Source organism: Furipterus horrens, unplaced genomic scaffold (genome assembly GCF_987537825.1).
Source record: "Furipterus horrens unplaced genomic scaffold, mFurHor1.1.pri manual_scaffold_1, whole genome shotgun sequence".
Lineage (NCBI taxonomy): Eukaryota > Metazoa > Chordata > Mammalia > Chiroptera > Furipteridae > Furipterus > Furipterus horrens.
In genome coordinates this window covers 112,199,640-112,343,818 of record NW_028327171.1, presented here as the reverse complement: position 1 = coordinate 112,343,818, position 144,179 = coordinate 112,199,640, and the positions used below count along the sequence as shown (strand labels likewise).

Here is a 144,179-nt window from a genome sequence, read left to right as displayed (position 1 = left end):
TTTCATCTTTGAGTTGCATTTCTTTAACAACTATATACTTTCAGCCTCTAAATTCTCTCCATCCATCCTCCTAAATTTCTATTTCATCCTTTCTCTCTTTCCCCAGTTATAATACCTTAGCTCAGGCCTCCACCTAATTTGTCATGAGTAGGTTCAAGTGTCACTAAGCTCATACCATACGTCACAACCTGGGACAAATGGAAGTTGCATTTGGACCTGGGTCTTGAATTAAAGGAAATTTCTCTGTTGAGACAATGATTCTGAAATTTACTAAGATTCCTTTGTTGTTTCTAATTAATTCCCTTAGATTTCCTTACTTCCAGGCTTACATATTTGACCAGATCTCATAAATCCATAATTTATTAACAAATGTTTACTGAGCAATTCCTAAGAATGAGGCATTTTGATAGGTTCCAGGAAGATTTGTCATACAAGATAAAATCCTTGCCCTTATGGAATTTGCTATTTTAGGTATTTTCCCCTCTGAATAGCTGCTTTGGTCACCTGCCTTCAGTCTCTCACCTGGAACAGTGGCCTTTACAGCAGAAGCTGGACATGGCCATTAACCAGGCAAAATGTAGGAACTCTGCATCCTGTCATGAAGGATCCAGAGCAACTCTACTCTGCCCATCCAGGGGCTGCAAGTGGTTTTTATCTCCCCATTCCCAAGCTACCTCCAATCAAGAGAAGGACAAAGTTTAGGGACCCTCAGAATCTCAAGTGCTCAGTTCAGCCATGCAGCTACCACTCTGGATACTTTGAGACCACAAAAGGACTCTTGTCTTTAGGGCAAAAAGTCTATTGACCTGAGGTGGGCCAGGAATGCCTTTATCTTTAGTGTCATGAACTCTCAAGTCAACATCACTTATGTACATTTTGCCTTCAATGATTAAATGTTTGCTTTCCTGGTACATTCTATGTCTTTGAACTGAGCCACTTTAACATAGTTAAAATAACAAAAATTTAGGAAAACAGACTTTTAAAAGAAAAATATGTGAAAAAAAGATTTGGCTTATCAAATCTGTTTTAAATAGGGAAATTTTAATCATAAATAGAAGGCCTGTGATTTTATTGTAATGGCCAAGGAGGGGCTCATCTGAAGAAAGACTCTTGGGTCTAAGGAGGTTTCTAGCTCACAACCCTAAGGGACGAGCACACATTTGCCTTTATTTCTCTCTCTCTCTCCAGTTGGCCTGAGATTATCTTCCTGTTGTTATAGTAGCTATTCCAGGTTGAGAATTTCACTTCCTAGAGAACCCAATGGATGCCCTAAAGATTAGGCATAAAGCTAACATACTCCTTGCCCATTTTCTTCCACTACCCAGGGACCAGGGTTGTGGAATTTTCCAGAGGTCGGTGCTCCCATTTCAGGGGAAGTCACTAGATTTCCCAGGATCCTCTCACTTCAAGAAGGTCATTTGAAAAGATGTCCATGGCCTGCTTGGGGAATAATAACAAGTTCTATTGTGGCAAGATACTTGGGCAGGGCTGACTTCAACTGAGGCCCTGAGGGACTGGGGTTATGGTACAAAGGAAGCGCTGTCCCTGTGAGCAGATGAGCGATGGGGTCAGCACAGCCCAGGTCACTGTACCAGGCCTCCCACGGCATCCGCACTGGGTTGGGAGCAAGCATGTCTCTGGTCCAAGGACAGCACGGGCTGAGGAAATAGTCTGGGGGATAAGCGGCTACATTAAGTCATCCTGCGGAGCAGAGGAGTACCCACAGGACTTTACACTTGAAAACTGGATAAATGGAGGGTACTTTCCAATTCTACTATATGAGTTTCACAATATAGACTGCCAAATAGATTAATTCAAGTGGCATAGTGACATTTTGGCTTGAGATACAGAGTTAATCTGCTATCTATTCAGATTAACTAACTAGATAACTGCCAAATCTTCAGGCCTCACCGGATCCGTGGACACAGGTGGACACAGGAGTGGGCTTAAATACCAGGAGGTGCCTTCAGACCTGTAGCTGCTTCTAACATATGTGATCCTAGATGCACCCAGACAGTTGGTTATTCTGTATGCCTTCTTTTTTCTTTACATATTTTATTTATTTCTTGGAGAGAGGGTGAGGGAGAGAGAAAGAGAGGGAGAGAAACATCGATGGGTTGCCTCTCACACACTCCCAGCTGGGAATCTGGCCCACAACCCAGGCACGTGCCCTGACAGGGAATCAAACTGGTGACCTGTTGGTTCATAGGCTGGTGCTCAATCCACTGAGCCACACCAGCTGGGGCTACTCTGTATGCTTTTTAAGGCTCCTTCCTTTCCTGACCGTCTATGATTTTACAGAGACCAGGAACTAAACAGTGTTAGAAATGAATCATGCTGTGAATGGTTGCTGGGTAGACAGCTAAAGGAAGGAAGAATTCATGTGTCTGAACATGTCCACTGTGTTTTTAGACCCAACCCAGATCTCTTCTCAATGACGTTATAGCCAACTAAAGCTTATCCTGTTTTGACTTATTTTAAATTTGGTAACTTGACAGGCTGTTACTACTTACACCTGGGGATTGAATCTGTCAAGATCTCTATAACATCTCAGTTAAAGAATCTTCTTCACATCTGGACTTCTAGAAAAACACAGGTCTGTGAATAAAGATAGGAGGGTTCTAGGCCCAGTTTTTTCATTAACTTGCAGCTGAAAGTAGCAAGGCACTTCCTTTTCCCAAAGATTCACCCTCTTTATTACCACTTTAAAATTCCATGACTGTGGTTTGGTACCTCATATGGAAAGAAGACAGGAACCCAAGCAGGTCAGGGGAAGTTAAAGGAGGATCATATTAGCTTAAGAAACATTAAAACCCTTGAATTTTTACATAACTCTGTACACATCTTTACTTGTTTTACTTTTTTTTAAATTGTATTTTATTGATTATGCTATTACAGTTGTCCTGATTTTTCCCTCTTTGCCCCCCCTCCACCCAGGACCCCCCACTCCCTCAAGCAATCCCCCCACCTTGTTCACGTCCATGGGTCATGCATATAAGTTCTTTGGCTACTTCATTTCCTATACTGTACTTTACATTTCCATGGCTATTCTGTAACTGCCTATTTGTACTTTTTAATCCCCTCACTTCTTCACCCATTCCCCGACACACTCCTCCCATCAGACAACCATCAAAATGCTCTCTGTATCCATGATTCTGTCTCTGTCCTTCTTGTTTGCTTAGTTTGATTTTTAGATGCAATTATTGATATGTATTTTTGCCATTTTATTATTCACAATTTTGATCTTTTTTTCTTAAATATGTCCCTTTAATATTTCATATAATAATGGTTTGGTGATGATGAACTCCTTTCGTTTTTTCTTGTCTGAGAAGCTCTTTATCTGCCCTAGATTCTAAATGATAACTTTGCTGGGTAGAGCAATCTTGGCTGTAGGTCACTGCTTTTCATGACTTCGGGTATTTCTTGCCTGTCCCTTCTAGCCTGCAAAATTTCTTTTGAGAAATCAGGTGACGGCCTTATGGGAACTTCCCTGTAGGTAACTAACTGATTTTCTCTTGCTTTTTTAAAGATTCTCTCTTTATCTTTAACCTTCAGCATTTTAATTATGTGTCTTGGAGTAGGCCTCTTTGCACCCATCTTCTTTGGGACTCTCTCTGCTTCCTACACTTGCATGTCTATTTCCTTTACCAAATCAGGGAAGTTTTCTTTAACTATTTTTTAAAAATAGATTTCCAATTTCTTGCTCTTCCTCTTCTCATTATGACACCCCTATCATGCCAATGTTGGACCTCTTGAACTTGTCCCAGACTCTGCTTATACTATCCTCATTTAGGGGGATTATTTTTCTTCTTGTTCTTATCAGTTGTTTTTCGGTTCCTTATGTTCCAAATCATTGATCTGATTCTCAGCTTCATCCACTTTACTGTTGTTTCTCTGTAAAACATTCTTTATTTGAATTAGTGTATCCTTTGTTTCTGACTGGATCTTATTTATGCTGCTGAGGTCCTCACTAAGTTCCTTGAGCATCCTTATAGCCAGTGTTTTGAACTTTGAATCTGATAGTTGCTTATCTCCATTTTGTTTAGTACTTTTTCTGGAGTTTTATCTGTTCTTTCATTTGGGCCATATTTCTTTGTCTCCTCATTTAGGCTGCCTCCCTGTGTTCATTTCTATATATTAGGTAGAGCTGCTTTGATGCTCTGTCTTGATACTGTGGCCTAATGTAGTTGGTGTCTTGTAGTGTCCAGTGGTACAGCCTTCCTTATCGCCCAAGCTGGATACTAGAGATGTGGTTTTTGTGTAGACTGAGTACAACCTCCTCTTATAGTTGAGAGTTGGTTGGTGTTGGCAGGTGAATGGGAGGGAATGACCCAGGCCAGTCAGCTGCAAGGACTGGCCATGACCACTGACCACCAACCTCCGCCCTCCATGGAGGATCAGCAATGAAGGGTCAGGGTGGTGGGGCTCCAGTGTGGTCTGTAGCTGCACACTGGGTGCACTGGCCCTGGGGTTTCCCAGGTGGTGCTGGTCAAGGTCAGCCTCCCTGCCTGAGCTATAAAGCAATCTGAGATGCCTCCTACTTGTGTGGGCTTGGAGATTCCCAGGTGAAGCCAAGCTTTGAATCTAGGCTGGCTGCTCTAGTGTTGGGCCTGGGGATCACTGAGGCCAGCTGTTGCTTGTTTGAGAGGATTTAGGAAGCTGCGAAGTAGAAGCCAAGACCAGATATTCATATGGAAAAACACCTTGGGTGGGCCTGTAAGTTGGGTGAGGCAGTCTCTGGGGATCTCCAAGGCAGGTCAAACAGTGTTAGCCAGGTTGATGGAGTCTCAGATATGACACCAGCTTGCTGACTGTGTGGCTCTGTCAGGAGAAGGGTTAGAAAAGGGACAATGGCCTCTGCTCGCCTTGTTGCCAGACACTTCAGTTTCTCCCTGTGTGCCGCTGGTGCCGTTGAAGTTGCTACCCTTGTGCTGGAGCTCAGAGGGAATTTGAGTAGGTGAGCCTGTGTGTGGGTTCTTTAAGAGGAGCTGCTTGGGGCTCCACCAGTTTCTTCCACCAATTCAGTCCCTGCTGGTTTTTGCATCCAGAAGTTGTGGCAACTTATCTTCCTGGAACTGGAACTCTGGGCCGGGAGGCCTGGCATGGGGCTGGGACTCCTCACTCCTGAGATATCCCTCCCTAATTTTTATCCACCACATGTGGGTATGAGACTAGCCTGTTCTGTGTCTGTACTCCTCCTACCCATCTACATGGATGTGGTTTCTTTAATTCCGTAGTTGTCAGACTTCCATTCAACCTGATTTCTGATGGTTCTGAGTGATGGTTGTTCTATATTTTAGCTGTAATTTTGATGTGGTTGCGTAAAGAGGTGAGCTATGTCTGCCCATGTTGCCATCTTGACCAGAAGTCCCTGTACATATCTTTAAATGAAGTCCGTTGGGTGCATTCTACCTCCCAAATCATCAGCTCTCACCAGGGGCTTCATGCCTCCACAGAAGCACTAAGATTCACTGAGTCCCCTCTGTTTTTTCTATGTGTGTGCTTGCTGTGGTTGAGGAGAGCCAGAGAGACAGTGACGGGTGAGGAATGAAGGCGTGTTGAGAGTGGGCTTGGGGAAGATGGTTCTGTTTTGAAACTGTTTGCTGTAGGCCCTCCAGCCTGGGCACCAGAGAGGGATATAGTCATGGGTAAATAGCGTCTGCTATTCCCTTCAAGTGAAATTGTATATCTGAAACAGGGAATGCAAACACAGCTTCTATTTTTCTGCACTATTTTACTCTGATGGAAATAATAAGAGTGATGCAATTCAGAGGGTGATTAATAAACCTATCTTATGTTCGCAAAGGGGCTATAAGGAAGCCAAGAAGTGCAGGCTCCCTAGGGCAGGATTTGGAGATTTTGCAAATTTCAAACTATTTTCCTTATAAACTGTAGTAACCCACCACAAGACAGAAGAGATAGAGTGAAACTCCAAGTGCATCTTGTCCTCATAGAGTTTGTTTTGACAGCAGAAGAATTTCACCTCTGATGAGCTTGTTCAGCACTCAGTGCAGCAGACGTTGGGTGAATATAAAGATCTGTCTCTCCAGCACAAAACAACTGGCTGAGAAGGGGGGCATTCCGTGAATCCATGGGTTAGTTTATTTTCAGGACCCAAATGGTCTGGGTGGTTCTTCCACCAAATGGCAGAACTGATTATTGAGGGGGAGAATTTATCATCCATATATGATTAAGTGTTGTGGCTGAGAGATCAGGACCTTGGACTCCAGGAGAAAGACAGACATTTTATGATAAACCTTAAGAGTTGGGATCAGAACCAGTCGTGGGATATTAGTGATAGAGCCCTGACCCAACCTGGAGAAGGTAGAAAGAAATACCTGGTTGATTTTGGACAGGGGTTTTTTGGGGAGTGGTGAGGATAGAAGGTCATGCTCTCATCTAGTACAAATGAAACCTGGAACTCAAATACATGCAGCATTCCCATAATTCTCCCCTTACAAGAGGGCTGTTATTTTTCCTTCCACATGCTCTCAGGCAACGAGGGTCCCTTCCCTGACTCTCCCTCTGTCTCCATCCTTTACACCCCTTCCCAAACTGCCCTTGATGCTCATTTCACCCATTTTTGCCTGGATACAAATCAAGGAAGAAGCAGTGAGCTTATCTCCATGCCAACCCTTCATCTATTAAGGGGGCCCTGGGTCTTCTTTGGCTGAACTGCTGATCTTGGTGATAAAAAATTCTTATTTTTAATAAGGCTTGTTGGCTCATTTCTATCAAGTTTAGGGCAGGAGGAGGCAGTGCTCTTGGTAGCCCCCAGGATGTGTCTCTTGCTTCAACAATGTTTGGGCAGGACGGACCCAGGGACAACCCTTCTTCCAAGCTCCAACCACCCTCCAACCTCTTTTACAGTCACCACCTTCAAAACCATCTTAGCTATCTTCTGCCTCTGAGTCCAGCTAGCACTGTTTTTTTGAGCTTAATTTCTTATTGCTGAGCAATCATGAGCTCCAAAATTCATTAGAATTATTCCACCAAGGTAGAAGCTACTATCAACTGCCTGGTTAACCTGCAACAGTGGGCACCAAAACACCTATCTATTTTGATAACAATGATGTGGCTCTGGACGGCATGGCCCACTCTTTCTGGGTATTGACCCAGGAGAAGCCAAATGTCTCTTGTAGATGCAAAACCAGTGCAGAAGCCTTCCCAAGATGAGTGGGGTAAAACTCAGGATGCCAAGGAAGCCGTCCTGGTCACGGAGAAGAACCTGAGCAAGGCCCTTTTGGAACTGCATGCCTTGGGTTCTGCTTGCACAGACACTCACCTCTGTGACTTCCTGGAGAACCACTTCATGGGTGAGGGAGTGAAAATCATCAAGAAGATGGGCAACCACCTAATTCATCTCCACAGACTGGTCAGACCCCAGGCTGGGCAGGGCAAGTATCTCTTCGAGAGACTTACCCTCAAGCAAGAGTAGGAATCTTTGGAGCCCAGAGGCCTTTGAGGGGCCCCTCTGCATACCCCTGGTATCTAGCTTCTGCCTGAGCCTCTTCCTGAAACCACTAGGCATCCTCTTAACCACCCCGGAGCCCTCTCCCATGCTGCTGACCAAATGGAAACAATAAAGCTTTTAGCAGGGGAAAAAAAAATTAGGTCAGGAGGAAACTTATGAAATAAAATTTAACTCTCCAAAGTCTAGAACAATCTTAACCTTCCATATTTAATTTACTGAGGCCACCTTAGTATTTTGTTTAGGAAGGTTTGGGTAAAGAAACTTTGATCCTTTTTATTGCCAGTAGATTTTATCCAACCATGAAAACACAGATGAATTATTTTTCAAAATTTATTTATTTTTAGGAAAGGGAGGGAGAAAGAGAGGGAAAGAAACATCAATGTGAGAAACATTGATCAGTAGCCTCTCACACACACCCCAATTGGGGACTGAACCTGCAGCCTAGGCATGTGCCCTGACCAGGAATCAAACCCAAGACCCTTTGCTTTGTGAGATAACACCCAACCAAATGGGCCACACAAGTCAGGGCCAAAGATGAATTATAAACCATGGTCTTCAGATATGTCCTGGTTTTAATTTAAAGCTGAATATTTAGTTCAGTTTTAATCTTATGTTATACTGCCTATTAGATCTATGACATGGTGGCAACTGCATTTTTCATGTTCACAGACACTATTTCTTTTTCTTTTTTTTTTAAGTGAATCCAAGTTTTAATGTTTTTTAAAAAAAATATGTTTTATTGATTATACTATTATGTTTGTCCCAATTTCTTTTCCCTCTGCTCCCCTCCACCCAGTGACCCTCCTCCATTCAATTGTCCCCTGCTTTTAGTCCATGTCCATTGGTTGTGCATATAGTTCTTCTCAGCCTCTTCCTGTCTACTCCATTCCCTCCTACTATGCTTCTTAATTCCTGTACCATCTCTCGCCCTTCCCCCCTTTCCCCTCCCTGCTGACCTCCCCCCAATATGTTCCCCATACCTATAATTCTTTTCCCACTCTCATTGCCTACTTAGTTTGCCTTTGTTTCGATTCCCTAGTTTTTGTTGTTGGTTGTTGTGATACAGTTTTCATTTTAATGTTCATAGTTTTGATCCTCCTTCTTCTAAACCAGTCCCTTTAACATCTCATATAATAGTGGTTTGGATCTGATGAACGCCTTCAGTTATACTTTGTCCTGGAAGCACTTTCTCTGCCCTTCTATTCTGAATGATAGTTTTGCTGGATAGAGTATTTGTGGCTGTAGGTTTTTGATTTTCATTACTTTGAATATTTCTTGCCAGTCCCTTCTTGCCTGCAGGGTCTCCTTTGAGAAATCAGCTGATAGTCTAATTGGGACCCCTTTGTACATAATTCTTTTCTTCTCTCTTGCTGCTTTTAAGATTCTCTCTTTATCTTTAATTTTTGACAATTTGATTATAATGTGTCTTGGAGTGGTTCTCCCTGGGTCGAATTTTTCTGGAACTCTCTGTGCTTCCTGGACCTGTAAGTCTATTTCCTTCCCCAAGTTCAGGAAGTTCTACTTCATTATTTTTTCACATAATTTTTCAATTTCTAGTTCTTCTTCTTTGCCCTCTGGCAATCCTATAATTCAGATGTTCATTTGCTTATAGCTGTCCCAGAGATTTCTGAGCCTCTCCTCATGTTCCTTGCTTTTTGTTTCCTCTTTCTGCACTGGTTGACTGTTTGTTCCTTCCCTATGTTCCAATTTGTTGATTTGATCTCTGGTTTTCATTTCCTCACCACTTGTCTCGTGTGTGTTTTCATTCGTTTCAGTGTGACTAGCTTTCATTCCTTCCCCGTCTTGTTCCAAATCTTTTGTTAATTCTGTAAGCCACCTTATGAATATAGCTCAGAAAGATTTCTTATTTGCTCATCGGTTAGGTCCCTCATCTGCTGCCTGGTGAGCTGTGTCACAGGGATTTCAATCATGGCCTGTTTCATCCTGACAGTTTTCTGTTTACCTTTGTTTCCTGGGTGGGCTGTAGGGGGCAGAGCCCCGTGCACTGGTCACTACCCGGTGACTGGCAACCTTTTCCACCGCTCTGTGGCGCTTTGTTTGGGGGCGGGGGTCCAAGATGGATTCCTGCCATTGCTCTCTGCTGAGAGACTGGGAGGCTCCTTCCCCATGGCCTCACCATCCAAGGCAGTGGGGGGGGTCTGCCTTCCCCAGCGTTGGAATTGCCAGCTGCCAGGTCTCGACTGCAGCCAGGATTGCTCCCCTGGCATTTCTAGAAGTCCCGCAGCTATTCCCGCTGCTACCGCAGACAGCACAGACTGATCTTTCTGTCCCGATTCTGATTTCGCCCCTCCTACCCATCAAGATGAGCACTGCTGGTTTATAACTTCATACATTGGGCTTCCATGTAGTTTTATTTTCTGGAATTTCTGGTTATCTTTGGTTTTTAGGTAGTTGTATTCCTACTTAGTTGTGGAGGGAGACAGAGCATATGAGTCTAAGCCTCCATCTTGGCAGGAAGTCCCAGACACTATTTCTCAACATCTTTCCTTTAACCTTCAGCCATGCAATTCTGCAGATATCATACATAATAAATGAAAAGTTATCTCCTTTTGTTTTATTTTATTTATTGTACTTTTGTAGACAAATAAAGTTTATGGTCTTTCAGTTAGTATAAGATGTAAAGGTCAAAGAAAGTCTAATTCAAGTTAAAAACCAACAGTCTGGCAGTTGATAAACTTCCCCAGGGTTCCATGTCTGAAAGAGATAGTACTGGAGCTATATTGTTGATCTGCCCCAGGTATCTCACTTAACCAATGATATTATAAATTAGTATTAGCAATTATACTTTAAGTGGCTCACGCTGAGGTATTTGATACTGCTGGCAATATTTACTTTAAACACATACAAACAATAGCTTTCTTTTTCATTGCTCCAGCCACCCTCAATACAATACATAAAAGCACTTTTGTAACTGTTTTGTGTATGGGATGATAGAGGTAATTCATGTTCAATTTTTTTAAAATGTGGAAAACACAGGAAAGCACAAACAAGAAAAGCACATAGGAGCCAGTAATCCACCAATCAGTGAGAACCACGGTTGACATTTGTTGTTTCCGACATAGAGAGGTAAGAGTTGCAGAGGCAGAGAGGCATACACCTTTGAAAACAAAAACGAGATCTGGTGGAGAGCTAGGGAGACAAAAAGCTGACAGAGATGCTACAGTTGCATCAGTTCATGCAAGACCTGACAGAGAAGTGGAAAATCTGAGGTAGCTAAACCTTGAGCCCTTCCAGGATGAAGTTCTAGAAGTCTGACCTAAACTATTTCAGGGTGCAGCCTGGTTGTGCTTCAGTAGTTCTGGGGCTGGGGTATTTGTGGCCTACTCAGATTTTACAGCAGGTCAGTTTCCTCTAGGAGCTCAACTGCTCTGTGGCTCCCCACATGGACCTTGAGGAAGGTTGTGAATAAAATGTTTCTCATTTTTCCTCTTTCCTTTCCCCCTTAGCCAGGATTCTTGGCTCTCAGTAGCCAAGCTTCCCTATAATTGGCTTTTTATGTATATTTGCTCCACTGTCACTACAATAGTTTTTTTATTTTGTTCCCCTGAGATACATTGTGAGAGAAGGAAATATGGTTTTTCCTTTGTTACATTTTGTACCCTTTTATGCCAAATGTATAAAACAGTTCCTCGTTTCTCTGAGATCTCCTCTTTCTGAAGTGGATCAGTGATGAAAATAGCCAAAACTGAGCATCAGAAGACCTTTTAATCTACGTGATGCATGATGTTTATACTTCTGAGAAGCAAAAGTATTGAGTAATTTAAAACAGTAAGTACGTGTGTGTGTGTGTGTGTGTGTGTGTGTGTGTGCGTGTGTGTGCGTTTGTAAAGGTGACAATGGATAACTGAGGACTTGCTGATGGATGAATGAGATTCGGGGGGTGGTGAAAAAATTGCTCCTCATGCATTTCTCACACCTTGTACCAAGGAAAAATTTTCATGTGGTTGTGTTTTCTAATTACTCCACAGGGTTTCCTTTGATATGGGGTCAGATCTATATAATATTTATTCCACAAATTAAAAAAACAATTTTAATCCTCACCCAAGGATATGTTTTTATTAATTTTAGAGAGAGAGGAAAAGGAGAGAGAGGAAAAGGAGAGAGAGAGAGAAACATCCATGTGAGAGGGAAACAGTGATCAGCTGCCTCCTGTATGCAGTGACTGGGATTGAACCTGCAACACAGGCATGCACCCTGACTGAGAATCAAACCCCCAACCTTTTTTTTTTTTTTTTTTAGCGTAGGGTATGATGTTTCAACCAACTGAGCCACCTGGCCAGGGCTCCACAAAATTTTATTAAGCACCTACATGGGCCAGCACCATTCTAGGTTTTTGGGATGCAGTAATAAATGAATCGCAGAAAATGTCCATCCCTCATGGAGCTCTCATCCTAGTTAGACCAGATGGACAAATGCCTGTTGTTTTCATGCCACTTCATTCGTTCATTCATCTGTTTAATAAATAGTGATTGCCTACTATAATGACTTTGTAAGGTGTCAACTTGGCTAGGCTGAACCACATTGGCCAGAATTTCCTTTCCTACACATTTTTGGTTAGGGCGGGCCACAAGAGAGGTTCTCATGTGAGATTTGGAGGGTGGAAGGAGGCAGCAACCATTCTGTAGCTCACACACATTGTCTCCAGGTTCTGAAGCAGTGACCAGGTTCACAGCTGCCCCACCTTTCCTGGATCCTTTCTCAACTTCTCTTACTCCTGGGCCAGCTGTGGGCATTCGCCTCCATGAGGACAGGCACTTTCATTTGACTTCTCAGCTTTGTTAACTTCTTTGCACTCTGTTCTATTCTCCAAAAACCCAATTCTGACATATCTGGTGTTGTTTACCATCCACTCTTGCTGTGCATTTCACTTTTAATTGGTCAAGGAAACCACATTATGTCACTTATTATAAACATTTTACTTTATTCATTCGACAAATATTTTAATGAGATTCTCCTATATGGAGATGCTCTGCTTGGTGCTGGGGATACAGTGGGGAGAAGAACAGACATGGTCTCTGCCCTCATAAGAGGGTATAGTCCAAACGAGAGGACAGAACAAAAAATTAATTGAATAAATAAAATTGGATTAAAAATGAGTGGGGCTCAACATGGATGGACCTGGAGATTATTATGCTAAGTGGAATCTAATGAACAAAATAAAATGATGAATAAAATAGAAACAGAGGCATGGATACATGGAACAGTCTGATAGCTGTCAGAGGGGAGGAGGGTTGGAGGACTGGATGAAAGAAGGTGAAAGGATTAACAAAATTATACACACACACATACACACACACACAGACAACAGTGTGGTGACAGCCAGAGGAAAACGGGGGTGGGAGTAGGTGAAGGTGAGCAAAAAGGAGGAAAATGGGACTTGGGGCAATGGGTGCACAATGCAGTGTGCTGATGATGTTTGGTTGAGTTGTACACTTAAAACCAGTGGGGTTTTGTGAACCAATGTCAACCCAATAAATTCAATTTAAAAAAATGAGTGGGTCTTTGTGAATAGAGAAAAATGGGCCAGAGTAAACAGGAGGTAGTCCTAAGATAGATAGGAAAGCCTTTGTATCCAAATGCATTTTTAAATATAAGAAAGTCAGAAGGATATAGACCCACTGAAAAAGAAGTTTTTGTTAGAAGTGTTCATCCATTTGAAAACTACTCCATAGAGGCTAAATTTCTTGAGAAGAATTGAGAAGAAAAGCTAGCAATTTGAGAGACCCATACAGGAGGAAAGAGATAATCATACAAGATTTCTTGGGAAAAGAGGAGATATTGAGTCTTATACTTTTCTTTCCTTTTGTTCTGATGTTGAAATAGTGCATACATGGAAAACACATCTTTTGTTCTAACAGAGCTCATTTATTCAGAATTATTTATTGAAAGTGATGCCAAGCTGTGCCATCAAAAATCTCTCAATGAAGCGATGGGTTACAGGGAAAACCCTGAGAGAACATGTTTGAAACAAACGACTGGGGTGTGTGTGTGTGTGTGTGTGTGTGTGTGCGTGCGCGCGCACGTGCCCATGCCCACACTCTTTTTCCTACACAGAAAACCTGCTAGACTATACTATTCTGAGGAAATGAGCAAGGTGACAGCTCTGCATTTCCTCTGATGCTACCCGGGAACCAAGGATTAATCCACTCAAACTAACTGAGCACCAGGTTTTACCTGAGTTGGAGATGTTCCCCAGTTAATGTGAGGTCCCTGGTGAGGGACTCCTGGTGATGCTGGAATAATTCACGTCTGCACCAGAGTGTAAGGACCATGAATTTATCCCTTTTGTGTCTCCCCATAGTACCAAGCAAAGTGCTGTGCACCCAATAGGAGAATCAAAAGTTTTTAAAGCTTTTAGAAATTGGGGTCTGAAGTGTGGACTCAGGACACAGAGACCCCAGCAGGGGACTAGCAGGTCTTCTATGTTTCTCATGATGGTTCTGGGTCTAGTTCCTGGCTTTGGATCCAGAGGAACTATGCTTCTCATGTTAGGAATTCTACAGATTAGAGGAAGAACTCAAACTAAAATGTGGGAGACAAGCCAATGTGATGAGGAACCTCTAGAATAAAGCCCCGTTCTTCTCAAGCTAGGACATGGCTTTCAAAATAAGGATGAATACTGTTCTTTTCGAAATTTGATCTCAGGACAATGTCAGTATCCCATTGTCATTCATTGGTTTCTCCAAGGTTTATATTAAGCTCCTTTAGCTAGGTGATGGAATGCTGCTAGGTTATAAGGGAAAGATGGGAAGCTCTGACTCATGTGACTCAGTTGGTTGAAGCATTGCCCTGTAACTAAAAGTTCACCAATTCGATTTCAGTCAGGGCACATGCCTAGGTTCTCAGTTGGATCCCCAATAAAGGTACATGTGGAACCAATCCATGTTTCTCTCTCACATCCATGTTTCTCTCTCTATCTTCCTTCCCCTCTCTTGAATGAGAATGAAATAAATGCTTAAAAAATAAAGAAAACACAGGAAGAGAAGGCAGGTCAAATTTTTTTATTTGAAAGTTAGCTACTTACCCTAGAACCTGACATGCTCTTCAGATGTCAGAATGTCCAGAGTTTTTGAGATTCATCTACCCTCTGGGAGACTAAGCATTAAACATTTCACAGATTTCTGTTACAAAGATTTTTATAAACATGGATCCCTGGAAAAGGCCCGGTCATCACCTTTAAAAACAGTGGTATTCCTCAGCCTTACAGTCTGGTCCTATTAACAAAGACATAAAATATCATGGCTTCTAGTGAGAGCTGTCACAGTTTACTCACTTTGGCTATTAATGGTCTTTACCTGTGATGGATCAGCTGAGAAAAAAATCATTTAAATTCAAGCAAAAGGAAAAAAAATGTATGCATATGTAAAGGTTTAACCCAACATCACCCAGTCTAAAGCTCTCAGCCAGAAAATGTCACAATCTATCCTCCCATGAGGCATGTGGGTAAAAAATACATTAAGCAGCATCAATAGAATCTGCTGAAGTGTAGCCTTTCCACAGTCCCAACAGAGAAATGGCAGCCTGAGACCATATCTCCAACACTAGGATGTATGTGGGACATGGCTTCCATCTTGAATTCAGAGGCCAAACCCAGGAACAGCCTTGATTTACCATCCTGCACTGTAGCAATTGCTCAAGATGGTTAGCTCAAAACTCGACATTTATTGCATGAGGCACTTTAAAAATCCTTTGTTACCAAAAGCCTTTGCCTAGAGTCTTGGAGATGATTACAAGGAATCCTCTTTTTGCTTTCCTTCTTCAGTTTATTTCTTAGGAAATTACCTCCAGACCTGCCAAAGTCACAAAGAGCTAAAGGATTTCATTGGTACTTTCATACATGGAACACTTAGACACCCCTCGTGATTTTTTCCCCACTCATTTCCTGAGGAGGAAAAAGAAGATCTGGGAAACAAGAATTGCCTGCCTCTGGTCTCTTGGTTGCCCTGATTAAAAGACTCCAAGTATTAAATGGTGATAGAAGGAGACTTGACTTTGGGTGCACATGATGCAATAAACAGATGATGTAATAAATAAGAATTGTGCACCTGAAACCTATATAATTTTATTTATTTTTAATATTTATTGTATTTTTTCTATTACTATTTAGTCTCCTTATACACCCCACCCCCTAGCAATCACCACACTGTTGTCCATGTCCATGAGCCCTTTATTCCTTTTTGCTCAATTCCTCCTTCCCCTCACCTCCCCCACCAGCTGTCATCCTGCTATTCATCTATGAGTCTGTCCCCATTTTCCTTGTTAGTTTAGTTTGTTCATTATATTTCACATATAAGTGACATTATATGGTATTTGTCCTTCTCTGACTGGCTTATTTCACTTAGCATAATGTTCTCCAGGTCTATCCATGCTGTCGCAAAGGGTAAACTTTTCTTCTTGTTTATGGCTGAGTAGTATTCCATTATGTAAATGATCCATAGTTGTTTTATCCACTCATCTACTGAACACTTGGGTTGTTTCCATATCTTGGTGAGTGTAAATAATGCTGTAATGAACACAGGGGTGCTTATGTTCTTTCAAACTAGTGTTTTGGGTTCCTTTGGATATATTCCCACAAGTGGAATCACTGGGTCAAGAGGCAGATCCATTTTTAATTTTTTGAGGTATCTCCACACTGCTTTCCATAGTGACTGCACCAATCTGCATTCCCACCAACAGTGCAGAAGGGTTCCCTTTTCTCCACCTCCTCTCCAGCACTTGTTTGTTTATTTATTGATGATAGCCATTCTAACAGGTGTGAGATAATATCTCATTGTAGTTTCAATTTGCATTTCTCTGATGATTAGTGATGTTGAGCACCTTTTCATATATCTATTAGCCATCTGTATGTCCTCTTTGGAGAAATGTTTATTCAGGTCCTTTGCCCATTTTAAATTGAATTATCTATCTTCCTGGTGTTAAGTCATGTAAGTTCTTCATATATTTTGGAGATCAAACCTGTCTCAGGTATCATTGGCAAATATGTTTTCACATATGGTTGGTTCCCTTTTGATCTTGTTGATGTTTTCTTTTGCTGAACAGAAAGTTTTTAGTTTGATGTAGTCCCATTTGTTTATTCTTTCTTTTATTTCCCTTGCCTTAGTAGATGTATCAGTGAAAATATTGCTACATGGGATATCTGAAATTTTCCTGCCTATGTTTTCCTCTAGGACTTTTATGCTGTCATGTCTTACATTTAAGTCTTTTATCCATCTTGAGCTTATTCTGATGTATGGTGTAAGTTGGTGGTCTAGTTTCATTTTTTTTTTTTTGCATGTTTCTGTCCAGTTTTCCCAACACCATTTGTTGAAGAAGCTATTTTCAGTCCATTTTATGCTCCTTCCCCCTTTGTCAAATATTAATTGACCATGGAGAACTGGGTTTATTTCTGGGCTCTCTATTCTGTTCCAATGATCTGTTTCTATGTTCTTATGCCAGTACCAGACTGTTTTGATTACAGTGGAATTGTAATATAGTTTGATATCAGGTATTGTGACCCCTCCTACTTTGTTCTTCTTTTTCAAGATTACTGAGGCTATTCAGGGTCATTTGTGGTTCCATATACATTTTTGAAGTATTTCTTCTAGCTCTGTGAAATATGTCATTGGTATTTTAATAGAAATTGCATTGAACCTGTAAAAATCTGTAGTATGGTTATTTTAATAATGTTAATTCTTCCAGTGCATTAACATGCATATGCTTCAATTTATTTGTATCTTCCTTTATTTCTTTCTTCAGTGTTCTTTAGTTTTCCAAGTACAGGTCTTTTATCTCCTTGGTTAAGTTTATTCTTAAGTACTTTATTGTTCTTGTTGCTATAGTAAACGGGATTTTTTTCTAGTTTCTAACTCTGATATTTAATTGTTGATGTACAAAAATGATTTCAATAACCGAATATTGACCTTATTTCCCACTATTTTGCCAAATTCACTTATTAGGTCGAGTTGTTTTCTGGTGGAGCCTATAGGGTTTTCTATGGACACTATCATGTCATCTGCAAGTAATGACAGTTTTATTTTCTCCTTTCCAAATGGATGCCTTTTATTTCTTTTTCTTGTCTGATTGCTGTGGCTAGGACGTCCAATACTATGATTAATAGAAGTGGACATCCTTGTCTCATTCCTGATTGTAGGAGGATATATTTCAGTTTTTGCCCACTGATATGATGTTGGCTATATGTTTCTTGTATATGATCTTTATTATATGAAGTATGCTCCCTCTATTCACATTTTGCTGACCATTTTTGTCATAAATGGGTCATGTACTTTATCAAATGCTTTTTCAGCATCTATTGATATGATCATGTGATTTTTGTCTTTCATTTTGTTTGTGTGATGTATTATGTTTATTGATTTGTGAATATTATACCATCCTTGCATCTCTGGGATGAATCTCACTTGATTGTGGTGTAAGATCTTTTTAATGTGCTGTTGGATCCAGTTTGCCAATATATTGTTGAGGATTTTAGCATATGTTCATCAGTGATATTGGCCTGTAGTTTTCTTTGTTGTGTCTTGACTTGGTTTTGGAATTAAAATAATACTGGCCTCATAGAAAGCCTTTGGGAGTCTTACCTCTTCTTGGATTTTTTTGGAGTAGTTTGAGAAGGAGAGGAGTTCATTCTTCCCTAAATGTTTGAAAAAATTTGCCTTTGAAGCTATCTGGTCTGGGACTTTTGTGTGCTGGGAGTTTTTTTTTTTTTTATTACTGCTTCAATTTCACTATTTGTTATCAGTTTATTCAGGTTTTCTTCTTCTTCTTGATTCAGCTTTAGAAGATTAGTTGTTTCCAGAACTTGTCTACTTCACTCGGGTTGTCAAATTTCTTGTCACATAGTTGTTCATATTAATTTCTTACAATCTTTTGTATTTTTGTGGTATAAGTTGTGATTTCTCCACTTTCATTTCTAATTTTATTTATTTGGGTCCTCTCTCTTTTTTCTTGATGAGCATGGTTAAAGTCTTGTCTATTTTGTTTATCTTTCCAAAGAACCAGCTCCTGGACTTATTGATCATTTGAATTTTTCTTTTAGTTTTTATGTTATTTAATTCTGAGCTGATCTTGATTATTTCCTTCCTTCTATTCACTCTGGGATTTTTTTTGTTGTTGTTCCTCTAGTTCCTGTAGATGTAGGGTTAGATTGTGTATTTGAAATTCTTCTATCCTTTTTAGGTAGGCATGTATTGCTATGAACTTCACTTTCAGACTGCCTTTGCTGTGTCCCATAGGTTTTGGGCTATTGTGTATTTATTTTCATTTGTTTCTAGAAACATTTTGATTTCTTCCTTGATGTTATTAACTCACTCATTGTTTAATAGCATGTTATTCAGTCTCCATCAATTTGAATGATTTTGGGTTTTTCCTTGAGGTTGGTTTCTAGTTTCAAGCTGTTGTGATCTGAGAAGATGCTTGCTATAATTTCAATTTTCTTGAATTTGTCGAGGCTTGTTTTGTGTCCTACCATGTGGTCTATCTTTCAAAATGTTCCATGTGCACTTGAAAAGAATGTACATTTTGCTTCTTTGGGGTGAAATGTTCTGTATATATCAATTAAATCTATTTGATCTAGAATGTTGTTCAATGCCACTATTTCCTTGATGTTTCTTTGCTTGGAAGATCTGTCCATTGTTGACAATGGGGTGTTAAAATCCCCTACTATGAGTGTGTTGCTGTTTATATCTTTCTTGAAGTCCTCCAAGATTTTCCTTATATATTTGGGTGCTCCTATGTTGGGTGCATATATGTTTAAAAGGGTTTTATCTTTTTGATAAATTGTTCCCTTAAGTATGATTAAATGCCCTTCCTTGTCTCTTTTTATGGCCTTTTTTGCAAAATCTATTTTGTCTGATATAAATGTTGCTACCCCAGCATTTTTATTTTCATGTCCATTTGCTTGAAATACTTTTTTTCCATCCCTTCACTTTCAGTCTGCATAGATCTTTTGTTCTGAGGTGGATCTCTTGTAGACAGCATATATGTGGGTAATGTTTTCTTATCCATTCAGCTACCCTATGTCTTTTGCTTGGTGCATTTAATCCATTTACATTTAAGGTTATTATTGATAGGTACTTATTCATTGTGTGATTTTCCCCCTTTGTACCTGTGTTCCTCTTTGTCTCTGTTTCTTCATCTTCTTAAAACAGTCTCGTTAGCATCTCTTACAATGCTAGGTTGGTGGAGATGTATTCTTTTAGCCTTCTTTTGTCTGGGAAACTCCTTATTTCACCTTCCATTTTGAATGAGAGCCTTGCTGGGTAGAGTATTCTTGGTTGTAGGCCTTTGTTTTTCATTTCTTGGAATATTTTTTGCCATTCCTTTCTGGCTTGTTGTGTTTCTGTTGAGAAATACGATGATAGTCTTATTGGAACTCCCTTGTATGGTATTAGCTGTTTCTTGCTTACTGCTTTTAGCATTCTCTCTTTGTCTTTGAATTTTGCCATTTTAATTATGATGTCTCTTGGAGTGGGACTCTTTGGGTTCATCTTCATTGGGACCTTCTGTACTTCCTGGACTTGCATGACTTTTTCTCTCATCAAGTTCAGGAAGCTTTCTGTCATTACTTTTTCAAACAGGTTTTCTATCCCTGCTCCTCTTCTTCATCTGGTATCTCTATAATACAGATATTATTATGTTTTATGTTGTCCTGCAGCTCTCTAAAACATCTTCATTCTTTTTCAGTCTTTTTTCATTTTGGTGCGCTGTCTGGGAATTTTTTTTCTACCGTATCCTCCTGCTCACTGACCCAATCCTCTGCTTCATCTAGCCTGCTTTTGATTCCTTCTACTGAGTTATTCAATTCAGAAATTGTATTCTTCATTTCCTCCTGGCTCTTATTGATAGTTTCTATGTCCTTTTTAATGCTGGTGTAGTTTGAAATAAGTTCCTTTTAGCTTCCCTGGAGTTCTTCATAGTTCTCCTGGAGTTCTCTGTAGTTTTCTTTGAGCTCGGTGAGCTCATTGAGCTTCGTTATAATCATTATTTTGATAGTTTGCTTGCCTCTATTTCATTTAGCACTCTTTCTGGGGATTCCTCCTTTCCTTTCAATGCAGGATTATTTCTTATTCTCCCCTTTTTAGATGACTCTTCTTGTTTGTTTCTGCTTCTTAGACTGATATGCTTTGACTTCCTGTCTTTGTGCTATGACCTTCTGTGGCAGGAGACCTGTGGGATACAGTGGTTCAGTTTCCTTGATCTTCTGAACTTGATGCTCTTTGGATGCCCTTTATGCCCTTTATTTGGGCTGTGTGGTTGTGCTTGGGATTTGATTGTTGTGTTGCTCTTTGGTGCATCCTTCCCTCTGGATAGCTGAAAGTCACTTCTCCCACCATGTCTTGTATACTGTTGTAGCTGTGCACTTTTTTATTTCCTGGATCTTCCCCTGGTGACGTCAGATCATGTCCCAGTCTGGCCTAGACAGCCCGTTAGAGGCTTCCAGAGATCCACTGTCTTTGTCTGTCTTCTTCAGTTGTTAATCTATTCCATCTGTCATCAGCAGTCAGGCTTAAGCACCATAAGGCAGGGAAGATTAATTCCTGTGGGGTGGGTGGTGGGTATTGCTTCCCCTCAGGCTGATGCCACTTGGAGGGCAATGGTCTGCCTCTAGTATGGTGGATGAGCCAGCCCTGGGACCCCATCAACTGCTCCCTCCGTTATCTCCTCAAGGCCACTGCCCCCAAACTCTCCTTGTCTCTAGTCCATTCTGCTCTTCCTCTGCTGGAGCCCAGGATCAGTGGGTGCCTATGTATTTTTGTGAATGGTCCCTTTAAGAACTCTCTGTGTTTCTAGCCATCTCTCTCAGGCTGGCAAAAACCCCGCAGCTTTTCACTTTTCGCAGCTGGATGCTATTTTACTTTCTGCTCTGTTGCTGTAAGTTGGGAAGCCCAGCTGAGAGTTTAGACCCCACCCTTCTCAGGGGGATCCCCCCAGCTGCTGAGATGTCTGTCCCTTCAGCTGCCACCCGTGGGAGCCCAGCCAGCCCACTTGTGTCTCTGCACTTACTACCAGTCACATTGTGATGAAGCAGCCTCTCCTGTCCATCCATGATTATAAGGCTTCTCTCAAGCTCATGTTCAGTTGGTTATTCTGGATGATTTCTCCACAATTAAGGTGTAATTCCAGATTGGTCCTGGGAGGAGGTTAATGTAGCTTCCACTTACTTCTCCACCAATTTGGATCTCCAAAGGCTTATTTATTTGAAGTATTCCATGTATTACATACATTTTGCCATTTTATTGTTAGATTATTTTCCTCTGTTTTCTTTCTTTATTTTTTTCTTCTTCTTTTTCTTAAAGCAAGCCTATTAGCATTTGTTGCAGTACTGGTTTGGTGATAACAAATTCCTTTAGCTTTTCCTTGTCTGGAAAACTCCTTATTTTTTTCTTAGATTTTAAATTACAGCCTTGCGGGGTTAAGTAGCCTTAGTTGCAGGTCCTTCCTTTTCATCACCTTGAATACTTCACACCACTCCCTTCTGGCCTGCATATTTTTGTTGAGAACTCAGATGACATTCTAACTGGTGCTCCATTGTAGGTAACTACCTGCTTTTCTTTTGTGGCTTTTAGAATTCTCTCCTTGTCTTTAAGCCTTGTCATTTTAATTATGATGTGTCTTGGTGTAGGCCTCTTTGAGTCTAACTTGTTTAGGACTGCTGAGCTTCCAGGACTTGTGTGTCTTTTCCTTCACCAGATTAGGGAAGTTTTTGGTCATTATTTCTTCGAATAGGTTCTCGACTCCTCACTCACTCTCTTCTCCTTCTGGTATTCCCATGATGCAGATATTGTTATGCTTCATGTTGTCCAAAATGTTTAAGCTCTCCTCATTTTTTAAAATTCCTTTTTGTTTTCATTGCTCTCTTGGGTTTTTTTCCTACCTTGTCTTCCAAATCACTGATTCAATCCTCTGCTTCATCTAACCTACTGTTTATTCCTTCCAGTGTATTATTTATCTCAGATATTGCATTCTTTATTTCTGACTGGTCCTTTTTATGGTTCCTATGTCTTTTTTCATGCTGTTGAGTATCCTTATAATCATTACTCTAAACTATCTGATAAAATGCTTGTCTCCATTTCATCTAGTTCTTCTTCTGGAGAATTCTCTTGTTCTTTCAGTTGGGGTCTGTTTCTTTGTCTTCCCATTTTGGTTGCTTTATGTTTTCCACCTTAGTTGTTAAACTGATCAGTGATATAGCCTCAAGCTGTAGTCAGCAGTCAGGCTTAAGAACTATGGGGTGGGGCAGAGTAATTCCTATTGCTTCCCCTCAGGCTGATGCCACTTGGAGAGGAGTGCTCTTTCTGAGAAACATGGCTTCTGCAATGTAGGGAATGACTCAGCACAGGGATCCTGGTGGCTGTTCCTTCAGTACTCTCTTCAGAGCCACTAAGCCCAGACTCTCCTCAAGCATTTCTAGTCCACTCTGCCCTCTTTCTGCCAGAGCCTAGGGTAAGTGGTTACAAATGGAATTTTGTGCATTGGCCCTTTAAGAGGCTCTCTGCATCTCCAGCTGTCTGCCTCTGGCAGACAGAAACCCTGCTGCTTTTCACAGCTGGGAGTTATCTGGGTTTCTTTCTGGCTCTGGTGCTGTAGGCAAAGCAACCCAGCCTAAGGTTTAGACCCCACACTTTTCAGCAGGAACCTCCTGCCACTGAAATATCCCTTTGGAACTTCAGCTGCCGCCTGTGGGAGCCCAGCCAACCCTCTCATGCCTCCTCTGCATTCCCTATCAATGTCATTTTGCTGAAGTTGTTACAGAACCCTTGGGCTGCTCCAGTTGAAAACAAACCCACGGGCTCTTTGATTAGGGGCCCGACTGCCCGCCGCCAAAATTATAACTCTCAATACCAGAGTTTAGTGAAAAGAAAAAGAATTGTTTATTTAACAGTTCTATAGATTTAGTTATTTGCAGATTTCTGTTGTTAAGTCTTATATTCTTTAAAACACCCATAAACACATATCCTTGCTTCCCCCTACCAAACCAGGCTAGTTTTAGAAAAGTCAGAGAAACCCTTTCCCTACTTTCCAAACACAGTTCAGCTTTACCAGCAGCTGCCAATCACTCTTCTGATTGGGGAGGTCCTTTCTGTGCTGTGGTGCCCTCCAGCTCTCAATGCAGAACCGCCTGGATTCCCAGCCTCCTTGCAAACTGCCTTCTTCCTACAAACCGCATGGATCTCCTCTCCTCAAAACCGCGTGGTGAGAGCCTCTTAAAGCAGACTGGAGACCCCTTCTCCAAGCCACATGGAGAACTTAGCTTCTTTATTCCACATGGAGAAGGCCCCTTTACCAAGCCGCATGGAGGGGGTGAGAGAGCGAGGGGGCGAGAGAGCGAGAGCAAGAGAGCGAGCTAAAATGTCTGCAGCTGCTTATATATCCCTGACTGCGTCCTCTGATGCAGTGGGTGCGGTAACCAGTTCTGACCATTCACAGAAACTCATGCAGGCTCTGTGTGCTTTCTCCATACCATCCCCTGGTCCAAGACCCCTCCCATCTACCTGAGGCTTTGGATGCATTAAAGCCATTTTGCATAAAAAAGACACTAGCCATCAGCCTCAGGCATGTGGAGGCATTCTAAAAGCTGCTTCCTTCACCCCACCCCCCAGCCGCAAACTCTGGGGATTTTTGGACTCTCCTGTTTCTGTAACAAAGTGGTTTATTCTGTCTATCCGTGGTTATGAGGCTTCTCTCCAGCTATTGTTCAGTTAGTTATTCAGGATGATATCTCTACAATTTATTTGTCATTCCAGATTTTCCTGGGAGGAGGAGGTTAGTGTAGTTTCCACTTACTCCCTTGCCACTTAAATCTCTGAAATCTATATAAATTTATTAAGCACTATAAACCCAATAAAATACATTTTAAAAAAAGAAAGACTCCAAGTGGCAGTTTCAGAAACAATTTTTAGCAGATATATAATTTATTGCTTACACCTTTGTACTTCACAGTGAGTGGTTCCACTGCCAGGTGAAGGCTGTACTCCTTCTGTCCAGGTGTTTTGCCTTCACCCTTGTTTTATTACCACATTTTCCTTTCTTTTCTGCCTTCCTTCCATCTGTGCATCAATAAACCCATTTGCTAGCCATATAACCATTCATCCACTCATACATGCATCCATTCATCCATCCATCATCCAGCCATCCAGCCATCCTTCTACCCATTCCTCCAAAACTGATGTCTTACTATGTGCCAATCTCTGCTCTAGAAACCAACTCTAAAGATAAATTAGAACAGTCCCTGCCCACAGTCCAGTGTGGGAAACAGACATATGTGTAAATAACTATAATATGTGCAGAGACTGAGGTGTGCATAAGACCAAAGGACTGATAGTGTTCAGAGGAGAAGCATCACCTCCAGCTGTCATCTCCTTCGGTGGACTTTCTCTTAATGTGGCCTCTATGATCCCAACTTCTGATGTTCATGTCCTTGTGCGATCCCCTCCTGTTGAGTGAGTGGGACATGTGACTTGCTTCTAATCAATAGAATATGGCAAAGTTGACAAGGTATGGGTAATTATGTGCATGTGAATACATTATTATATTACATAAAGTTCTAGTGACCATCTTGCTGGAGTCTCTGTCTTCCTTTCTGGCAGTGGCCGTGTTGGGAGACCTCACATGGCAAGGAACTGCAGGTGGGTTTTAGGAACTGAGGGCAGTCTCTAGCCACCAGCTAGGAAGAAACTGAAGCATCACATAGCTACAGGAACTGAACTCTGCCAACAATGTGAGGGGCTTGGAAGTGGCCCTTTCTCCAGTAGAGCCTTAGCTGAGACCCAGCCCCAGATGACACGATGTAAGACCCCACAGAGGACCTACTAAGCTCTTCCCAGATTCCTTACCCACAGAAACTCTCAGATAATACATGTGTGTTCTTTTTAAACTCTTACGTTTGTGGTAATTTGTTATGCAACACTGAAAAACTATTACACCTCCTGAGGAGCAGCTCCTCATTCTGTTCACCTGACAAAATGCCTTTCCTCCCCATTCACCTCAACAGTCACCTCACCTTGAAGCCTTCCCTGCAGAATGCCAGCCCCTCCTCCATGCACACTCTGGGTTTGCTTATGATTTTATTGTGAGCTTTCCACTTTCCACACATGTTACAGCTGGTTGCCTTTGCCTCTTGAAAAGATTGTGGGCTCAATGAGTGCAAGGATCTTCACTTGTTACTGCTGAATTTCTAGACTCTGGCATATTAGAGGTGGTACTTGTTGAAAAAAAAATTAGTTGAATGTCAGTCTTCTGTGGTTTTTTCTCTTTCTCTCTCTCTTTCCATCTTCCCTTGCCATGACTCCCTTACTATCTGTCTTTCTCTGAATATCTCTTTCTGCCTCTTTAAGTGTCTTCTTCTCTTTCTTAGTCTTTCTTTCTTTGTCATACACATGTAGACTCATGCACATGGACACTCACACATCTTGAGGACAGGTGTGAAGAAAACGAGGGTGGGATAGGGTAGTACTGGGGTAGATGAGAAGCCTTTACTGCAAGAAAAAAAACAAAACATACAGCTGACTCCTCTTAAATATTAGATTAAAATAACCACATTATTACCCCCACACCCACCTGTGGAGGAAACTCATTACTCCTATCTTTATGTTCTTAGTGGAGCCATTGATATTTTGGATCAGATAATTCTATTGTGTGGACGATGCCCTGTGTTTTGTAGGATGTTTAGTAGCATATCTGGCCTCTAACTGCCAGTAGCAGCCACCAATCATGACAATCAAAAACATCGCTAAACCCTGGCTGGTGTGGCTCAGTGGATTGAGCGTCGGCCTGCAGACCAAGTATTGCTGGTTCAATTCCCAGTCACGGCACATGCCTAGGTTGCACGTCAGGTCCCCAGTTGGGGGCGTGAGTGAGAGGCAACCACAGAGTGATGTTTCCCTCTCTTTCTCCTTTCCCCTCTCTCTAAAAATAAACAAACAAATAAAGTATTTTAAAAAATCTCTAGACAATGTCAACTGTCTCTTAGGGCAAAATCCCCTTCCCTCCATTGAGAACCACTAATGCAAACTTTACCTCTGAAGCATTTATCTACAATTTTCCAGGCAGTGTCCTAGGCACATAATTTCTATAGGATACAACAGAAAACAGAGTGCCTGCGTTCAGGACAGAACAGCAACCTCAGCCTGTTCTCAGCCTTCCCTAAGACCTGAATCTGGCCCTTTTAGCTCCAACACTAACCTTGTGGAGCCTCTGGTAACATAGGGCACATTTCTGTCGTGCCTTTTGGGAAGTTTTATCTCTAAGTCAGGATACAGAGCTTGGATTTTAGTCCCTTTCACCAGCTCTACTGGGCCTTTATGTACAGCCTACAAACTGCACAAATGTATACTTTGACCCTGGATACAACCTTCCCTTCTGCTACTAAACAGTGGGGTGGCTACCAGGGATGTTTTCTTCTAGAATCATGATAGTCCTGTTCTTTTCTAACATAACCACAGCTGAGGTGGTGTGCATCAGTAGGGGTGAGGTATAGAGAGGCACATTCCCCCCCACCCCACTTTTTAAAGCATCAGACTGTCTTTTCCAAATGCAGTAGTAAAATTTGGCCACCTGTGCAGAAGATCGGCCTACACTAGAAGGAGCAAGAGACTACATTGTTGTGAAAATCTAGGTAGAACTTAGAAAACATTCAGGATGGAAGTGTACCTGACAGAGGAGTAATTAATGACCCATACTTACAAACCAGTTTCTGGGACTTTGTGTGACAAAAGTCCCAGGAACTGGGGAAGGGAAATTTGACTACACATCTGACCTTAGAAGATGTACCTCAGGAGGATTTATGCAGCTTGATACTGACCTTAGCTGTGCAGCATTGGTGTAGCTACTGGCATTTTAGCATGCTGCCTAAAATGTTTAGAAATGTGAAAGTACTTAGAGGAAGTTTATGTCATTTTTTATTTGGTTTGTTACTGAGAGAGTATTTGGACAGAGTGTTATTTGTTTTCCAAATTCTACTTTTAAACCAACTTCTTCCATGGGCCAACTTTCCTCACAGAATTGCATACACATTCAAGACACAGCCTTGGACTCTCAAACAGGTCGTTTAGGAAGCCACATATGTCTTTCCCAGAGAGGTAAAAGAATAATGACCTTTAAATATCAGTAGCAAACACCTTGAAAAAGAAATGGTTTCTCTTTTTGAGTACAAATATGGTGATTAAAAAGTCTCTCTATTTAACTACTGATTGCAATTACAAATAAAACAAATACTATTGTAGCAAAAGTATTGCTGATGGAAGCTTCAGTCTGAAATTCAGGTTCTGCATGTCCATAATCCCACTCACCATGCAAGCTAATGACTGGATGAAAGAATTTGTTTGCCTCTGATTACATCAGCTTGCCATCAGTGATGACAAGAAACAAGGCAAAAAGACCAAATGATACTTGTGGGAAGCTCTAAAAAGGGCCTGGGAAACATTTTCAATTGAGGACACACAAGAAAAAAAGTCAACTGAGAGTCATATAGATCAAAGGCAAACTGACTTAAATCAGTCATCAGAGCAGTACAAGTTAAAATAATGAAGGGACATCACTTTATACCTATTAGGGGCAGATGTTGGAAAGCAGAATAATGCCTCATGTTATGGGTTGTGGGTTATAGGAAACCTCTTGAATGCATGTTTGAAGGGGGCACTGGTACAGTTTCTCTAGAGAGAATCAAGATTTAGTCAAATCATATATCATATATATTCTATGACCCAGCAATTTCTCCCTTGGTCTGTCTCAAAGAAAATCTCATACAGGTCCATAAGGGGTCATGCAAGAGAATATTTACTGCAGGATTATAGAAACAAAAGATTAGTTGTATGCATAATAACATGGATGGATCTTAAAAATGCAGTGCTATGTTTAAAAAGCACGAAACAAAACATTATATAACCACACTACAATTTTTATAATTTAAAACATACATGTATGAAAAATAAAATACATTTTGTAAGAACACAAAAAATCCACATTAAACACATTAGGGTATTTACATATATAGAGGACAGAGAGAGAAATGAGAGTTAGAATTGGGATAAAAAGGAATATATAAATTAAGTAAAATGGAAACTTGCATGCATCTGTGAAGACAATATTTATGAATTGGAATAGGCAGGGAGCAGTGTCTCTCCTGGAACAGCCAGAAAGGAAAGCAGCCCTGCTGACATTGACTTGAGCCCTTTAAGACCTATGGCAGAGTACTGCCCTCTGGAACTGTAAGATAATAAATTTGTGTTGTTTTAAGCCATTAATTTTGTGGTAATTTGTTGCAAAGGTAATAGGAAAGTCAGACAATAACCATAATTAATATATTAAAAAGAACTAGTGGAAAAGTTAGGCAATAAACATAAACAAGTAGGGGATTTCAGCAATGAGATGGAAGCTATTAAAACTAGTCAAATGTAAATGTTAGATGAAAAACACAATATCAGAAATAATTACTTTTGCATTCTTATTGGCAGAATGGACACAAAAGAAGAAACAATCAGTGAACTTAGAGAGAAATTACACAAACTGAAATAAAAAGAAAAAAAGGGTAAAAATGCAAAACACACATCCAAGATCTCTGGGACAATATCAAATGGTCTAACATACATTGTTACTAGATTCACCAAAAGAAGACAAAAGAGAGGATTTGGGGCAGAAGTAATATTTGAAGAGAGTAGCTGAGAACTTCCCAAAGTTAATGAAAGAAAAAAAAAGGAAAACAAAAGGCCAACCACAGAGTCAAGTTGACAGCTGAGAAAACTCAAAGAAAGATTAACACGAAGAAAAACACACTTACTAGGCACATGACAGTCAACTTGCTGAAAATTAAAGATATAAAGAAAATCTTAAAGGAAACCAGAGAAAAAGAAAAACAGACACAATAAATAAAGAGGAGCAAAGATATAAGTGACAATACACTTCACCAGGAAGTATGCAAGCTAGAAACAAGGAAGTGGTGTCTTTTAAGTATTATAATAAACAATATCTGTCAATCAAATATTATCGACCTCATGATCATACTGATATTTTTAAATCTAGATTTAAATGAACCAACTTACTATTTATTTCCATCTTACCTCATCTGTTCTTTGTTGTTTTTTCCTCCTCCTGTTTTCTTTTAGATTGTCTAAATCTACCAACTTACTATTTGTTTTCATCTTTTACCATCTGTTCTTTGTTATTTCTCTCCTTTTCCTGTTTTCTTTTAGATTGAGTGCTTTTTAAAATTCCATTTTATTGGCTTATTATGTTGAAAATTATATTAAATGTAAATAGTTTAAACATGCCAATTAAAATGCAAAGACTGTAAGACTTTATTTAAAAAATAAGACCTATTTGCTATGTATATTTAAAAAACAAAAATCCAGCTTCAAATATAAATATATAGATGGGTTAAAACTAAAAGGGTAGGAAAATATATATTACACTAACAATATTCAGAAGACTCAGCAGCATTTAGATGTCATTTCTCTCCAAATTACTCTATATGTTCAACATAATCTCAGTAAAAACTCCAACAGATTAAGCTGTTTTTGTTGTTTAACTTGGTAAGCTAACTAAAAAAATTATATAGGATTGCAAAGAACTGAGAATAAAACAATTTTGAAAAGGGAGAACAAAGTTGGAGAACTTACACTATCTGACTTCAAGATTTACTATAACACTGCTGTAATCAAGACAGTGTTGTAGTCTTCTGGGTATATATATTAAAAAAAAAAAAAACCAAAATACTATTTTGAAAAAATATATACACCCCTGTGTTCATTGCAGCATTATTTGCAATAGCCAAGATATGGAAGCAAACCAAATGTCCTTCAATAGATGAGTGGATTAAAAAGTTGTGGTACATATATGCAATGGAATATTACTTGGCCATAAAAGATGAAATCTTACCATTTGAAACAACATAAATGGACCTAGAGGGTATTATGCTAAGTGAAATAAGCCAGAGAGAGAAAGACAAATTCCATATATCCTTATATATAGAATCTAAAGGGCAAAATAAACACTATGAAAACAGACTTATAGATACAGGCTGACAGAGGCCAGAGGGGAGGGGTCTTGGAAGGTAGGGTGAAAGAAGATGATGGGATTAAAAAAGTACTAATTGGTAGTTACAAAATAGGCATGGGGATGTAAGATAAAGCATAGGGAATATAGTTAACAACACTGTAATAACTGTATATGGTGCCAGGCAAGCACTTGGATTATCAGAAGGAACACTTTATAACCTATTTGAAAGTCTACCAGCTGTGCTACACACCTGAAACTAATACAAAACAGAGTTGATGCAAAGTGTAATAAGAAAAAGAAATAAAATACCATAAACATCCATAAAAAAAGAAGACAATGTGGTAGTAGTATAAAGAACAGACATATAGATCAGATCAAAGGAATAGTCCATGCATCTATGGCTGATTGATTTTTGACTAAGATACTAAGGTCATTCAATAGGGGAAAAGAATAGTCTTTTTAACAAATAGTGTTAACATCAGGATATTCATTTTTAAAAAGATATAATTCTGCCCATACTTTACATAACATATAAAAATTAAGTTGAAATGAGACAGACCTAAACACAGGACCTAAAACTAAAAGTTCTGGGAGAAAACCTAGACCAAGATCTTTGCGAAACTGGATTCAGCAAAATTTTCTTGGGACACAAAAAGGATGAACCCAAAAAGAGAAATTATCAATTGGATTTCTTCAAGTTTAGAAATATTTGCTCTTCAATAGACATTTTTAAGAAAATGAAAAGACAAGACACAGGCTGGGAGAAAAATATTTACAAATCTATCTGATGAAATATTATATTCTAAATACATACAGGAATCTTAGAATTTAGTAATAAGACAAACAACTCAATTAAAGAAATGAGCAAAAGATTTGAACAGACACTCCATCAATGATATATGAATAGCTAATAAGCACATAAAAAATGCTCAATATCAATAGTCATCATTAAAACCACAATGAAATATCACTTCACACCCACTTGGAATGGTTAAAATGAAAAAGACTGAGCCATACCAAGTGTTAGTAAGAATGTGGAACAACAGGATTTCTCAGGCATTGCTGGTGGGAATATAAACCAGTGCAGACTTTAGAAAGCAGTTTGACAATTTCTTATGAAGTTAAACACACACACATACCATATGACCCAGCAATTCCACTCCTAGGTATTTACTCAAGAGAAATAAAAACATATGTCCAAATCAAGGTTCTCAATTCCTGTATACTTTACCATTTCTCAACTAAACATGTAACCATTATAAATATAAGATATCTATTAAAAATACTCTGCTTAAAATTGGTGACAATGTATATATTTTATGTCATTCATATTAAAAGAAAAAATTACAAAGTAATAGGCGATTGTCAGAACATGGTGGCAGCTGGCATGCCCACTCGGACTTTTGACATATGCAAATGACCAATATGCAAATTAACCTGGTCCTAGCCCTTCCCATAGGAAATAAAAATGGACTTTGCTTGTTCCCAGAAGAAATGTTGATGTACCTAGAGTGATATATCGACTGGCCTGGCAGGGGGAAAACAAGCAGATGTAAATAACTTGCTGAGTGTGTTGATGGGTAATCTCACCCTAATGGCAATGTGAGTTTGGCAAAGTGTGGAGATGGCAGCTACAGACTCACAGGCAGGCGATTCCTGCAGACCTGCGTGGATGACCGGGAGTCTCCACTCCCCCTTTATTCCCCATTCCCCATTCCCTATTCCCTCTTCCCCCATACCCCATTCCCCATTCTCTCTTACCCATTTCCTTATTCCCCTTTTCCCTTATTCCTACAGGTCCTTGAGTTGGTCTAGGAACTTCCTCTTCCCTTCCCCCTTTTCCCTCAATAAACACGTTATTTAATCCTAGAGTGGTCTTCCCCGTGATTTCTCAGAGCAAGGCTACTTGACAGTGACAAATTTAAATTAGGATTTCTCCTCCCCAAAACTTATAAAGTCTGGGTAATCCAAGTCCTGATTTAAAGGTATACTAAGTGTCTATATGTGAAAATTATATTTTTATTTTAACACATTAAATAAAATAAATTTTAAAAACACATGTCTACATGAAGACCTGCTACACAAATATTGATAGCAGCTTTATTCACATTGACCGAAACTGGAAACAACCTTAACATCCATCAACTGGTGAATAGATGAATATCTATGTTCTTTGACTAGCCCCTTCCTATTCTTTTCCCCCTTCTCCCCCTTCCCACTTCCCTCTGGTCCCTGTCAGTCTGTTCCTTGTTTCCATGCCTCTGGTTCTATTTTGCTCATAGGTTTGTTTTGTTCATTAACTTCCTCTTATAGGTGAGATCATATGGTATTTGTCTTTCGCTGCCTGGCTTAGTTCACTTAGCATAATGTTCTCCAGTTCCATCCATGCTGTCATGAAGGGTAGAGTTCCTTCTTTCTTCTTTCTTTCTGCTGCAGAGTATTTCATTGTGTAAATGTACCAGTTTTTTGATCCACTCATCTGCTGATGGGCACTTAGGCTGTTTCCAACACCTGCCTATTGTAAATAATGCTGCTATTAACATAGGGGTACACGGGTTGTTTTGATTGGATTGCTTTTCTTGTCTGGGGCACACTGCTTTTTATAAAAGCAGATTAAGTTTCATTTAAAGCTCTATCCCTGCCTTTGTTGACAAAGGGCATTTCACATTGTAAAATCTATTAGTATATAAAAAGTTCTGATTAAAATAATTACCTGACAACCAGCCCTTCTGCTTTGACAATCTAATATGATGTCACATTTGTTTCAGTCTTTTAGAGTCACATTTGATTTAGACATTACAGCTACAATTGAAGCCCCTTAGACACTACTTTCACACTTGCCCACCCCTTCTTCCTGGAGAAACCATTATCATGAACTTGGCGTTTATCTTTCTCATGCATGTTAATATACAGTTAATTGTATAAATCAGAAAATAATAGATCATATCGTTTTGCATGTTTTAAACGTCACATAAATTGTGACACATGACTTCCAGCCAAGATGGAGGCCTAAACAGATACGCTGCATCTTCCTCCAAAACTAAGAAGGAATACAACTATCTCAAAACTAGAGACAACCAGAAGTTCCAGAAAATTGAGCTGCATGGAAGTCCAACAAACAAAGATATAAAGAAGAAATACTCATCCAGACAGGAAGGAAGGGCGGAGCTGAGGCGGAGAGGACACAGTGTGGCGGAGGCAACAGCAGTGTCAGCAGCAGGCTGGTGAAAAGCGCAGTCACACATTTTAAAAAGTAGGGAGGGACAGTTGGGGAGCCCTCCCAGCACCAGACCAGATTGCATAGCTCATGGTTCCAGTGCCAGGTAAAATGAAGCCTCATTGCTTCTGACTGTGCAAACCAGTGGGGATTGGGGTGGGGGAGAAACTGCTGGTTTCTCAGCAGAGTCTACTTGTTTAAAGGACCCCCGTGGTCCTAGAACATCCCAGACCCACACACTCTGGGAACGACGGCCAGGGCAACAGCTAGAGAGGTGCCAGTCCCATATGGAAGTGGAAGAAGTGACTAGAAAAGGGGTGAGTGCTGAGAAAGTGAGATTGTTCCCTCTAAGACCCCCCCCCCACAGCGCCACAAAATCGTGAAACGGGTCACCCATGCTGATGAATACCTAAGGCTTCACCCCTTACAACATAACAGGAGCAACAGCTCTACCTGGGGCGTGGAGGCAAACACAGGAGCCTGTCAAGATGAGGAGACAGAGAAGTATGGGCTACAAGAGGGAACAGATCAAGGTTCCAGTGGGAGAACTAAGCGACAAGGAGATAGCCAACCTAATAGATGAGAAGATAGCCAACCTAACAAATGTAGAGTTCAAAACACTGGTGATAAAGATGCTCACAGGCTTGACAGATATGATTAAGTATGGCAAATGTATAAGAAAAGAAGTGAAGGCTATGCTAAATGAAACAAAGGAAAATACACACAAAACCAATGGTTAAGGGAAGGAAACCAGGGTTCAAATCAATGATTTGGAACATAAGGAAGAAAAAAAACAGTCAACCAGTACAGAATGAGGAAACAAGAATTTAAAAAATGAGGAGTAGCTTAGGAACCTCTGGGACAACTTTAAACATGCCAAAATCTGAATCATAGGGGTGCTGGAAGGAGAAGAGGAAGAGCAAGAAATTGAAAGCTTATGTGAAAAAATAATGAAGGAAAACTTCCCAAATTTGGTGAAGGAAATAGACATACAAGTCCAGGAAGCACAGAGATTCCCAAACACGCTAGACTCAAAGAGGACCACACCAAGACACATCATAATTAAAATGGCAAAAGTTCAAGATCAAGAGAGAATCTTAAAAGCAGCAGGAGAAAAGTAGAGTTACTTACAAAGGGATGCCTGTAAGACTATCAGTTGATTTCTCAAAAGAAACTTTGCAGGCAAGAAGGGACTGGCAAGAAGTATTCAATATGATGAAAAGGAAGGACCTATAGCCAAGATTACTCTATCCAGCAAAGCTATCATTTAGAATGGAAGGACAGGTAAAGTGCTTCCCAGACAAGGCAAAGCTAAAGGAGTTCATCATCACCAAGCCATTATTATGTGAAATGTTAAAGAGACTTATTTAAGAAAAAGAAGATTAAAACTATGAACATTAAAATGACAAGAAATTCACAACTATCAGCAACTGAATCTAAAAAATAAAAACAAAATCCAACGAAGCAAAATCAGAATAGGAACAGAATCATAGGTATGGGTATCATTTGGAGGGTTAGCATCTGGTAGGGGGAAGGGGGAGAAATGGGGAAATGGTTCAGGGATTAAGCATAATTGGTTGGTACAAAGTAGACAGGGAGAAGTTAAGGATAATATAGGAAAAGGTGGAGCCAAAGAACTTATATGCACGACCCATGGACATGAACTAAAGGGAGTGGGGGTGCTGGAAGGAAGAGGGGTACTGGGCAGAGGGGAGCAAAGGGAAAAAAATTGGGGCCACTGTACCAACATAATCAATAAAATGTACTTTAAAAATTGATATATAATTTTCTATAACTTAAGTTTTTGTGGTATAGCTATATTTATTAATTTTAACCGTTTAGCAATCCATTGAATTTTCTACAATATGTTTATTCATACTCCTGTTGATGGGCATTTAGGTTGTTTATAATTTTCCCTGACAATATTAAAGTGAACACTTATGAACATGGGTCCCAGAGCCTGTGTGTGGGAATTTCTGTAAGGCCTGCAGCTGTGGCTGGAAAGGCTGGGTCATGGATACATGCTTCCCCTTTATTAGACAGTGCACACTTACTTTTATGTCATCTGATTCATGCTAAGCTTGTGGTCAGCTCTTTTTATTATTTTAATGCCTATTGATTAAGGTCTCCCCCAATATGTTCTGCTTTAAAAAGACCAAAATTGTACCCCTTGAATGTCTCCTATAAGTAAGACACTGTGCTAGGCACTGTGGGCATAGAGAAAGAGTAGGTCCTTCATCTTTGAGGAACTTAGAAATAAGTGAAGGTAAATCAAGGTCAGGGCTGGGTCCATAGATGGAGCATCCTCAACGATGCTCCTAATTTATGGAAACCCACTGAGGAAATGCAGGCCCTGCTACTTGGGAAGGGAGCAGAAAAATGAAATGTGATGACCGATTATGCTGCAGACCTGATAGCACCTTTCCTTCAAGGATCACCCCTTCAGTTTCATAACCTTTACACCTGTGTAGTGTTTCAAAGTGTACAAAGTGCTTGCATATACACTATCTTACTGCTTCTTATATCTTTGCTGGGGGCTGAGAGGACACCTATCATCATCATCTCACTGTGGAGCAGAAGGAGCTGAGGCACAGAGAGGGAAGTGAATTGTACATCATGAGGCCAGAAATAGCAGAGCCCAGGCTAGAACTCAGGTCTCCTGCCTCTAAATCAGTGACTTTCCCAAACACCACCAACTCTCCATAGCTAGAAAACTCTGGGGAGGCTTCTAAATCTGTGCTCATATCAGGCTGAAAGGTGGACGTGTTATCAACAGAAGTTCACAATGTTAAATCTGGGCTCCTGACTTCCATGGCTGGCAAGATACCCTTGACAGCCAGGCCACAAGCTCTTTCAGGCGATACCTCCTCACTTCCTCTCTAGGCCAGGGTACTTACAGTCCTCATGGGGAGAATAATTCCATCTGTGGTTGAAAGTATCTATTTTCGAGAAAACATAGCCATAACTACATTTATAAAATTAGGATACAGACAGCTGGAACTTGTCACTGGTCCTCAAAATGTTTCTCCCATTTTCCTCTGTCAAACCTTTTCTCAGTTTCCTCTCCTGAGTGCTCTTACCTCCATTTCTGCCAATCAAAATCTTACCCATGCCTGAGGAGCCAACACAGTGATGAAGAAGAACATAGGCAGAGGTTGGACACTATCCAACTTCAAGACTTACTAGATAGCTACAGCAATCAAGACAGTGTGATATTGATGAAAGAAGAGACACATAGATAAACAGAACAGAGGGTAGAAATGGACCCACACTTAAGCCTTTAATCCATTCCATGTTGAATTTTTTTTAGACCCTTCCCCTTCTTATCCCCCTTCTATTCCTCTGCCCATCAAGTTGAATTTTGTTTATGGTTTCAGGGTTCCAATACATTGTTTAGCATGTGAATATTAAGTTTTCTCAATACCACTTATTAAAGAAACTGTCTTTTGCCCATTTTGTATTCTTGGTGTCCTTGTCAAAGATTAATGAAACACATACGCATGGGTATATTGCTGGGCTTCCTGTTCTGTTCCCTTTGTCCATGTGTCTATTTTTCTTCTTTTTTCTTTTTCTTTTTCTTTTTCTTTTTATTTTTTATTTATTTATTTTTTTGTCCATGTGTCTATTTTTATGCCAATGTCATATTGTTTTGTTTACTAAAGTTTGGTAATATAGTTTGAGTTCACCATCAGCAAGAAAAATACATCAACATTTCAGGAATATTATTTCTTATTCCCTTTCCCTGACACTTTAAAGGTGAACTTCAAGATTATTAAGAGCTGGGCCCTAGCAGAGTAGCTCAGTTAGTTAGAGTATCATCCCAATAGGCCAAGGTTGTGGGTTTGATCCCCAGTCAGGGCACATTCAAGAATCAACCAATGAATGCATAAATAAGTGGAATGACAAGTCAATCTCTGTCTCTCTCCCTTTCTCTCTCTCTAAAAATAGCAATATAAAAAAATCAATAATAGCTGAATAACCACCTATTCTCATGGCATGATCTGGCATTTCAATTGTGGTGAAACATACGGAGGAAGGCACTCCCTTGGGGGGAAAATGTAGGTTTTTGATTGAGAAACAGCGGAGAAATGAAAAGTCCTTTTTTCAGGAGTTTATTAAAACAAACAAAAAACCCAGTGCCCTTAAATGGTTATTGTGTTTCAAAATGTTGAGTTGTTACATCCAAAGACCTTCCCTATGTTTCAGAAAAACACTCCCAAGAGAGGTAGCTGAGTCTTAATACAATGATGAGGAAGAAGTCTGTTTGATTGGACGAGTACTTTTTTTTTTCTTTTAATATTTTATTTATTTTTAGAGAGACAGGAAAGGAGGGAGAAAGAGAGGGAGAGAAACATCAATGTGTGGTTGCCTCCCGCACGCCCCCAACTGGGGACCCGGCCTACAACCCAGGTATGTGCCCCAACCGGAAATTGAACCAGCAACGTCTCAGTTTGCAGAACATCACTCAATCCACTGAGTCACACCAGCCAGGGTGGATGAGTACTTTCTAAAGCACTTCCTAAAGTACTTTCTAAAGCACCCACCATATGCCTTATGTTCAGGTTCATGGGGCCACACATATCTAGGTGAATTTCCATCATTTCTGTCCTCAAGATGCTCATACTTAAGCTTTAGAGAGAGCGAGCTAGTGCTCAGCTGGGTGGTCACATTCAACGTTTTCATTGAACACTTTGGTTCTGCCACTACATCAACCTTCACTGTCTGTGACAGCATCAGCATGGCTTATAGACCAGCTTGGGCAGTGTGTCAAGGGAGGGCCTCTAGGTCATTTTACAGTTCAGCAGTGGATTGGGCTATTCCTCCCAGTGGGAAGAGGGAGGGCTGCCATGGCCCATATTTGTAAACCTGCTGGGCTGCCTTGGGCTTTATGTGGCACCATTCCTCTCTGTTCTCCAAATAAAGACACAAACCGCTGCATTTCACTCGGGACACGCGTAGCACAGCAGTGCACAACCAGCCCCAGCCGAGGTCTGCCATTTCGTCTGGGTGAAGAAAAGCCTAAGGGGCTGTAGAGGCAAGCAGTGACCTATTTGCCCATCCTGCAGGCCAAGTCAGAGAGCTCATGGATGTTCACTTGGCCCTGCCTCAGTAACCGAATGACTGCTTCCCTGGCTCAGAGGTAATGCTCGCTTCTGTTTTTGTTTTGTTTTGAGGCCCTTGGCTAGTTTGAAACTTTTCAGCTCCAGCACAGCTTCCTTTTTAACTCTGTGTCTTGTAGAGGAATGCGAGTAGCTCTTCTTTGAGAAGAGGCAGCCAGATATAGTGTGGTAGCAGTGCCCTGGGAATGAGCAAGCCAGGGGTTCTAGTCAGGTCTCAGCAAGGTGTTTAACCTCCCTAAACCTCAGTGTTCTCACCTCCATACAGAGCAAGCTCTTCTGGCTTCCAGATGAAAACAGGTTTGACCAGAAAACTAAAGATTATAAAACTGCCTTTTGGAAGTCACCCTAAAAACCAGGCTCCCATGAGAAAACCGTGGCCAGGATGAACACAAGGCAGAGAGAACCACAAGCTGGGCTCTGGGCCCAGGGTGGTGCGTATACGGTACCTGGGCCGCCCTTGCAGAGTGTCCGTACCTGCAGAGACCAATAAACCAATTAAAAATGGGTGTTTGTAGCACCTTACAATCCATGCACATGACCTAGTGTGTTCTCCAGACTGCACAGGCTTTTGTTGCTCCTAGAAGTTTCATCTCTTGCGAAAGAATTTCTACCTGGATTAAGTCTTTCCCAGCCTTGCCAACAGGCTCCTACTCAGATCCCGAGGCACTTGACTCCCCAAAGAGCACAGCATTGGAAGGTCCACTCACACCTCACCCTCCGGCCCTGTGCTGCCTCTCTGCAGGGCCTTAGTGGACTCAGTCTCCGAATCTGTTCAGAGCAGCACCTTCAGGAGCGTTGGTTAGGGGCTGCCACCTCTGATCAGAGCGAGTTGGCCCGCCTCCTACAGTAGTACCATTCAAGCAGAAACTCTGGTTTTTCCTTCCGCGGCACTGTGCCTGACATTGGAGAGGAGCGCCCTCTATTGTTGGTTCTTGGAAGAGACCAAGAGGCTTCCCCAGCCTAGGTGAGGCCCTGGGGATCCTTCTTGCTGGGATGCGAGGGGAGGAGCGTAACTGGGTGTGGCAAAGAGATGGGGAGGACTGATGGAGGAGACTCGAGCTCCAGGAAGCCCTGCCGTGCACACTTGGCCTCTCAGGCTTACCCACGGACCAAACACATCTGACCCTGACCCTCCTCTCTTTTAAAACTCAAGACTCAACCCACTACTCACCCGTGACTCACCAGGCCACAGCAAGCTCATCTGCTTCTGTGACTGAAGAAGTGAAAGGTGGGAAAGGCATAAAGCAGTGTGTCCGAGTATGAATGGGGGCACCCAGTTCTTTAAAAGCAACAACCCTCAGGTGGCCTCCATCTGTGCCTTCATGGCCCTGTTTTCTGCAGGTTGGGCACAGGGGAAGAGCTTAGCAGTGTGTGAGCAGGCAGGTGCTGGGTGACATGCCCTGTGAGGCTGGCAGGCAGCAGGACTGCCTGTTGACTGTGACTTTTCAGGGCTCCACTATCTTCATCAATACTATCACTTTCTTTGAGTGGGACAATCCACATTTTTTCCAATCTTCAGTAGAGTGCTACACAATTCTGATTAAAGCCCCTCTCCTTTTTTCTCTTCTAAACAGCTTGCCTTACTAAGTTCCTCCTACAAGGAATTTTGTAGCTGCAGCCGGCCACAGGACATGACGTTCTGGTGCTTAGGAGGCAGGGGCTTTGGGAAATGAAGTGGTAGAGGATGCACTTGCAGTACTATATACCCTTTCCCTCCCAGGTTCACAAATACCCTCAGAATCTTTTTTGTTGCTGTTGTTTCCTAGAAATTATAACCTATCTTCAGCCCCATGTGACTTTATTATATTGATCAGATTCCAAACTGCTGCACCTACATGATCAAATTGAGTGTTATTTCCAAGTCTATTTCCAATTATAATTAGGGTGACCACCCATCCATCCTGGAATCGTCCTGGTTTACATCTGTCACCCTGACATAGGAGTAATTATTAATGGTGGTCCCTTTCACTTTGAAAAGTGTCCTATTTACATAGTCAATTATACTGTCACCCTAATCACAAATAATCTATGTAAGAAAATATTTAGGCATTAGGATTTAGAGGATGTAAGAGAGAATGTTACCAGGAATTTGAAATTTAAATGGTTATTATAATCTTAGCATAATTAATCTAAGATTCCTGGCAGCTGGAGCAAAAGAAAAACATGAAGGGTTAGGAAGTTCCTTCTGTCTTGCATATTATCAACTGGAGGGCACATATTCATTGGGCACTAAGTTTTAGGAGGAATTTTTCACATATTACATAAGGGACACTGAATAACATAAGGGACTATGTATGTCTTCAGTGGTCATTTTCACAGAATTTTCTATGTGGCCATTTTTTAAAATCCTCACCCAGAGACATGCTTACTGATTTTAGAGAGAGGATAAAGGAGGGAGAAGGAGGGAGAGAAACATCAGTGCAAGAAAGAAACATCTACAGGTTTCCTCTTATATGCACTCTCACAGGGGATCAAACCCACAACCTAGGCATATTCCCTGACTAGGAGTCGGACCCATGACCTTCTGATTTACAGGATGATGCTCCAACCAACTGAGCCACACTGTCCAGGGCATGTGGCCAATTTTTTTAGTATTGCTCCTCAAAAATGACTGTGCTTTTTTAATTCTCTTTTTCTCTGTATCTGTGAAAAAATGGGGAGGGAATAAAAATTAACTCACAAGGATTAACTGAGATATATGTGCAAAGTGCCAAATTACTATAAATATCATAACATTGTCATTTTAATTTTTATTATCTTATTCAAAACTCTCCTTTTATTGATGGGGGGACCTAGAAGCAGGGTGGGGGGGGGCTAGTTATTGGCAAAACTGGGGTTAAAACTCCTGTTTAACCCTAAATGCTAATAAAATCTCACATGGCCGAGATTCTGTCAGGCCACCTGTGGGGACTGGGGCTGAGGGGAGCAAGAAGATGGTACAGAAAGGAATTCAGAAACCTTGCACAGTAACAGGTATAGCAGCCAAGATACAGAGGCTAGAAATGGTGTCTTAAGTTATCATCATAAAAGTTATTATTAACCTCAACATAATAAAGGCCATATATGAGAAACCTGAAGCCAACATCATACTCAATGGGCAAAAACTGAGAGCATTCCCCCTGAGATCAGGAACAAGACAAGGATGTCCGCTCTCTCCACTCCTATTCAACATAGTCTTGGAACTTCTAGCCACAGCAATCAGACAAGAAAGAGAAATAAAAGGCATCCAAATTGGAAAAGAGGAAGTAAAACTGTCATTATTTGCAGATGACATGATAGTGTACATAGAAAATCCTTTAGACTCCACAAAAAAACTACTCAATCTAATAAGTGAATTCGACAAAATAGCAGGATACAAAGTCAATATTAAGAAATTGAAGGCATTTTTATACACCAACAATAAAAACTCAGAGATAGAAACTGAAAGAAAAATCCCATTTACCATAGCAACAAGAAAAATAAAATACCTAGGAATAAACTTAACCAAAGAGGTAAAAGACCTGTACACAGAAAACTACATAACACTGAAGAAAGAAATTAAAGAAGATACAAATAAATGGAAGCGTATACCATGCTCATGGATGGGAAGAATCAACATCATTAAAATGTCCATACTACCCAAAGCAATTTATAGATTCAATGCAATCCCTATTAAAATACCAGCAACATATTTCACAGACCTAGAACAAAAATTTATATGGAACCAAAAAAGAGTCCGAATAGCCACAGCAATTTTGAGGCAGAACACAGTAGGAGGAATCACAATACCCGATATCAAACTATACTACAAGGCCACGGTAATCAAAACAGTCTGGTACTGGCATAAAAACAGACATATAGATCAATGGAACAGAATAGAGAGCCCAGAAATAAGCCCAGGTTCATATGGTCAACTAATATTTGACAAAGGGGGAAAGAACATCAAATGGAGTGAAAAGAGCCTCTTCAACAAATGGTGTTGGGAGAACTGGACAGGGACATGCAAAAAAATGAAACTAGACCACCAGCTCATACCATACACTAGAATAAACTCAAAATGGATCAAAGGCTTAAATGTAAGCCGTGGCACCATAAAAGTCCTAGAGGAAAAAATAGGCAGGAAAATTTCAGATATCCCACGTAGCAACATTTTCACTGATATATCTCCTAAGGCAAGGGAAATAAAGGAAAGAATAAACAAATGGGACTACATCAAACTAAAAAGTTTCTGCTCAGCTAAAGAAAACATCAGCAAGATGCAAAGGAAACCAACCATATGGGAAAATATATTCGCCAATGACATCTCAGACAAGGGATTGATCTCCAAAATATATAAAGAACTCATACGACTTAACACCAAGAAGACAGACAACCCAATTAAAAAATGGGCAAAGGACCTGAACAAACACTTCTCCAAAGAAGACATACAGAGGGCCCATAGACATATGAAAGTATGCTCAACATCACTAGCCATCAGAGAGATGCAAATTAAAACCACAATGAGATACCACCTCACACCAGTCAGAATGGCCATCATCAACAAATCAACAAACAACTTGTGCTGGAGAGGATGCGGAGAAATGGGAACCCTGGTGCATTGCTGGTGGGAATGCAGATTGGTGCAGCCACTGTGGAAAACAGTTTGGAATTTCCTTAAAAAACTAAAAATGGAACTGCCTTTTGAACCAGCAATTCCATTGCTAGGATTATATCCAAAAAATCCCGAAACACCAATTCAAAAGAACCTATGCACTCCAATGTTCATAGCAGCACTATTTACAATAGCCAAGTGCTGGAAACAACCTAAATGCCCATCTGTAGATGAGTGGATCAAAAAACTATGGTACATTTACACAATGGAATTCTATGTAGCAGAAAGAAAGAAGGAACTTCTACCATTTGCAACAACATGGATGGAACTAGAGAAAATTATGCTTAGTGAAATAAGCCAGGCAACAAAAGAAAAATACCTTATGCTGTCACCTATTACAGGAAACTAATGAACAACACAAACAAATGAGCAAAATTGAACCAGAGGTATGTAAACAAGAAGTAGACTAACAGTAACAAGGGGGGTGGGGGGGAGGAAAAGAAAGGTGTAAGGGGATGGGTCAAGTTAAAAAATATATATATATATGAATGACCCACAGACAGGTGCAACTGAGTGGGGACTAAATGTAGGGGAGGGGAGGGACAGGGTGCAGGGAAACAAGAGGGCTAAAAAAGTGAGACAACTGTAATGGAAAAACAAACAAAAATTTTTTAGTGGGGGAAAAATGAAAATATGAAGAATGGAAATGCCAGTTCAGTGAATATTAGGACAAAGATTTTCCTTCACGTTGTATATTTTTCTCCCTATTTGATCCCTCCAGAGTTTGGCATTCTAAACAAGTAAGTAATGACATAATTTCCTTTGCATAGAACTAATAAGACCAGTTGTCAACAGAGGTTCTTTTTTTTTTTTTTTTTTTTTTTTCTGACCAAGTCTTTGACTGGAATGTCAAGCCTAAAGGAAACATACTTGGGCTCAGATTGTTACCAGAAAGCCCTGAGGAACTGGGAATGACTTTCAAAGGTAATAAAAGCCCGTGAGATAAAAGGCCTGGTACCATGGTTGGTTGTGCGGTCCACAGCAATCTTTCCAGGGAAGGAACGAAGGTTGTTTTCCTGAAAGATGGCTAGAAGGGACCTTAAGGCACAAGGAAAGACCAGAAAGACTTGGAAAAAACAGGTGTGTACAGGCAAGGATGAATGCCAGATATGTGGCACAGCTTCTGTGCCCTGAAGAACAGACTGAAGGTCACCCCAAATATTCCTTGGGTAAGTTCCAGCAAAGCAGAACTAAAGATCATAAGTGATCATGTGCTGCTCTTGTTATGTTTATGCAAACGAACAGGATAAATTAAAAATGGACTTAATGTAGTCCCTTTAAAGACAAGGAGGGTAACCTTAGGGAGAAAAATTATTATTCAAGGAAAATCACAATGATCAGTAGTAGAGTATAAAACAGGGCAACTAACTGTCTTAAAAGTTTCTTCTCCAGATTTAGAGACTTGTTTGCGGGTTATGTTACATAAATTAACATGTGTTTTTTGTTTTCAAAGGACATAAACCTATGATCGCATTACCTGAGTGATTATCTGTACGCATAAGCCTCACTTAATCCTCTCTGCAGCGCTGCCTCCTGAGACTCAACGGTTTGGCTGAACTAAATGGCTGGGTTGGGGAAGAATGGGGTGGTCTGTGGGCTTCACTTTAAAACGGGTTTCTCTTTTCTATCCTAATGGCTTGGACAGAAAAGGCCCAGAGGTCTGAGAGGGGGAAAAACCTAAACTATTTACCTCAGCCCAAACTAAGTATAATGGGCAAAAGGGTTTTGGACAGGCGAGATGTGCCTAGCACACCTTCTTACAAAGAAGCCTTTTTTTTTTCTTTTTCCTAATATGGAACATTGAAAAATTAATCCCTGCCTTTTGTCATCTAGTAGTTATGGATTGAATGATGTCTTTTAACCCTTTTCGCCAAATCTGTTGCCCCCAGAACACAACAAGGACACCAGCCTGTTAAACCAAGCACGCCGTTGACCGGAGACAGCCAACTGACCTGGAGTCTGCACGATCCTTCCCCATGTGGGAAGGCCACCCTCCCCTCCACACCCCCACTCTTATTAGGGTTTTCTGGACCCAAGGGTAGGTAGGACGACGACCATGTCCACCTTGAAGCAGCTAGAGGAGCTTGAGACCTTCGCCCATTGTCCTTTACAAGATTACAAAGGGTCCTAATATTTGAGAGGGGGGGGGATAGTTAATTTTTACGAACCAGGGGTATGGACTTGGGGGGGATTGCTGGGGGAGGGGGGTGCTGGGTGGAGGGGAACAAGGGGGAGAAAATTGGAACTGTTGTAACAATATAATCAATAAAAAACATTAAAAAATAAACAAAAAAAAGTTATTATTAACCTAATTTTGTTTTAGCAAGATAAAAAGCATCTCATTGTGTTTACTTGAGTCACTCCTGGGTGAAAAGAACAAGGCAGCTATTTTTTGCATGTTAAGAAAGAGGCTGCTGCTAGTCTGGTTTAGCCTCTTGAAGCTAGTTCCAGCAGTGGGTTTTCCAGCATGATAGCACAACCTTGTTTTCAACTTCTTCAGGCCAGTGCATCTCAAAGTGTGGTCCCAGACCAGCAGCATCAGCATCACCCAGAAACTTGTTAGATATGCAAATTCTCAGGCCCTACTCCAGACTTAATGAATCAGAAGCTAGGGGGTGATTCTTTTGCACACTATGCCTTGAGAGCCAGTACTCCAGTATGACTTCAAAGAGAGGAGAGAAGGAAACTAATGGCAATTCTCCCCTCACTGCTCTCCCCCACCTGCCAGGCAGGCTATTCTTTCCTGATAACTGTTCCTTATTCAGGTGTGGCTGATGCACCTGGACTTGCTCAAAATTGAGGAAGTGGCTATGCCTTTGATGGTTTGCCTAACCCATCCCACCTTTAGATAACAAAACTACCTTTACCAAGAACTTCATATGTGCCAGATTCAAGAGCACTACAATCTGATGGCCCAGTTTAGTTTAGTTTTAAAGAAAAAACAAACAAAAAAAAAAACACTTGTTTCTTCAGCTTCTGATGTATTTGGCTGATTTCCATTTGGAATACACTAAAAAAGGATTCCATTTATTTTTTAAGGGTAGTTAGATCTCTGGGAAAGGAAAGATATGACAGCCCAGAATGTAGAATTCTGTAGAAGCTGCTATTCCCTTCTACAAAGAGCCTTTTCACATTTCCAAATGGGTCTCAGCACAAATAATTTATCTGAGCCTGAAAGAATATTGATTCACTTTCAAGGCATAACGAGCCTAACAGTTTTACCTGCTCGCCCTGTCATTCCAACAGACCAGTGTTGTGGGTGCAGACTTATTAAAGGGGAAAGAAAGAACCCTCGACCCTCCCTGTTGAGAGCTTTTCTTGAGTGGATGTAAACTAAAAAGGAAATGAAAAATAATTTCTGGCTGTGAGAACTTCAAGTTGCCCTGTTCTGTGTGTTTCTACCCAGTGGAGCTTTCTGGACTACTCAAGGTATTCTTCTCCAAGCTTTATTTTGTATGCAACATGCTGTCAAGAGAATGGGAATTTGCTCTACTTGGTGAGGCAGAGGAAAGGCTGACACCTGGGAGGGTGGGTCTGAGTTCTTGTGATGCTGGACAGGAGGGCACACGTTGGAGAGCTGACCTCCTTCCCATGAACTGACCAGCCAGCACAACCCATCTGAGCTCTGGCACAAGCTGCCTTGGACAATAGCAAGGGGAAAGACTCAAGAACAGTAGGGAGAGAAACAGATGGAGACAAGTAAAGTGAATGAAAAATAGAAGTGTCTTTCCTCTAAAATACTAATTCTCAGCCTTGAGCTGCACATTAGAATCACATGGGGAGCTTTAAAAATTCTTGACAACCGGGCCACATCCTAGCCCAATTAAGTCATAATCCCTGGGTGTTGTCGTTGGCAGCCGTCCATCTCGAGAGACGATGGTGTAGCTTCTTAAGAGTCTATCTGCACCGCCAAGAATGGTTGTGCAGTCCGACTCGGGAGTGACACGGTATCTGTCTCCTCCGGTGTTGAATCGACATCTTGCGATGACGCTGGAGTGTCCTCTCCAGTGAAGCTGAAGCTACAGAGCCTGGGCAGGGTGATATGGAGGGTCTGCTGTTGCCCATGCAGCAGACCCCCCCTCTCTTCGCAGCTGAAGGATCCAAGGGAAAGACGGAGTCAATACAGCTTGGCTTCAGGTGCGCCGCAGGAGTTGCCGGTGTTGACTACAACGTCAAACCGCCTTAGGGACTCCGGCTCCGGATTTTCTGTCGGGGTTTACTCCCTTAGCCTTTCCCCTGAAGAGGTATGCCGCAAGGCAGCGGAGGTTTTTTGGAGTCAGAGTTTTCCTTCTCTGAATCCCTGGGTGTAGTGCCCAGGCATCAGCACTTTATAAAGCTCCATGAGTCATTCCAATGTGCAATGAGGACTGAGAACCATCTTTTCAGCATTTACTTCTTCTAGCAACTGTAGCTTTCCTTATTCTTCTCAGGACCATGTATCAGGGCCCTTCACATATATCTTAGCTTGTATTTTCTTCATTGCCCTGGCTGGTTTAGCTCAGTGGATTGAGCGTCGGCCTGCGAGCTAAGTGTCGCTGGTTCGATCTTCCAGTCAGGGTACATCAGAGAAGGAAAACTCTGACTCCAAAAAACCTCCGCTGCCTTGCGGCATACCTCTTCAGGGGAAAGGCTAAGGGAGTAAACCCCGACAGAAAATCCGGAGCCGGAGTCCCTAAGGCGGTTTGACGTTGTAGTCAACACCGGCAACTCCTGCGGCGCACCTGAACCCAAGCTGTATCGACTCCGTCTTTCCCTTGGACCCTTCAGCTGCGAAGAGAGGGGGGGTCTGCTGCATGGGCAACAGGAGACCCTCCATATTACCCTGCCCAGGCTCTGTAGCTTCAGTGTCATCGCAAGATGTCGATTCAACACGGGAGGAGACAGATACCATGTCACTCCCGAGTCGGACTGCACAGCCATTCTCGGCGGTGCAGATAGACTCTTAAGAAGCTACACCATCGTCTCTCGAGACGGACGGCTGCCGACGACGATTTTCTTCATTTGTCTGGCCTTTGAGGACCATGATGTAGAATTCGGGGCATCTTATGCTAAGTGAAAATTTAACCTGGACTTCTTTTGTTCAGGACCCCTTATTTCCCTTTGTCTCTTGTATCTTCATCAAACACTGAGTTGGAGTCCAACTTATCATTTAATAATAAAATACAAAGACAGATCTGTCATTTGATTTTGCACTTCCTGGTTACTTCTGGTTGAGTATGATGAACAGCTGAGCCTCTCCATAGTAGGCCAATGCTTCATGACAGCAGTTAAAGAGAAATGGAATCTCAACAATTGGATAGACTCTTAATGTTTTACTGGACAAATTATGGCATCCCCTTTCAAATGTGCATCACCAGGTCCCCTTCTAAACAGTCATCTTAAAGTTTGCTAACTTATGACTACAAGATCTACCTTTCTTTCCTCTGCTGGGCATGGTGAGGTCTTGTCTTTTTTATAAGGTCCCTATGTTACAGAGTAGGATCCCCCCAAAGCCCCAGAGCTTGCAAGATGTGGGATGGGGAGAAGGGGGCAGCTTTCAAGATGCCTTTGCATGTCTATGGCTGGTAGCTAGAGTCTTAGTTATGCAAATGGCTTTTGTTCTTCCAAGGCGCCAAGGAGATGGGAGGGGATTTGACCATGGAATGGTGAGGAAAGAGCTTATGGGGCCTGCGCAAGGTTCTGTGAATGGTCAGAATGAGTTACCATGCCCACTGCATCACAGGCCTGGTCAGGGATTTAAAAATGAGGTGGCAGCCATTTTGAAGAGGGGAACCATGCAGTTTGTAGAGAGGAGAGATTCATGAGGTTTACAAGGAGGTTGGGAACTCCATGTGGTTCTGAATTAAGAGCTGGAGAATACTGCAACACAGGCAAAACCTCCCCAATCATGCTTGAAGGATTGGGAGCTGCTGGTAAAACTGAACTGTGTCTGGGAACTAGGAAGACTGTATCTCTGACTTTTCTAAAACTAGCCTGGTTTGGCAGAGGGAGGCAGAACTATGTGTTTGTGGGTGTTTTAAAGAAAATAAGACTTAACATAAGAAATCTGCCAATAATCCATATCTGTATAACTTTTAAGTAAACAATTCTTTTTCTTTTCACCAAATTCTGGTATTAAGAGATATGCTTCTGGTGGCAGGCAATCGGGCCCCTCATAACTGAACAGCCCGTGGGTTCTGTTACAAAAGGACATTCTGCAGCTCAGCACAAATGCCTCTGAGATCAAAGGGGGAAGATATTTATCACCAAACACAGGGAAGTGGGAAAACGTAGCTAGACAGCCCAGCAAACAAGTTAGGAAAACTTTAAGGAAGAGCTGGAGACAGACTTACAACCAGATTACACTTAGTTAATTACTACCCTCAGTTAATTTAATTAATCACATTAGATTGTAACTCCAGAGTATCCAGCATGGAAAGACGGAGGAGGAGGGGTAAGGGGGGATGGTTTTTATTCGCATTAGGATAAAATCAACCTGCTTCATTTGTCAGCGTGCACCTTTAATTTGGCTGAGCCCAGACCTGCAGACCCGTGAATAAACAATGCCTTGTCTACTGCTTAAGTCCTGTGTCCTGGTGTTTTTATTGCGAGCATTTCTCACAACAGGGGGAGGCAGCACTAAATGTTTTTGGGTGTTTCAAAGGGAGTGGGACGTAACAGTAGAAATCGCCATTATTCTGTAAAATTAAAAACAAAAACTAACAAACAAACAAAAACACTTTTCCTTTTCCAACAATTTTGTATTGGGAATCATGCTTCTTGACGGCGGGCAATTGGACCCCACAGCTGTTCCAGAACAGCATAGGCTGGGGTCCAATAATGTGTAATAATCTGAGTAAAACACCCATAAAGATTCAATCCCCATCTCTGCTTATTGGGTCTGGTAGGTGACAGGCAGCATGAACACTGGCTTGTCTCGTTTCACAGGACTAAGGAAAGTGGACACACTGGAATGAATACAGAATGTGAGGCCAGAAGATCTACCAGGGCTGTATGTTCCATGGGGGTTGTCGTTAGAGCAAGGGAGTGAGGGATATAATTTTTATCTTATTTGATTAATAATCTTTATGTTCTAAAATGTCTAGAATAAGCGCTCAGTATTAAAGTGAGCAAGTCATCAAGAGTTTCTTGGACGCAGAGTGCAGATTCTACAAGATGTTGGACCACCTTCAGGGAGTTGAATGTTCCAAGTCTAAGGAATGAAGAGCAGGAACAATCAGCTCTTTGCAGAGCTGTAATGTGGCAGGGGGAGGTTATAGGCCCTAATGTCAATTCAGAGAACATTTGTGCAGCATAACCTATGTGTCATGCACTATGCTAGGTATTGGGGGTATAGAGATTAATCCAGTCTGGTGTGTGATGTCCAGGAGCTCCCAGGCCAGCAATCAGCAACTAGCTCTGGAGGACTTCCTGCCAGGGTAGAGAGCATCTCTTTGGGCCTCACTCAGAATTGGGGATGTTGATTTTAACTCACTTCTGGGGAAGGGCTGACTTTGAGTTTTCCTAGTAACAGAAAAATCCTCTGGTCCGCTTTCCACACCAGTGATAGTAGGCCAAGTCAGGATCAGAGCTCCTCCTTGGGTCTGCAGGGCCCTGTACCACCAGCTGTGTGTGAACCAGCAGTTAGAGGGGTTCCCACCCACTTCCCAGGCTGGCAGAGGAAACTAGATTGAGTTAAGAAGCTAGTTTGAGTTAATCAATTCAGAGGAAACTTGTAGTTAGAGTTAAGCAATTCTGAGGAGGAGCAGAGGAAATTAGCCCAAGGTAATTGGTTACAGTCCCGTCCCTAAGACTCCTTGAAGGAGTCCAACTCAAAGAATCAATTTCCAAGTTAATCAGTAGGAAACTAGCTGAAGTGATGAAGAGCAAAAGAAACTAGCCCAAGTTAAACTAACCCAAGTTAATCAAGTAGCACAGGAAACAAACCAAGTTAATCAATTAGGAGCAAAGAAAACTAGCAGAAGCTGATTTTCTCACCAAAGCATCTGAATTAGATGCCAGAAAAGAGGGTACAATTAGTCTATGGTGGGGTAACATGGGATGCCCTATAACCCACTAGAACAGTGGCATAATGGGAGATGCCCTATAACCCATTAGGGAACTCCTTGGGCAAAGAGAGGGGCACCTCTAGGGAACCAGGAAGTTCTACTCTCTTTTTCTTCCTTAGGTATGCCATGAGCAATATGGGTAATACACCCTCTATTCCCTCAGGGTCCCCATTGGGATGAATTCTTTGAAACCGGGAAAAATTTGACCATGAAAATCTCAAGAAAGAGAGGCTAATTTTCTTTTGCAATATGGGTTGGCCTCAGTATAAACTAGGAGACGGGGAAGTTTGGTCGGAAAATGGGAGCAACAATTACAACACCATATCCAGTTAGACCTGTTTTGTAAAAGGTTGGGAAGATGGTCAGAGGTTGCCTATGTTCAAACTTTTATGGCACTGTATTGCAATCCAGCCCTTTGTTCTGGGCTAAGGGAGGCAGGCCCTCTAGGAGTCAACAATGACATCTTGGATGACCGCCTTCTAAGTTTCCCACCTGTCTCTCAGGGGGAACCAAGTAGGCCCCAGTCCTGAAGCCTCTGCTCCCACCTCAGAGGAATGAACCTCTCTTTCACCCTACTATCAGAAACCTAGTCCAGTGGGGCACACTTGGAGTGGCACCTCATATGTCCTCACAGCTCCCATTCTCCTATCCTTAAAGGAAGTATTTAGCGGGTACAGAAGCCCTATTCGTGTACATGTGCCTTTTTCGATAACTGACCTGCAGCAGTGCAAAGATAGATTAGAAAACATGTCTGAGTATCCCTCATGGCTCACTAGTAAATCTCAAATCTTAACCCTTGCCTTTGACATGTCCTGGAGAGACCTTTATATAATCCTGACCACCTGTTGCTCTCTAGAAGCGAAGCAATGAATCTGGGAAGAGGCCCGCAAACATGCAGAACAACTACATTCTCAAAACCCCAATGATGTAGAACCAGCAACTCAAACAGTCCCCGATCAAGAGCCCAACTGGGACTATAATCTTCAGGGAGGAAACTGAAACAGGAACACCATGATTCAGTGTTTATTAGCTGGGGTGAAACAATGCATTAGGAAGCCTGTAAATTATGACAAGATCAGAGAAATGAACCTCTCCTCCATAAGGAAAGGAAGAGAATCCTGCTCTCTTCCACAACAGGCTGGTTGAGGCATTCAGGCAATATACTAATCTAGATCCATCATCTCCAGAAGGTCAAATATTAATGGGGAAGCATTTCATTAGCCATTTAGCACCAGATATTTATAGAAAACTTCAGAAATTACTAATAGGTCCACAAATGCCTATGGCCCAGCTGATAGACACTGCCTTCTGGGTTTTTAACAACCAATACCTCAAGGAAAGGGAGGAACAGATCCACACAGGAAGAAAGGAGAGGAAAGGCAGGCTGAGTTAATAGCACTACCTAGCTGTTACCAGCACCATTGGCAATGTCCAGCTGCCTAAAGGTAACCCTGGAAAGCCACAAAAACTCCAAGAACAAAAAGATCGAACATACTTTAAGTGTAAATGCCTTGGACATTGGACAAGAGATAGCACTAGGCCACCCCCAGGGCCATGTCCCATTTGCAAAGGTACAAACCCTGATCCCTAGTACTGGAAGATAGACTGCCCCCATTCCCAGAGTGGAAAGGGGTCATCACCTAAGGCCATGGCAGCCCTTGAGGACTGAGGGTGCCCAGGGAACAGGTTGGCCTCAGCCTGCACCAGTATTTTGATCTCTAACAAGGAATCCTGGATGATCCTTGATGTGGCAGATTAAAATATTAACTTTCTTTTTTATTTCTTTTTTTTATTGATTATGTTGTTACAGTTGTCCCAATTTCTTTTCCCTCTGCTCCCCTCCACCCTGTGACTCCCCTCCCTCCAGTTGTCCCCCCCCTTAGTCCATGTCCATTGGTTGTGCATATAGTTCTTCTCAACATCTTCTTATCAATTCCACTCCCTCCTGCTATGATTCTTAATTCCTGTACCATCTCCCTCCCTTTCCCCTCCCCACTGACCTCCCCCAAAATATTCCCCATACTTACAATTTTTCCCCCCACTCTCGTTGCCTACTTAGTTTGCCTTTGTTTCGATTCCCTAGCTCCTGCTGTTGGTTGTTGTGATACAGTTTTCATTTTAATGTTCATAGTTTTGATCCTCCTTCTAAACAAGTCCCTTTAACATCTCCTATAACAGTGGTTTGGATCTAACAAACTCCTTCAGTTTTACTTTGTCCTGGAACACTTTCTCTGCCCTTCTATCCTGAATGACAGCTTCGCTGGATAGGGTATTCATGGTTGTAGGTTTTTGATTTTCATTACTTTGAATATTTCTTGCCAGTTCCTTCTTGCCTGTAAAGTCTCCTTTGAGAAATTCGCTGATACTCTAATTGGGACCCCCTTTGTACATAATTCTTCTCTCTTGCTGCTTTTAAGATTCTCTCTTTATCTTTAATTTTTAACATTTTGATGATAATGTGTCTTGGTGTGGTTCTCCCTGGGTCCAGCCTATCCGGAACTCTCTGTGCTTCCTGGACCTGTAAGTTCATTTCCTTCTCCAAGTTCGGGAAGTTCTGCTTCATTATTTTTTCACATAATTTTTCAATTTCTAGTTCTTCTTCTTTACCCTCTGGCAATCCTATAATTTGAATGTTTGTTCGCTTACAGCTGTCCCAAAGGTTTCTGAGCCTCTCCTCATATTTCTCACTTTTTGTTTCCTCTTTCTGCACTGGTTGACTGTTTGTTCCCTCCCTATGTTCCGATTTGTTGATTTGATCCATGGCTTTCCCTTCTTCATCACTTGTCTTGTATGTATTTTTGTTCATTTCAGTGGGGCTAGCCTTCATTCCTTCCCTGTCTTGATTAAGCCCCGCTGTTAGGTCTGTAAGCTGCTTTATAACTATAGCTCTGAAATGAGCCTCAGAAAGATTCGCTATTTGTTCATCGGTCAAGGCCTTTATTTGTTTTTTCATTAGCGTGTGATTGGGATTTCAATCATCAATTCTGCCATTCTGATCATTTTGTTTATCTCTCCTTCTTGGGCAGGGAGCTGTCACACCTCCTATGCTATATTGGGCGGAGCCCTGTGTGCTCATCACAACCTGGCGACCTTTCTCACCACACTGTGGTGCTTTGTGTGGGGGCGGGGATCCAAGATGGATTCTTGCTGTTACTCTCTGCTGAGGAACAGGTCCGCCTCCCAAAGGGGTCTGCCTTCCCCGGTGTTGGAATTGTGAGCCGATGGATCTGGTCTGCAGCCGGGGCCGGCTCCCAGGCGCTTCTCTCCTCCCCACAAATACAGGTGTCTGCTTACTGGGTCCCACTGTTCACTGCTGCGGCTGCTGCCTCCAGTACAGTTTGATCTCTCAGCCGCGGTCACGGTCTCACCCTCCCTACCCGTCCAGACGAGCACCACTTCTTTATGACTTCATATGTTGGACTTCCATGTAGCTTTATTTTCTGGAACTTCTTATTATTTTTGGTTTTGTGGTAGTTACAATCCTTCTTGGCTGTGGAGGGAGACAGAGCGTGTCAGTCTATGCCTCCATCTTGGCTGGAAGTCTAGTTTTTTTTTTATCAGAAAATTAACTTTCTTATTAATACTGGATCCACTTATTCTGTCCTCAGTTCTTAAGCAACCTCTCTCCTTTAGTTCAATTTATAGTATGGGTGGTTGAAGGAAAATCTTAAACCTGTTTTTACATAAACCCTGTCACCTGTCACTTTGAAAGCTAAATTTTTAAACATTCTTTTCTAGTTATTCTACAATGTCCTATACTGCTGCTAGGTCAAGACCCCTTGTCCAGATTAGGGGTCATTTGGAAGTTTCAGGAGGTCCCAGTTAAGATCCTTAAAGTTATGTTAGCCAATAAAAGAAAATTAGAAAATGATATCCCAGAAGAAATTTTACAGAAAGTAGGTCTCCTAGTTTGGAACTCTGGGGTTCCTGGAAAAGTCAAGACTGCCCAACCAGTTCAAAGTCACTTAAAGCCTGGGACAGCCTTTCCCCACAGGAAACAATATCCCATCAAGCAGGAGGCCCTAGAGGATCTGAAGCCCATCATAGAGAAATTTGTAACACGCGGGCTGCTAGTACCCTGTCAATCCCCCTGCAATACTCTAATCTTCCCCATACTTAAACCAACAGGAGATTACAGATTAGTCCAGGATTTAAGGTTAGTAATGAGGCTGTTGTTCCCTTCCATCCTCTTGTAGCCAATGCTTACATCATACTAACTCAAGTACCAGACTATACTTAGTGGCATACAGTTTTAGACTTAAAAGATGCCTTCTTTTACATCCCTGTCCACTCAGATTCCCAATACCTGTTTGCATTGGAGTGGACAGACCCCAAAACAATGATTCAGCAATATACCTGGATGGTACTATTACAAGGGTTTAGAGATAGCCCTCATCTTCCCGAAAGAGTATTAGATCAAGATCTAAGGGAATTACAACTACAAGAGGGAGCCATCTTGCAATATGTAGATGATAACCTAGTCTGCATTTCCTCAAAGGATGTCTCAGATCATAATATGATCCAAACCCTGAACCTCCTTGGGGACTGGAGATATCGAATCTCTAAAAAAAACGCCCAAATCACTAGGCAAAAAGGAAACTATTTAGGAGATAGTCTAACCTCAGGATCTAGACAACTCTCACAAGAAAGAATAAAAGCAATCACTAAAGGGATCAGTCACCAAACCCATTATATGAGGAAAGGAGCACAATCAGGCTTGTAAGAAAATCAAGCAGGCCCTAGTTGAGGCTCGGCTCTACGCCTCCCTGATTTGAACAAGCCTTTCTCTTTATACACAGCAAAGATACAAGGACTAGCCTTAGTCCAATTACTAGAAAATTATCATCAACCAGCTGCATATTTCTCTAAAAAGCTAGACAATGTAGCAACCAGGTGGTCTCTGTGTCTAAGAGTAGTTGCAGCCAAAGCCATGCGAACAGAGGGAGCTGCTAAGATAACTGTCAGGTAGAAGTTAGAAGTGTAAACTCTATATCAGGTACAAGGAGTATTAGGAATGAAAGGGCACCTCTAGCTAACAGGAAATAGATTGACCAAATATCAGGCCTTTCTTCTGGGCAATCCTGAAGTGACTGTAAAAACCTCTAATACTTGGCCTCCTCATGCCTATAGAATTATCTCCATAGTTGACCCATTTCTGCTCAGAGATTATTAATCATACTAATTCCAGTAGAACTGACTTGCTAGACCAACCCTTAGAAAACCCTGATGAAAAGTAGTTCAGTGATGGAAGCAGCTTTGTGTAGAATGGACAGTGAAAGGCAGGATACTCAGTAGTTAGTTTATATGACGCCATTGAGGCATGACCCCTTCTGCCCTCAACCTTGGCCCAAAAGGCTGAAATCATGGCCATTACTCAAGCTCTTATTCTAAGACAAGGTAAAAGGATTAATATCCATATAGATTCCAAATATGCCTTCGTTGTTCTGCATGCTCCTGCTGCCATATGGAAAGAAAGGGGACTCCTTACCATTAGAAATTCCCCCATTAAACATGGACCAGAAATCCTAAATCTATTAGAAGCGATTAAGCTCTCTGAGCAAGTAGAAGTCATGCATTGCAAAGGTCACCAAAAGGATATGTCCCCTATCTCCCAGGGAAATAGAAGGCTGAACAACTGACTGTGAATGGTTCAGCTATCAAGCCCATGTACAGATCTGGGGAGAAATCTTGGACTTTAGGCAAGGGGGCATCCATGAAGGACCTTGGATATACATTGGCCAAAAACTCTTCTTACCCTACATAGGAAGGGATGCCGCAACAACAATAGTTAACAAATTATTTGTAGGTAAAGGACTAAGAACTACCATAAAGAATATTTACCAGGCCTGCACCCTCTGTACCTACAACAACCCTGGGAAAAATTATCCTTTCCCCCACTGTTAGAACCTATTCAGTGAAGAGGGATCTATCCAGGAAAAGACTGGCAAATTGGTTTTGCTCAAATGCCTCCCTGTAGAGGATATAAATACTTATTAGTCCTGACAGATACCTTTACTGGATAAACTGAAGCTTTTCCAGCAAGGAAGGAGAAAGCCACAGAAGTAGCAAAAACCCTCCTAAAGGAAATAATACCCTGGTTTGGTCTTCCACCACTCCTCACAAAGTGATAATGGGCTCTCCTTTACATCCAAGATTATTCAATAAATCTCTGAGGTGTAAAATATTGCCTCTACTTGGAGACCTCAGTCCTTGGGAAGGTAGAATGGGTAAATCAGATCTTGAAGGGGCATTGGCAAAGTTCTGTCAAGAAACTTTTCAAAACTGGATTAAATTACTGCTTATAGCACTCATGAGAATCAGGGGCTCCCCTAAGGTCAATACTAGACTCAGTCCATTTGAGATACTATACAGTAGGCCTTTCTTTACTCTAGATCTGATATTTGATACAGAGACCCATCAAGCAGTTAAGTATATGATAAACTTAGGACAGGTACAAAAACACTACAGGAATATGAACTAAGGTCTTACTCAATCCCAAAGGAAAATTCCAGGCCACTGTATCTCTGGGGGGTTGGGTAATTCTCAAAAATTAGAAAGAGGGTTCCCCTACAGATCAACTTAAACCTAATGGAAGGGATCCTTTCAGGCTGTCTTAAGTATCCCCATGGCTGTGAAGCTGCTAGAAGTAGATAGTTGGGTTCATATTTCCAGAGTAAAACCAGCAGATCCTCCCCTAGACCAGCAGAAGAATCCAGACTCCACCTATGCCTGTTAACCCTTTGAAGACCTCAAATTCCTGTTCAAGAAGAAGAAACCTTAAAGATAAATCAATTTAAAATCTCTTCTTGTTAACAATCTGCACTCTTGCTACTTCTTCTTGGGTCAATAACTCTCTTTTCCAAATTATCAAAGATTTTTTCTGGGGTAATACTTCTTTTAAAAAATATTTTATAAGCCCTGGCTGCTGTGGCTCAGTGGATTGAGCATCGGCCTGTGAACCAAGTGTCGCTGGTTCAATTCCCAGTTAGGGCACATAACTAGGTTGCATGTCAGGTCCCCATTTGGGGGCACGAGTGAGAGGCAACCACACAGTGATGTTTCTGTCCCTCTCTTTCTCCTTTCCTCTCTCTCTAAAAATAAAATAAACAAACAAATAAATAAATTATTTAAAATATTTTATGTATTTACCTTTATAGAGAGGGGATGGGAAGGAGAAAAAGAGAGAGAGAGAAACATTGATGTGTGAGAGATACACTGATCATTTGCCTCTCACATGTCCCCAGTTGGGGACCTGGCCTGCAGCCCAGGCATGTGCCCAGACTGGGAACTGAACCTGCAACCCTTTGGTTCACAGGCCAGAACCCAATCCACTGAACCACACTAGCCAGGGCCGTGGAGATACTTCTAACAATTGCTGGGTTTGCCATCATCAGCCACAATACAGTGAGTGACCTCATAGAGAAACAAGTCAGTCATGCCCACTTCAGCACCCAAACCTGGGCCAAATGAACTAACACACAGTCTGAGCCTCAGAGTACTCTTGCAAGCCCAGAAACCTGACTGGACTTTTAAGTAGATTACTTACTGGCTGAGGAGGGTGGGGTTTGTGCTCTAGCTAATACTTCTTGATAAACTCATCAGGGCAAATAGAAACAAATGCTGGCCAAATATTACAACAAGGACTATGTCTAAAAGGATTGTATCCCAGGAACTCTGAAACTGTCTAGGAACCATTAAGAGATACATTCCCTCAGTAACTTGGTTTCTACCTCTGTTGGGACTTATTAATCTCTGGCCCTTGTATATTTAACCTGTTGGTTAAATTTATATCTTCCAAACTCACCACATCAGGATGATGATGCTCCAGAGTTTTCAACCAATTTCTAAGGAATCTGATACCAACACCCTACAATCTCCAGTATCCATGACAGTATCAGGAATTCCTCCCCAACCACTAGAGAAGACAGGGCAAAAGTTTCATGGTTCTCAGCAGGCAGGGTCTACTGTCTCATTCCAGCAGGAAGTAGATACAGAAGATTGACCATCCTTCCTCAGCAAACCCCAAAAAGAATTTTTGAGAACCTTGTCTCTTAGGAGAAAGTTAAAGCAGGAAACAGAATAGGAAACCCTGAAACACTGCAGCTGTCATGAGTCAGTATTCTGATTTCCAAGAATCACCTTGTGACACCTGATAATAATTAGCATTGTAGTTTCCTCCTCTGAGTGGGAAATCAAGGAGGATTGTGGGAAATCACATGTGTAGAAGCTAATGTAAAAAACCCTATAAAGCCTGGAGCTATTCGGTAGAAGGGATCCATTCTCTTGGGGCCATTTTCTGGCAGAGATGCCCCATTTCCATATCTTGAGAGGTGTACTTTCCTTAATAAATTTCCCACTTGCTTTGCTTTACCTTACCTGTGTGGTCAGTCCAATTCTTTGTTTGCCACCACCAAAAGCCTGGACCCCATCTCTATCTACACCATTACCTGCCACATGCATATGTACCCTAAGCTTCAGTCCAGTAATGGTGACCTCTTGAGGTGGGGTCAACTGGGGCAAGCAGCTTCAGCCCTGAGTTTCCATTTGCATGATAGTCCCAGGCATGGGGGCCCTTCAGCCCAAGGGACAGAGTGCCACCCATGGCTGGCTCCTTGTACTTATGGCATGGTGCCTGAGGTGGCTTGTTATGGTTTGGACAGTCCTTGGCACAGTGCCCTGCCTTTAGACATATAATATACTTAGTATCCTTGGTAATGGATCTGGAAGGGCTAGTGGGATGTGGCTGTCCCGCGAAGGTGGCTAAAATCTGAGTGTGTCTAACCTCCCTTTTTTTCTTCTCCTGAGACCTGGCCTCTCTATTCTGATCCCAGTTGTAGAACAGTGTATTTGCTGTGAGTAACAGCCTTTAAGGAGACTCCAAATTTCTGGATAAGCTTCTGGAGCTTTCTCCTAATATCAAGGCAGATTGGATGAGAAACTTACTTTTTAGTATGACTTGACCATCATATGATTCTAAATCTAGTTGGTATGCCTCGTAAGTGCCTCTTTTAGCCTTTCTAACAATGTGGTGGAATTCTCATCTGAGCCTTGGATGATAGCAGAGACCTTGGAATAGTTAATGGCCTTTTGTTGGCCTGCCCTGAGACCCACTTTAATGTAAATTAGAAAGTGATTTCTTTTCCATTTGGGGGATGAGTTATTGTAGTCCTATTCAGGGATTACTGGTGGAACTGCTGACTCTCCTATGGGGTATTTGCTATCAGATAGGTGTAAGTTGCTAGCAAACTTTCTGGCTTCCTTTATTACTTTTTCCTGCTCAAGATCTGATAAGGTCTTCCCCAAGAAAACTATAGTGTCCTTCCAGGTTAACTCGTAGGTTAGGGTAAAGTGTTGAAATGCATTTATGTACTTATCTGGGTTGTTGAAATAGCTTCCCAAACCTGCCTTAATCTATTTAAGTTTTATGAGAGAGAAGGCTTTATGTACTAACTGGGAGCCATGCTCTCCTACAGCCTCAATTAATAGTAAAAGCTTAGTCAGTGGAGAGGGCCCAGGGCCAGAAGGCATGAGAGTTGCTCATTGAGTTAGAGGTCCTGGATATGGTGTTAGTGATGAAGATGTTGAGGGCACCTCTTCTAAAGGGTTTTTCCCTAAAGGCAGGGTATGGAATTGTTATTAGATGGCCTTGTGGTGGGAGTTAGCTTACATTTGTAGCATAGATCCCCTCTGCACCTCAAATAGGGGATTTCTGACCACCTGACTAGGCATTCGCAAAAGAGATCAAATTGGAATATGATATTGTGATTTAAGCCTCTGTGTAGTGGCCAAGATTTCCTGTCAGCTAACCGATATTGAGGTCAAGTAGTGTTGTAAAAGAGCACCAGTTCTTTCTTTTTTAGAATTTGGGGTCAAGCTGTGACCAGTTGTAAAGGTTATAGCCCATTGAGGTCCTGCCTGGGATGAATGGATTCCTGATTTCCCATCTGGAAGGAAGAAACACCAAGAGATTGGAGAGCTCAGCATCCTGCGGTATAACCTGAGGGCTCGGTGTCCCAGGACCCGAGACCCTGTGCATCCAGAATAGACGTCTCAATTACTGAAGGATCCTTCCAGGGGATGAGAGCATTTGTCCCTACTTTCCTTCAGCCAATGAGAGGGAGTTCACCAGTCAGCGAGCTCTCCATAGTTTAATGGTCACTTTCGGAAGCCAGAGAGCCTCAACCAAGGGGAGGTGGAGAGGATAGAGTTTAGAATATAAGGAAATGCTAGTGGTCTAGGGTGTGGTGTGAACCCTACAATATCCTTCCTTGTCTGAAGGAATAGCACTGTCCCTCAGATATCAATTGTAGTTTGAGGGCTGGGTGACCTTGAGGTGAGGTGGCATAGGGTTTAAAGCTATGGCTGACAAGTGAGCCTTTTGTTTCCATTTGGTGGTGGCTTTTTGCTCTTCCTCTGCCGTGTTGTTTTTTTTTCCTTCTGCCCTGTTTTGATTGTTAAAAACACTGAAAGTTATTTCTATCAGTTTCTCAGTGGGGGTCTGGGTCCCAAGGCTAGCTTTTGTAACTTTCTCCTGATGTCTGGGGTTGTCTGCTGGATATAATGTATCCCCAAAAGTTAATTGTCCCTGGGAAAGGATAGGATATTTATTCTTCTCTTCTTGTCCTTCATCTGTCCTACTTTGATAGACTCATTTAGGGTCAGGCAGCAGTAGGAGAGAATAATTTGCAGATCATTCTAAGTTAGGTCATAAATCAGTGATTACATTGTAAAAAGAATTTGCTTTTTTGTATAAATTAATTTGTTCCCCTCAGAGAAGGAAAACTCTGACTCCAAAAAACCTCCGCTGCCTTGCGGCATACCTCTTCAGGGGAAAGGCTAAGGGAGTAAACCCCGACAGAAAATCTGGAGCCGGAGTCCCTAAGGCGGTTTGATGTTGTAGTCAACACCGGCAACTCCTGCGGCGCACCTGAAGCCAAGCTGTATTGACTCCGTCTTTCCCTTGGACCCTTCAGCTGCGAAGAGAGGGGGGGTCTGCTGCATGGGCAACAGCAGACCCTCCATATCACCCTGCCCAGGCTCTGTAGCTTCAGCTTCACTGGAGAGGACACTCCAGCGTCATCGCAAGATGTCAATTCAACATGGGAGGAGACAGATACCGTGTCACTCCCGAGTCGGACTGCACAACCATTCTTGGCGGTGCAGATAGACTCTTAAGAAGCTACACCATCGTCTCTCGAGACGGACGGCTGCCGACGACGACGAATTTGTTCCCCACTGTCCAATTGTACCTGGGGTTTCTCTTGGGAACTAATAATTGACTTTGGAAGATCAAAGGGAGCTCCTGGCTTTTTTAGTTGTCATTAAAATTATCTTTGTCATTTTTTTATATGCCTTTCTTTTTTAATTCCTAGTTTTTCCTCATTTCCACTTCCCTTCTTGACATTCCTACTCTAATGACCTTTCTTCCCGTATGTCTCTTTCCTGTATCTTTTCTTTTTCCTCCTTCCCTGTACACAATCTTTTTCAACTTGCACAGACCCTCTATGACTTACACACACCCTCTGCAATGTATGCAATCCTTGTGCAACTTTCTTAGTCCCTCTTTAATTCATCAATCCAGTTTCAGTTCTATTCCCCATTGGCAGATATAGTGCTCAAAAGTGAGCTGTTTTATTATCTAGTGACCTTGACAGTGGCAAGGAGTCTGGAGAAGAGGGGGTAGATCTCAGGCATGGGCAACCTTCAGCCACCTCAGTTTTAAAAGTACCAGTTTTTCTCTTTTACATTGAAGGGGAGGAATTATTGCCTCTGGGGGAAGAGAAACAAAAGAAAGACTTAAGAGACTTCTGGTCAAGATGGAGGCCAAGACTGACATGCTCCATCTCACTCCACAACTAAGAAGAAATATAACTACTGCAAAACCAGAAATAACCAGAAGTTCCAGAAAGTAAATGGAAGTCCAAGGTATGAAGTTATTTATAAAGAAGTGGTTCTCGTCTGCATGGGTAGGATGGGTGAAGCCAGAGCAGAGAGGTCAAGCTTTGCTGGCAGCTGCAGCAGTCACAACGGTGGCGGGACAGCAGTAAGCACAGTCACCCATATTTAAAAAGAGGCGAGAAGCACCTGGGGAGCACCCCTGGCTGCAGACCAGACCTGTCAGCTTGCGATTCCAATGCCGGGGAAGGCACACCCCCATTGCCTTGGACTGTGAGGCCCGAAGTGGGTGGGGATGGAAGAGGCAGCTCCCGGTCTCTCAGCAGAGAGCGAGTGGCAGGAATCCATCATGGACCCCACCCTCACAGCAAATGCCACAGCATGGTGAGAAGGGTCACTCGGTTGTGATGGGTGGATGGGGCTCCACCCCGTATAGCATAGGAGGTGTGACAGCCCCACCCAGGAAGCAAAGGTAAACACAAAACTGTCAGGATGACACAGATCATGATAGAGCTCCCAGTGATGAAGCTGACCAGCCAGCAAATATCTAATCTAACAAAGCAGCAGATAGGAAATCTTTCTAAGGCACAATTCAGAGCTTTGGTTATAAAAATGCTTGCAGACCTGACAGCAGATCTTAAACAAGATGGGAAGGGAATGAAGGCTAGTCCTGCTGAAATAAACAAAAACACATACGAAACTAGTGGTGAGGGAAAGAAAACCAGGGATCAAATCAACAAATCAGAACATAGGGAAGGAACAAACAGTCAACCAGTGCAGAAAGAGAAAACAAAAAGTGAAAAAAATGAGGAGAGGCTCAGAAACCTATGGGACAGCTATAAGCAGGCCAACATCTGAATCATAGGGTTGCCAGAAGGTGAAGAAGAACTAGAAATTGAAAAATTATGTGAAAAAATAATGAAGCACAACTTCCCAAACTTGGGGAAGGAAATAGACTTACAGGTCCAGGAAGCACAGAGAGTTCCAAAAAAACGACCCAGCGAGAACCACACCAAGGCACATTTTAATCCAAATGTCAAAAATTAAGGATAAAGAGAGAATCTTAAAATCTGCAAGGGAGAAGAAGAGAATTACATACAAAGGGGTCCCAATAAGACTATCAGCTGATTTCTGAAAAGAAACTCTGCAGGCAAGAAGGGACTGGCAAGAAACATTCAAAGTAATGGAAAGAAAAAAACCTACAATCATGATTACTCTATCCAGTGAAGTTGTCATTCAGAATAGAAGGGCAGAAAAAGTGCTTCCAGGACAAAGTAAAACTGAAGGAGTTCATCAGATCCAAACCAATGTTATATGAAATGTTAAAGGGACTTGTTTAGGAGAAAGAGGATCAAAATTATGAACATTAAAATGAAAACTGTATCAGAACAACCAACAACAGGAGCTAGGGAACTAAATCAAAGGCAAACTAAGTAAGCAATGAGAATGGGAAAAGAATTATAGGTATGGGGAACATTTTGGGGGGAGGTCAGTGGGGAGGGGGAAGGAGGGGAAAGGAGGGAGATAGTACAGGAATTAAGAAACATAGTAGGAGGGAGTGGAGTAGACAGGAAGCTATTGAGAATAACTACATGCACAACCAATGAGCATGGACTAAGAAGGGGGGACAACTGGAGGAAGGGGGGTCACTGGGTGGAGGGGAGCAGGGGGGAAAGAAATTGGGACAACTGTAACAGCATAATCAATAAAGCATATTAAAAAAAAAAGAACAAAAGAAAGACTTAAGGTGGAAGAAGTAATAGCAGAGAGCTGGGTGGGCTGCTTTGGTTCCCCAGAAAAGCTGTAAGAGAGGAGTGAGCTGAGGTGGGGCTACCTTGGTTTATCTGAAAGTCAGAGAAAAGGGACGCCCTGGAGATAGGATTGGAGGTAAACCCAGGTCGGGCTTCCATTGTCCACTGCTCCCCTGGCTGCAAGTCTCCTTGGGACCCTTAGAATTTAGAAGGAAATAAAGGGGCATGAGTATTTCTCAAGAGGGTGAGAGCAAGACACTCACCTGACCAATACAACAATGCCCCTTGGGGAGAGATGCAGCAGGCTTACAATAGGTCAATGACTCAAACTTATTGTTCTCTGGTCATGGTTTAGAGGCAGAAAAGACTAGATGATTTTGAGTAGTGGGTCTGAGCGTGCTGTTTTGTGAGAGGGGCTCCTAAAGGACATTACACCTTTGGTCATCCCCAGCTCTTACATGCCTGTTTCTCTCCTGGTTTTCTAAAACAGTCAAGGGGATTCACAATGCTGGGTGACCAATCCTTATTTTGCGTGTCCCTGGATGAGCCAAACTTATATTACAGTGATGGGAGTTCTCTATGAGGCCCCTGTATGTCTTAGGGATGGACCCCAGGCACCTCCATGAGGTCCCTACTCACGTAGGGATGCCTGAGAACTCGAACCAGAGGGAGGATGTGCCACTTTAGTCTTCAGAACCCAGGCAAACCCAAGCACTCATTTTAGATTTTATCCTTGTTTCTGTCTCCACAGGCCCAGCATGTTTGAGTATCCCTTTCTCCCACTGCTGCACCTCTCTTTTAACCAACATTGCCAGTGGGACCATGCTCAGTGCATTCTGAGTAGCTGGAGACAAAGGGGAGGATCCAAGTTATGGCACCAAAAGTTGTGACTGGGGAGACCCGAGTCAGGGGCTCCTCCTCTTTGGTTCTTGTCTTGCTTACAAGAGAAGAATTCAGACAAGAGATAGCACATATAGTGGAAATGAGGTAAACTTATTAATGAAATACATATAAGCATAAATCTGCAAGTGGGCAACTGGCTAGTCTGAATGCCCCAGAGATAGAGGAAATAAAGTTGTTAGTAAGTTTGTTTTATACACTTGAACCAGAAACTACAAGTGGGCACCCAGCTAATCTGAGTACCGACTCTTCAGGTTCAGGGGCTATATATCTTAGTCAGTTTTTAGGTTTCCCCTCTTCTTCTCCCTTTCAGACCTTGGGACAGTTATAAAGCTTTTATTCTGTCCCAGTTAGTAGTGATGATACACACAGAATTTCAAGGGCTACCCTCCTCCTGTGCTATTGTAGTTTTGCTTGTGATGTTTGGAATGTCTAGCAATTTTATCAGACCAGGCTCAGGACTGCTGAGTTAGTGGGTAAGACATGTCTCCCTTTTGTTTCTAACCTCCTCTTTTAAGTTCTTTATTAGATTGTACTGGGAAGGGACCCTGCTTTGTTTCCCCTCTGACTGCTCATTCCTGGTTGCCACCTAAAAAAGCAATCAGACAAATCCAGATTTTCAATTATTGTACAAAACAACTAGCCTGAACTTATCAAATTGTCAATGTCATGAAAAAATAACCCCCCAAGGGCAGAGTACTATTTTATTTTATTTTATTTTATTTTATTTTATTTTTTACTGTGTGGTTGCCTCTCACTTGAGCCCACAACTGGGGACCTGACGTGCAACCTAGTAATGTGCCCTGACTGGGAATCGAACGAGCGACACTTGGCTCGCAGGCCGATGCTCAGTCCACTGAGCCACAGCAGCCAGGGCTCAGAGTACTATTTTAGATAAAAGAAACTAAAGAGACATGTTAACTAAATGCAAATCATGATTCTTGATTGTAGTCTTGATTTAGAGGAAAAACTATAAAACTAAAGATACTATTGGGACAGGTGAAGGAGTTTGAATAGATTAGTTAGATCATATTAGTGTTATCAATGTTAAATTTCTTGAATGTGACAATCATATTATGGTTATGTAGGAGAACTGCCTTGTTCTTTTGAGACATGTGCTGAAATATTTGGGAGTGATGCATCATGATATCTACAGTGCTTTCAAATGACTCAGCAAAGTGTATATGTGTATGTGATCCAAGGTAGTCACCTCCTCTTTGAAGCCCACTCCTTGGTCCCAACCTGAAGGAATATCTTCCTCTTCCATCCTCCCAGAGCCCTATGGTTTTGCCTGTTACCACTCTGGAGTGGAATAAGCTGCAGTGATGTTGTTACAGACTGGGGGTCTCCAAAAATCCCCAGAGCCTGTGGGTTGGGGGATGGGAAAAAAGTGAACAGCTTTTAAGATGCCTTTGCATGACTACGGCTAGAAGCTAGTATCTTAATTATGCAAATGGCTTTGGTTCTTCCAAGGCCCCAAGAAGATGGGAGGGGTTTTGACCATGGAATGAGCATACACAGCTTGTGCAAGGTTCTGTAAGTGGTCAGAACCGGTTACCAAACCCACTGCATCACAGGATGCAGTCAGAGATTTAAACATAGGCGGCAGACATTTTAGCTAGGATCTCCATGCGGTTTTGAGAAGAAGAGAGGAGATCCACATGGTTTGCAAGAAGGGAAGAGGGGATCTCCATGTGGCTCTGAGAGAGGAAAGAGAGGAGGAGAGGAGATCTACACAGTTTGCAGGAAGGAGAAGATCTCCATGAGGTTTTGAGAAAGGAGAGAGGAGATCCACACACTTTGAAAGGAAAGGGAGAACTCCATGTGGCTTGGAAAGGAGAGGAGAACTCCATGCGATTTACGAGGAAGCTGGAAACTCCACGTAGTTCTGCATTAAGAGCTGGAGGGCATTGCAACACAGGCAAAACCTCCCCAATCAGGATCGAGTAATTGGGAGCTGCTGGTAAAACTGAACTGTGTCTGGGAAATAGGAAGACTGTATCTCTGACTTTTCTAAAACTAGTCTGGTTCGGTAGGGGGAGGCAGAACTATGTGTTTGTGGGTACTTTAAAGAAAATAAGACTTAATGGCAGAAATCTGCAAATAATCTAAATCTATATAACTATTAAATAAACAGTTCTTTTTCTTTTCACCAAACTCTGGTATTGAGAGTTATGCTTCTAGCAGCAGGCAATTGGGCCCCTAATAACTGAATAGCCCATGGGTTCTGTTTCAATCCGGACAGCCTGTGGGTTCTGTTACAATTCAGACAGCCCATGGGTTCTGTTACAGTGCCTGTCCCCTCCCCCACCCCTGCCCCCAACACATTGGGCTGTGAGCACCTGGAGGGCAGTGGCATAGAGAGGTTGAAAAGCAAGCCTTGCTATGTCCCACCTTGGCCTGGGACCAACCCTCATGCCTCTGACCTGTGCTCCAGGCCCCTGAGTAAGGGTTCTTCCTGCTGCTGTTAGGTCCTCTCCATCTTACACAGAAATATGAACCAATTTCAGAGCAGAAGGATCTAATTCAATGTTTTTCAGGGTCCATTCAGGGTAGCAGACCACAATGGGTATTTTTGTCAGGGTTCTCCTAAGGAACAGAGTCAACAGGATGTGTATGGATGAAGAGAAGGAGAGGGAGCGAAAGGGAAAGGAAGTATGGGAGAGGAAGGTGGGGGAGAGAGGGAGGGAGGGAGAGAAGGAGAGGGGTCGGGGGAGAGAGAGAGAGAGAGAGAGAGAGAGAGAGATCTATTTTAAGGAATTGGCTGAGATGATTGTAGAAGCTTTTCAAATCCAAACTCTGCAGGCTGGCAGGGTGGAGAGCCAGGGAAGAGTTGCAGTTCAAGTCCAAAGGTGATCTGCTGGCAGAATTCCCTCTCCTTCTGGGATGTCAGTCTTTTTCTATTAAAGCCTTCAATTGGATGGATGAGGCCCACCCACATTATGGAGGTAATCTGCTTTACTCAAAGTCCACCAATTTAAATGTTAATCACATTCAAAATCATCTCCACAGAAACATTCAGAATAAGGTTTGACTAAATATCTGGGCCTTGTGGCCTAACCAAGTTGACTTATAAACTTAACCATCACTGTCCACTCCTTGTCAACTTGGCACCCATACACATCAGCTTAACCATACTTAATCTCTAAATAAAGACAATAATAAGGTCACAACTCCACCTAACATGATACAACTATCCTGTAAACAACTGAAAAAACACTAACCTTTTCCCCAGAAGAGGAGGCAATGTCCTTGCGATGTTTACTCTTCTTGATATTCCCTAACTTAAATACTATAATGTAAAGTTAACAATACTATGATATATGAGGTCTGTCCAGAGGGTACTCAGTCATGTAATATAAAAAATAGAGACATTTATTGAAGAAGGTACAAGATACAAGAAACATTGTCCTCGGGACAATGACACCTCAGTCTCCTTCAAAGTAGGCACCTTGGGATCCCAAACAGTTCTCCCAGTCACCATCAGCTGCCCCATCATATTTTCCTGAAACTCATGGGTGGTCTGCAATCTCTTCCCTTTCAAAGGTGATTTTAATTTTGGGAAAAGCTAGAAGTTGTAGGGCTCCACATCTGGGCTGTAGAGGGGCTGAGTCACTTGGGTGATTTGATGTTTCACCAAAAAACTGCAAGAGATGTGATGCATGAACAGATGTGTTGTGATGAAGCTGCCAATCACCAGTTGCCCATAGCTGTGGCCTTCTGAATCGTCTGCATAGTTTCTGCAGAGGAATGTTCAAGCTTAATGCAAAATCTAATGCAGAGGCTTCTGGCCAAGATGGGGGTGTAGGTGGACATGCTTCTCCTCCTCACACAACCACACAAATACCTCAAAACAAAGAAAACAACCAGAACTGCCAGAAAATTGAACTGTATAAAAGTCTGACAAGTAAAGATTTAAAGAAGTAATACTCATCCAGACTGGTAGGAGGGGCAGAAACTGGGAGACAGGGCAAAGAGGATGCATGTGGCAGTGGCGGGCAATGGTGGCAAGGCAGAGGCTGTGGCTGGCTGGCAGAACAAGCGGTTCCACGTTATAAAAGCCGGAGGGACACCTGGGGAGCAATCCAGCCCCAGACTAGACTGCACAGCTCATGGTTACAGGGCCAGGAAAACAAATTCTCATTGCTTCTGGCTGTGACAACAAGAGGGGGTTGAGGTGGTAAAAGAAACTACCCATCTCTAAGGAGAGTCTGATTAGATGGCCCCTACAGTCCTAGAACATAGGCAAACCCACCCACTCTAGGAACCATCACCAGGGCAACAATTAGAGGGGCACCAGCCTAATATAGGAAGTGGGTGAAGTGACTGGAAATGGGGCAAATGCCAAGCAAGCAGCATTGTTCCTTCTCTGACCCCTCCCCCACAAACAGCCCCACAAAGTAGTGAGACAGGTTGCCCACACTGATGAATATCTAAAGCTCCGCCCCTTACAATGTAACAGATTCAGCAGCTCTGCATAATGCACAGAGGCAAACACAGGAGGCTGTCAAGTTGAGACAGGGAAGTATGGCCCAAATGAAAGAACAAATCAAAACTAGAAAAAGAACTAAGCAAAAAGAAGGTAGCTAACCTCTCAGATACCGAGTTCAAAACACTGATAATAAGGATGTTCAGAGAAATAATTGAGTACAGCCACAAAATTTTTAAAAAGTGAAGGTTATACAAAGTGAAATAAAGAAAAATATACAGGGGACCAACAGTGATGGAAAGGAAGCTGGGATTCAAATCAAGGGTTTGGAACATAAAGAAGAAATAAACATTCAACCACAACAAAATGAAGAAATAAAAATTCAAAACATGAGCTTTTAAGAAGATTCTGGAACATTGCCAAAAGTGCCAATATCCGATCATAGGGATGCCAGGAGAAGAGGGAGAGCAAGAAATTGAAAACTTATTTGAAAAAATAATGAAGGAAAACTTCCCTAATTTGGTGAAGGAAATAGACATACAAGTCCAGGAAGCACAGAATCCCAAACAAGTTGGACCGAAGGAGGACCACACCACAACACATTATAATTAAAATGCTAAAGGCTAAAGATAAAGAGAATCTTAAAAGCAGCAAGAGAAAAGAAGAGAGTTACCTACAAAGGAGTTCCCATAGGCTATCAGCTGATATCTCAAAAGACACTTTGCAGGCAAGAAGAGACTGGCAAGAAGTATTTGAAATGATGAAAAGCAAGGACCTATAACCATGATTACTCTATCCAGCAAAGCTATCATTTAGAATGGAGGGGCAGATAAAGTGCTTCCCTAAGTAAAGCTAAAGGAATTCATCATCCCCAAACCATTATTACATGAAATGTTAAAGGGATTTATTTAAGAAAAAGAAGATCAAAACTATGAACATTAAAATGTCAACAAACTCACAACTATCAACTGAATCTAAAAAATAAAAACAAAAACAAACTAAGCAAACAACCAGAACAGGAATAGAATGATAGGTAAGGGGATAATTTGGAGGGTTATCAGCTGGGAGGGGGATAAAGGGGAAAAGCTACAGAAATCAAGAAGCATAATTGGTAGAAACAAAATAGACAGGGGGAAGTTAAGAGTAGTATAGGAAAGGGTGAAACCAAAGAACTTACATGTACAATCCATGGACATGAACTAAGAGGGGAGACTGTTGGAGGTAAGGAGGGTACCAGGTAGAGGCGGCAAAGAAGGGAAATAAAATTGGGACAACTGTAACAGCATAATCAATAAAATATACCACAAAAAAACAAAAAAATCTGGTGCAGATTCGTTGCTCTATTTGCTCATTTTGAATGCCACAGCCACACAGTACATATGCTCACTCAATGGCATCTGCTGCCTCCACTGTAGTACAGTGAAGTTGTCATTGTCACACATGTGCATTCCAGTCCATTCTCCATGGCTGCCAGGTTATGTTGATGTTGTGCAGACCGTTCTCATTATATTAACAATGGCTGGACTTTCTCTGGACAGACCTCATTCTATATAATATAAAGTCAAAACATCTTATGTTATTTGATAAGGGGATAATTAAAGAAAGAAAACAAAGATATCACACACCCTCACCCAAAATAATGAAGAAATAGTCATGACAATTATAGCCCTTGTTTTTGTAACTGGTCACATGCTTGCAGCTGGTCTTTATAATTTCCTTTCCTGCTGCCAATTCCATTTTCCCTTTGCCCTCAGCTGGTCATGGTTCTTAACCTGATGCAGTGAGCTCAACCTTCATTCATGAAGGGTCTAGGCCATTGGTAGTCCTGCCTGAATTCGGCTGTTGTAATTTTCCATTAACTTCAATCACAGGGTGTGGTAGTACTAAGAGACATCCTAAGGGAGCTGTATACTCCTTACCTCCACTGTGATGTTCAAGCGGTAGGTTTTGACATCTAAGCCTGTCCAAAGTCACTTGGCCATCTTGAAATTTTTCTCAGGTCCTGATTCTGGGTCATGTTCAGGACACTTGTTCTGTCCAGGCTAGTTCCTGTGCTCATGTATTCTCATACATACTTGGCACGGAGAGCTCATCATGGAGTTGGCTGGAGATGCCCTTTAGCATAATTGTTTCTTACGTGTCCCTAAGCAGAGGCACCTACCCTTGACCCCTCTGCTTGTCAGAGGGCCAAATTCACAGACATTTTAAGCTTAAAATAAACAGTTACAAAGCTGAACTTTGCCTCAATGACAAACACACAAACATCAAGAACTCCGAATATTGTATTTTATCATTAGTTGGCTTTGGTTATCATGAATATGAGAATTTTCCTTCCCAGCTAAAGGCACACATTGAAATAATACACAAAAAGCCTGGAAGAGGTGTCCTGGATGTCTTTAATACCCTATCAACTGCAAATTAAGAGGATTCCAGGTGTATCTGGCTTGTAACTTATCTGGAGAGGATCCTGCACGCTGATAGTGCTGAGGGAGCCTTGCTACCTGTCCACTAAGGTGAGAGAATGCTGAAAGTGAGAACTATCAGTAGAAGGAAAACCTTCAAGTCCTGGGGAATTCTGGTGTGTGAGAAGGGGGTTGGTGAGGAGACAATGGGCTTTTGGAAAGAGGTTCTGACAACCCAAAACAAGAGGCAGCAGTTTTGCTATTCAATTTCCCTTCTGAAGTAGCAGTCTCTGTCCCTGGTAGAATAAGCAGAAAATATGAATAATAGACACTCATTAGAAAGAATATGAAAATATATTAAGTAAGCATATGGTTTTGTATCCTGGTTTTAAAAACAATTTATTGTAACATTCTACATATTCTTTGAAAAAAAACAGAATTTGATGTTCAGAAAATTAAATGAGATTTAAGGGTTAAGATTCTTGTCCTATATTTTTGTCTTTCAAAGTTCATATGATCAATTAGGACCTATAATTACTTTTCCTAATTGAAGGCATCAGATCATGGCATCTGTATTGTCCTCACTGAAAGACGTTTCTGTGTAATTTCCGAGTAATTCCGGCTTCTGTTAGATTACTCACAGAAACAATGCCCAACTGGTTAAAAAGATGCTGTACTCCAAATTGCCTAAAAATGTAGACTTTTATCCTTGTCTTTCAAAGCAAAAACCTTAGGACAATTGGTGGTGTGCTTAAAAGTCTTTGTAGCGGGACATATTTGGGTAGGATCTGTCTCTGCCACTTCCTAGCTGTTTTTGCTGTGGGCAAGTTATTTAACCCCTCAAAGCTTAAACTTCCTCAGCTGCAAAATGAAGATAATATTGAGCTGCATTTAGGACTGTTGCAGAGATTAAGTGAAATAATGCACACAAGGCACCTGGCCTAGTGTCCGGTACACAGCAATCAGTAACTAACTGCCAAGTTGCATTACTGAAGACAGGAATCTGCACTGGGTCATCATGGCATTTGTTCCAAGAACAAAGCCCAATGCCTGGGATATAATAAGAGCTCAGTATATGTCAACTGAAGGAAGAAAGGAAGGTTTATGGGTTGTTGTAGCTTGGGTGAGATGAACAGAGGTGGGGACACAGTTTTGTTTTTGTATTTTTTAGCTCCCTATGTTTTACCCTCTTTAAAGATCCCAATTACCTCAAAAGAATTTTGCTTAAATTTCCAGTCTACAACCCCCAGCTCTGCGACTTAAACAAACATTTTAATTAATTAAATTAGAGTTAAGAGATGGGTACTGATATCGCTACTCTTGTCTTCCTTGCTCATTCACTTCAGGGAGAACATCGGGCCTCCAGTTCTCATTCACTGGTAGAATTCAGTACTACAGTCACATGAAGATCATGGGCCTTTCAAGCACACTAGATTCTGAGCATTACAGTTTTGTTTTAGAAAAACATGTCGGACCTCTTCTTTCCTTCACTGTCAATGATAGAAAAAGTCACTTGATACTTCTAAAATTCTGCAGGTTAAGGGTATGATTTCTTGCCCCCCAAAACATTTTAAAGAAAATTCAATTGCATCAAGACAAACAGAAGACCTGTGGGTTTGAGATAGTAGGAGATGGTGTTATTATTCTCTAGCCCCTAACAGAACTGAACACAGAGTGCTGCACACACGTGGTTGCGCTCTCGGAGGGCTTCGAGATGGCTGGCTCCCTGAAGGATTTTACTGCACCGTCTGGCATTCAATGCTTAACACAGGTCAGAGAAGACCATGGGGCAAGGCCAGATTAGCATGGGAGGCTGGGGCCTAGGAAGATGAGGCAATGAGTAGATTCATTTGGGACTCAAGAATGGTGTGAGCTGGGAGGCAGTTAGGAGCTGATACAGGGACAGGAGCAAACACTGTGCCTCTCTGGGCAGGAGAGTCTTCTGAGGGTGCTTCATTCCAACTGATAAGTCTTTCAGGATGCTAGCTCTTTTACACAGCCTGTCCTGAACCCCTGCCAGAACTCCCACTACACAGTCACGTCCCTTTTTTAGAAGACTTACAGGAAACTTCTAATAATTCGTTTAGCTTACTTACATATCTCATTTACCTTCAGAGGCAGGGACTAAGGGCTCTTTCTCTCCCAAACCTAGCTTGGTAATTTGCAACAACACCCTCTTGGTGTTAGAATGAGATGAAAATGTGCTAAGTACTTAAGACCCTGGCCTGAGACCTCTTTTCCAGGCAGAGGAATTGCTTTTATGGGGGATGAGGGACTGTGGAAGGGAGTAGGAAGGAGATAGAACTTTGGCACAGGCTGTGTTGGGAATGACTTGGGTCCCACACTGTCTCTGCTTCCATGTTCAACTTCAGAGCGGAGTTCCTGCAGTTCAAAGTGTGAAGCCAGGACCTTGAAAGGAGGGGAGGGGTTTAAGGTGGAGCTGAGAATGGCTTTGTGAGACTCTACCCCTTCGGTGAGCCCTCTCTCCCTGCACAGGGTCAGGAGCAAATAATGTGACTCTCTGGGTGGGGGGTATCTTTCTGAGTGGATTTGCCTATCTCTGAGAGCAACTGGACAACCGGGCAACGGGGAAAGAAGAGGAGCAAAAGCTCTAACTGAAGAAATCAATTCCTTGTTAGCAGGCTTGGGGATGCTCTGGTGAGAATGAGCGCTGGAAAGTGGACTGAGACTCCTCTTTTGGGTTAACTAATGACTTAATCAGGGGTCCCTCCAAAAAGAGCCTGAGCAAGGACTTGTTTACAGGTAGTTTATTTTGGGAATGAATCCCAAGGAACAGAAGTAGAGGACTGGGAAGAGTCAAACAGGCAAGGGTGGAAAAGGGAAAGGCAATCTAAGGGTGGACTATTGAGTTGACCAAGTTGGGCACTACAATGGACTACTGTGGCTCTATCATCTTAGCAGCTATATAGAATGTACCTTGGAAGTGCCCACTGGAGGAACAGAACAGGAGAATATTTCTCCCTCAGCTCCTGCCTGCCTTGGTCAAAGGTTATCCCATGAGGTATTAGTTCCTTTACAGTTCCAGGTTTATGCACGTGTAGGAATGGCAGTCACTTCTTACAGGAGTCCCAGGCTGCAGTGACAGAGAAGCCCCGAGGCAAGAAGATACCTGGTGCAGCTGAGGCAAGGCATTCATGGGTTACATCCTTATGCAGCTGGTTGTCACAGCAAAGCTGGAGTAAAAAGATACACTGGGAAGATGAGGTCAGCCACAGGAAGGGTCGGATATAAACACAGGCAGGTCAAACATTCTTTTCCTGTCTTCTATTAATAGAACTATGTTTCTATTTTATTCTCAGTCCAAAGTCAGGACTTAGAGTTTCCCTAGGTGGGATAGTAATTCTCCTTTAATTAACTGCTTTTCCAGCAATGCATAACACTAAAAGTTTAACTTGGTGACTCAATGTAGCAATTCATTGTTACGGCTGTGACACAAAGTAACACTTTTGAAACACAGCACTGAAGCAAGCACTGTGACTTGAGTCTGTCTGTGAAATGGGTACAGAGAACCAAGTGCATCCTCCCTCCATGACTGTTCCAGTTTTCATGGCTCTGGGTGTCAGGAGCTAGGGATAAAGAAGACACAGCTTCTGCCCTGAAGAAGCTCATGGTATGGAGCTGACAGGTTTCTTTAAAGCCCAGTTACTCCACAACACTCCTCCTTCTCCTGTTTTCATCTGCCTGATCCTTTTTCCAAACAGTCTTTCACTGCCAGTAATTTGCCCAGGTAATTTCCTTTCCCCTTCAGCCTGTTACTTATTCCGGAGGCTTGTTGTGGGTGGGGCAGCCTGGTCCGTGTAGGCAGTCCTCTGCCATTAAACTGTTGAAACTCTGGGAAGCTGTGCTATTCAACTATTTTTAAAGACCCTTTACAGCAAATCTTTAAATAAATTTCATCTGATCAGAAGACAAATTTAAAAACCAACAAACCAAGCAGGGAAGCCATTTAATCTCTCATCTAAATAGAGCTACTAGTATTATGCTGAGTGGGGAACTAGAATATAAGGTCATCTTGTATCGTTGAAACGTGTTCTGGGAGCTTGGTGGATTTCTAAATTCGTGAATACTGCAGTAGCTTATACACGTCTCACATAAGACTCAGTATAGTTTAAATTCCTGAGAGTCACTGAATTTGTTGTGAATAAATAGCGATGGTTACACAATAATGAGACTTGAATGCTGAAATTTTACTTGCTTCACTTGGTAACTAAGTTACTTCTGTACATAATTATATCTACTTTATACACAATGGAATTTAAAAGCATTACCCAGTCCTAAATTATATGTGGTTATAGTAGTATGTTCTTCTGACTCTGCATAGATTTCACAACAATTCTTATCATGCAAAACAGGGACGTGCCCTTATGAAAACAAAAGCTCAAAAGGGAGAATGATTCTTTAGCCCATAATTTACAATTACTGTCGTTGTGTTGTTATTATTATTTTAGTTCTATATACGTGTTGTATTGAACACAAATAATGTTGATAGCCTTATATTATGAAGAAAAATATTTAAGACTGGTGTCGTTTTAAAATATTTTATTGTTTACGTTACTATAGTTGTCCCAATTTTTCCTCCTTTGCCCTCGTGCACCCCCTCAAGACTGTATCTTTATAAAGACATATTTGTTGGCAGATGTCCAATTAAAAAAAAATTCAGTACTAAAAAATATAAACATAATAAATTAATAAAAGAATAAATACCAACCAACAAACCCTGGTGGGGTCTAAAGACAGTAAACATGCATAGGACCTGGAAGAGGCCTCTTCTGCACCAGGGTTTCCTCATTTCCTGAAGCCGAAACTTCTCTTTCCCCGCCGGTTCCAGGAAGGGGACGGCAGTGAGATCTGAGCCCTGCTTATGCCGAGATGGACCGGCAGCAGGGGGCGCCTGGCGAGGAGGACAGGTAGGTGAGCGCTTAACGATTTGGGGAACTCTGTGCCGAAGCAAGGCCAGGCCAGATGCTCCAGTGCCAAGGAGGTGGCGCGGGAGCACTCCCCGCCCTGGCGACGCCCACGGTCGGGACCCGTCTGCGCAGCTGGAACGCGGGTACCCAAGGTGTGTCGGCACATTAGGGCAGCTGAGGCCTCGGCAGTGCGAGCGCTAGAGGACCTCGGAGAAGGGAACGGCGGCAGCGCCCCCACTCGGTGGGCCAAGCCAGGAGCGCGGGTACTTGGGAAGGGCCGGATTAAGGCAGGGGCAGCAGCAAAGCTCTCCGCAGCCGGGCCCCCCGCCCTTTTGGTCTGGGGTAAGTGGAGGGGTCCGCCTCTCTGCCTCTGTGCACGGGTGCTCTCTGCTTAGTCTGGTTTGGCTTTGCGCCGCCCTTTAGCCGGGTCGCTGGGTCGCCGGGCTGAGGGTGAGACCGGGGGCACGAATCCTGTATGCTGGGCCCTGCGGCCGCAGAAGAGAAAGGGTAGTAAGATAGTCCTCCCCCGCCTCCTTCCCGAGCCTTCTGTCCGCATGTGGCGGACTCTCCTGGCACTGTTCGGTATGAGGTGCTCTGCAGGAGAATGCCCAAGTTGAACAAGCGGCCCCGAGGCTCCCAGGTAAAATCCTCCGGACTCCTGCTTCCCTGCTGCCGCATTTTCAGAAGGGTACCCCGGCCCCAAGAAGGGAAGGAAACGGCCCAAGGTCACACTGTAGTCCTGCCTTCCAGTCCTGGGCCCCAGGCACTGCCTCTTTCTCCACCGTGTGTATTTCCTCTGTAGTCCTCGGCACCCCTCTTCATCCTCCCGTGCCCTCCAGGAGGCTGTGTTCTCGGGGACACGGGGAACACTCCCTATCCTTGTGCTGCGGACTTGGGAAGGATGATAGAGGTCAGGCCGCCCGTCCTACTGTCTTGAGCACTAGCCAAGCCAGCGGTTGCTGCAGTACTGAATGAGCCACAGGACTGGGAAAGGAAGAAAACCAAGCTGGCCGTGTTGGGGAAGGGAGGAGGGTGTTAGGCTGGGGATGCTGGTGGGGGGTTGGGAAGTCGGGAGCCAAGGGGTAGCAAGGGCGCAAGTGCAGCAGAGCTTTGTCGGGCGGTGCCGCTTCAGCCAACCGGAGCACGGCGATGGGCGAGCCCCCTAGGCCCCGCCTCAGGTCCGCAGGAAGGAAGGCTTGGCCCTGGGACTGGCTACGCCCCACAGCGGCGCCTGCGCGTCCTGGGCGTCGCTAGCTCTGCCACCTGCCGGAAGGAGGGCCTGAGGCCGCGGCGTCTGAGGCAGTCTGCGAGGTTCCGCTGTGCGGCCCTGCTGGGGGAGGGGCTGTCCCCTGCGCACGTCGTTGAGCTCTGCTCTGTTTTTTCCAGCCGGTCAGGCAAAATCTGAATATAGTCCGCAGGTGCACAGTCACCATCTAACCCTGCGAGGGGGTGCAGAGGAAAAGATTTCATCACCGATGGTCGCCTGCAAGCCTCGTACTGCCGGGATACTTTATGACGCAGCTAATGTACTTTCTACCTCAGCGTTGTCCGGCCTTGCACAGGGCATATACCCGCGTTGGGCGAGGAAGCTGACTTCTGAGATGTGTGTAGCATTCATATTCTTTCTCAATGCATTTTTTGTAGAACGTCTGCTCCCTGTCAGGCACGAGAGTATTTTGTGGGAGCCAGAAATCAGTCATACAACACATGGGCCCTTTCTGTGGGGCACTCACAGTCCAGGTGGGGATTGGTGGTTACATGGGGGTTGTAAATGGTTGTAAACAGAAATACGTACTTCTAAGAGTACCCTCTCTAGATAAGTGCTGTTACAGATGCACAGAACGAGGGAGGGAAATGTGAATTTGGGGCGAGATTGATTTTTTGATTTAGGGGATCAGGAAAGGCATCTTGAATGAGGTATTAATTTGAATCAGTTTGGACTTAGCCAGATGAAGAAGTTAGATTTGGTATAGGATGAGCAAAGCCTGCAAATTGGAAAGTACAGGGCTTGTTGAGGTTCGGTTGGCAGCCGTCCGTCTCGAGAGACGATGGTGTAGCTTCTTAAGAGTCTATCTGCACCGCCGAGAATGGCTGTGCAGTCCGACTCGGGAGTAACACGGTATCTGTCTCCTCCCGTGTTGAATCGACATCTTGCGATGACGCTGGAGTGTCCTCTCCAGTGAAGCTGAAGCTACAGAGCCTGGGCAGGGTGATATGGAGGGTCTGCTGTTGCCCATGCAGCAGACCCCCCCTCTCTTCGCAGCTGAAGGGTCCAAGGGAAAGACGGAGTCAATACAGCTTGGCTCCAGGTGCACCGCAGGAGTTGCCGGTGTTGACTACAACATCAAACCGCCTTAGGGACTCCGGCTCCAGATTTTCTGTCGGGGTTTACTCCCTTAGCCTTTCCCCTGAAGAGGTATGCCGCAAGGCAGCGGAGGTTTTTTGGAGTCAGAGTTTTCCTTCTCTGATGTGCCCTGACTGGAAGATCGAACCAGCGACACTTAGCTCGCAGGCCGACGCTCAATCCACTGAGCCAAACCAGCCAGGGTAGCTTGTTGAGGAATGATATAGTAAATGATATAATGAATACATGAGGAAAGTATAGTAGGAGATAGGATTTGGAAGGTGAGAAACCTGGTTTCTCAGCTTGTATACTCTGATTTGAAATGTGGTAAGCTCTTATGAATCGAATGGCTGCTTCATCTGTCAGTTGGACAAATGTCATTTTCATTATCTGCACTAAAATCTTGAAAATATCTTTGATTCTTTCTTCCACATCTTACATTTAATTTGTCAACAAATCATGGTAGGCTCTACCTTCAAAACATAGTCAGACTGACCACTTCTAATTACCTCCATGGTTTCCACCAGGGCTGGTAGCCCTTTTTATGTGTCTCCAGGGGGGAGTAACGTTCTCATTTCACTTGAGTTGTTCAGTATGCAACCAGCATGGCTGTACATTGTGGGCCCAGATTACTGTCATAGGTTCTTAATCCACTGAGAGTTATGTCAAAATATCATTCAGGTCATGGTGTTCTGCTGCTGAAAACTCTTAATGCATTCAGATATTATGTGCCTTCTGTGTACAGGGCACTGCTAGGTATTGGGGACACAATGATAAATAAAACAGACAAAATCCCCTGGTCTAATAGGACTGAAAGACAACAAATAAGATAAATAAGCATAATAAGCATAACGTTATAATGTAAGTTGCCAAGGAGAAAAAAAAAAAAAGGAAGTAGGGAAAGGGGATAGAAAATGTCAGGGTGGTATTGACGTGGTGGCCAGGAGTAAAAGACATGAGTGAGAGGATAAGCCATGTGGATAGTGAGGGGAAGAATGTTCCAGGTAGAGGGAAAAGGAAGGGCAAAGGCCCTGAAGCAGGAGCCTGCCTGTCATGTGCCACGCACAGCAAGAAGGCCTCTGTCACTGAGGTGCTATGAACAAGGGTGGTGAAGTCAGAGAGGTCATGGGGACCCAGATCATGGAGATTCCTGTAGACGATCTATACTGATTATGGCTTTTATTTTGAGGAAGAATTTGATGCAGGAGTGACATGGTCTGATTTCTTTCTTTCTTTCAATACTTTCACCCTTTTCCTGCATTTTTTATTTTTCTCAATTACAGTTTGTTTTCAGTATTATTTTGTATTGGTTTCAGGTGTACAGAATAGTGGTTAGACAGTCATATACTTTAGAAAGGGTTCCCCCCAATATTTCCAGTACCCACCTGGCACCATACGTAGTTATCACAATATCATTGACAGTATTCACTCTGCTGTACTTTACATCTCCATGACTATTTTGTAACTATCAATTTATATTTCTCAGTCTTTACACCTGTTTCACCCAGTCCCCCAACCTCCTTGACATGGTCTGATTTCTGTTTCACAGGATCATGCAGGTAGTGTTGAAGTGTTTGAAGTGGTGCTAGGATGGAAGCAAGGAGCCCTAGTTGGGAGGCTGTTACAATAATACAGACGAGAAGGGATGAAGGCTTAGACAAAGATGATAGTAGAGGGCAGTGCTGCTCAGAACCCACCAGCCATGGTCTCCAGAGCTGTTATTATGGCCCATTAAAAAGCCATTGACTCAAAGTGTGAGCAGTTCTGGAGGTACTTGAAGAAGTCGAGAGTGTTGGACATGCTGACCAAGCTATTGATAGCCTTATAAGAAGAACCAGAGACACCTAATAGTGCTTTGGATTTTTTAAAGCCTCAATTAGGAGCTGCTACCCCAGAAAATCTGGAACTAGAACTGCTTCACCTAGAATTGGCAGAAATGAAACAAATATGAAGCTATTATAGATGAAAATTAAAAACTGAGGCCCTGGCTGCTGTGGCTCAGTGGATTGAGCATCAGCCTGCGAGCCCAGTGCCGCTGGTTCGATTCCCAGCTAGGGCACATTACTAGGTTGCATGTCAGGTCCCCAGTTGGGGGCGCAAGTGAGAGGCAACCACACAGAGAAAAAAAAAAAAACACAAAAAACTGAAAACAAAGCTTGCTTAGTATGAATTACAGGAGGAAAAATGTGCTAAATAGGATTCTTCTCAGTTAAAAAGACCCTGAAAAATGGTTTTATATGACTTGAATAGTTTGTATAGTATATAATCTTATGAACAGATGCTATAGCACGTTTAATATGTTAAATTCACTTATTACACATTAACTTGTAAACATATATACTTACTGTCACCAATAGGAACTCAACCTTCTTTGGGTCTTAAATGGCCATCTAATTCATTTCCTTAAAAGACATTCTGTTAAGAGAAATGCTTTGGGCTGAAAGAAAATACATTCTGTTTAGTAGTCTGATTAGGAATTATGGTACTAGTTTATTTTAGTCAGGGAAGGTTAGCATGGAGCTGTTCCTTGGTTAGTTCAGGATATGATCACAGTTATAGTCATTCTTTAAAATAAAGATGATATGTTTATATTCGCTGGATAGGGCCAGGGTCTCAAGGCCTGGGACATTTTTACTAAATGCTATTCTTGCTAAAAGTTAAAATGTAGCACAGTATTGTGCAAACCCAGCTGTAAGCAGGATGAGCTTGACAAGAACCCAACACAATAAATGGAGCCAACTGCAAAAAAAGAATCAACATGTAATGATCAAATAGCATATAAAAGCAATGGGTAATGCTCCTTTCAGGAAGTCAGAGCTTTGGATATGAATCCTTTGTCTCCTTCACTTGCTGTGAGTAAATAAAACCACCTTTCAACAACCATGTCTTGTTCTTGAATAGAACATCCCAAGCAATGAACCCCTTGAGCTGGGTAACATAGACAGCTGGAGAGATCTGTGTGACATGAGATGCTTTTGCATAAGTTCCCATTTAATCTTTTGCTTGTTTATATAATGCAGAACAAATAACTTCTTTGCTACCACTTTGAAGTAGATAACCATTGTGCATGCCAGTTTGATCTCTGACACCACAATTTCCTTCTATGCAATCTTGCCCAATCTGATAATGTTGCCTTGCTTGCTCTGTGCTTCAGTGGGTCCTACTTGCACATTGGCCTTTTCATGTTGATTTTCAATTTGCTATTAAAAGCAGTTACCGTAATTGTAATTTATGTAACTAAACAGGATCACACTTTTCCCCTGCCTTATTTAGTTGATTAGTTGAGCACAATACAGAGGCAACATAAAATTCTGGATTCACACACAAGCTGGAATAAAAAGGGTAATGTGGAAAATTATAGTTTGTGGGTATAATTATATAGTGCTTCTGTCCCCCAAAGTATTTTTCTAGCCTTGGATTCATTTTATCTTCATTATCCCTTTGAAGTAGATAGGGCAAGTATGAGGGGGAGGTTGGGTGCTGAATTTTTAGGCCAAAGACAGATATTCACACAAATTATTTACTAACTAGAACCTTTGGCACACCAATTAACTGAGATTCACTTTCCTCATCTGTTAAATAAAAAGAATAATACCTATGCTGCCTACCTCAGAGGGTTGTATGTGAAAGATTTGTAAATGTCAAAGAACTATATTCTCTAAAAAAAGTAGCAGAGGATCCTAGATCTATTGTGAAGGTAGAGTTGGTTAGTAGATGACAGTTTGGCTGTGGAGTGTGCGAGAAGGAGAGGAATCAAGAATGAAGAGGATGTAGAGGAGCAAATGCTCAGGGCCATAGCACCATCTCAGTTTGGACAGCTTACATTTGTGACGCCTATTCAACATGTAAGTGGAGCACTATTGGATGGGCAGTTGGATATATAAGTCAAGTTCAGAGGAGAAGGCTGGCTGGAGATAAACATTTGGGAGTTGGTAGCATGTTAACCATATTTAATGCTATGAGAGCTTGCCATGGCGAGAAGAGGCCAAGAATGGAGCCCCGAGACTTCATTTAGTGGTCTGACTTGAATTTGGTAGGCAAGCCCTGTTCTCCCAAGGATGCAATGCCTACTTATTCTGGCAGTTGTAATTATGGTAACTTTGGAAGCTCTTGTAACACTTTCTCTCGGGGAAAGCCAATTTGTAACTATATATGTATGTATACACACATGCACACACATGAATATTTATTTAGAATCATAACTTTGTTTAGATTAACCTGTAAACCCACTTAGTTCACCCTACATGTTATAAGGTTTGTGTCATCATATCTTATAATTTGCCAAGAGTTTAACAGGAAGGCAGAGACTTAGTAGTTAAACTTTGTTCCCTGTGTATGCCATCCCTGACATTGAAGATTGCCAGAGCTGTTTTCAGGAATAAGCCCAGGATGATTTGTAGGACCAGGGGGCTGATTCAGCTCAAACTGCCTGAGGCCAGCCAAAGTAGCCTGGAGGACCCTCTACTGACCTCCTCCTGAACTATTCTCATTATACCCTCGTCATAAAGTAGAATCTTCCACCATTTATGGATATGTGATATATGTATAGAAATGTTTTCCAATTGCACATGCACAGGAATGTCCCCACCTAATACATGGGATGATGATGCTCACCTTGATGTTTATGCATGATTTCCCTGAATAAAGATGAGTTGTTCAGACTTCTGGCCAAGATGGAGGCCTAGACTGACACGGTCCATCTCCCTCCACAACTAAGAAGGAATACACCTACTGCAAAACCAGAAATAACCAGAAATTCCAGAAAATAAAGCTACATGGAAGTCCAATGTATGAAGTTATAAAGAAGTGGTGCTCATCCAGACAGGTAGGAGAGGCGAAGCCGGGGCAGAGAGGTCAAGCTGTGCTGGCGGCGGCAGCTGCAGCGATGGTGGCAGAACAGCGGTAAGCACAGACACCCATATTTAAAAAGAGGCGAGAAACACCTGGGGAGCACCCCCGGCTGCAGACCAGACCTGTCAGCTTGCAATTCCAACGCCGGGGAAGGCAGACCCCCATTCCTCAGACTGTGAAGGCTGGAGAGGGTGGGGACGGAGGAAGAAGCTCCCGGTCTCTCAGCAGAGAGTAAACGGCAAGAATCCATCTTGGACCTCTGCCCCCACACAAAACACCACAGTGTAGTGAGAAGGGTCGCCAGGTAGTGACAAGTGTATGGGGCTCTGCCGCCTATAGTGTAGGAGGTGTGACAGCCCCACCCAGGAAGCAAAGGTAAACACAAAACCGTCAGGATGGCAGAGATCATGATAGAGATCCCAGTGACGCATCTGACCAGCCAACAAATATCTGATCTAATGGATCAGCAGATAGGAAATCTTTCTGAGGCTCAATTCAGAGCTTTGGTTATAAGAATGCTTAGAGACCTGACAGCAGATCTTAAACAAAACGTGAAGGGAATGAAGGTTAGTCCTGCTGAAATGAAAAAAACACATATGAAACTAGTGGTGAGGGAAAGAAAACCAGGGATCGAATCAACAAATCATAACATAGGGAAGGAACAAACAGTCAACCAGTGCAGAAAGAGGAAATGAAAAGTGAGGAAAATGAGGAGAGGCTCAGAAACCTACGGGACAGCTATAAGCGGGCCAACATCCAAATCATAGGGTTGCCAGAAGGTGAAGAAGAAGAACTAGAAATTGAAGAATTATGTGAAAAAATAATGAAACACAACTTCCCTAACTTGGGGAAGGAAAAAGACTTACAGGTCCAGGAAGCACAGAGAGTTCCAAAACAACTGGACCCAGCGAGAACCACACCAAGACTCATTGTAATCAAAATGTCAAAAATTAGGGGTAAAGAGAGAATCTTAAAAGCAGCAAGAGAGAAGAGAATTACATACAAAGGGGTCCCAATAAGACTATCAGCTGATTTCTCAAAAGAAACTCTGCAGACAAGAAGGGACTGGCAAGAAACATTCAAAGTAATGGAAAGAGAAAGCCTACAACCATGATTACTCTATCCAGTGAATCTGTCATTCAGAATAGAAGGGCAGAGAAAGTGCTTCCAGGACCAAGTAAAACTGAAGGAATTCATCAGATCCAAACCACTGTTATATGAAATGTTAAAGGGACTTATTTAGGAGAAAGAGGATCAAAATTATGAACATTAAAATGAAAACTGTATCAGAACAACCAACAACAGAAGCTAGGAAATGAAAACAAAGGCAAACTAAGTAGTCAATGAGAGTGGGAAAGAATCAGAGTATAGATATGGGGAACATATTGGGGGGAGGTCAGTGGGGAGGGGGAAGGAGGGGAAGGGAGGGAGATGGTACAGGAATTAAGAAGAATAGTAGGAGGGAGTGGAGTAGACAGGAAGAGGTTGAGAATAACTACATGCACAACTAATGGGCATGGACTAGGGGGGATAACTGGAGGAAGGGGGTCACTGGGTGAAGGGGAAAAAAGGGAAAAGTAGTTGGGACAACTGTAACAGCATAATCAATAAAGCATATTTTAAAAAAAAAAGATGAATTGTTCAGGGACGTGCCATTTTGGAATGTGAACCCCTGGTATGTCCTTGCTTGCCAGCTGGAAATAAAGTTTGTTCCTTCTCATAAAATCACCTCAGAGTTGTCTTTTGGCTGACAACTATTGAGTAATTGGATGCAGTTCAGTTCGATAACAAATCAAGAAGTAGAGAGGGTGGGGAACCAGAGGGGAGCTGACTTGAATATAGGCAGAAGACCCTGTCCCTGGCCCCTGGTTGGTTTGTCCTCATGCAAATGAGGACTCCAAATCCTCACAAATCTGATTGGTCCAAAAGGGACTGTCCTGATTGGTCAGAATGGAGCTGCTCTGATTGGATGGTGAAGGTGCTGATGTTGATATAGCTATGCAGTTCCAATTGGATGGGGAGAGCCTCAGTCCTATTGTTTGGAACAGGATTCCAGGAACTCCTTTATAAGGGCTGGCTCAGATGGCAGAAACATAGTGCAGGCAGGCAGTTCAGCACAGAGGCAGGTAGTTCAGTGCAGGCTTCTCCCTGAAGTGCAGTTTGCATGAGAGACCCCTGTGTAGAAATGACTGATAGGCTCTGTTTTTAAAAATTTGACTCCAGTTAGCCATCAGGAGCCCTTCTTAGTAGGCATTTTCTTTCTCAGGATCCACATGCCAAAAGAGGTTCTGTTGTTTCTCTGTCTCCACCTCCATCTCCACTCCTTCTGCATGTGTGCCTAACTCTTCTGTCTTTCTCTGCAGATTGGCTTTCTCCATCTCTCTCTGCTGTCAGGCCCAATGTAGCATAACTGCCCCCTTTCTCCACTCCAGCAGCCATATCACATGTCCCTGCCCCACAGAGGCTGATTTGCATTCTTTCTCAGTGCCAGGGGACAGAGTAATGGGGTCATCTTGGGTCAGATGTCTCTCCCCCTTGCAGTACTTCATGGCCGAGGGGAGGTTTCACAGTGCAACTACAGTTGCAGAGGCCAAACCATGGGGGTGAAAGGCAGGTCTGAGAGGACAGGGATAAAGTGAGCAGGACAGACATCCAAAGAATGACTACTGCAGAGAGGGCTTGTGAAGTGTTCTCTGGCGAGAACTGGCCATCACCTAAGTCTAATCTGGTGACTAGAGTATCTCTCCAACTAATTAAGTGTCTGCGTTAGGTTTACTTAATTAGGGTCTCTCTTAAACACAGGCACACAAGAGTCACTGCTATATTTATGATAAAATGGGTGAGAACAATGTTTACTATATCATTTGATGTTCCTATATAATGCTCTTAGACTTTTGTTCCAGAATAGTTATTTTTCTAAGGAATAACTGGCATCTTTTTTGAATGAGGGCTTTAAAACTTGTCAGGTTGCCCTTTTGCATGGCCTCAAGGAAGCCCACATTGACTGTGCAGTTAGTATGCATAGCTGAGTTGAGCTGGAACTTTTAGGCAAAACTATATGTAATAAGAAATCAGAAGGGAAATAGCCAAAGGATAATATGTATCTCTCTGATGAGGAATCTCAAACTCAATGCCCACAGTGTCAGATAGTTAACATCGGTGATCTGGGTAGGCTTAAGATAGAAGTGAAAACTGTATTGAGTTCAAGCATAACTTACCTGCCTAGTAACATTCATTGCCTTTTGAAACACTTGGCTGGCCAAACAAAACAGCCAAGTATAATAGAGGCTGCCCGTTGTCAGACCTTGAGGTCTCATGCAGCTTGCTGGTCTTAAAGTCCTCAGCATGTGGTTCCTATATAGGATATAGTTCCCTATTAAACGCAGCTTGGCCCCCCCCCCCCCCCGGTGAGACAGGACCTTCCCTTTCCATTTGGTTGTGCCAAGGCCTGTCCAGACTTCCTGTCTGGAAATAAGTGACTTCTCTTTCCTTCCTAAGGCCTGCCTCCTGTATTACTGTTTCTTGATGATGCACCACCTTTTCCAAGGATGTCACTACTGGGAATGTCTGTCCCTTGCAGGGGACATCTTGACCCTGACCCACAGGAATAAAACCAACAATGTCATCTATAAGTCCTGTCAGAATGCAACAATGGAGCCCAGCATCAGGGCAAGGATGCACACTGTATTTTTGGTGAGGGGGTGCTTGCCACAGGTTACAATGGATTACCCATTGAAAATGGAAAGGAGGTGCCCTTGAGAGCAGATGCAAGTGTTCTCAGTGAAGTTTCTTCCAAATTACAGATTGATAAGTGAGCGTTTTGATTTTGCAACAGTATCTTATAAATTTGGTCACTGGGAGTCAAGCCCCCTGTCTCCCTGGGGCAACTAATTGAATTCAAGGCTAAGGAGACTATCTCCCAACCCTCACAGTTCCTCTGCCATTCTTCACACCTACCTCCCACAATCATTTCTAGTTCTAAACCAACAGGCAAGTGAGTGGCATTTCAATTTGAGAATTTAATATTTACAGAGAATGAAGCCCAACACAAGGCATTAAGATGGCAAAGAACCCTGAAGAGTATGTGGGAATCCCACTGCCTACAGTACTGTGTTTGGAGTGAAATAGCAATGTGGTTAAGAAACTTAAGAAGAAAAAGATTTATAGGCCTACCATTCTGCATATGAGACAACATTGTAAATACTGCATTATTTAAGGGGCTGAGCTTTTGGGCACTTTATTTTGACTCCAGCTCTTTTAGATATTGCTGACTCTAAGGAAATTAAATTCAAAGCAGCCCTCTATTTGGAGATAATATTGAAGCATTCTCTGCCACAAGTATTCACCATAAGGGATGGAAAGGGTTTTAATTATAGATGACTGGATTTGAAATCATCCTGTGCTGGTGAGAGAAGGTGGAGATATATGTGCTCAGCTAGCTGGTCTGTGCTTGGGTCGGGTGGAGGTCACCCAGCTGAAGAATCTGAGTCTGACATGGCGGCATGGGCATGATGGGCATGGGCCTTCCATGGAGGGCCCATCTGGATGGGGTGGGGGTCTCTGAGTACACAGCTTATCTCCACTCAGCAGAGACTCACTGAGTGCTTCCTTGCTGTCAGGTTTCTTCTAGGCATGGAGAATTCAGTGGAGAACAAGAAGGACAAGGTGCCTGGACTCACCAAGGTTATGATCTAGAAGAGGAAGATAAAGTAATGAAATAAGATAAACGATATTAATTTTGAATTGAAGAGTGACTGTACAGAGTACCACTTCTCTGTGTTGCATGGTGGATTGGGGCAGCCTCCGTGAAGTCTGAATTGTCAGAAGAACTCAGCCATCTAGAGTGAGGAAGAGCAGGAACCAGGGCCCTGAGGCAGGAAAACGCTTGGCATACACAAGAAATTTCCAGAATTTCAGTGTGGCTACAGTGCAGTGAGCACAGGGGTGCAGGTAGTAGACCAGGTTAGGAAGGGAGGCAGAGGCTGTTCCAACAGGAATAGGAAGGAGGCTTTTAGGCAACAGAGTCATATAACTTGACTGCAGTGCTGGCAAAGGAGTGTGGCAAGTGGGGACAGGAGGAAAAGCAGGAGCCTACTGGGTGGTCCAGGAAAGATCACATAACACAGGGGAACAATTTTTAACATAATTCCTGCTGAGTTCGATTTTTCAGCTGTTTTAGACTTAAATAGGCATGCTGATTTCAAAACTGCAGTTAGTTTTCTTCTAGCACGTCAAACTTTTTCTGTACAGCTTATCTTAATGTGACCACTCTAGGCTGGATAGAGCCTAGATTGAGCCTGGATTGAGGGAAGCACTAGTGCTCTCCTATTGGCTGAGAGCAAACTTCCCTTGAGTGGGGAGGGGTGGGGGATGACCTTGGAGACCAGCAACAGGTTCATACTTGTCTAGGGTATTCAATTACACAGGAGACAGTGTGGTGAGAGGTTGTGTGCCATTCTATATAGTGAATCGTGTTCCGAAGTGTAGTCCAAGTTCTTGTCTGTATACAAGGAGTTAGCAGAAATTATTTTTTTATTTACATAGTACTGATTTCCTTTTCTTCGGATCATGTCTGCCTCTGCTCTTTCTTGTCGTAAGTGCCTCAACAATTCTGATTCGTTTTGTTATATCTGTGGAAGATTCACCATTCCCAGTCAAAGGACAAACATCAGCACATTTGTCAGGCAAGCCTATTTTGCATATTTTAAAGTAAAACTTGGTGATCAAGATAAGTCTTCGGTCCCTCACAAGGTGTGCAAACAGTGTGTCAAGAGTTTATGGATGTGGACGAAGGGAACATGTGATAAATTGACATTTGGTATACCTATGGTTTGGTGAGAGTCCAGAGATCATTCAAGTGACTGTTACTTTTGTATAGTGAAAACATCAGGATATAACAAGAAAAATAAATGGAAAATAGAGTCTCCTAGTCTACCATCAGCTACACGCCCAGTTTCTCATTCAGTTGAAATCCCAGTGCCAGCTTTCATTGAACTACCCTCTTTCAAAAAACAGGAGTATGGTAAAGAACTAAGTGACAGCAACGATGATGATTTTGAAATTGAAGATGACTCAGTTCGTAAGAGATTTGATCAGCATGAGTTGAATGATTTGGCATGAGATTTGGGACTATCCAAAAAGGCTTCAGAACTCCTAGCATTAAGACTGCATGAGGAAAATTTGCTTGAAAAAGGAGTGAAGGCATCCTACTTTCAACCAAGAGAAAGTTTGTTTCTGCAGTACTTCTGAAGTGATGGTGGCTTTGTGTATTGCCATAACATACATGGGTTAATGGAGGAATTGGAAATACCAATCTAGAACACAACTGAATGGCGACTGTTCATTGATAGCTCAAAGAAGAGCTTGAAGTGTGTCCTCCTCCACAATGGCAATTGATTCGGTACAGTCCCAATTGGCCATTCAGTTTGTTTTTGTGAAGACTATGAAGACATAAAGAGAGTCATTGATTTGTTGCAATATCACAAACACAATTGGATCATCTGTGTTAATCTTAAAATGGTCTGCTTCCTTCCTAGTCAGAACGTGGATACACCTAGTAACCCTGTTTTCTGTATATATGGAACAGCAGAGCTCGTGAGTAGCATTGGGTGGAGTGGAATTGGCCTCCAAGATCTGACCTCAAACCTGGTTATCCAGACATTCTACATGAGCCACTTGTTGACAGAAAGAACATTATATTCCCACCCCTGCATATACAACTGGGTCTCCTGAAGCAATTTGTTAAAGCTTTGCCAACTGAAGGAGACTGTTTCAAGTATCTCATTTTGGCATTTCCTAGCCTGTTGTTTGAAAAGATAAAACACCTTAATATGTATGTTTGGTAGCAGAACTTTACTACATGTACACAATTTGACTTACAGTAACAATATATAGCCTTTACATGAATAAAATAACTCTAAATAAATAGTATATTCAGGTAATTTTTTCTTTGTTTTCCTTTGTATGTACATTTTGTATGATTTTGGGGACAAAGGGAGGGTATCCTGTTCCTTAAAAAGTTGACATGGTAGAGAAAAACTGGGGTCGTTTTTGGATTCAGATGCCAAAAGTTAGTCAAAAACAAGCATCAGATCTAACTCAATGAAAATTATGTCCCCCAGTGTCCAAGAAATCCTGTTTTCCTTTCCTGAGGATTAAACAGATCAAACCTCCACCTGCCTCCTGCAGTGAACTTGCAGTGGTTGGCTAGTTAATGAACTTATTACAGACCTGTTGGCCCGGTTAGGTTTGGGTGACAGCAAAAGGGCAGAGGAGGGGCTGCCTCCCAAGCAGAAGCAAAAGAGAGGCTGGGAAGGTTCACCAGGGAAAGAGCAGCATCTCTCTGGCTACGGTTGCCTTGCTCTACTTCCTCCCAGCCTCCCCTTTTCTTCCCTGAGGCCGGGAGGAAATGTAACAGTTGACTAGGACAGGAGGGCAACCAAGCCACACCATGATCGACAGTTAATAACACACATGGTGCTGAGCAGCCTTCAGGAGAAACTAAGTCTACATTGCTTTGTTGCAATATGGTTGATTTAACCTTGAAAGGTGGTGGTAGGGTGGTGGGAGAGACTGTGTGTATGTTTTAACTTAGGTTGATTAAAGCATGTCTCATTTTATGACATAACTTCAGTCCCCGTACTATGGTGAGTTACTGATGAACCCAGCCTCAGAGCTGGCCCCTGTGCTTGGTGGGGCTGGAGAGAGAGATGAGGAGCTGAGTCAAATGATACATGATACGGGGCTGGAAAAGCTGTCTGAGGAGGCACGTGGGCAAATTGAGAGTGAAGGTTATTGTCCTGGGTCACACAGACTGGTGATTTGCTGGGTATGGAGAACACAGACAGAGAATGAGGTTCCTGGAGTTAGAATCCCTGAGAGGGTAGGCCCCTGAGTCCCCAATTCTTGCTGCATAGCCTGGTTTGAGGATCACTGGTCTGGTCCACCTTCCTCATGCTGCAAATGGGTGATGGTTCATCCAGGGTTGCCCAATAAGTTGGTGGCAGAGCCAGAGCCAGAATCCAGCTTTCTAAATGTCCCATCCTCCTGACTCTTTCCTTCACATAAGACTGCAGCTTGAGAGGAAGGTGCAGGGGAGGTCTGCCTATTCGATCGTGGGTCACACAGACAGGGCTCAGTTTGACTTTCACAATATACAAGAAAAATGGCTACTCCTGCCTAAACCCCTGAAGGCAAAAAGGCAATACTGAGGGTGCGTTTTGTGTTTCAGAACCTGCCAGGAGGCCAATCATTCTACCTCTTGTGGCCACAATGCTGACCGCCCACCTCACTAGACCCCTGTCAAATCTCCCAGGGAAAACCCTGAGTTTCTCCAACAGAGAAAATGGAACAAGGTAAGAAATTGAAGGATAGGGTAGCCTTGAGGGGCACACTTTCTGGGCAGAGCAGAGCTCTTCACACATGGATGATGGAGGTGGACATAAGGCCTGACTCTCAACAGTGCCTCTTAGTACCTGCCGTGACCAGCAAAGGAAACTAAAAGTGTCCTCAGAAGACAGAGACCTTCCCAGGGCATACAGGGCATAAAAGGATATCTTTCATCAGATTTTTAAACTTTTTATTTTGAGATAACTACACTGATTAAAAAAAAGTCACCAGAATAGTACAAAGGGTTTCTGTATCTTCTTTACCTAATTTCTCCAAATGTTAACATTTTACAGAACCATAGAGCAATCATGAAAAGCAGGAAATTACCACTGATATACTAGTAACAAACCTATACCCTGATTCAAAGGTTGTCAAATGGTCCACTACTGACCTTTACTGGTCCAGGATACAAACCAGGGTCCCACAGTGCATTTAGCTGTTATGTCTTCTTACTCTCTTCCTATCAGAGGGCAGTTCCTGAGTCTTTGTTGTTCTTGACCTTGACACTTTGGAAGAATATATCTCAATTTGGGTTTGTGTGATGTTCTCCTGTTTAGATTTAGGTCTTCATGTTTGGAAAGCGCCACCCATGTGAGGTGGTGCCTTCTCAGTGCACTGCATCAGGAAGCACAGCACATTTCTGTTTGATGTGTCTCACTACTTTGGTTACCTGGGTAGCAGCTCTTTTCAAACCTTACACATGAACCCAGTTAACTAAAATGTCCTGCGATTTCACTGAACTGCTTGTGTGATTTAGAGAAGGCTGAGTACAAATTAAAAACTCAGCTGTTCTTTGAGAGCTCGGGGATCGCCTTTTCCAAGGGGATCCAATGTACTCTGCTACCTCATTTTCCTCTGTTGCAGCCAGACCAAAGAAAAATACCTTTTTCTTTTATATGTAAGAACAGTGAAATTAAGTGTTACGTTCAATTCAAAGACCCAGCAACTAGAAAATTGATAGATATTTTCTATGCCAATAAATGTGTTTAGAAGAACATGCATTCGCTTAAAAGCATTTCCCCAGGGTTTTGGAAGCTTGGTTGGAGATAGGGTTTCAACTTCCAGAGGACACCCTATAACAAGAGTTAAAATCACCCTTCCAGCAGAGGTGAAATCCCATCACCTCTGAAGAGGGGCTGGAACCTGGCTTCACTGAAGGGCTTTTGAGGAGGGGAATTAATGCAATTTTTTTTTTAGTGAGTGATTAACAGAAATGGCAAAAAATCTGTCTCAAACATGGCTTTGAGAGATTTCTAGAGATTATTTTTTATAGAGGAGAAAATAATACCAAAGGAAGTTAAATACTTTTCAGATTAAAGGGAAGTGAGGTATTAGTCAAGTTTCTGGTTCATTTGCGGGGAAAGAAAGGCTATCATAGGGAGATTCTGAATCTTCTGGAAAGATTATAGGAATAACTGGTTAGGCTGAGGGGGCTGGGGGCCAGGTGGTCAGGGGCAGAGTTGAGTCAGAGGGCATTAGCTGTCCTCAGGGCAAAGGTGTAAGCAGAGGTTTAGGAGGGAGACCCAGGTGGGTGAGGAGGATGGAAGGGATCTCTGTGCCTGGATCAAGCAGGTCTTTGGGTGGGGAAAGACTTTGGCCAGTCATTCTGCTTGGATCTCATTTGACAATGGCCTCATAATTCTGTCCCCACCTGTGGGTGGATCCTGTGATAGCATCCTGAACAATTAACCTTATAGTCTTATTATCTCCAGCCATGGGGTAGACAGTACCTCTCACAGCAGGCCTCATGTCTTTGGCTGCTGCTCTCATAAAGTCCTTCTTCATATCAAGCAGAAATCATTTCTCCTGTAAATTCCACCCCTCGTTCCTGGGTCTGCCCTATCTATTTATATTGAATAAGTTAATATTTCATCCCTAGGGACACCATGCCACTTCAGTCCTATCTCACACCACTCTGACTTCTCATTCCACCTACGTGTTTTTTCATTGCTCATCTCCTATGGTTTCCTCACTCAGTATCCAGGTCTCCCACCTGAATGTGTCCATTTGGCCTGAGCTCCTTATTGAGATGTGATGCCCTGAACAGAGAACCTCCTCCCTTCCCATGAGTGTCTGCCTTATGAGGCAGCAGTCACCCAGTACACACATCTATCCAGATGAAAACCAGCCCTGACACCTGACAACCTGCTCTTCTTACTGGCTCTGCACAGTGGGCAGACTTTGGATACAATTTAGCAATATAAAGAAACAAATTATTGATAAATACAACAATCTCAATGAATCTCCAAGACTTATATTAAGTGAAAAAAAGCAATCCCAAGAACACATTCAACATATGCGCTGATACATCTGATAGGGTATAATATCCAAAATTAATAAAGAACATATAAAACTCAGCACCAATAAAACAAACAACCGAATTACAAAATAGGCAAAGGGCTTGAATAGACAATTCTCCAGCAGGAAAGGAGGTGGGAGGAGGTAGGAGAGGGAAAGGAGTGATAAATGGTGATTGAAGGAAACTTGACTTGAGGTGGTGAACACATAATACAATATACAGATGATGTATTATAGAATTGTACACCTGAAACCTATATAAGGTAATTTTATTATTCAATGTCACTCCAATAAATTCCATTTAAAAAAGAAAAAAGCAATCCCAAAAGGTTGCATAGTGTAAAATTCCATTTATATAACATTCCTGAAATGATAAAATTATAGAGATGGAGAACAGAGTAGTCACTAAAGAGGATGTGGGGTAGGAGGGAAGTGGGTGTGGCTGTGAAAGGGTAACATGAGGAATCCTTTTGGTGATGGAAACGTTCTGTATTTTTACTGCATCTATGTCAGTATCCTGGTTGTGTTATTGTACTATAGTTTTGCAAGATGTTAGCATTAGGGGAAATTGAGTGAAAGGTACAGGGAATCTCTCTGTTTCTTAACTGCATGTGAATCTACAATTATTTCTAAATAAAAAGTTAAACTATCAGAAAGCAGCATAAAACCCAAGGGATAAAACATGGAATTTGCAGAAGGCTTTGTTAACAAAGCTATATCACCTAAAAGTTCTTCCTGCACAGTGGCAAAAATGGTCACTGCAACTGATGACCCACTTTCTACCAGCCTAGCAGCCCTGGAGGAAAGAGGACCTCTTCCTCAGTAGTACCAGCAGGATGTCCCTAGGGGCTCAGGGTGGGGAGACAGTCAGTACTACTCATTGGTGACTGAGGGTAGGTACTCTGAGTTCCTTCTGCCTCAGAAACAAGGTCTAGGTGTGACCACAGCCTGTGCTCATGGCTTCCTTTTCTCTTACAGGCACACACTGCTGCTTTACTCCGCCTCCTTTGTCCCTGTGGGTCATCGAACTTATGCTGATGCAGTGAACCCAGTGAGTGACAGTCGAGGTACCTGGGAGCCAGCCAGTGGTCAGAGCCCTTCCCTCTGGAGCCCCAGGCTCTGAGCCACCTTCAGAAGTAGGGGTTTAGAGCCTCCTGGAAACTCAGAGCCACTTTCTCATATTCTTAACCTCCACCCCAGCTCCCAAACGCTCCATCAAACAAGTATTAGAGGTGAAGAGTTTAGACTAGAATCCCTCAGGCCTGGTTTCAGTTTCAGTTCTATTAGTATGTTGGGCATTTAAAAAGTATCTTTTTCCTCACTTGTAACATGATATAATAATCATAATTACTATATGGAGTTATGGGAATTAAGAATAATGCATGCACAGTGCCATGCACATGGTAAGTAATGACGAAGGTGACAGCGATGATGGGGATGGTGATGGTGGTAATGGTGATTGCAGATGAGAAATCTGATGTCCAGAAAGGGGAAGTAACTTCCCAAGCAACATCACTAGCCAGTGGCAGAGTCTCCTGATTCTGAGTCCAAGCTTTTCCCACTGTACTATGGTGCTTCTCCAGACAGAAAGCCAGGCAGCTAGGGCCAGGCCTGGTCCACTCAGGAAGCGCTAGTTGTTACTGCCTAGAGGAGGCTTGGTCACTCTGCCCTCAGGATCCTAGTTCCTAACCTGGGCTCTAATATTCTAAAACAGGCTGGCAGCAAAGCTGTCCTGGTCACTGGCTGTGACTCTGGATTTGGGTTCTCCTTGGCCAAGCATCTGCATTCAAAAGGCTTCCTTGTGTTTGCTGGCTGCTTGATGAAGGTAAGAGATGAGTTATCTTTATCTTTATCGCCATTGTCCTTCACACATAGTTATTGTTTTGTAGGGTTGTTTTTATTGCAGTCAGTAAAAATCACATAACATAAAATCTACCATCTTAACCATTTTTAAGTGTACTGTTCAGTGGTATTAAATATATTCACATCGTCTAAGTACCTCATATAAGTAGAATCATACAGTCTTTTTGTGACTGGCTTATTTTACTTAGCATGTCTTCAAGGTTTGTCCATGTTGTAGCAATGTACAGAATTTATTTTTTTAAATAATGTTTTTATTTTTATTTTAAAGATTATATTTATTTATTTTTAGAGAGAGGAGAAAGGAGGGAGAAAGAGAGGGAGGGAAACATCAATGTGTGGTTGCCTCTCTCTCGCCCCAACTGGGGACCTGGCCCACAACCCAGGCATGTGCCCTGACTGGGAATCAAACTGGCAACCCTTTGGTTCGCATGCCGGCACTCAATCCAGTGAGCCACATCAGCCAGGACACAGAATTTCTTTTTTTAAAGTTGATTAATATTGCATTGAATGTATATATTACATTTTACTTATCTGTTTATCTGTTGATGGACACTTAGGTTGCTTCCATGTTGTAGCTACTGTGACTAATGCTGCTATGAACATGGGTGTACAAATATCCCTTCAAGACCCTGCTTTCAATTCTTTGGGGTATATACCCAGATGTAGAATTCTCGATCATATGGAAATTTTATTTTAATTTTTTGAAGAACTGTCAAACTGACTTCCACAGTGTACAAGGGTTTTCATTTTTCCACATCCTTGCCAACACTTGTGTTCTGCGTTTTGATAGTAGCCATCCTAATGGGTATGTAGTAATATCTTATAGTTCTGATTTGCATTTCCCTAATGATTAGTGATGTTGAGCATCTTTTCATGTGTTCATTGCTCATTCATATATCTTCTTTGGAGAAATGTATATTCAATCCCTTTGCCTATTTTGAATTGGGTTGGGTTTTGTTGTTGTTGAGTTTTAGGAGTTCTCTCTATATATTCTGGATATTAATCCCTTATCAGTTATATGATTTACAAACATTTTTTCCCATTCTGGGGCCTGTCATTTTACTCTGTAGGTAGTCTTTTGATGTACAACATTTAAAAATTTACATTAAGTCCAATTTGTCTATTTCTCTTTCATTTTCTGTGCTTTGGGTGTCATACCCAAGAAATCATTGCCAAATCCAATGTCATGAAGCCTTTGTACTATATTTCCTTCTAAGAGTTTTATTGTTTTAGTTCATACACTTTGGTTCTCGATCCATTTTGAGTTTCTGTATATGGTGTTAGGTAAGGGTCCAACTTCATTCTTTTGCATGTTGATATCTAGTTTTCCCAGCACCATTTTCTGAAAAGACTGTCTGTTGCCCTATTGAATGGTCCTAACACCCTTGTCAGTGGAATTTAGGGTGCATGAAGGGGAGCACTGGGGCATGAGGCTGCAGAATTAATTAGGGGATAGTTTCCCCAATTTAGAGAATTGTGTGATCACCACAGTTCACTTTTAGAACATTAACATTTCTCAGAAATTTCCCTCGTGAGCATTTGCACACCTGCCACATCTTCCTCTGCTCCTAGACAGTAACTTTTTTCTGTCTCTTCAGATTTGTCTTTTCTGGACTATTCATATGAATGGAATCATACATAGCACAGGCTTTTGTGCCAAGCTTCTTTTACTTAGCATAATGTTTCTGAGATTCATTCATGTTATAGAATATATAGGTAGTTTATTCCTTTTTATTGCTGGGTAGTATTCTGTTGTATGGATATATTACATTTTAAAAGTTCATTCATTTTTAATGGACATTTGGACAAAAAAATGTCTGAATTTTTGGCCATTAAGAATAATACTGCTATGAACATTCACATGCATTTTTCAGTGTAGACATATTTCAACCTGGTTCCTTTTAGTGGAATTTAGAAATCAGAATCTGAGCATTAAGTGTGCTCATTGCTAATGGGGCACATACATGTATACATATCCAAATACTATATATATTTATCTCCTATTTCCATTTCCTATAAATATCACACACACATAATTTATGAGATTATACTGACCTATTTCATTTCAACACAACAGCATTCTTTCTTGATTTCCTCATTCTGTACTTGTTTCTTTCTTCTGAAGTTAGAACCTTGACTCCCAACTATATCAATATATTTACTCATTTGGTGAATCCTACGATATACACAATAGCTTCAGAATTGCTACATTTATCCCATTACAAACAGCAAACCTTCTAAGTGGTTGTCTCAGATCAGATCTTCCAAGAAGCAGGTGCTGAAATAGGATTAGGTGTGTAAGAGGTTGATTTTGGAAATGCCTGTAATGGCTAAAGAGAAGTGGGGCACGTAGAGCAGGGAAATCCTTTAGATTGCAAGGCAGGTCTGTGAAAAGAAATTAGAAGGAAGGAGGATTAGGTAGGCAGAGCTTTCAACTGTGGTCTGAGAGTCTTAGCTGTGGTGATGGGGAGTCTTTAAGTCGAGGTTCCCTGTTAGAGGAGACCTGCTTCGGGCAGGGATGGCTCAGTGGGCCTGCCATGCATGGCCACTGTCTGAGAGAAGCCCTGGCAAGCATAGTGATGGCTGTGGCATTCGTTGCTGTGGTGGTTCTGAAGGCAAGGCAGCTGGAGACCTCTGTCAGCTGATCCCACAGCAGAATGTCCTGAGAGGAGGTATACTATGGTCACCACAGTAGGGCTTCAGATTTCTTTAAAGTGTTTTTATCTGTTGTCTGAACGTATACAAAGTACTGTATTTAAAAGTTACTTGGATTAATTCTTTTTTGTCTTTATTGTTATATTAGTTATTTGAAATACAGTCTGATTTTTGTTCTATTTGTTCTTTTTTAAAAATACTTGTAATTTATTTACTTAGTAATATATATTATTTATATATACAAAAAAGAAAACATAATGTACTTTGAAGATATTCTCATAATAATATATGCATATCTACTTAATTCCTTTTAATGGCTACATAATTTTATACCAATAGGTGTATTATATTAGATTTAACCATTATCTTAACTGTGGACATTTATTTTACATACACATTGCAACAAACATCTTTGTAATATATCTTGGAATAATTTTGTAGTACATTCATAGAGTAAACAGGTGTCTTCCTAGAAGCTAAGTGGCTTGAACAATATGTAAATTTAAAATTTTGATAGATATCGCCAAATTGCCCTACTGAAATATGACTCCTTCAGGTGTCTCAAAGAGTGAGTTTCTGATTACTTTCTTTTTTTTTTAGTTTTTTTGAATTTTATTTTATTATTTTTTATTTGGTTTAACATTTTTTTATTGTTGTTCTATTACCGTTGTCCCATCTTTCCCCCATTGCTCTCCCCTGCCCTGCTCACCTCCCCCTTCTCCCACAGTCAATCCCCACCCTGTTGTCCACGTCCATAGGTCATTTATATCAATTCCTTGACTAGACTCTTTCCTTTCTTTCCCCCTTCTCCTCCTCCCACCTCCCCTATGGTCACTGTCAGTCTGTTCTTTCTCTCCATGCCTCTGGTTCTATTTTGCTCGTAGGTTTGTTTCATTCATCAGGTTCCTGTATTAGGTGAGATCATATGGTATTTTTCTTTCACTGCCTGGCTTATTTCACTAAGCATAATACTCTCCAGTTCCATCCATGCTGTCACAAAGGTAGAAATTCCTTCTTTCTTTCTGCTGCATAGTATTCCATTGTGTAAATGTACCACAATTTTTTAATACATTCATCTACAGATGGGCACTTAGGCTGTTTCCAGCACTTGGCTATTGTAAACAGCGCTGCTATGAACATAGGGGTGCATAGGTTCTTCTGAATTGGTGTTTCAGGATTCTTCGGGTATAATCCTAGTAGTGGAATTGCTGGATCAAAAGGCAGTTCCATTTTTAGTTTTCTGAGGAAATTCCATGCTTCCCACAGTGGGTGCACCAGTTTGCCTTCCCACCAACAGTGCACTAGGGTTCCCTTTTCCCCACATCCTTGCCAGCACTTACTGTTTGTTGATTTGTTGATGATGGCCATTCTGACCGGTGTGAGGTGCTATCTTGTTGTGGTTTTAATTTGCATCTCTCTGATGGCTAGTGATGTTGAGCATCCTTTCATATGCCTATGGGCCCTCTGTCTGTTCTCCTTGGAGAGGTGACTGTTCAGGTCCTTTGCCCATTTTTTAATTGTGATGTCTGTCTTCTTGGTGTTGAGTCATATAAGTTCCTTATATATTTTGGAAATCGAACCTTTGTCCGAAGTATCATTGGCAAATATGTTTTCCCATATGGTTGGTTCCCTTTTCATCTTGCTGATGTTTTCTTTCACTGAGCAAAAACTTTTTAGTTTGATGTAGTCCAATTTGTTTATTCTTTCTTTTATTTCCCTTGCCCTAGGAGATATACAATAGTCCCTCTCTACATCGCGGTTCACTTATCGTGGCCTCACTGTATTGCGGGAATTTTTAAAATATTATATTTAATTATTTATCACAGATTTTTTGCTATATTGTGGAATTTTGCGGTTATATATGTATGTTGTTAAAGTTACATAGGTTTAAGAATATAGAATATATTTAAGAAATAAGTAGTGTTTAAAAGAGTCTGAAGATGGCGGCAGAGTAGGTAGCACTGTTGTCTGCTCGCTCCCACCATGGAAAGGCTTGGAGTACAAACACGGAGACGAGTGAGTGAGTGCGAATTTCAGATAGCGAGAGCAGGGACGGGAGTGTGGGAGCAGAGTGGAAAAGGGCAGAAGGCTCACCCATGCTGTGAAGCGGAGTCGCTGGGCCCCCTAGCCCAGCGCTGCTGCTGCACTGCGCCCCAAAGGGACAGCTGCAGACTGGCTCATTGGCCAAGATCTACTTGGAAACTGCCGCTTGCCATAGGCACTGGGACCAGCGGAGTCCTGGAGGGAGACAATAGGAAGGTTTCCTTGAAACAGCCAGAGGTGTTGGAGGACAGCAGGTGACCCAGACTGCGGGAAGCTGTATGAACTGTGTCTGGGTGGGGACCCCCTGGGCTGGCAAATCTGGGTCAGCAACCCCGCGTCCCGGGTGCGTGCTTCATGGCACCACTAAACAAAAAGGAGCGGAACTAAGCCCGGGAGAGGGGCCCATACAGGAGAACTGTGGCGGAGACGCAGACTCAGTGGGGACCCCAGGCAAGCAGTGCACACAGGCAAACAGTGAGACGCTGCCAGCCAGGGACAGACACAGCCCGGTGCTGCGGCTTGGAGCACAGAGGCCTCTTGGGAGGAGGAGCAAAGACAGGACCCAAGGCTGGGCGGACACTAGGGACATGTACACTGGCTTGCCAGCAGAACAACATTGCTAGAGAAGCCTGAGGATTGCTAGAGGGTGCCGCAGGACAAGTGAGGAGAGACCCAACTCAGTGCGGCTCACAGCAGAAAGTTGTAGCAGGCCCACGAGTGAGAGAAAAGCAGCCACAGAAACCAGCCAGATCTTCTCACAGCCAGCCAGCCAGAAAAGATTTGAAACTCATGGAATTTTGACTAGGTGTGGATCCAGAAGACTGCGCACAAAGGTTGAACTGAGTAAAAACTTTCTTTTTTTTTTCTTTTTCTTTTTTTCTTCCCCTTTTTTTTCCCTCTTCCCTTTTGTTTTCTTCCTTTTTCTCTTTCCTTTTTTCTCTTCCTTTTTATTTTATTTTATTATTTTTTCTTCCTTTTTAAAAAAACTCTTTCTTTAATCTGTTTCCTACCTTCTCTCCCTCCTATCCTTCTTCTTTAATTTTTGTTTGTTTGTCTGTTTTGTTTAGCCTCCCTTTCACACTAAACATATAGCATATAACTCCTATTTGAACCTAATACTATACACTTCCACTTTTTCACTTTATTCTGCATTCTTCCCTCTCTTTTTTAACATACAATGTAAATATTACTATCTCACCTTACCTTTGACCCTACTTGCTACTATTATTTTTCTATCATCTTCCCTCTCAAAAATCATGTTTATTTCATTTAAAACATCTCTTATCTGTTTCTCCTATAGTATAATAGTCTTAATCTCTCTGCATTTATACTAATACTGGCTCATTTGCTGCCAATAGTGGGGTTGTGGGTGGGGGATATTTTTGAGGGTGTGCGTTTTTTGCCTGGGTTGTGTGTTTATGTTTTAACAGCATCTCCACAAAAGAACTCAAAACAAGGTGGGCAGAGTGACTCTCAATCAACTAGCCAGAGGGAAGGATCCACTAAAGAGTAACTGAAATACAACCAGACAGCATAAACAAATGGCATAAAGGTCAGCACAAGAGCGTCAGGCTCAGGAGATCAAAGAGACTGCACCACTGAGTCCCCCATGTGGTATAAAGAATCTCATACCACAAAGGCAGGAAATCAAAGCATACAAATCTAATAAACAAAAACAAACAAGAAGAATCCCACAGGGGAAGACACAGAAACAACCTCCCAATGAAAGGAAAAGAGGAATCCCCAGAAAGAGAGATAGATGGAAGAGACATAAACCAACTATCAGACATGGAATTCAAAAGAATAGTTATAAAGAAGCTCTATGTACTTGACAATCTCAAAGAAAACTATGACAAACTCCAAGGGAATAACAAGGAACTCGAAGGAAACTACAAAGAATAACAGGGAAGCTACAAGGAACTTACAGAGAACTACACCAGCATGAAAAAGGACATAGAAACTATTAATAATAACCAGAAATAAGTGAAGAATACAATGTCTGAACTGAAGAACACAGTAGAATCAATAAAAAGTAGGCTAAATGAAGCAGAGGATTGGATCAGTGAGTTAGAGGACAATGTAGAAAAAAATTCCCAGACAATACAACAAAATGAAAAAATATTGGAAAAGAATGAAGAGGGTTTAAGAGAACTGCAGGACAACATGAGACTAAACAACATTAGAATCATAGGGATACAAGAAGGAGAAGAGGAGGAGCAAGGGATAGAAAACCTGATAGGAATAGTAATGACAGAATAATTTCCTAACCTGATGAGAGAAAAAGTCATACAAGTCCAGGAAGCACAGAGGGTCCCAATGAAGATGAACCCAAAAAGGCCCACTACAAGGCCCATCATAATTAAAATGGGAACATTCGAAGACAAAGTAAGAATCTTAAAAGCAAGCGAAAAACAGCAAATAACATACAAGGGACCTCCAATAAGGCTATCAACCAATTTCTCAACAGAAACACTACAAGCCAGAAGGGAATGGTCAAAAATATTTCAAGCAATGAACAACTAAGGCCTGCAACCAAGAATACTCTACCCAGCAAGGCTCTCATTCACAATGGAAGGTGAAATAAGTAGTTTCTCATACAAAGGAAGACTAAAAGAATACATCTCCATCAAACCAGCATTGCAAGAGATGCTAAAGGGAATGTTCTAAGAAGAAAGAAGAAGAAAAAAAAAAGAGGACAGATCCAAAGGGAAATGAATAAATACACATCAATAATAACCTTAAATGTAAATGGATTAAATGCTCCAATTAAAAGACATAAGATAGCGGAATGGATATGAAACTATGACCCACATATATGCTGTGTACAAGAAACACACCTCAGAACAAAAGATTTACACAGACTGAAAGTAAAGGGATGTAAAAAAGTATTCCAAGCAAACGGACATAAAAAAAAAGCTGCGGTAACAATACTTATATCAGACAAAATGGATTTCAGAGCAAGGTACTTAAAAAGAGACAAAGAAGGACATTTCATAATACTTAAGGGAACAATCCATCAAGAAGATGTAACCCTGGTAAACATATATGCACCCAACATAGGAGCACCGAAATATATAAGGAAAATACTAGAAGACCACAGGAAGGATATCAACAGCAACACACTCATAGTAGGGGACTTTAACACTTCATTATCAACAACAGACAGATCTTTGAAGCAAAGAAACACCAAGGATATACAGGCATTGAACAACACACTAAACCAAATGGACTTAACTGACATATATAGAACTTTTCACCACAAAGAAGCAAAATATACATTCTTTTCAAATGCACATGGGACATTTTCAAAGATAGACCACATGATAGGACACAAAAACAAGCCTGAACAAATTCAAGAAAACTGAAATTATATCAAGCATCTTTTAAGACCACAATGCCTTGAAACTAGAAATAAACCTCAAGGAAAAAAATCAAAGACATCCAAACTCATGGAGAATGAATAACACGCTATTAAATAATGAATGGGTTAACAATGACATCAAGGAAGGAATCAAGAAGTTTCTGGAAACTAATGATAATGAATACACAACAGCCCAAAACCTATGTGACACAGCAAAAGCAGTCCTTAGAGGATAGTTCATAGCAATACAGGCCTACCTGAAAAGGATAGAGGAATCTCAAATAAGAAATCTAACCCTACAGCTACAAGAACTAAAACAACAGCAAACAAAGCCTAGAGCAAGTAGAAAGAAGGAAATCATCAAGATCAGAACATAATCAAATGACATAGAGACTAAACAAACAATTCAAAAGATCAGCTAAAGTAGGAGCTGGTTCTTTGAAAAAATAAACAAAATCGACAAGCCTTTAGCCAGGCTCATCAAGAAAAAAAGAGAGAAGACCCAAATAAAATCAGAAACAAAAGAGGAGAAATCACGACTGATACCACAGAAATACAAAGGGTTGTACAAAATTACTAGAAACAACTGTATGGCAAGAAATTTGACAACCTAGATGAAATGGACAAATTTCTAGAAACATATAATCTTCCAAAACTGAGTCAAGAAGAAGTAGAAAACCTGAAGAGACCAATAACAAAGAATGAAATTGAAACAGTAATCAAAAATTTCCCAGCACACTAAAGCCCTGGACCAGATGGCTTCACGGGCGAATTTTACAAAACATTTAGGGAAGAACTAACTCCTACCCTTCTCAAACTATTCCAAAAAAATCCAAGAAGAGGGGAAAATCCCAAACTCTTTCTGTGAAGCCAGTATTACCCTAATTTCAAAAACCAGGTCAAGACACAACAAAGAAAAAAAACTACAAGCCTATATCACTGATGAACATAGATGCAAAAATTCTCAACAAAATGTTGGCAAACAGGATCCAGCAACACATTAAAAAGATCATACACCACGATCAAGTGGGATTCATCCCAGGCAGGGATGCAAGGATAGTTTAATATTTGCAAGTCAAACATAATATACCACCTAAACAAAATGAAAGACAAAATGACATGATCATATCAATAGATGTGAAAAAGCATTTGATAAAATACAACACCCATTTATGATGAAAACACTCTGCAAAATGCGAATAGAGGGAGCATACCTCAACATAATTAAGGATATATATGAGAAACCTGAAGCCAACATTATGCTCAAAAACTGAAAGCATTGCCCCTGAGGTCAGGAACAAGACAAGGATGTTCACTCTCTCCACTCCTATTCAACATAGTGTTGGAAGTTCTAGTCACAGCAATCAGATAAGAAAAAGAAATAAAAGGCATCCAAACTGGGAAAGAGGAAGTAAAACTGTCATTATTTGCAGATGACATGATAGTATACATAGAAGGCCCTATAGACTCCACTAAAACTGACTCAACATAATAAGCAAATTTGGCAAAATAGCAGGGTACAAAATAAATATACAGAAATCTAAGACATTTCTGTACACCAAGAATAGAATATCAGAGATAGAAACTAAAAAAAAAAAAAAAAAAAAAAAAAAAAAAAAAAATCTTGTTTACTATAGCAACAAGAAAAATAAAATACCTAGGAATAAACTTAACCAAAGAGATCAAAGACCTGTACTCGGAAGACTATGTAACACTGAAGAAAGAAACTAAGGAAGATACAAATAAATGGAAGCAAATACCATGTTCATGGATGTAAAGAATCAACATTAAAATGTCCATACTACCCAAAGCAATTTACAGATTCAACATAATCCCTATTAAAATACCAATGACATATTTCACAGACCTAGAACAAATACTTCAAAAATTTATATGGAACCAAAAAAAGCCCCGAATAGCCAAAGCAATCTAGAGACAGAAGAACACAGCAGGAGGAATCAGAATACCAGACATCAAACTATACTACAAAGCCACTGTGATCAAAACAGTATGGTACTGGCATAAGAACAGAGAAACAGATCAATGGAACAGAGTAGAGAGCCCAGAAATAAACCCAGGACTATATGGTCAACTAATATTTGGGAAAGGGGGAAGGAGCATAAAATGGAGTGAAAATAGACTCTTCAACAAATGGTGCTGGGAGAACTGGACAGGGACGTGCAAAAAAATGAAACTACACCACAAACTTACACCACACACCAGAATAAACTCAAGATGGATCAGAGACTTAAATGTAAGCCATGACACCATAAAAGTCCTAGAGGAAAACACAGGCAGGAAAATTTCAGATATCCCATGTAACAATATTTTCACTGATACATCTCCTAAGGCAAGGGAAATAGAAGAAAAAATAAACAAATGGAATTACATCAAACTAAAGAGTTTCTGCTCAGCAAAAGAAAACATCAGCAAGATGAAAAGGAAACCAACCATATGGGAAAACATATTTGCCAATGATACCTCAGATAAGGGATTGAGCTCCAAAATATATAAAGAACTTACACCAAAAAGACAGACAGACCAGTTAAAAAATGGGCAAAGGACCTGAACAAACACTTCTCCAAGGAGTATATACGGACGGTCCATAAGCATTTGAAAGAATGTTCAACATCTATAGGCATCAGAGAAATGCAAATTAAAACCACAACAAGATACCACTTTGCACCAGTCAGAATGGCCATCATCAACAAATCAACAAACAGTAAGTGCTGACGAGGATGTGGAGAAACGGGAACCTTAGTGAACTGTTGGTGGGAATGCAGACTGGTGCAGCCACTATGGAAAACAGTATGGAATTACCTCAAAAAACTAAAAATGGAACTGTCATTTGAACCAGTGATTCCACTGCTAGGATTATACCCGATAAATCCTGAAACCCCAATTCAAAAGGGCTTATGCACCCCTATGTTCATAGCAACGCTATTTACAATAGCTAAGTGCTGGAAACAGCCTAAGTGCCCATCTGTAGATGAATGTATTAAAAAATTGTGGTACATTTACACAATGGAGTACTATGTAGCAGAAAGAAAGAAGGAACTCCTGCCATTTGCGACAACATGGATGGAACTAGAGAGAATTATGCTTAGTGAAATAAGCCAGGCAAAGAAAGCATAATACCATATGATATCACCTAATACAGGAAACTAATGAACAACACAAACAAACGAACTAAATAGAACAAAGAACAGAATAACAAGTATCAGGGGGGAGGGGGGAGGAACAGAAGGGGGATACGTAAGGGAAGGGTTTAGTCAAAGAACACATAGAAATGAATCATGGACATGGGCAACGGGGGCAGCGATATGACTGTGGGAGAAGGAGTGGGCTCAGTGGGAGGGAGCAATGGGGGAAAAATGGGACAACTGTAATTGAAAAACAATAATAAAAAAATAAGTAGTGTTTATAAAAGTAGAAAAGATTAATAAGGGAGTGGGACAGGTTAATAAGGGACTGGGAACAGTTTATAAGTATGTGGAAAGGGTTTATAAAGCCTTAAGATATACATAAACACTAAAATAAATGTAAGATTCCTACTTCGCAGATTTTCACCTATCGTGGGGGCATATAGAACATGATACCCATGATAAGTGAGGGAATACTGTATCAGCAAAAATTTTACTATGTAGGATATCTGAGATTTTCCTGCCTATATTTTCCCCTAGGGCTTTTATGGTGTCATAGCTTCCATTTAAGTCTTTGATCCATCTTGAGTTTATTCTGGTGTGTGGTGTAAGTTGGTGGTCTAGTTTCATTTTTTTGCATGTCCCTGTCCAGTTCTCCCAGCACCATTTGTTCAAGAGGCTATTTTCACTCCATTTTATGCTCCTTCCCTCTTTGTCAAATAGTCTCATTCATTCTTATTGATTTAATTTAATTTTGAAACATATAAAACATAAACAAGGCTCTAAAGTCAAAATTATTTTTAAAAGTATGCTTTGAGTAGTGTTACTTCCCCACCTATCTTTAATACTCCATTCTTTAATTGCTCCCTTTTTACACACATGTTTGCATACTGCATATACCCTATTACAATTAAAAATACACTTAATATATCTTGGAAATGACTCAATATGAATTCACAGAGATTTTTCTCATTTTTTAAAACAGCGCTATAGTACTCTACTGTGTGGGTGGACTGTAGTTTACTCCACTAGTCTCCTATATATGAGCATTGTTTTTCAATATTTTGCAATTACAAATAAAGTTACAATTAATAACTTTATGCATATGTATTTTTTGTATTATTGAAGGGTTTCTCTTTAAGGTAAATTCCTAGGAATGAGATTACTCGTAGGTCAAAGGGTTAAAAAAAAATCATCATTTTAAGAGATATTTCCAAATTTCCTCTATTAGGGGCTGCATAATTTTATATTTCCATAAGTAATGTATGAGCATACCTGTTTTCACATAATTCCACCAAATGAATGTGCATCAAGCTTCTGATTTGTACTGATCTTATAGGTGAAAAATGTATCTCAGTGTAGTTTTAATTTGTATTTCTCTTATTATGAGTCCACGCTCCTGTTCTTTAAAGGCATGACCAAGGAGTTACATAGATATCACCTGTGCTCTCACTCTATTCGCCAAGATTATCACATGGCTTTACCTGACTGCTAGGGAGGCTGGGAAGTGTAGTGGGTATTCTGAGACAATACGTACCCTGTTTAAAGTCAGATGTTTTACTATGATAGAAGAAAGAAAGCTGGGCGTTTGGGACAACTTGCTGCCTCTGCTCAATGGCTGAGACACTTTTCTTTATTTTAAGGTACAGTAGTCCCTTGCTATATCGCGGTTCACTTATTGCAGCCTCACTGTATCGCGGGATTGTTAAAAATATAATATTTAATTATTTATCGCTGATATTTTGCTGTATCGCGGGATTTTGTGGTACTGTGTACGTATGTTGTTAAAGTTACGTAGGTTTAAGAGTGTAGAATAAATGTAAGGTTCCTACTTCGCGGAGTGTCTGGAATGTAATACCTGTGATAAGTGAGGGAATACTGTAATTGGAACCCAGGGAAGGAATATTTTAATACTAGGTTTAATATCTGTAAAAACAATATCTGTTCAATGTAAAAATTTCTATGATCCAAAAAGGTACAAATAATAAAGTAATTTGCATTGCCATGGTCTGAACATATTTCCAGATCAGAGAAGCGTTTATTTGTCCTTTTAATTTTACTTCTTTTTTTTTCAATTATTTTTATTTTTCTATTACAGTTGTCCCATCTTTCCCGCATTGCTCTCTCCTACCCTGCCCGCCTCCCCCCTCTCCCACAGTCAATCCCAACCCTATGGTCCATGTCCATGGGTCATTTATACTAGTTCTTTGACTAGACCCGTCCCCTACTTTCCCCACTTTTCTCCCTCTGCCCTCCCCTCTGGTCACTATCAGGCTGTTCCTTGTTTCCATGCCTCTGGTTCTATTCTTCTCATTTATTTGTTTTGTTTAATTTTTACTGCTTTTGAATTATGAAAGTAATACTTATTTGTAGTAACATCAAACAATACAGAAATAGATGATGCAAAAAAATGGTCTCTTAAGTTCAGTTTCTTACCCAAAAGGAACTAAAATGCATGTGTGCACATTATTTGTGACTTTTGCTCTTATAAACAAAGACACATATCTTTGCATATTTTCAATAGTAATTCTTAAGAAAAATTTGTAGACTTTAGATTTTATTCAAATCTGCCTAGTTGCTCCCCAAAAGGCTGTACCAATGCCTGCTCCCTCTGACAGTGCATGAAGGAGCTTGTTTTGGGAGGGATTTGGGGGGTGATGGGTGTGGCATGCTTGGAGCTAGGTTCTCTGAATAACATGGACCTGCCAGCAGGCTTGACAGGAGCTGTGATGCCACAAAGCATTTTGTGCTTTTAAAGTACCTTGTCTATATGTCCAGTACCTGTACCATTGTGTGGTTGTTCACTGATACAGGCGGCTGCACCTGACTCCAGGGTGCAAGGCAGACTGTTCAGTGTGCAGAGGAAGGAGCCTTTGAGACAGAGTCAGGGCCTTGAGTTCTAGTCTCAGATCAGCCACTAACCCAGGGACGGGCAAACACTCCCTGGAGCCCAAGTCTACTCTTATAATAAGAGAGTTGGATTAGGTAATCTTAGGTCCTTCCACTCACTGTCCACTTATGTCTCATGGAGTCTACCTCTTGACTATTTTGATGTCATGGTCTGCCTTTTCTGGGCAAGAGCTAGAGAAGGCAAAAGTCCCTAGGGTTTTAAAAAATGTGTATCTACTTCTGCCTGGTATATCATATTAGTTATGCAAAGCAGAAAGTGGTCAGATCCACCAGAGACTATGATCACATTTCATAGGAATTAAGAGGGGAGATTAGTCTACAGCCTGGTTCTGAGATGTTAAACCACATGATGGAGTCCAGCTGCCTCTGTACCCAGACACTCCACTGGCCCTTAGTCAGAGTTTCCCCTCCTCTTGTGCTTCAGATCTCAGTGCCTCAGGCCAGCTCAAGGGCTTGGCTTCAATAGACCTCTGCACCCTCTACATCACTAGCTCCTCGCTTTCTACTGGATCGTTTTGTCATGCATGTGCTCACCCCACCCCCATATACTCTGTGTACTACTGGCCCATTTTTCTGCTTCTCTTTGTAGAAAAATACTCCTAGCAGCTTGTTTGTAGTAGATGTTTTCACTTTTGTACTTTCAATTTTCTTTTCAACCCACCTGGGTTGGTTTTTTACCTGTACCACTCTATTTATTAATTTATTTGGCAAATATTTATTGAGTACCTATTATGAGCTGACAAAATTCTGTGATGATAAAGCATATAGCAATTCAGTGAAAAGTTCTTGCCTTTGTGGAGCTTACATGGGGGGAATAGTGGGGAGAAAGGCAAGGAATATGGTAAATAAGTAAATTGCTTTTCTGTGGGTTGATAAAGGCTATGGAGAAAAATAAAACAGGAAAAGAAGAAGGAGGAGTGAATGTGATAGAGGAGGTGTTCAGTTTTAAAGAGGGAAGAAAGGTGACAATGGAAGGATGTGAGGGAGCGATCTTGAAAATATCTGGGGAAGAGGGGACAGCCAAGCCAAAGGCCCAAGGAGGTGTGTGCCTTGTGTGTTAGAGAAACAGCAGGAGGCTTCTGTGGCTGCAGCCACGTGAGGGAGAGGGAGGAGTGTGAGGGGGGAATGGTGGGGCAGGTAGGGGAATATAAGATTTTATATAAGAGAAGGAACAGATTTCCCCTCTCTGGAGTCATAAGGAAGCTTCCATGGGCCAAAGTGCTGTCTAATCGCCATCTGGAAGAGTGGAGGCGGCATATCCAGACACTGCCAGTAGTCTGATGTAGCTGAAACCCCATGCCCTTGTGGAAGAAGAGGAAAGGAACTGGGAAAGGAGGTCAGGACCGGACCAGGAGGGGCCCTGAAGGCCTCAGGCACAGCTTTTATCAAGGAGGCCAGAAGTCCCCATTTCACCAGATCCGTTGATCACTTCTCAGACCATGTCACACTCAACCCATCAGCAGACTGACCAAGCTACTCTTATTTATAACACTTTATTTCTTGACTTTGTGTACACCCTGCTCCCTTGATTTCTCTCCATCTTCTCTGCTAGCTCCTCTTGCTGTTTTTCCTGTAGCTATTGCTATGCCCCAGGCTTGCTTCTCTCGTCACAGAGTTTCTAATACATGTGACAAGATGCCCATATGTGCCCATATAGTTCACTCGGTTGGGTGTCATCTCAGAGTTTGATTCCCGATCAGGGCACATGCCTTGGTCATGAACCCAGTCCCCTGTTGGGGTGCGTGCGAGAGGCAACTGATCAATGATTCTCTCTTACATCAATGTTTCTCTCTCTCTCGTCCCCCCTTTCTAAAAATAAATTTAAAAAATATTTTAAAGTATATTTTATTGATTACGTTGTTACAATAGGTCTAATTTTTTCTCCTTTGCTCCCCTCCACCCAGTAACCCCCTGCCCCCAGCAATTCCACCCGCTTAGTTCATGTCCATGGGTTGTGCATATAAGTTCTTTGGCTTCACCCTTTCCTGTATTATTCTTTTTTAAAAATGAATTAATTAATTTTTTATAACAATAAAAAATAACAATTCCCCCCTATCAGACGTAAGACCCTTTATAATCTTATAAAGGACAATGGGTGAAGGTTCAAGCTCCTCTAGCTGCTTCAAGCTGGACATGGTCGTCGTCCTACCTACCCTTGGGTCCAGAAATCCCTAATAAGAGTGGGGGTGTGGAGGGGAGCGTGGTCTTCCCACACGGGGAAGGATCTTGCAGACTCCAGGTCAGTTGGCTGTCCCCGGACAACGGCATGCTTGGTTTAACAGGCTGGCATCCTTGCTGTATTCTGGGGGCAACAGATTTGGCAACAGGGTTAAAAGGCATCATTCAGTCCATAACCACTAGATGACAAAAGGCAGGGATTAATTTTTCAATGTTCCACATTAGGGAAAAGAAGGGCTTCTTTGGAGGAAGGTGTGCTAGGCACATCACACCTGTCCAAAACCCTTTTGCCCACTATACTTAGTTTGGGCTGAGGGAAATATTTTAGGTTCCCCCCCCCTCCCCAGATCTCTTTCTGTCCAAGCTATTGAGATAGAAGAGAAAAACCAGTTTGAAAAGGTGCTCATATGTAACACATGCTGAGTGTCATACATCCTGCCTTGAGGTACTAGACAACTAACAATAAATGCTGAGACCTTTCTGACAGGATTAGCCCATTACCCGCCTCACTGTTGAAATAAAATGAGGTGGAGGAGGTTGAGAGGTTGTGTTACGGCTACATAGGCGAGATTGAACACTCTGAAGCGGTGTATAAAGTTAAGCAAAGGATTTTTAATATTGGCCAGGAGTTGGGCAGACCCTGAGCAGGTCTCTAACATGCTCCAACCTCCAATGGAGTCTAAACGCTGGGTTTTTATACTGGTGCAGTCTCTTTGTTTCTTCTTTGGCGGGAAACAGCCTTAGGAAGAGGGGGCTGGGCAGGACTGCAGGAATGTCTTGGCAGTAACAGGAACAGAAATTCGCAAGGCTAAAGGTTATCTTCGACGGCAGCATAGCTCTTCAGCCAGGGACGAACTCCCTGTGAGGCAATTTATTTTCAAAGGGCTAGACATTCTGCAAAGCACAACCTTCACAAATGTTATAAACCAGACACAAGCAAGCAAATGGGAGGTGATAGAGGCTGAAGTCCTTTTAGCTTGTAAATCACTAATTGCTATAACACTCCTTCTTACATTCCTTTTTCCAAGGCCTTTTAGCAAGTCCTTGCTACTTCTTACAAAGAACATTTAAAGCCCTTACATACTTACATATTGAAACTTTTTACAGGGAATATTTGGTGCCCCTACATAATCCCCCCTCTAGTCCCTGGACTAAACCTATTAGGGACGTCTAGGGACTATAAGTAGGGTTTTTAAACCCTGGTTTTCAGGAGGGGCTTAGTAACAAGGATAAGGAGTTGGGTATTTATAATGCTAGCTTTCAGGAGCTGCAAGGAAGAAATTAAGTTTTCAGAAACAAATGATAATGAGTATACAACATCCCAAAACTAAAAGGGACACAGCAAAAGCAGTCTTTAGAGGAAAGTCCATAGCAATACAGGCCTACCCAAAGAGGATAGAAGAGCTCCACACAAAAATTTAACCCCACAGCTACAAAAACTAGAAAAACAATAATAAACAAAGCCCAGAGCAAGCAGAAGGAAGGAAATTATTAAGGTTAGAGCAGAATTAAATGACACTGAGACTAAACAAACAACTTAAAAGATTAACAAAAGCAGGGGCTGGTTCTAGGCTTATAAAGAAAAAAAGAATCCAAATAAACAAAATTAGAAACAAAAGAGGAGATATTATGACCGATAACACAGAAATACAAAAAATTGTAAGAAATTACTATAAACAACTATATGGCAAGAAACTTGACAACCTAGATGAAATGGACAAATTTCTAGAAACATATAATTTTCCAAAACAGAATTAAGAAGTAGAAAGTCTTAACAGACCAATAACAAAGAAGGAAATTGAAACAGTAATCAAAAATTTCCCGGCACACAAAAGCCCTGGACCGGATGGCTTTACAGGCGAATTTTACAAAATATTTAGGGAAGAACTAACTTCTACCCTTCTCAAACTATTCCAAAAATTCAAGAAAAGGGAAAAATTCCAAACTTTTTCTATGAAGCCAGTATTACCTTAATTTCAAAACCAGGTCAAGACATAACAAAGAAAGAAAACTACAGGCCAATATCGCTAATGAACATAGATGCTAAAATTCTCAACAAAATATTGGCAAACAGGATCCAGCAATACATCAAAAAGATTATACACTACGATCAAGTTGGATTCATCCCAGGGACACAAGGATGGTTTAATATTCGCAAATCAATAAATATAATACATCACCTAAACAAAATGAATGACGAAAATTACATGATCATATTAATAGATGCAGAAAAAGCATTTGATAAAGTACAACACCCATTTATGATGAAAACCCTTAGCAAAATGGGAATAGAGGGAGCATACCTTAACATAATTAAGGCTATATATGAGAAACCTGAAGCCAACACTCTACTCAGTGGACAAAAACTGAAAACATTCCTTCTGAGATTAGGAACAAGATAAGGATGTCTACTTTTTCCCTTTTTCCTTTTTTTTTTAAACAGTGTTGGAAGTTCTAACTACAGCAATTAGACAGGAAGAAATTAAAGACATTCAAATTGGTAAGGAAGACAAAACTGTTACCACTTGCAGAAGACACGATAGTATACATAGAAAACCTTACAAACTTTACGAAAAAACTACTTGACCTAATAAATGAATTTGACAAAACAGCAGGGCACAAAGTTAATATTCAGAAATTAAAAGCGTTTCTATATACCAACAAAACATTAGAGATAGAAACCAGAAAAAAAATTCCATTTACTATAGCAACAAGAAAAACAACAGTATTCAGGAATAAACTTAACCAAAGAGGCAAAAGACCTGCACTCGGAAAGCTACACAACCCTGAAGAAAGAAATTAAGAAAGACACAAATAAATGGAAGCATACACCACATCCACGGATGGGAAGAATTAACATTTCCAAAATGTCCACATTATTTAAAGCAATTCATAGATTCAATGCAATTTCTATTAAAATACCAGCAACATATCTCACAAACCTAAAGCAAACACTTACAATTTAATTTAGCAGACATTTGTTAAGCACTTGCTATGTGCCATGCATTGTAGATTCAATGATTAATAAGAAGAGCAAATGGAATGTTAGCAAGATGATGGAAAACAAATTTCCAGACCCTTATGGAAACATTAAATTAACAACTAGGAACTGACTAAAATAAGTTTTTACAGCTTTGAAAACTAGTCAAAGATTAATAGCAATTAAGGAAATGACCAACAAAGAAAGCACTACATTCAAAATGATAGAAAATTTTATGGCACTGTACTTATTTTTGCCTTACCCTTTTTTTTCAATGTAGTGCAGTATACTTGGGAGGAATTAGCCTAATTCCCAGTTTTTTTTCTTTTCTTATAAGGAATGTCTGAAGCCCCTGTATAATTCCCCTCCTTAGACTTAAGACCTTTTATTTTATAAGAGGACAATGGGCGAAGGTCTCGTGCTCTTCTAGCTGCTTCAAGCTGAACATGGTCGTCGTCCTACCTACCCTTGGGTCTAGGAATTTCTAATAAGAGTGGGGGTGGAGGGGAGTGCGGCCCTCCCTTATGGGGAAGGATTTTGCAGAGTCCAGGTCAGTTGGCTGTCCCCGGGCAGCGGCATTCTTGGTTTCCAAGGGCTGGCACTGTTGGACAAATTGACATCCTTGTCATATTCTGGAGGCAACAGATTTGGCAACAGGGTTAAAAGGCATAATTTAACCCACAACCACTAGATGACAAAAGACAGAGATTAATTTTTCAATGTCCCACATTAGGAAAAGAAATGGCTTCTTTGGAGGAAGGTGTGCAGGGCATGTCACACCTGTCCAAAATTCTTTTGCTCACTATACTTAGCTAGGGCTGAGGGAAATATTTTAGGTTTTTCCCCCCTCTCAGACCTTTAGGCCCTTTTTGTCCAAGTCATTAGGATAGAAAAGAGAAATAAGTTTTAAAGTGAAGCTCACAGACTACCCCATACTTTACCAACCCAACCACTTAGTTCAGCCAAACCGTCGAGTCTTAGGAGGAGGCACTGCAGATGGGCTTCTTAAGTGAGGCCTATAAGTACAATTACTCAGGTAATGAGATCATAAGCTTATGCCCTGTGAAAACAGAAAGAACACACATGTTAATTCACACAACACAATTCACAAACCAGTCTCCAAATCGGAGAGACTGTCTTATTGGGAAGACATCCAGTTGCAAGGCACTTGACATTCTTCTTGCCTGTAAATTAAGCATCCTTGATAATGTCACAGACCTGGTTTAACATTTAAGTGAAGATAAACTTTATAGACAGTTAGCTGCACTGAGCATTGCGATTTTCCTTGAGTCACGATTTTTCTCCTTAAGATTACCCTCCTTGTTATTAAAGGAACTGCATTAAATACAGTTTTAATTTAGCCTGTTTATTTGCATAAACACAACAAGAGCAGTGATTGACCACATATGATTTTTAAGTCTACTTTGCTGGAACTTATACAAGGAACCTTCATGCTGACTATTAGTCTGCCCACTAGGGCACAGAAGCTGAGCCACACACCTGCCATTCAGCCTTGCCTGTAAACACCTGCTTTTTCCAAGTCCTTTGGATTTTTCATTGTGCCTTGAGGTTCCTTCTAGCCATTTTTCAGGAAAGCAACCTTCGTTCCTTCCCTGGAAAGACTGCCATGAACCGCACAACCAACCAAGGTGTCAGGCCTTTTTTCTCATGGGCTTTTCTTAGCTTCAAAAGTTAAATCCAGTTCCTTAGGGCTTCCTGGTAACAACCAGAGCCTAAGCATGCCTCTTTCAGGCATATTATTCCAGTCAATGTCTTGGTTAACAATACCTTTATTAACAACTGGTCTTTTTAGTTTTATGCAAAGAAACCTAATGTCATTACTTACTTCTTTAAATTGCCAAATTCTGGAGGGATCAGGTAGGGAGAAAAATATACAGTGTGAAGGAAAATCCTTGTTCTTCTAATATTTACTAAAACTGCATTTCCATGCCTTACACCTTCTTTTGTTCACTTTCCTACATGTGAAGTTTTCTTTTTTTTTCTTTTTAACTCTCTCTGGGGAACCTCAATTTTCCTTTCAGATTATATGGCTAATACCAATACAGAGAATTCTAGACCTTTTCTAGGTCCCCAATGGCTAATGCCAATTCCAACACAGGGAATTCCAAATGACCTTTCATAGGTCCCAAGGCTAAATGCCAATACAAAGGTACAGTAACCATACAATTAGACCACAAGTAGTTGAGGTTTCCTTTCCCCAGGTTTAAAACTTTCACAACCTTTCTATACATTTTTATGACTTTCCACAGACCTTCTGCAACATTCACAAACTTTCCATATATTTACCCATTCAGATTTAACCATAATCCATTTCCAATTCTTGTTCTTTTCCACACTGTAAAGGACTCTACTCAAACTCAGTATTTAGCAGCTAAAATTTCCCTAGATTTATAGATATTCTGCAGTTTTCTGAAGCTTCCTGCTTCTTCTTCTTCTCTAACATACACTTTTGAGCTTTCCTGAGAAGTTTTTCAATTGTTTTATTTGGCCTATTATATTCTATTTAGGATTTTATTGGGAACCTTTTGTTTGGCCAGGACAATTCCCTGACCAGGAGGATGCTTGCATTTTTTTATATTCTTATAGCAGCCCACCTGATTATTCCTCTTTCTTTCCTATTGAAGAGGATGTCTAGAATGGACATTAGTTTTATTCATGTGTAACAACACTTTTCCTTAAGATACAGGCACATTCCCCCTGCTGAAGCAGTGAGGAGATTGAAGGCTCTTTAGTTACAGCTTTAGAGGTGTTGCTGATTGGCACCCAAGCAGCTTGCACCAGTTTAAAGAGCGGCCTGAGTTTTAAAAGTGTCATTTTTTTTTTTTTCCCTCCATGTTGGAGAGACAGACATTCTGCTGTTTCTGTAACCTGTAGCAAGGGGATTAGACGGCTGCTTCGCTAGCAAATTTAACATTGTCCCTCCTTGCAGCTCCAGCAGGGAGTATTCAGATGCAAACTGTATTGCTAGAAGTTACCTGGGGTGGAAAGAAATGCTGCAAGCAAGTTCTCTGGGGAAATTTTTAAGGAGCCTCATCCCTCTGGCCAGGGCTACAAGGCAGCAGGAGACAGCACAGAGGGTCCTAGGCTTATTTTTTGGGGGGGACACTGCCCATATTGATAGCCTTGGTTTTCCTGTTCCCCATTCCCCTCTCCTGCGCCTGCAGCTGTTTGAGAGATAGCAATTTGATCTGGGAACCAGGGGCCTTCCCAGATTACAGAATATGTGAAACTAACCCACGTTTGTTTGGCCTTCACTAGCCATCTGCAAGATAATACCTTTTTTTTTTCTTCTTAAAAAAACACTTTTCCCTTAGAAGTGCAGAGCAGGAGCCACTCTTTCAAGGCACAGCTCCCTCCTGCCTTGCTACTTCCCCCAATAACACTCTCCCTTCTGCTTGTTGCATTTTTGCTTCGCGAGAGACACCATTTTACACTTATAATATTTAGATTTAAAGTACTCCCAAGGGGGGGGGGCTATCCGACCCCAAAAGCAGGCCACTCTGACCTACAGAATGTTTCCAGGGTGCCAGAGTTTATGAAGGGATTTTGTCCCCGGAACTTGGGGAAATTCTGGAGCACACAGTCAAGAACTGTGGGTGCAGGCTTAGACTGGCGTCCCCTTATGTTGGCTAACGTGACTGCTACAAACATGCACTTAATTTGGATTACAATTAGGAGCTGGAACACAAGGCACAGGAGCAATTCCCCCCTCACGGCGCAGACAAACACGGGCTGGGAGCTCCCAAAGGAAGCCAAACAAATGTCCGCTTGGCCTCTCCTCCTGCGAGGCTAGAGCCCACTCAGACTCCATAGACCGAAGTTTGTGGAGGCACACAAAAAGGAGGAAATAACTTTTTTTTTACTTTAACCTTAACATTCACTCACACATTCACTCAGAGGTTAAACAATCCCACCCAAACCCCGCCTAGGCTTCTGAGATTAGATGAACAGCATCGGCTACAGGCAGCAGAACCCCAAAACCAAAAGAGCTCTATACAATCCAAATGAAGCTAGCCAAGCCGGCTTCAACAAATTCCCTGTTCGGGAATATGTACCTCTGCGTCCAGAGGACAAAAGAGACCAAGTCTCAGTGGCAGTGGCCCAAGTCCGCTGCCCAAATGGGTTGCCACTCACCTGTCGCCGAGGCTGTCCTCTGTCCTTTGCTTACTCTAGACTGGGCCGTCAGGGCTTCTAGCAGCTCCCGAGTGTCTCCTGAAGGCGCAGGGAATTGCTCCCAATCAGAGCTTGCGGCCGCTGTCCTGCCACACGTCAGCTAGACACACGGGACCGCACGAAGCCCCGGGGGCTCACCGAAGGCGGCACCGCTTTACAGAGGCATCTCGCTGGGGCCTCCAAAATGTTACGGCTACATAGGCGAGATTGAACACTCTGAAGCGGTGTATAAAGTTAAGCAAAGGATTTTTAATATTGGCCAGGAGTTGGGCAGACCCTGAGCAGGTCTCTAACATGCTCCAACCTCCAATGGAGTCTAAACGCTGGGTTTTTATACTGGTGCAGTCTCTTTGTTTCTTCTTTGGCGGGAAACAGCCTTAGGAAGAGGGGGCTGGGCAGGACTGCAGGAATGTCTTGGCAGTAACAGGAACAGAAATTCGCAAGGCTAAAGGTTATCTTCGACGGCAGCATAGCTCTTCAGCCAGGGACGAACTCCCTGTGAGGCAATTTATTTTCAAAGGGCTAGACATTCTGCAAAGCACAACCTTCACAAATGTTATAAACCAGACACAAGCAAGCAAATGGGAGGTGATAGAGGCTGAAGTCCTTTTAGCTTGTAAATCACTAATTGCTATAACACTCCTTCTTACATTCCTTTTTCCAAGGCCTTTTAGCAAGTCCTTGCTACTTCTTACAAAGAACATTTAAAGCCCTTACATACTTACATATTGAAACTTTTTACAGGGAATATTTGGTGCCCCTACAGTTGAAAAGAGATGTTAGTGTGCTGTGATATTTTCTACTGGTCTCAAGTAAATTGAAGTCAGTTTCAAGAGAATTCCTTGGAGAGCTTACCATTTGTGCCCTGGAGTCTGAGGCCATAGAACGGAGTGTTATGTTTACCAAAAGAAGTTTAAAGGCCCAAGATAGAGGCCGGAGTGGCTCATCTGGAAGCAGAGCAGAGAGATGCACAGGGGAAGGGCTGCCCTATCTGAACAAGATGCTGCTGCCTGAACCTGATGTGGATAATGGGGAGAGCTCCTGGAGTCAACTTAAGGGGCACCTGCCCAGTGAAACTCCTAGGGGTCCACGTGACCCCGACAGGGGTGCCTCACGGAAGTCCGGCTAAGGGAGAAGATGCCCAGCTGGAGGAGGGAAGGGCACAGGAGTCTCCAGTGGAGGGGTATTTGCAGAACCCACCAAAGTGCACCAGGGAGGGAGGACCTACCTGGGAGGGCCCCCCTCATGCACCTGCCATCCCAGGGCACCAGCAGCAGACAGCAATGGCAACACCCTCAGAAGCCTACAGTTTGCTCCCTCATCTATCAGCCCCTGGGTCTAAACTGGGAGGGTCTGAGACTAAGGAATAAGTGAGGAGAAGGAGCTAGAACATAGTGAGAAAAACAACCTCCACCCCTGCTACCTGGTGTCACACACTGGCTTCCCACAGTTCTGCAGGCCTGGGACAGGGAAGACTCTAAAATGGATACAAATTTGAGAGTTTGGGTTTTCAAACCAGGCTGGGCTGGAGTTATTTGAGTAGTAGACTGAACTGGACTCTATACCAAAACAAAGAGGCTCTCTATTATCTGAAAATGAGTGAAAATGCTTTCAGATTTGCCTGAAATTTCATCCAGTGGTGGAAAAAATAGCTACAGATGAAGCTAAATGGGTTAGTGAAAGAAGCGGGTTTACCAATAAACTAGTTACACAGGCACCAACACAGCAGCACCGAAAGCTGGTCTCTGCGCAGCAAGACAGATGTGAACAAAGACAAAAACCCTGGAGCCAGGGAGGCACTGCGACCCAGGCAGTGTGATTTGGAAGGGGGTGTAGTCTGTAGCCCACAGGCTGAGGGCAGTCGGGAAAGGTTTCCTTTGAATAGCTGAGGGTAAACCGAGAGTCCCTTTCCCTGATAAGGTGGCTTCAGGAGCAGGATGTGGAGGCTGCTCAGAGGCGGATGAGGACTCCTGAGAGGTATGTCAGGCGAGCAGAAGAGAGGAGGATCTGAATGCTGACCCTGAGGCCGTGAGCAGTTTCCTTTGAGAGAAAGCTCTCAGCTGCCAAGCTACCAAACCAAGCTCTTATGGACACCCGGGCTTGAGGTGAGGGGCTTCCTCTAGGGACTGCAGGACCATTGGCGCCATGCTAGCTGGAAGCACAAGGAGAGGTCTGGGGTGGCATCCGGGAGTTGCTGAAGATGGCAGCAGGATTAACCAAGTCCAGGAAGAGGAAAGGACACTTGGGGACCTCTCGTGCACCTAAGCTGGAATCTGTCCTCTCAGAAGTTGATTTCCGCAACCCCCTGAAGACTTAGATTTCTTGGGCTCAGCTCCAAGGGGCATTTGAGGAGCCATGATATGAAGACTGCATTAAAACAAGATGTGTTTTCCTGGTGCCTATGTGCTCTGTGTGGAAAAGAGGTGTCTGGACCTGAAGATGGCATGCCGGGGAATTCTGTGGTGAGCCCTCTGTGGGGATGGCAGCAGAAACTCCAGGCCTGTGGATGGAACACCTGACATATCCTTTGGGAAGGTTGGCACATCCAGGGGCTTTCAGAGCCAAGCCTTGCATGAATCGAGCCTCACACCTGGCTGCTCTGTGCAGAGGTGGTTCTGGGTGTAGCTGCCATTCCTGGTACAAGGGTGGGCAGAGACTCAGGAGTCATGTGTGTTGCTTCTTTAGTAGGGCCGCTAGTGTGGGGGGCTTCCTGGAGAGGATGGCAATTTAGGGGTGGAAGAGACCTTAGAGGAGGGGGATCAGCCTGACCTCCTATCTGACGCCTGGGTTTCCTCTGCACCACGGTCCCCGCCCTGCCCCAACCCCTACCTCCACCCTCATTGTCTGAACACTTCCTGGGCAGTCCCTGCCATCTCCAGACTGTGAAAGTCACTCCTCATTTCGAGCCCAGTTTGAGTTCTTGGCCCTGGTTCTGTCTTCTGGGCTGCATAGGACAGGTCAGCTCTCTTGCCATCATGTTCTTCCTGAGTTTTCTCTCCAGAATGATATCTCCATACCTTTGGCCCCATTTGACATGGTTTTCTCCTCAGTTTCTCTGACAGTACAGCCCTCTGACAGTGAACTCTAGTCCTGGGGTTTGGGTCCGCCTAGATCAAAGCACTTATTCAAGACTCCTCCTAAAACAGAGCGAACTTTCCACTGACATACTGACTATCCCTGTGCTTTACACTCTAGCCCTCGCTTCAGTGCTGGCTGTATGTACCCCGGGCCAGGCCCGGGCTGAGAGTAGGCATTCCTCTTACCGCTTTCCCCTCTGGCAGCTACTCCTGTCCTCTTGTAAGATGCATCACTGTTCCATCGCCATTGAGAAAATCACTGCCAATTAAATTATGACTGACAGTGTTTAATTTTCACAGCATTTGTAGCTCATGCCTATTGTGAAAAAATATGTCATAGAATAGATGAAATATGATAATACAACCTGTCTCGTAATGTGAGTGAGGACTAATGTCAAGTGCTTAGCACAATGTGAAGCACAGTAAACACTCAATAAATGATACCTTCTTTTATTCAAATCCTCCCACAGCTCACCACACAGACACTGCCCACCTCTCCAGCCTCCTGTCCCATAACTTCCTCAGGGGCCCCGATCCTGAGCTGTCACTGCCTTTGGAAAGCCTTCCTTGCCCGCCCCACCTTCTGTTCAGCCTCCCACCTTTCACAAGGTTTCCTGCAGCATATACTCCTTGTACTGTTTGCTTACTCACCTGCTGCCTTCCCTAAAACGTGAATCTTTGTTAACGGGGACTGTTTGTTACTCATTTCTTTGTCTCTAGTACTTAGCCCAGGGTGGAACATTATAGAGGCCCAAGAAATGTTTGCTGAGTGAGTGATACTTGTCTCATGTGTAATAATACCCAAATTTGCATAATGCTTTATCATTTAACGGGTTTGTAAAATAACAGTTTCCTCATTCTGTTCACCTGAGCAGGTCAGGACAGGTGGCAATGTCCTTAGAACTAACTGTGGCTGGAAAACCTGGGCACCTGTTAAGGGATGCACCTGAGTGCAGAGAGCCTGGTTAATGACTGAACTGGTATCAGAGCCTGGCCCTCGGCTTAGAACAGAGGTGGCAAACTGGCAGCATGCTGGTCACATGTGGCCTGTGGATGTGCTTTGGCCCATGGCTTTTTTTTTTTTTTTTTAGAAAACCCAAATAAGTTGCCAACACTTAAAAAATTAAGAGATTTCACACAGAAATCCCAATTACAAGCATCTGTTAACCCTGGGCTTACATGCACAAGTGGACAACAACTAGCGGGGGCTGAGAGGCAAACCTTGTGCTCCACTCCTGAGAATCCCCCTCCTCATCATGTGATACCCACATGCCTGGCCCAGGTAGGTATTGAGTTTGCAACCTCTGCTTAGAGACGTGATCCTGCCAGTGAGGATTTAGGAGCTCTTAGTTATGTCTATGGCACTTAGCTGGGTGCTTGGCACATCTTCAGTGCCACCCCGTACTGGTGGAGCAGGCTCAGGTGGGCCTCTAGAGACCACTGCCTCAGTTGTTAGTAGTCTAGCCCCAGGCTTAGACAGGGACTCGGGGCCAACTCCCCACCTTAGGCCTTGTCCTCATCCTAGAGGAAGGAGGGTGAAGCAGCTTCTCTCTCCTCCCCAGGACAAAGGGGATGTTGGAGCCAAGGAACTGGACAGCTTGAAGAGTGATCAATTGAGAACTGTTCAGCTCAATGTCTGCAAAAGTGAGGAGGTGGAGAAAGCAGTGGAGATCATCCGCTCGAGCCTGGAGGACCCTGAGAAAGGTAGGGGGCACCTTGGGGCAGCGAAGCACTGCACAGGAGCCCTTTCTGAACATCATCCTCTCTTTGCTGGTATCCTGCCAAGACTACTTTCTTTTACTGTCCAGACTCTTGCACAGTAGGAGGAAGTGGGTTGAATGAAACACTGCAATCAGGCAAGGTGAAATACTGTAAAGCCAAAGGTGATTTCAGAATCTACTGGTGTGATGAATGGATGTGCTGTGCTTCAGGTCAGTTCAGACAATGCCCATGGAATGCCCACTTAGGGCCAGCTGGTGGGCCTATGTGTTGGGAACACAAAGATGACTGAGACACAGTCCCTGTCTTTGAGGACCTCACAGTTCATTGGGGGGCTAAACCAGGTGATTTTCATGTCCCCTCTTGGGGAGCAGCACAAGACAGAGAGAGATGTAGCCCAGCCTTGGGGTGAGGTGGGAAAGGGGTCAGTTCAGGCAGATTGTGGCAGTGTGCTGGGAAGGGCATTCCAGGAGGAGGGAAAAGATGGATAATGGTGGGAAGCACACAAAGTGTGCCAAGGAACTAAAGTCAAGGGTGAAGTCTGGTGTAGGTGGTCGCAGCAAGTGAAGTTGGGAGGGAGCTTGTCCAGGGCCTGGAGTGCCAGATGAAGGAAGTGGCCGCTCCCTTGAGGGCAGTGGGAGCCACTGAAGGGATTTCCTGAAGGGAATGACCTGGTCAGACTTGCGGAAGCTTGCTCTGGGGGCTGTGGTGACAGTGCGGAGTGGATTTAAAGGGACAACATATGAGTCCTGAACTAGGGCAGTGAGTATTGGGAAAGAGGAGGATCAAATTCAAGTATAGAGAAGGCACAGCTGGCTGGACTTGGTGACCAATGCATGTGAAGATGAGGGAGAGACAAGAGGTCTCTATCCTGGACACCTGGTTCCCCCTCATGGAGGACTGAGGAATGTGGCAATGCTGAAATGCCCAAGGGACACACTGGGGGAGTATCTGGGCTGGAGATCATGTGTCCAAGGTTGGAGGTGAGACTGGGAGTGGGGGAAGTGCAAGGAGGGTCTGCTTGGGAATGTGAGCGATTAGGTACCAGAGAAGGAAGGGAAAGAGACAACTGTCACAGAGGTTGGGTGCAGCAGCCTAGAACCCAAAGAGACAGAATGTTTGGGGGACAGTAGCCAACAGGGGCACATGCTGCAGGAAGTTCCCAGTACATGATGACTCAAGTGTCCTCCGAGGTCAGCCCATGGAGGGCCTTGGTGGGTGGGGCCCTGTTGTACAGCAGAGGGGAGGGGACGCCATTCATGGAGAACACAGCGGTGATGGTGCTGCCTAGGGAAGCCAGTATGGTCTGCTGACTTCATCTATGACATTGACCTTTGAGCTTCCTCCCAACAGCCCAGGCAGAAAGAGCATGCCTCATTCAGCTCTCTGCTTTCCCCCAGAACGGAGTGGGGACAGCTCTCATGAGCAGTGGCTTCAGTTGCTGGAAGGGAGGAGGGACGGGGGCGGGGTGACCAGGGCCTGTGCTGGGCTCTCTGCTGGGCACTGTCTGTCAGGTGGACATGCTGTCATCCCCAGCACCCACCTTGGCAGCTCCTGTCCTGTGTGGGTATCAGAGCTGTGTCTCCTTGGCAGCCCAGTGCCATCCCCATCCCATAGCAAGCCGTTCCCAGGCCTCTGCTCTCTGAGGAGAGGCCTGTGACTTCCGGAACATCTGTTTAGTAATTAACAGGCAGTCCAGGACTTCTATCCCGTTAAGAAAGGCTGAGTGGGTCCCACTGGGACGATTACCAGTTGAGAGGGTGCAGCCTGCTTCACCCCCTCTTCAGTGGTAAATCCTTCTCCTCTCTGCCTCCCCTGGCAGCTGGGATGCTGTCTTCATAAACTACTAGGCAGGAAAACAGCTGCAGTCAGCACCATAAAGCCACTTCCTTACGGCCTGCGGGTTTGTAGTGGTTTAAAATGCCCATGTAAAGGAATCATCACTGTAGAACTGAGCATAGAATGGAGCTGCACCAGGTCTGGGGGCTGCTCAGGTCCCTGGTCCTTGGTCCCTTACCACCCGGGCAGAACTACCTCCATTCCCTGTGTTGGTCCAAGCAGGTAGCCTAACCAGCAAAGGCAGAGTGAATCCAGAGCCACGAGGGGGAGGCGCTAAACCCCTGCCCTTGGGTGGTGCTCAGACCCCAGTACCACTCTTGATGCATAAACCTTTTCCTCATGACCCATTCTGGCGAGGTTGATAAACTACTCAACATGACCTTACTTAACCAAAACTGCATTTTGGGGGAAAATATTTGAAGATTTTTAGGTCGAAAAAGAAAATAAACTGTTAGAAATATGTTTGTACAGGTGTCCGTCCGCCCCACCGCCCACGCCGCCCCTTCCTCCCAGCAGTCCCCTGCCCTCTCCGGGGCTGTCTCCCTGGTGGGTGAAGCAGCTCTAATTCCCCCCTTCTCTGGCAATGCTGTCTCTGAGCTCCAGGTGGCGCCCTCCCAGAATTTTCAGACCTGCCTGTGGTTCTTAAAGGGGTGGCGGCTTCTGACTCACCCTCTGCCCAGGCAGGAAGCTCCCAGGAGACAAGCAGAGGGCACATTTTTATGGCATGTTTGGTGCTCTTCACCCTGGTTCTATGGAACGGTTGCTGCCAAAGCCAGGGGAGCCTGCCTCAGGGGGTGAGATGAAGTGGATTGTCTGATTAGAGCTGTCGGCCAACTGCCACCAGCTGCTTTGCTCCCCAGCGGGACTCCGAGGGACCTGCGACTCCCCCTCCAGGGAAAGACTGAGTGCGTGGGCCCACCGGCAGGCTGTGGGCATAATCTGATCTTGAAACCACTCACCTCACAGTCAGTAAACATGTATTGAGTACTCGCTGAGCACCAGAAGGGGTCTGACCTGGCAGGAGGAGTTTGCCAAGTGGAAGATGGAGGTTCATGGTAGAACCTGTGAGGAATCATGATAGCACTGGGGACCTTATGCCATGGGCAAGGAAGACCATATTGTCTGGATACTGTTGGTCTGGGAGTGAGAAGACTGGCTTTTCTCTGAGCTTCACCTCTCACTAGAAGTGTGACCTTGGGATTGTATATTCACCTGTGTGGGCCTCAGCTTGCCCATCTGTGAAGTGGGAACGATGCTTTGCAGTTCAACCAGTGCTCATGCCTAGATCTGTCTGCTGCTCTCAAACTGAGCGTGGGGGAGCTGCACAGAGCCAGGAAGCAGCAGAGACAGGAGGGGCCATGATGTCAGAGGAACGGCAGGCTGTTCAGGCTTCAGGGAGGCAGAATACTTGAAAGGGAGTGGGTGGGAGGAACCTGGGAAGACTTCACATACTCCACTATGGAAAGGAACTGTCTGGGCAGGAAGTAACTGACAGAGGAGACTCTGGATGAAGGGGTTGGATCAGGATGGAGATGTAGAAGAGAAACGAAGACAGGGAGACCTGGGAGCAGCTTCTCCCGCAATACAGGATGGAGGTATAACAAGGGCCCAAACTATGCCATGGAAACAGGAAAGAAGACACCACAAAGGAAGCCAATGACAGCATACAGTTAAGCATGAGGTCTGTGTCCTCGCACAGACCCAAGTGCAAATTCTGTCCTACCATGTGCTATCTGGGGGGCACTGAACAAGGCATTTCACCTCTCTGAGCCTCAGTTGCCTCATTCAGACATTGGGCAATTTAATTTCTACTTTATAGGTTGGTGTGAGGATCAGGTGAATTAATAGATGCAAAATGTTTAGTTCAGGGCCTGGCTGTTGTCCTTTTGATCTTTATCAGTAATGTTAGCAGTACTCATTAGATGGGAGGAGAAATGAAGGAGCTGGAGGAGTCAAAAATGAAAGTGGAACTATAAACAAGGAGGAGTAGGGTTGGGCGCTGGGAACTTGATATACTGGTGTGGTTAGGGTGAGGTGGGGACCTGTGGGACGTTCAGGTGAAAGTGACTGTCAGTAGGAGGAGACTAGGGTTAGGAGAGAGCCATGACTGCCAAGGGGTAAACGGGACGCCTCCCGCAGAGGAGTGATGGGGCTGCTGCAGGAACACAGCTGTCACCCAGACCAGCAGGGATGTCGTGAGTTTACTCAGAATGTTGGCTGAGGACCCAGAGATCTTGTGGGCCCACAGCTATCACTGATCGAGTCCGCAGAGCTATCATCGTCCAGGAGCAGTGTGCTTTCACAGGTGAAGTTCAATTAAACTTTTGGATATCAGTGTCAGATATAATTAATGTTAGATGGAAAAAAGATTATTTATTTTAGGCTGTGTGATACTGTCCCATATGAATTGAACACCAAGCTGCTGGGAAATTCCATGAACATAAAGAAACTGAGGCTACCTAAGCACTGAGTATTATTTCAGAAGAGGTGGTCTAGGACAGAACACTGGAGGGTCACCTGTATCTTAGTGGGGCAGGTAGAAGAAAGGTGGCAGGGCGGATGGAGGAGACATTTGGGTTTTATTGATGCCAAAGGAGGAGTGAGTGTCAGAGCCATGAGTAGTGCTCACACTGTGGAGAAATGGAGAGTGAAGACGGGGTGGCGTCATCATGTGGCACCCTGGATACCCTGGAACAGTGGTAGGGCTGGGACCCAGACTGCCAGGGAGATGGGACGCCAGAGAGCTAGCTTGTGTTCCCAGAAGCCTGGCCACTGAGGGAAGGGGAGCAGACAGGAGCATGAGGGAGTAGCATGGTTAAGAGAAGGTTTTTTAGGATATGGAGACATGGTATTTGTGTTCACCGGACAAGCACTTATGAAGCACCTAATGTGTACAGCGGTGAAGCAAAGGAAATAGGGGCGATGGAAGAGTTAAAGTTGCAAAAAGGAGAGAGGATTGATGGCTTACCATTAGGAAGGTGGAAGGTGAATTGTCAGCCTTGGCAAGTGGTGAAAGAGGCCTCTGAGGAAGAGGGTGGGGAATGAGTCTGGAAATTCTGCAGGGCTGGTGGGGGGAGGGTCTGCCCCTGGGGGGTTGTAGCGACTGAGTCAATGCAAGGTCACCAGTGAAATGTGAGAGCAGAGGTTTTAGCTCTTGGTGGGTAGTGGAAGTGAGAACTTGATGAGCACTTTGTTAGCCAGCAATTTCCTTTCCCTAATAAACATCCTTAATTTTCCATAATTGAAGGAGAAGGCATCAGAGGTCAGTTGATGAAGCTTTAACTCGGGTAACCAGAAGAGAAGCAGCTAGAGTCCAATTACTCTGTCTTTTACACAAAGTCCATATTAGCTCAGAAGGCAGGTGAGGCCGGAGTTCCCACAGGCAGGGCACAGCCAGGGACGGCAGCTCTGCCCTGCGGCTGTGGCACCCGGGAAAAGACTGGGGCTTTCATGGGCACTGGGCGCTGAGCCCTGAGGGTTTCCACAGCGAAGAGGCAGGGCCCTATTCTGTCCTGAGTCTCTAGCCCATCCAGTCCCTATACCCCAAAAAACAGAACTCAAAGGGGGGCCCTGCAAAACATAGCTGCCTCCTCACAGCCACTTACCCCAACTGGGCTCTGCCTCTAACTCACTGGGCACATGGAGGCCAGTCCTTTCTCCTCAGGGCCTCCGTACCCCTAGTTGTGAGATTAGTTATCAGACTAAGTGACCTCCAAGGAGTGTTCTAGCACCAGCGTTCTGTTTCTATAAAAGCCAGCTGTCCCTTTGCTGGTCTTATTGGAAACAGTCAGCCCACGTATGCCCGGAGAGTGTACATTTGCTCCAACCCTGCACTCAGCGCCATGGAAGCACACAAATCTGAAGGGGGTTCTCTATCTGCAAAGACCAGGCAAAGACACATGGGGTATTGATGAACAGGTTACTGGGTCACAAGGGTTTACCACATGATAACCAGCAGCTGCATATGGTTCAAAGAAGGGAGGTCAGAGCATAGAGTCATTGTTAGGTGGGTCTCAGCATGAAGCAGGATTGGGGGCCCCACCTGAGATTAAGGTTTGGCTGAGCCTTACTTGCTGTGTGACTTTGGACACTGGGTCACCTCTCTGGTCTTCCAGAGGGGCTTGGCCTAGAAGACTTCTGAGGTTCGCCTGGCTAATGGCAAGAGGGAGAATGCCAGTGAAGGTTCAGAGGCAGGAATAGTACACAGGTGCCTGGTGCGGAATGTGGGGACAAGACTGGCTGGGAAGCAGTGGAAGTGTGTGAGGTGAGGTGGGACTCCAGGCTGGGGCCGCCGGCAGGGCTGGGTCACGATGGGCCCAGAAGCTCCTTTAAGGCAGAAAAAAGATAAGGATTGGACCATCTAGACTGAAGGGAGGGTTACAGCCAGCACAATCTATCTCCTGTTTTCTTTGGTGATTTTAAAAGGTGTCCCCAGAGACCTGGGAACATAGCTGGCAAGTCATGGGGAAAAAGGATGCAAGTGGGGAGGAGAATGGGCTGCGGGCTGATGGGTGATCCAGCCCATGAGGTGACCTCGGTTCTGTACCTTCCCATCCAGGCTTGTGGGGCCTGGTTAACAATGCAGGCATCTCAACGTTCGGGGAAGTGGAGTTCACCAGCATGGAGACCTACAAAGAGGTGGCAGAAGTGAATCTCTGGGGCACAGTGCGCATGACAAAATCCTTTCTCCCCCTCATTCGGAGGGCCAAAGGTGAGTGGGAAAGGGACCTCCCTTCTGCCCCCTGGACCTGCCCCATCTTTTCATCTTTGCTCAGGATGGGAGTGGGTCTCAGCAGATCCAATATCCGCAGCCCAGTGAGGCTGAGCACATGACTTCCAGGGGCTGGTGTGACCTGTGGGTGGTGGTGAGCGGAGGTGCCGTGGCCCGGCAGGTTGAAAAGATGTGTCATTTTCCAAAGGCAGGGCAGGCGAGAGGTCAGTAGTCTCTGGAGCAAAGGCTAAAAGATTACAGTGGTAATCCCAGTCTGGGAACCTAATCTAGAGAACCAACCACCCTTGTGTACAGAGCTTTGTATATATCATAGTATCAGTAAAGGTGTGGTTAAGTAAATATTGCTGTATCCATGCTATGTGTTACTATGCAGTACTTAAAAAACAAGACAATTGTGCTAGTAAGTAAAATAATAATAATAAAATTAGGAATTTGGAAAACAGATAAAATGCCCAAACCGTGTTAGCCAAACGTAAGCAAACCACCTAAGAAGTCACCAACTCAGATGTCCTCCCTAGAACAGCAAACAATTATGGCAAAAAGGGGAAGATACACATGATCTGTCCCAAGGTCCCAGCAATGACAGGGTGAACCCACAGAGCACCCTAGGATTTTAGAAGAACCCTTCAGTGATTTCCAACTTAGCAGTTTCTGAAAGAAGCCTCCCCCAGTGCCCAGGATACTTCTTGGATGCACACCCAGTTTAAGCAGGTGCCAGGTCTGTCTGGATGGGTCCACCTCCCCCCTACCACCCCCAGGCTGGGCCTGTGGGAGAGCCTTTTGGAGTCATCACTCTCTCCCAGTGCTCAAGACTCTGCCCACATGTCTTAGCCCTGAAGTCAGGTTCAGAACCCTGCCCTGTCCTTGCCCACCCCCACCCTGCTTGCCAAGAGAGCACTGCCTGGTTGCCAGGTGATAACATTTGGGGGGAAGATACAATGGGAGAATGTAGGAGGTGAGACACAGTTTAGTTGTGTGTTGTCCATTATCCTGTGCCCTCCTGGGATGCAGGCCTGCTTCTCACTCATTTCTCCTCTCCCGTTCTGCCTGGCACAGCTGGCTACCTGGAAAATATCAGGGATGTTGATGCTGCTGTGTGGGCCTGAGCTGGCCTTGACTATGAATGAGAAGGCCATCTGACCTTGGGTGGTGCAGAAGGCTGGGCCCGAGCCTGGCAGGCAGCAAAATAAGTATCAGAGGCCAGGAGGCCAGATTCTAGCCAAGTCTCTGGGAACATGACAGGCCTAGGCCCTCTGCCCCACCAGGCAGTGCCTTCTGAGCAGGTGCTTACTGTCTTCCTCTGTATAGGCCGCGTCGTCAACATCAGCAGCATGCTGGGCCGCATGGCCAACCCGGCCCGCTCCCCATACTGCATCACCAAGTTCGGGGTGGAGGCTTTCTCTGACTGCCTGCGCTACGAGATGCATCCTCTGGGTGTGAAGGTCTGTGTGGTGGAACCTGGCAACTTCATCGCTGCCACTAGCCTCTACAGCCCTGAGCGCATCCAGGCCATAGCCAATAAGATGTGGGACGAGCTGCCTGAGGTGGTGCGCCAGGACTACGGCAAGAAGTACTTTGACGAGAAGATCGCCACCATGGAGACCTACTGTAATAGTGGCTCCACTGACACATCCCCTGTCATCAATGCTGTCACCCATGCCCTAACCGCCACCAAACCCTACACCCGCTACCATCCCATGGACTACTACTGGTGGCTTCGAATGCAGATCATGACCCACTTGCCTGGAGCGATCTCCGACAGGATCTATATACACTGAAGCATTTCCAGCTGGCCTCCATCAGGAGCCCTGGTGGGAGGGATGAGAAAGGAGGAAGGGAAGGAGGAAGGAGCTTGTATAGTCACCTCTTCATTACCCACTTGTGGCTTGTCCACCATCCCAGGAGGACCCCACTGTCAGCTTTAGTGTCAAATGGATTTGTGTGCACACTGAGTGGCTCGGGCCTCCTCAGTGGGGTTGCAGTGCCCCTAAACCTCAGGGCAGACATGTTGCATCTGTCTTTTTGGAGTTGATTTCATACACAGATTTTTGGGAAACCTCTTTATATTAAAAACAGTTTTATTATAAAATAGAACCCAAATCCTTTACATTTTTAAGCCAAAATCCCCATTCAAAAAATTTATCTCATTTGATCCTCAAGCCAGCCTCATGAGTAAGGGAACAGATTTTTTCTCTTTTGTACACAAAGAATTTGCAGCCCAAATTGGATATGTGAAGAATTCTTTTAATGCTTATAGGTCATGTGTTCCTGTCAGTGCTATAGGAATGCTTCATATTTTGTGCTCCAGGGTGCTCTGGACACAGCTGAGTCTCCTCTGAGAGCTCTGTGACTTTACCTGAGCCTTACTTACCATTTACCCATGGTTCTCCTCTCTGCATGCCCATGGTGCTGGTGTGTGTGACCACAGCCAGCAATTCAGAACTGTATGGAGGGAGTGGGGACATTGTGAAGATTTCCATTTGAGATTTCTCCAATGTGTTACAACTTAGGTCAGACTTGTGGAGGTGCTCTTTGGCGAAGAGGGCAGTATCTGGTTTGGGTCTGCTTAATTTTGCTTGGGGTAGAAACTCTGTTAATGGGGCATCCTTGGCAGTAGCCATGGTACAAAGGCCAGGCACTGTAGCACCTTCTCCTCCAAAGGTGGGTCTGGAGTCTGCCTGTCTCGAATGGTGCTCACACACACACGCATCTGTTCTGTAGGGCTCAAGGTGGCCTTCATTGATGGCTTGCCTTCCACTGATAGGCAGAGTCTGTGTCATCACTTCTAGGGGTTGGGTTTGAAGGCTGCAATCCTTGGAATTTCTCAGGGCCTTGATGTTTGGATCAAAAACAGGCACTACCCTCCTCCAGGTGGCTGCAGGCCTAGGACAGGCTCCTGGGTACCAGCACTGCAAAAAATTGGCAATTCCGCCTCTCCCTGGCATGGCCAGGCCTGCCGCTAGAGGGCGCACTGCCCCCGCAGCCTCTGCTCCTGTCTGGGAGCTTCCACTAAAGCCTGAGGTCTGTCAAAGGTTCGTGATCCCCACTGGCACAAAGATACAAGGCCCTTTAGAAGCGGCGTTCCTGGGCAGCTGGAACTGACCGGGACGCTCAGGCAGTGCCAAAGAAAAGCAGACCCCACAATGAGCAAAATCATCCTGCTTTTGGGCCTTTGTCCCCTGCCTTCAATCATGGATGCTCTGTCCCAGCTCCCTTCTGCAAGGTGAAGCCAGGAGGGCTTGCTGGGATGGTGGGGAGGGCAGGCAGGTCTAAAATTCTTCAGAGCCCAGACAGGGACATTTGATGGCCATCATGTTCATATAACAATAAGATCCTTTTGTCTCACAGAGCTTGCCTTTTAGAATTGCATTTTCACATCTTTTGTTTTCATGCTTTATTTTATTAAAGGAAAATGAATGCAATACTTGTTACACAAATGCATGGATAGCTGGCAACTAACAGGAAACAGAGATGCTCACACACTTCGAGCTGGGATCAGCAGTAAGCTGAACACTGGAGAAGCTGCCTCCCAAGTCCACTGTGGTCTTCAGGGGAAGGAGAAAACTGATAGGCCAGCCTGCAAGCTGCCCTGATTTAAGTTTTATCCCCATTATCGAAAAGCCCAGAGAACCTCCCCTCCAGATAATCTCAGTGCTAATTAAAACCTCACATTTACCATTTACTTTCTGGCAGCTTAGTGCCTGCTGAGGTGCGGAGTCTAGTTTTGATCCTTACAAGAGCCCACTGAGGTGAATAGAACAGAGATGGTGGTTCCCAAGAGGGGAAGTGGCTCCTCTAGCATCACAGTTGGTCTGCACAGCCCCAGCGCCATCATGGAAGTCTCCTGCATACTGCTGCTCACCATTGCTTGCCCGTGGCCCCAGCAGTCCGGGAAGCTGAGTGGGTCAGGGTTAACAGGCACCTACACCTTCACTAATTGTCAGCAGAGAGCTGCCCCTCGTGGGGTTGAGGGGAGGGAGGAGACCTTGCAGAGGCTGTTACCCAGCTCACTGTCCAGTCCTGCTGGGAACAAATGGCACTGCCTTGGATAGGAGCATTGTCTGCAGTATCCACCCCTTGGAAGGATTTGCTGGGCCAGTGAGGCTCATGGATGCTTCTCCTGCTCTCAGGCCTATAGCACTGGCCTGGGCCCCTTGATGTATACTCCCATCTCCCAGTCAGCAAGTCCCTGGGCCAGAGACCAAGCATTCATGATCTTATTTGATCTTTCCCAGGGCCTGTGAGGTGGGGAGAAGAGTCCAGCCCCACTCTGCCACCCCTGTGATGTGACCTTCAGCAAGTGGCTCTCAGTCCAGGGCCTCTGTTGGTGCCTCAGGCAAGGGGAGGGAAAGCATATAGACAAAGCCTAGAACTGTGGCAGGGGCGTCAGTTGAGGCTCAGCTTGCACCCCTAGACTTTGCCCAGTAGTACGTCTATCTGTGAGACCCATGGCCTGCTGCCTTCAGCAGGCACTAAGCCTTCCCTGATGGCTGGAGGCTGGATGAGGATTTTTTGTAAGATGCTCCTGACGATGCCTTATTACAGAGCACATGCTACACTTAACTTTCCACCCCAGGGCCAAGAGGTGCTATGACGCAGGTGACAAGCGGGCCTGGCCCTGCCTGCCACAAGGTGCTCGGGTTGTGCCTCTGCTGCCCACAGCAGGGGGGCTACCAAACATTCTGCACTTGTGGGGCCTGTTCACTTCCTGTATCTCCAACAGGGCCCAGCTCTGCAAAGCTGTGCAAACCCGATACAGGTGCTGATGTGAGCAAGCAGAGGCTCCCCCGTCTCAGGTGGCGCCGGGCTTGGGCTGCCAGGTAACAACCGGGGACGTCTGCCTAGTCTGGGCACATTACACAGGCAGTTCACCCCTTCTCTCCCCTGACTCTCACAGCAGCCCCGGCAGGTAGGCAGTGTGGAGTCAGCATCTCTTTTTATATCTAAGAAAGCAGACTACTCCAAGTCTCTCAGCAAGTGAGCGATGGAAATGGGCAGCCAAGTCAGATCTAACCTCTATAGCTTGGAGCTAGTGGTGCATGAAAATCAGAGCAGATGGCACCAGCATCTGAAATAAGAAGGGGGAAAACACCTCCAGTATATAACAGTGGGAAAGTGTGTAAGCAGCTGCCCGGCGACAACCAGGGAGTGCTGCCGCAGGAGCCAGCCGTCGCTGCCTGCCCCTCTTTGGGCTCTGGGTTACACTCCCTAGAGAGGGTGCTGGAGGCGCCCACCAGCGGCTCTCCAGTAGGAACTCTGCTTTGACTGGGCCGGCACTGCCCCTATTGGGGGCATTTCTGAGGGCTCTAGGAACTCCGAAACCCAAAACTTGGAGAGAGATCTAGTGCTGTGCCTGAAGGGCTTGAGGGTTAATGAGCACAGGGCTTGAGAATCCTCAGGTGAGGAGATGGAACAAGGAGGGCTGTGGTGCTGTGTGCTCTGTGAGGAACCAACCAACAAAACGCCCAGCATCATAGGGCCGTCCAGTGTTTCCAGGCACTGAAGAAGGTGGTTTCTGAGTGGTGACTTAAGAGGTGTAGGGTAAGCACCGAGGACCAGAGCCAGGGGCTAGGGCTGAGGAAGGCTGCCAGGACCCCCAGAACCCAGAGAAGAAGAGAGGGGACTCAGCCCTCATCAAGCCTGACTCTCAGCCTCCTGGGGGCGGACCGGGATTTTGAAGCCCTTTGGTGACAGAGAACTCATCACTTCCCCAGAAGGCATTTCCTTGTTTGGGGAACATTTATCCAAACACTGAGCTGAACTCTACCACCGCTAACTTAACTCTTTTGGCACTTGGCTTCACTCAGACCCACATAGAACAATTTAAATCTTCTCAATTTGTCCACTGGACACTTGGAAATGGCCCAGTCAGGTCAAGAGTCCAGGTCCCTCGTTCTATAAGGTTTCCATAGTCCTCACTGCCTGAACAGAAGGTTTCAGCTGTCGTTTTCTCAGACCTCATTATTGATGACACACACCAGGCTGAGTGGCCACCTCAGTCCCCTCAAACAGCCAAAAACTTTGAGACGGTTTTTAATACATTTGGGGAGCTGCTGACCAGTCCTCACACTCCTGTGCCCCTTCCCAACTAATCAAGTGTGCTTCCAACTTACCTCTCATCTGAGCCTCATAAACAGCTTCTGTGTTTGGCAAGACCATATTCTCATTTTACAGATGAGAAAACTAAGTCTCAGGGTGGTAAAGTGACTTGCCCCAAGATCACAGGAAGTGGGAGAGCCAAGACAGAATCCCAGGCCTTCCCTAGGACCCCTTCTTTTACCCCCAGCCGACCTTAGTCTCTGCATCAGGGACCTTGAGCTGGGCTGGACTGCTCAGTCAGAGACTGACCATGTAGCCTGTGAAGTATGGGGAACATCAAACTCAACTTCCTCCTAGCCCACAGTTTCACAGAGAGCAGCACAGAAGGAAGGCTGAGCCTCCCGTGTCTTACAGCCAGTGTGTGTGTTGTGTCTGTAGCATCTGCCAGCAACCTAGGCGCTGATGGAGGGCTTGAGGTGCAGAGAGCAAGGCCAGGAAGTATTCCCAGGACTGTGGCTGAGGACCATCCTGGCCTCGGCATTGATGGACATATGTTAGAGCAGAGTGTAAATGGGGACCAACGTTAGAGGATGCTGAGGCCCCCAAACACCTTGTACTGTTCTCTCAGTGAGACTTAGTTACTCTATAAAATGTGAGGCTGCTTTCACTCATTGAATTGTAGCTGAGTTTAATTACAATTCCCTGAGTAACCACACCGGGCTCCCTCAGAGATAGCTGGCTGCTCTTCTCAACCTCGGCTGCAGTGAAACCCACCCAAGCCCACCTCACCCCCATTTCAAGAGGAACTGTCCATTTTGCTGGGGTGTCAGTGCTGCTAAATTGTGCTCTCAGGCAATGCGAGCTGACTTGGCAGACTACCCTGGCCCCTCTCTGGCTACTGCCTGGCTGGGACTCTCAGCCAGTGAGCTTCTGCTGGGCTGCCGGCCGTGAGTTCTGCTGCTGGGTGTTTTCTCGCTCTCTCCCACTTATGTTGTGTTCTGGCCAAAGGTTTTGACTCAGCACTTGGCCAAAGGTTACAAAGTGGCACGGGACCCGCCCTAAGGAACAAAGAAAGAGCATGGTGCTGAATGGAAAACACACGCTTCAGGCAGACTCAAGGGCACCTTCAAGGGAACAGGGTCAAGAGCAGCAGGCCACTAGGATCCAGTGAAAGTTCTATGACATTATGAAGGGCATCGAAAACTTCTCTGCAGGCAGGCAGAATTGACACACTTGTTTCAATGGAAGAAAATGGTGGTAGGCATGATGTGATTTCAGGGGACTTGGAAGGGAATGGAGGAGCAACTGCTAATGATAATCTGAGTGTCCTTGGTGTTCCCATATTCAGACTCCAACCCTGTGCTTAGTAGCATCTGTTTCTGCTTCTCTGTTCCCTTTATTATTTGGGTCTCTTCTTTGGGACAGACCCTGTCCGAAGCAACGGTGACCAATGGCTTGCAGCCCACTGCCCTCCCAGATCTCAGGAGGCCAGAAACCATGATTTGGGTGAGGAAGTGAAATGCTTTCTTCTACCATAAATAAATAAAAGTACAGCTATTTTCAGTCGACACACACTTTAATTTGTCTTCCTCCCTGCCAAGCCTTGGAGCTCTAGGTTGATGGCATACCAAGGTCTGTCCAGAAAAAGTCAAGCCATTATTAATATAATGAGAACAGTTTGTGTGACATTGATGTAAACTGGCAGCCAAGGAGAGTGGCCTGGAATGCACATGTATAAACAATGATGACTTCACTGTACTAGTCATTGGGGGAGGTAGACACTGTTGAGTGAGCATGTGTACTGTGTGGCCATCACATTAAAAATGACTGAGTGAGTAGAGCAATCAAATTTTACATTAAGCTTGAACATTTGGAAACTATTTGGACAATTCAGAAAGCTGCAGCTATGGCAACTGGTGATTGGCAGCTTCATCATGACAATGTGCCTGCTCATGCATCATGTCTCATGGCGAAACATCAAATCACCCAGGTGACATCAGCCCCCCTACTGCCCAGATTTGGAGTCCTGAGACTTCTGGCTTTTCCCAAAACTAAAATCACCTTTGAAAGGGAAGAGATCTCAGACCATCAATGAGATTCAGGAAAATGCAATGGGGCAGTTGACAGCTGGGAGAACTGTGTGAGGTTTGAAGGGGACTGAGGTGTCATTGTTTTATGTACAATGTTTCTTGTATCTTGTATCTTCTTCAATAAATGTCTCTTTTTCATGTTACATGGCTGGATACCTTCTGGACCGACCTTATATGTGAGGGGGCATGAATGGGCAAGGGTATCTCCCTACTTAAGGAGTCTTCTCACTTTCTCAAAGGAAAAATTAAAAGTGAGTGTCCCTAGAAAAGCACTTCTGGGCCTTGCCTAAATGCAGACAATATGAGGTGACCAAGCACATGGTGGTGGAACCACTTGCAGAATGACTGGGCACAGGTCTCTGTGACATGTGAGTCTGGGCACATGGTCTGGAGACTGAAGGTAGAACCAGACCAGATGCTCAGGCTGAGCACAGACATGGAAGATTAAACACCACCTCGAGGAATGTGACAAACTGAAGTTTCCAGCTTTGGGGTTTATTTTCTGTGAGGTGAGTGTACAACAGAAGAATACAATAGAACACTAGAAAGATGTTCTTGGAGAAGCTCTTGGTTTTTTGCAGAAGAGAAAGACGGGGAAAGGGGTCCCTGAGTGGGCAGCCCCTGGGGAGGGGAGTCAATGGTGATGCCCTGTTAGAGATGGAAGGACCTTGGAGATCCTGCAGCCAGAGGGATGGGAAAGAAACAAGTCTTACTGGAAATTTCATTCTGGATTGAGAACATAGTTTTGGAGCCAAATAGACCTGACTTTGAATCTGATTTATAATGCTATCAAGTAATCTAGTCTCTCCCAGCCTCAGTTTCTTTACTTCTGAAGTGGGGATAACAATGGGCACCTTGCAAGGTTATTTTGCAGATGGGGTGAATGCGTAATCGCTCTAGTACTGTGCCTGGCACAGGGGGAGGGACTCAGGGCTCCACCTGTCCCCACCCGGCCTTTCTGGACCTGCATAAGCCTTAGTCCAAGGGTGTTCCACAGGCAGAGACAGAAACAGAGAAACAGTCAAGATTGAACCACAGCAGCCAAAGACTGCCTTCCTGCCTGCCCTGCCCCTTCCAGGGTCCTGGTGCACAGAAGGTAATTTTCTCCTCCAGGTGCCCCTTTCTGATTGCTAAGTGCAGAGCAAACTCTATAGCCCTCCAACACCTCCTTGCTGGAAATCCCTGAACGGGATGCTAAGTGGATTAAGGAATTATTGGCTAGAAGAGCTTAAGCCTGAAAGCCCAGACAAGTGCATCCCAAGTAGAGAAGGGGGTGCTTTCAGAAGCAAAAACCCTTGATACTTTCCAGGGGGACCAGCCCATTCATTCCACTTGGGGTGGGGGTGGACCAGTTCCTCCCACCTCGCTGTCTGTGTAGGCTCTTCCCGTTAACTCTCAGTTGTGTCTTAGCCAGGCCTGCCTTCCATTCTGTCTTTTCTCCTTCAGCATCCAAGGACTGAGGGGCAAGTGCTGCCTATACTCAGGCTTGCAGGGTATCTGCGGCAAGATTTGATTCCCAGCTTCCAGGGGTTTCCTGTCACGGTGAGCAGGTGGGCTGTGCCCCAGCCTAGCCTGCTGCAGTGGATGCACAACCAGTTGTGGGAGCCCAGAGAAGGGAATTCTGACTGGGAAGATTCTGGATGCCTCCTAAAAGAGGTCATGTTTCAGAGGACCCTTAGCAAGTGAAAAGGATTTTGACAGGTAGAAACAGGAGACAGGGCACTTCATTCTGAGGGGAACAGCATGGGACAGGCCCAATATCCATCAGGGACTGAGTTCTTGAAGGACAAGTGCAATAATTTTGAGAGGGTTGAAGACCTCCAGCCCCTGGGACAAAAGGATGGTGGAAAGGGAGCTGGGTTGAGCTCTCAGACAGACCTGACCCACAGAACCATCAGAATCCAATCACTCCAAGCTGGATCTCAAAAGCCAGTAGCCCTTTGGTTTCCAAACTAACTGCACATGTAACTCCTGGGGAACCAGTTAAAGAACAGAACCAGTGAGTCTAGAGTGGAGCCCAGGAACCTTATTTCTAAGAAATCACTATGAGGCACAGCCAGGAAAGGGACAGTAAAAGAAGAGGGGACCCCTCATCTAAATTAATGACAGGTCTGGGGTAGAAATTAGATGTCCTGCCCCTACTATATGCTCTTCTACTGCATATACGTGAGGGGACAGCTGGAGCATCTATGACAGGGGTTTGCTTGTCCCTTTGGAGTGACTAGTGGGGGAAACTCCTAAAACAAAAAGGATTTGGGTGCTTGTTTCAGAAACACCAGGGTAAGGAGATGCTGGTGAACTTTCCTCCTCTTTTCAAAGACCTTTGTGGGATGAAAGAGGGTAAGGGGGGAGGGGCAGGTATTCCCTGAGCCCCTGACAGAGGCCACGTGGCCTGCTGGATTGTTATCATTGTCAGGAAAAGAAGGATAGAAACCCCCAGTGCAGATTTGCCTGTCCGGTTTATTATTTGGATTGTGGCACTGCTTGGTGGGCTGGCCCCTCCACAGTTTCCAGGTATGCACTCTGCTGTGGATGATGCCATTGGGCTGTGCCAAGGCCACCTGTTTGCTGTGCCACTCTGGGTCCTCAGAATATGTGCTTCATTCAGTGTTCTCTCCTTGGACAGAAGGGAGCAGTCAGCTGCCTCTCCAGTATCCTTCCTGCCTTTATTTTTTTAAGTATATTTTATTGGTTATGCTGTTACAGTAGTCCCAATTTCTTTCCCCTTGGCTCCCCTCCTCCCAGCACCCCCACACCCTCCGCAATCCCACCCCCCTTAGCTCATATCCATAGGTCGTGCATATAAATTTTTTGACTTTAGCCTTTTCTGTACTATTCTTAACATCCCCCTGTCGATTCTGCACCCACCAACTATGCTTCTTAATCCCTGCACCATTTCCCCCCTTCACCTCCTTCCCCCTCCCAGCTGACACCTCTCCAAATGCTGTTCCCACTCTGGTTGTCTGCTTAGTTTATTTTTGTTTTTATTTTTTAGATTCTATTGTTGATAATTGTGAATTTGTTGTCATTTGAATGTTTATAGTTTCAATCTTCTTTTTTTCAAATAAGTCCCTTTAACCTTTCATATAGTAAAGACTTGGTGATGATGAACTCCTTTAGCTTTACCTTGTCTGGGAAGTACTTTATGTGCCCTTCCATTCTAAATGATAGCTTTGCTGGGTAGAGTAATCATGGTTGTAGGTCCTTGCTTTTCATCACTTTGAATACTTCTTGCCAGTCCCATCTTGCCTGCAAAATTTCTTTTGAGAAATCAGCTGATAGTCTTATAGGAACCCCTTTATTGGTAACTCTCTGAATTTCTCTTGCTGCTTTTAAGATTCTCTCTTTATCTTTAAACTTTGGCACTTTAATTATGATGTATCTTGGTGTGGTCCTCCTTGGGTCCAACTTGTTTGGGACTCTCTGTGCTTCCTGGACTTGTATGCCTATTTCCTTCGCCCAGTTAGGGAAGTTTCCCTTCATTATTTTTTCAAATAAGTTTTCAATTTCTTGCTCTTCCTCCTCCCCTTCTGGCACCCTTGTGATTCGGATGTTGACACATTTAAACTTGTCCTAGAGGTTCCTAAGCCTCTCTTCATTTTTTTCTATTCTTGTTTCTTCCTTCTGTACTGGTTGACTGTTTATTTCTTTCTCATGTTTCAAACTCCGGTTTTCTT

The 144,179-nt window shown here is 43.3% G+C and overlaps 1 protein-coding gene, 1 non-coding gene and 1 pseudogene across 7 annotated transcripts; all 3 read left to right on the top strand.

The window, feature by feature from the left end:
* The first annotated feature begins 6,961 nt into the window (after window positions 1-6,961).
* Window positions 6,962-7,438, top strand: LOC150021744 (ferritin light chain pseudogene; annotated as a pseudogene).
* A 3,718-nt stretch (window positions 7,439-11,156) lies between these two features.
* On the top strand, window positions 11,157-11,236 carry LOC150021743 (small nucleolar RNA U2-19). The gene has a single exon (XR_016513730.1). It is a non-coding gene; the product is annotated as a small nucleolar RNA U2-19 (small nucleolar RNA).
* A 61,549-nt stretch (window positions 11,237-72,785) lies between these two features.
* On the top strand, window positions 72,786-134,467 carry BDH1 (3-hydroxybutyrate dehydrogenase 1). 6 transcript variants are annotated; one of them, XM_090278586.1, is made up of 7 exons: window positions 72,786-72,981; window positions 93,224-93,347; window positions 96,658-96,730; window positions 97,394-97,504; window positions 125,646-125,787; window positions 132,200-132,352; window positions 133,682-134,467. In XM_090278586.1, exons 2-7 carry the CDS (start codon window positions 93,265-93,267, stop codon window positions 134,149-134,151), a joined length of 1,032 nt encoding a protein of 343 aa, XP_090134712.1. In that variant the 5' UTR covers window positions 72,786-72,981; window positions 93,224-93,264; the 3' UTR covers window positions 134,152-134,467. The 6 variants fall into 6 exon arrangements, with proteins under 6 accessions (XP_090134712.1, XP_090134705.1, XP_090134698.1 ...); XM_090278579.1 differs by lacking the exon at window positions 72,786-72,981 and adding an exon at window positions 77,734-77,798; XM_090278572.1 differs by lacking the exon at window positions 72,786-72,981 and adding an exon at window positions 77,819-77,950 and having other exon boundaries at window positions 132,227-132,352.
* The last annotated feature ends 9,712 nt before the right edge of the window (window positions 134,468-144,179 follow it).

Coding starts and splice junctions, on each gene's coding strand:
- BDH1 (XM_090278562.1), top strand. CDS start 77,854: ATGCTCCAGTGCCAAGGAGGTGGCGCGGGAGCACTCCCCGCCCTGGCG. Junction 96,731..97,393: donor ATGCTGATGCAGTGAACCCA/GTGAGTGACAGT, acceptor ATTCTAAAACAG/GCTGGCAGCAAAGCTGTCCT. Junction 132,353..133,681: donor CCTCATTCGGAGGGCCAAAG/GTGAGTGGGAAA, acceptor TCCTCTGTATAG/GCCGCGTCGTCAACATCAGC.